This window comes from Myxine glutinosa, chromosome 4 (genome assembly GCF_964187855.1).
Source record: "Myxine glutinosa chromosome 4, kmMyxGlut1.1, whole genome shotgun sequence".
NCBI classification, from domain to species: domain Eukaryota; kingdom Metazoa; phylum Chordata; class Myxini; order Myxiniformes; family Myxinidae; genus Myxine; species Myxine glutinosa.
Window position 1 is genome coordinate 97,635,062 of NC_136264.1, and position 144,179 is coordinate 97,779,240.

Consider the following 144,179-nt stretch of genomic DNA (forward strand, 5'->3'; position numbering starts at 1 on the left):
CTAAAACCTAGGGTTAGACACCAAAACCACCTTTCTAGGTTGAATAATAGCCGGCGAAGCCGGTGTTGTCAATAAACGCGTACGTATTATGTCGAAAACCAGATTATGCCTTGGCTTGAGAATTCCGAAGCTCAATGGAGGCCGCCATCTTGCGGATGCGGAAGTATGCATAACAAATTGAAAAACGTTCAAAAGGAGTTTCTTTCACCCGTCTTTGTTTGATTCACAATCTTATGCACCTCTAATTTATAATTAAAATACTTTAAGACCAACCTCGGCCCGCACGGGCCTGGTTATCTTCAACGAAAAGCGTCACCAAACACCGGAACCAATGAGATTCGAGCATTTGAAAAAATATTTCTAAAACCAAATCATGCAATGGAGGCTGCCATCGACCGGATGCGGAAGTTTGCATAAAACAATTGCGAAAAAGTTCAAAAGGAGTTTGTTTCACCCGTCGTTCTTTGATTCACAATCTAATGCACCTCTAATTTGTAATTAAAATACGTTAAGACCAACCTCGTTATCTTCAACGAAAATCGTCACCAAACACCGGAACCAATGAGATTCGAGCATTTGAAAAATATTTTTCAAAAGCTTATTACGCGTTTCGGACGCTGAAAACAGCGTCAAATATTCTAAAATTGACGCAGAATTATTTTTTAGAAATCTCGCGGCCGTAGGGGATAGTTTTTCACGGCCAGAAATACGGTACAAGCGGTTTACATGAAGAAAGAAAGCTCGGTTTGATTAATGACAGTCACACATTGCCGTTGAAACGGCACAATCGTCTGATCTGTCGGCACTGATCTTACTGCAAGCTAACTTCTTCTGGTTGAGGAAGCCGCTGTGCCCGGAGGGAACCAGCCCTGACAGACTGAAGTTGGAAGACTACACACATACTGTGAAAACGTATTGTTACAGACGCGGCTTTTAGATGTTATATTGACCGAGCGGTGGTGTATTTAACCGCGTCCGAACAGTTACTCCCCGATTAAAACCCGATTTCACCCGACGTTGACCAGATCGCCCCACGGATATTCAATCGGGAAATCTCTAAAGCGATCGCAAGAGAATGAAAAAGAAGAAGAAGAATACGGAGGAAGAACAGATTTATTATACGCACACCAGCAAAGGATGGAAGAAACAGTGACACAGCGAATCCTTAACTTACCCTATTCATTTTTACTTAACCCCAAGACAACGAGTAGGACAGACGACGTTCACACTTACACGGGGGGATATTGCAGGCAGGTAGGGCTTGAGGTAGATTGCTGGAGAGGGAGGCCAGGCCGGAGGTAGCAGCTCTCAATTCCTCGCGGTTTTTGGCGGGAAAATCCTCCGTCGCGTATCCGCTGCTGTAGACGTCACGCGCTGGCTCGGCACACCTGCTCCTCTTCTTCCTGGTGGAGCCGTCTCCCTCCTTTCAGCGCGTCTCTCCAAAGCTGGTTTCCTTTCCGAGTACCTCTCCTCTTTGGCTTGGAGCGTTTCGCATCTCACTGCCTCTCTTTGGTGCAGCCTCTTTGCTCCTCTCCCAGGGTCATCTCCAGGCTCCAGCTCATCTCTCTAAGCAGTCCCCTGCAGGCGCTTTTATCACCTCGGGCGAAATCAAGCCGCCGACTCCGAGGGCACGCCTACCGGGTCACTCACCGCGGTGTTGATTGGCTGTTAGGGCCGGTTCACTCCTTCCCTCTTCTGACGAGGTGGAGACACACCTTTCTTCTCCAACCTTACCTCGTGGCCAATGGTGGTTGAAGAGAAAAACCGACCAAAATGCGGAAGGCAAATGGAAGGGAGGTTTTGGGGAAATTGGAAGGGCCTACGCTTATTTTGTTTGATACAATGCAAAGTCAATCTAGTGGGAAAACACATACTTAGCCTACATGGAATAAGGAAATACACTATTTAAAAGATATATCGTGACCTGCGTGTATATTCCATGCAATTAACTAGGACGCTGACTGCGACCATTATTTACATTAACAGGGTGGTACCGTACGTTTGTAACGTTCACATTGTAACGTTTTCACATTCGTTACACTTCCTCCAAAATTGTTACACTTCTCAAAAAACCGTTACACACTTCTCAAAATCGTTACAGTATGTTAAGCCCAGTTAAAATTTCCTAAAATAGGCCCCAAGCTAGCACATCGTATCGTTACTTCCTTAAGCTTCTTGTGACATTTATTGTATGTAGGTATTGGGGAGGACTGTCTGCTCTTCTCTTTTACCAAGTCTTACCAGGTACGGTACCTACACCGACCTACTATCAACTACCTAACCTACTGATGCCATCGTGATGGGTAAAATAGTGGCAAGAGGCTTTGGCTTCGCCGGCTCATTGCGGCTTTGCAGTCGGGTACTAGTAGCCGGCGCATCCGGTGTTGTCAATAAACGCGTACGTTTTATGTCGAAAACCAGATTATGCTGTATCCCTTAGCTTGAGAATTCCGAAGCGTAATGGAGACCGCCATCTTGCAGATGCGGAAGTATGCATAACAAATTGAAAAACGTTCAATAGGAGTTTCTTTCACCCGTCTTTGTTTGATTCACAATCTTATGCACCTCTAATTTATAATTAAAATACTTTAAGACCAACCTCGGCCCGCACGGGCCTGGTTATCTTCAACGAAAAGCGTCACCAAACACCGGAACCAATGAGATTCGAGCATTTCAAAAAATATTTCTAAAACCAAATCAAGCAATGGAGGCCGCCATCGACCGGATGCGGAAGTTTGCATGAAACAATTGCGAAAAAGTTCAATAGGAGTTTGTTTCACCCGTCTTTCTTTGATTCACAATCTAATGCACCTCTAATTTGTAATTAAAATACGTTAAGACCAACCTCGTTATCTTCAACGAAAATCGTCACCAAACATCACCAATGAGATTCGAGCATTTGAAAATTTTTTTTTAAGCTTATTACGCGTTTCGGAGGGTGAAAACGGCGTCAAATAATCTAAAATTGACGAAGAATTATTTTTTAGAAATCTCGCGGCCGTCGGGGATAGTTTTTCACGGCCGGAAATATCAGAAGTTGAGATGGAATTCACCGAATTAATCAAGAAGTAAATTTTATCAATTTTAATCTCATCCAGAATGCAAATGGTACCTACTACACCTACTACACCTACCTACTACCAACTACCTAACCTACTGATGCCATAGTGATGGGTAAATTGTGGCAAGAGGCTTTGGCTTCGCCGGCTCATTGCGGCTTTGCAGTCGGGTACTAGTAATTGAGATATGGCCATTTAAGCTCCCGGCGGCCATCTTGGACGCCATCTTGAAAATGACCCCTTTCCGGAAGTCAGATGTTACTAGATTTTTAGTATGTTATTTAGCATGCCCAATGGTACCAGAATCCATTGAAAAACCTTTTGTATCAATTTTTGTGGGGTTAGGTGAGTTTTTTTCGTATATTGACCCTGTTGTGGAAAACCATTCAGGTCCACACAACTTTAGTCCAACGGTTTGGTTTAATTGCATTTAGATCATCACATCATTCCTGTAAGTAGAAATACACAATAAGCATACGATGCGACATCTCATAAAGCCATTCATATCAGTCAATGCAAGCAAGCTAGATATTCTATAAAGGCGTACCATTAACGAGGCTACCGATGTAACATGTCACAAGGGAGAAGTCTCGGAGCACTGACACAGCAACGGGTCTTATAGTCACGCCCCTAGCGGTGACAACAATGACAGCGAGCAGCGAGCATCCCCACCCGGGTTCAGTACGGATACGATTTCACTACATTCACCCCCCCCCCCCGTCAGAATTATACGGCCGCGTGGCTAAAAGCGAGTGAGCGTCAGCATGAATAGGGCGCGGAGTATCAGTCGGCCCAACCGTATCGGGCCGGGCGGCGAATTTCTCTGCCAGCACGCGTTCGAAATTCCCCGGGTACGGCGTCTCGTAACCCTGTATCCCCGGTGTCAGAGGCGTCAACAGGGTCGGGTGATGAAGGGGGTAACGCCAAGTCGTCGGACCCGGGCAGTCTCGACGGGGGGAGGGTCGGTGGACTGTCGGCGATGGGAGCGTCGGGAGAGGCCATAGTCTCATAGATGGGTTCGACCGGTTCGTCCGATTCCCTACTAAGGTCGTCGACCCCGCAAGGGGCAAGATGACGAACGGAGACAGTAGTCTCACGACCATCAGACGTCATCACACGAGCATGCTCAGGATTAGCCTGGAGAATCTGCACTTTGTCCACAAGGGGGTCGTACTTGCTCGCGCGAACCGCCCGTTTAAGGTAGGCCGGCCCGGGCCCAGCGAGCCAACTGGGCAAAGACCGTATACACCCCGAGCTCCTGGGGTGGTGGAAAAGTCGCTCGTGGGGAGTTTGGTTAGTTGCCGTACTCAGGAGTGCCCGGATTGAGTTCAACGCCGCAGGTAGCGACCAAGCCCATTTATCGAGGCCCCGGCCGTGGGTCCGGAGATGGAGCATGACGGCCCTCCAGATAATCCCGTTGAAGCGTTCGATCTGCCCATTAGCCTGGGGTCTGTACGGCGTGGTGTAACTAGACGCAATGTTGTTTTGGAGCAGATAGCCGCGCACCTCCTGAGACAAGAAGACTGCACCCCGGTCGGTATGGACATAGGCCGGGTAACCGAACATTGAGAACAAGTTCTGTAAGCATCGCATCACCGTGGCAGCAGTCATGTCCGCGCACGTATAAGCAAAGGGGAATCGTGAGTACTCATCAACGATAGTGAGCAGATAGCGAGAGCCGCTCGACACCGGCAAAGGGCCCTTGAAATCCATCGCCAAGCGTTCCCACGGGCGTGTAGCCTTCACCAGAGTCCCCATAGGGGGGTTATAGAAACGCGGTTTGATTTCCGCGCAGATAGCGCAGTCGCGACAGATACGGCGGATATCGTCAATCGAGTAAGGGAGATTCCCACTCCGCACGAAATGAGCGAAACGCGTTACGCCGGGATGGCCCGCAGTAGCATGCAGCACCCGTAGGCCCTCCAACGAGGTGATACCAGCACATGTAGTCGGGCGTGATAAGGCATCGGCGGCCTGGTTATCCTTCCCTGGGCGATATTTGATGGTGTAACAGAAGTCGGCGAGTTCGATACGCCAGCGAGTGATTTTCTCGTTCTTAATGCGCTGGGCGTTTAAGGTGTCGTACATGAACGCAACGCTTTGCTGGTCCGTGATGATTTGGAAGCTCCGCCCGAGTAGGTACGGGCGCCATCGCCGACTAGACTCGACGATCGCATACGCTTCCTTTTCAACGGACGAGTGCCTCCGCTCAGCGGAGGTAAGAGTCCGTGAAAAGAAAGCCACGGGACGTCCCCCTTGGGAGAGGGTCGCCGCTATGGCCTGATCCGAGGCGTCACTTTTGAGGACGAACGAGCCGCTCTCGTCGATGGTCGCTACGGCGGCTCGGGCGATGTCGGTCTTAAGACCTTCAAAGGCCGTCAATGCGGCCGAACTCAGGGGAAAAGTGTCGCAGGCCACAAGGGGGCGAAGTTTCGCGGAGAAAGTTTGCACCCATTTGGAGTAATGGGCGAACAGCCCAAGGGCGCGTTTCAGGGACGCCCGATCGCAGGGAGGGGCCATGTCGAGCAAAGGTCGCAGACGTTCCTTATCCGGAGAGACAGAGCCATGGGTCACGGTGTACCCCAGAAGATCTATGGTGCGTAGGGAGTATCGGCACTTATCCTCGTTCATAGTTAAGTGATACCGTTGCGCGACCTCAAGGAAGCGCTTCAGATTAGCGTCATGGTGCCCTTGGTCATATCCACAAACCGTAAGGTTATCGAGGTAGACGAAAACATCGGTTAAGTGCTCCCGCGCAACGAGGTCATCCATGGCCCTCTGGAAACAAGAGACCCCGTTCGTCACCCCAAAGGGCAATCGTGTAAATTGGTACAACCGCTGCCCCGACTCGAAAGCGGTATAGATACGATCCGCCCTAGAGATAGGGATCTGGTGGTACGCACTACGGAGATCGAGAGTACTATAGACCGAATACTGGGATACCTGTTGCACTAGCGCGTCCATCCCCGGAAGGGGGTAGGCATCCAGCTGTGTAAAGCGGTTAATCGTTTGGGAATAGTCGATTACCATGCGTTTGCGATGGGCCTCGCTGCGCACCACTAAGACCTGAGCGCGCCACGGCGACCTGCTAGGTTCTATGATGCCGTCCTTCAAGAGCTGAGCCGTTTCGTCCGCAATGAATTGCATGTCCGCGCGAGAGTAGCGTCGCGATTTTACCGCGACGGGGGTACAGTCGGAGGTTAGATTGGGGAACAGCGAAAGCGGCCGGACGTCCATTTGCGCTAGGGCGCACACCGTTAGCGCGTCGTCCGGCCCCACAACAAGAGTGTCAGGCCCACCGAACTCCATTACCAGACGTCCATGCAGCTTAAGAAAATCGTGTCCTAGCAGAATATCAGCACATAATGCGGGTAAAACCATAAGGTGTACATCAGGGAAAACCCGTCCCTTTAGCACGAGTTTCAATCGGCATTCCCCTTTCGTGCTGAGCCGCAGTCCCTGGGAAGCCATGAAGATCCGTCTCGTAGACCGCCCGATCCGCCATCCATGCCTGAGCACAAGTCGTTGGTCGATAAAACTATCCGTAGATCCGGTATCCACCAAGGCCTGAACACAATGGCCCTCAACCATAAGGGGAATAAGGGCTTGAGCCAGGCCAGACGAGGCAGCTGGGAGCGGGACTGAGCCCCCCGAATGGGTCGGTCCAGCCTCGCGGGTGGATCCTACACCAGCAGCAGTTTTGCGAGCGTGGCCGGAGGCTGTGTTGGCCATGGGGATCCCATTATCGTCATCAGAGGGCTTTCCCCAGCATTCCGGTGTTTCGCGTTTCAAAATCCGACGAGAAAAGGTCTCCGTAGTATTTGACATTGCCTTTTGACACTCCTGGCAGATAAAGGCTTCCGTAGTATCCGAAATCGCCTTTCTACATTTTTGGTCGCTTTGACAAGAGGCTTCCGTAGTATTCGAAATTGCCTTTTTACATTTTTGGTCGCTTTGACAAAAGGCTTCCGTAGTATTCGAAAGTTGCCTTAACTCTTTTGACGGGGCGGGGGCCGCCGTTAGCTCGTGGGCGACCTTTGTCCCCGATGGAGAATGAGACGGTGGTGGCTGTCCGGTGGCGCCAATCAAGGTCGTCTGAGCGCCCAGCGGGCCGCAGAGAGCGGCCCTCCCCTTCGAAGTCGGGTAAGGCGCTGGGCTCGTGGGTTCTGCTACGAGCCCGTTCAAGGTTGCTGCGCCCGCGCGGCCGCGGCTGCGCGAGTCGAAGGGCCGCGAGCCGCGTGCCGTTTTCTTGCACACTTTCGCGTAATGTCCCTTTAGCGAGCACAAATGGCAAATAGCGTCACGTGCCGGACACACGACTCGGGCATGACGAGGCCCTCCACAAAAAAAACATGCGGCCCCGCGCAAGGCCTTGGGTCTGCTGGTCGTAACGGCAGCTGTCAGGGTAGGGTCATCCTCCGGAGCATCCCGGAGTTCAGCAGGCGGATCCACGTCCTCGTCAGTGGTACTCTCCGGCCGGGCGTGTAGTGAGGTGCCCGCCAAAAGGCGCGTGCGATCATAGGCGTTCGATTGCATCCGCGCTTCGGTATACACCGTCGCTTGCTCAACCGCCGTAGCGAAGGTCAGGTCGGTCTTCTCCAAGAGTTTGAGACGTAGTTCCTGGGAGGAGACCCCTGCTATGAAGGCATCTAAAAGTCGATCATCCTTAGCCTGCTCGGGAGTCCGTGGCTCCTTGACGCTGTCCAGCATGAGCTGCCGGAGCTCCTGGGCGTAATGATCCATAGGCTCGTTGGGCTGCTGCCGTCGCGTCTGCAGCAAATAACGCGCATACACAGGGCTTTTTTCTTTTATGTAAAGCCGCTTGAGCTCCGCGATGGTAAGATCATACGTCGTGCATTGAGCGACCGCGTGGTAGACCCGGTAGTCGATTTTTGAGTGTAATATCGCCAGCTTCGCGGCAGGCGTCGGAGCGGTCTCAGGCTCATCAAAGAGATGCTCCAGTTGTCGGAGCCAGTGCTTGAGTTGCAAGCCTCCGTCCGTGGCTTGTGGGTCGGCGCTGAAAATGGACACCGTCAACGTCTTGTTGCCAGCCATGTCAGCAGATCTTAAATGCAATTAAGTGTTGTGGAAAACCATTCAGGTCCACACAACTTTAGTCCAACGGTTTGGTTTAATTGCATTTAGATCATCACATCATTCCTGTAAGTAGAAATACACAATAAGCATACGATGCGACATCTCATAAAGCCATTCATATCAGTCAATGCAAGCAAGCTAGATATTCTATAAAGGCGTACCATTAACGAGGCTACCGATGTAACATGTCACAAGGGAGAAGTCTCGGAGCACTGACACAGCAACGGGTCTTAAAGTCACGCCCCTAGCGGTGACAACAATGACAGCGAGCAGCGAGCATCCCCACCCGGGTTCAGTACGGATACGATTTCACTACAGACCCTACTATTGTTGTTGTTGTTGTTGTTTGGAGGACTCCATATAGAGATTACAGTATGAAAGACTATCAGTGACTCGATAGAAGACAGTGTATGGACCACAGCTACAACAGAAGTAGAATTCAACTTACTAGAAACAGGAGTTCGAGTATCCAGCTTCACGAACAAACCAAATCTGCTTATGGTACGTTCAGCGACATTATAACATCACTTTTTATTGTGATAGATAGAATGGGAGACCTTTTCTTGAAATAAAGCATGGACTTAATTGTACCTGTTACCAGAGACATTGCAGATGAAGAGGTGGCAGCAACATAGAAACATTGAAAGAGTAAGAACAGTTTGATGACTTTGTGGAAAGCAGAATAGTCAAGAGAACCGAAACACTCTTTGTCCCCTTAAAGAGAAACAAGTTTCCATTGATTAGTTGTCTTCCACCGAGAGTTGCAAAAAAGGAGAAGCAACAGATTGATTAATCCAGGGAAGAATTGTTCTCTCTTCTCTCATCTGTAGGTATCTCTTGCCAGGTACATGGGTGTGATCTCGCTTGAGTTATTTTGTCATAAGAATCAGTCATACGCACCAGCACTTTCACAATTTGGGACACTTAGATCAGGTGCCAAATAAAGTTTGGTTTCATGTCTGGAAAAGCTGGGTCCTAAGCCAAAAAACTCACCTGATGTTGAGGCCACAATTACAGACGGTGCAGCGATCATAAACATGTTCAAAGCAGGTGTTGCCAAAACATTTTGTGAGTCTGCCCAGACCATGTTCATGAAGGTTTTGGGAACCAGGTTGCAAAATGTCAACAGAAGAAATATTGTGTAGGATGAATACATCAAAGACAGCCTGAAAGCAGCACCAAAGTTTAAATTAAACAAATGTGTCATGCGCTGTGTCGAGGCAACAACAAAGCTTCCGAGAAACTAGGAATAATTATTGTAGCTTTTTCTTCAGACAATAAATAGACCAAACAGCTCCTGTACCTTGCCTAACAGTCCATCACAATAGAGAGCAAGAATAAAGAAGTTGTACATGGCTATGGGAACTTCATACTAAGTAGCTAGCCACACGTGAATGTAATCTGGACTCCTATCCCCATGCACGCATGAAGAGGCAGATAATAGATTGGTAATTCATGCCGCTGATTGCGTCAGGGAAGGACATACTAGAATCTTGATGAGGATGGTGGACACAGATATAGTTGCCCTAGCCATAGCTATGTTCCAACAACAGAGTTTTGGCTAACATTCAGCATGGGAAAGCACTTCAGGTACATAGCTGTGCATGAAATAGAAACGTCTTTCGACCCTGAGAAATCCAAAGCACGACCATTATTCTATGCCTTGATAAGATGTGACCAAACATCTTTCTTTGTTGGCAGAGGGACGAATAGTTCAAGGGAGACATGGAAGATGTATGACAAAGTCACAACAGCATTTGTGGCACTTCGTGAGGAACTGGAGGCACAAGTCTTGGCTGATAAATCCCATGTGTTTGAACGCTTTGTTGTTCTCATGTATGATCATGCAAGTACCTGTATCAAAAAGGCACATGAAGAACGGTTCACCAAGAAAGCCAGATCCATGGAGGCATTACCTCCAATGTCAGCAGTTCTTATCCAACACACAAAGAGAGTGGCATACCAGGCTGGATACGTTTGGGGACATAACAGCAACTCTAAAACCTCGAGGTCCCAGTGATTTGGGATTGAAAGGGTCACCAACAAGAACATGGGGACCTCTCTGGACAAGTATTTCTGAGGCATAAAAGTCTGATCGACAGCTGATCAGATGTTCGTGTACTCCAGACAGAGGCTGCAGAGGACACTGGAAATATGTCAAAAGTAATTTACGGTATACTGCATACTGCATTATACAAGTGCGGTGCTGACTGTGAAAGAGTGTCATGGAATAGTTGGACTTTTCCACTTCGACTTATGGAGGTCCTTCATAAGCTACTTCAAAAATTATTAAATAACATGAAGTAACCATGAAGACACATTTGAGTACTGTAAAGAGATAAAGGAATAATAACTATAAATTATTTGCAAACAGAATATCCACGTGTTTGTTTAATAAATAGACAAATACCAGTGAGGTATGAAAAAAGATACTGGTATTCAAACAAAAATATGCAAATAAGGCATAAAATTTCTGCTAAACAGGTATTATAAATTTTAAAACCTCAGTATTTTAGTTTTGTTTATGTAATTCATCATACATTGTGGACACAAGTCAGAAATATAAAAATGACAACAAAACAACTCATATCTGTTAAAATTATCATTTTCACTATGTAGCGGCCATCTTGAAAATGGCGGCCATCTTGGATTTTTTTCAAGTGGCCCCAGATCCAAAATTAATTCTCAGATTTTGCTCTATCACATGCCAAGTTATATGCATTTAACACAAAAAGCGCTGTTCGGTTGATTTTATGCACCATTCCGCCAGACTATAAATTTCTCACAATCTCTGAAATTTTCGAAACAAAAAAAAGAAAAAGAAAATGCGATTTGCACAGCTTAGTCATGCTCTGCATTGATCTGAACTATCCATACAAAGATTCAAATACCCATTAAACCTTGTTTGGATCAATGGACTTTCACGCACGTCGAATCTCATGGTTTACCCCATGAGACTCAGGTGAACTTTTTTCATTTTTCGAGGACTCGTGGGCTGGAAGCACATTCTCATGGGTCTCACGCAATTGTAACCCCAAGTGATGCTAGCAGACAAATTCAGCCATCATTTAGCTTCTGACCATTCACAAATAGAGAGTTTGAGTGAGGCTTTATCGACCAGAAATCATTCGCGTCAGCAATTACTTCGACGCAAGAGCTCCGATGAGAGGCTTTCATCTCAGAAAGAACCATGAAATGGAAAAATGCATGAGCCTCCAGTGAAGCCTCAGAAATTTTATTTGTGCAAGTTTCTGTCACAGTGGACAAATCAGTTTGTTGCAACGTTCTAAAGCGGGGTTTTCACATTTTAAGTTTTTTCACATCTGAAGGTTTTTAAACGAATTTCAATGAATTGAAATATTTTCTTTTCTTCTGGAGACCACTTGTTTTAACAAGTATCCACAAAATAACTTGATATCATAAGTTCTGCATTATTTATAAAGATTTTTTGTAATTCTCTAAGGCTCCTTGATGAGCTTGTACCTCTACCATTTGTAGTACAGGTGTAACAAAGACGCGTCACAATGTATTTGTTCACCTTGAATCCAAGCATGCCACGCTTCTCCGCATTGGCCCTCATCCGTGCCTTTTAGGGGTCTTTCAAAAGTTCGTCAAGATAGGAAGCAAACCGTGAAAGATTATTGAGGTTGTTGCTTGCTTGAAAGTTGATAAATCGATTTAGTCCATAAAACCCAGAGATACCAAGAGGGAGAATTGCTTTGCAATACATGTCCCCAACCAATGTGATATTTTAGTTCATTGACAGTCAATATTTGCAAAAAAAATGTATTCCATAATCATTTGGTTTATTGCCAACAACCCAGTGTTAATTTTAGTAATACGCAAACTAATTCATCAAAAAAACAATATTATGAAAACGATATTATTAAGAAACGTAGACTAATAGGTTGTGGCTTGCTAGCAGTTATCAGAAGTGGTTTCTGAAATTATACATCGCTGAATTCTTATTGAGTCATGAATGTCCGCTGAATTTTAGTCACTGCAGTAAAGGCCGAGCCAAACCTAACGCTCGACGTAACACCGTAATAATGTCCCAGACATAACACCGTCTTACTAAATCCGTCATACAGAAGGCGAGCTGGCGTCTGGCATTCAGCCCATCTCCTATGGATATCAGGTAGAGTCACATCTATGGGTTATGTTGTTCAACTGCCATCAACAAAGCAATGGGACGGGTTGAGTGCTGGATGCCGGGATGACGTGCATGTCCGTAGAGGCCTAACCGGGAGCTAAACGTAACACGTGCATGGAAAAGGCCATGGCAGACGGACAGACTGACAAATCTGGCTACTTCACTGTATAGATGAAACATATCCGTGTGAAGTACAAAGATAAATAAATGCACAGTATGGTGGGGATACACTATGATTGGCTGAGCCGAGGTGTTATATTTAGGCAAATCAGAATTGAAATCCCCATTGCACCGACCGACTTACTTATTGATACATTTTTTGGGCATTTGCCTTATTGAAATCATCTTATTGAGTATTTGTCCTAATGAAAGAACTGCACAAGCTATATAATCCATGGGCATTTCTTTATTAAGGTTAGTAAGGCTTTAAAAAGTAGGATTAATGATTCCAATTAAATACGTCACGAAAGTCTTCCACAGAGCATTTTAATGCTTTGAAACACCTCGTTTTCACCTCAAGACCGAAGCTCACTCGTAAAAACAAATTCGCTGACTTTGGTGGTGTTTAACAAATGTATGATCAACTTTGCAAGTGATTTTAATTCTGCAACTCCATTCTAGCCAATCAGTGACAAGTATACCACTGAGCCAAACACCTCTGGGCTTATTGGCTCCCGCTTGACCGCTTCAGAAGTAGTAGCTCAGCATGACATGCAAATCATGCTAACGTCACATATGTTCCTCGATGACCAATTACAACGTATTGTCGGAATGGTTCGCCAGCGAATGAGGAAAAGTAATTATTCCATTATCGCTTTGAAAGGAAGTTCATACTCTTTTTGTTGTTATTTTTTTTCCTTGTGTATAACTGGAGCCAGGTAATGCCAGGAAACTGTAGAAAAAGTACTACAGATAAAAGGTACCTCCATGGTAAGTTTTCCTGGAAAATATGTTCATTTGTAAATATTCCGGGACCACTGTAGGTCACCCTTGACCTTGACTTGATGTTCATTCTTGTACACTTCCATTTTTTTAGCTATTGCTAAATTTCCTTGCCTTTCCCATTGGCTGAACATAATACATTTGGCCAACTTGGGTACCCAAGGCTGAGAGAAAGGGTGATGTGGAGCCAATGTTTCAGGAGACAAAGTCGAGAAAAACTTTCCTAAGGACGGCATTCCTTCCGTCCGGCTGGCTTGTTTCCAAGAATGTTGTCCATCTCCGCTAGCAGCGCAGCTGTCAACTTAGGAAGCACCTGTGTAGGTCAATCAACAATTTTCAAGTTAACTTCCTGGAAGAAATTTAAATAATTGTGCATTTCGATATATTGGGGAAAATGTTGAGAGAATTGAACAGGAAATTGAAATTTACATCTTTAAATTTACAAATTCAACAAGCAGAATGAAAACAATACGTCTCAGGGCCATAATATTTGGTTGATACGCTACCTGTATAGCTCCGAGGTTCTCGATGAGTTGCTCCACCTTGGTAGCCCTCAGGAGCACCGAACTCACACCTTCATTGTGAAGGCACCATGCTAATAGAACCAGACATTGAGCAGGCACCATGCTAATAGAACCAGACATTGAGCAGGCACCATGCTAATAGAACCAGACATTGAGCAGGCACCATGCCAATAGAACCAGACATTGAGCAGGCACCATGCAAATAGAACCAGACATTGAGCATCAGTTGAGACTTTTGACTTCGTGTAATTGTCGCACAATGTAATGATGGCTCTGCATGACATCCATAAAATGAGAACATCGCTTTACTATGGTAAAAAGTTGAGTCTCTGACATCATGCCCGAGGCCCATCATCACATTGTGCACTCCAGCCTTTCAGTGATGCTTTGTGGTTCCTTGAGACGTCCCTGCTGCCTCTTTCCCTCCTCACTGAGCACCTTTTCCTTGAGCCACTGATATCCCTGCATCGAGTGAAGAGTTTAAACGAACAGGTATGACGTATTCATGTCGAAACCCAAATTCCCTTCAGCATCCTTTTTGTAAGTAATGGGAGAAGGTATAACCATTTCCTCTTATTTGCTGTACCAGATCAATAATACTTTTAATTGTACTGGATAGTTCATCACCACCATGCACATCAAGAGCGAGGCTCATGGAAGAGTAAGGATGAACTGACAGTTGGGTAGTGGGGGAACAATTGGGCACAAAAAGGAAGGGAATAAACACCCAGAAAAGGAAGAGAGACACAAGATGGGAGGAAACACTGACACGAACAAGTAAGAGGGGACAAATTTGAAAACACACTCTTTCATAGCAATGCTTCAGATAAAGTTTATCATGGTTGTGATTTCAACACCTAAAGGTGGTTATATGGTTGTGATTTCAAACTTTGCTAACAGTTTTCTGCATTCCCACAGTGATTCTCTTTAAAAATATGATATGTGTGAACCATTAAGTAGGTAAAGTGGTGGCTTTGTTGTGAGGACTCTGGGCTGATATCCCAGTGATTGTGGCTTGAACTCTGATTTAAGCAACATATAAAAAATACTTTATACGCCTCATACCCATGTTCATGCAAGCCTGTAGTACATGGGCTTATGTTGGGAAACCAAAGTTTGTGGACCGTTTTGCTAGATTCTTTGCAACAAGGCTTAAATCACTCTAAATAGCATATAAAATAAAAAAATTGCTGTTGCCAAATTTTCACGACATCTTCATGGTGGTCATCTTTGATTTCAAGATGGCCACCATTTCGGACCTATTTTGCCTTATATCTCACTTATTAATCAAGGTATCAGCACAAGAATAGTGTCCTTACCCACATTTTCGGGGTCAAGGAAGACAATGGTGATAATCAAATTTCAGCTGGATGGCCAACATCTTTATAATTTCAAGATGGCCGCCATTTTTAATCAAAGTATGAGCAAACATAGCCTAGTGTCTTAGTCTGAGACAATTGATGAAGACTAGTTGTGGTGGCTAGCATCCATCATAGACTTAAGCCTTTTCTGAAAGCAATGCTACAGTTTGTTAATCAGTTTGTTTCATCAAACAACTCCTATAAAAAATCCAAACGACGGGCTCTCTACTGATCAAACACAATGTCATTCCCAATAGGCTGGGCATCAGTGTTGCAGCATTTCTCCAAATCAGCATCACAGTTACACAATTCGGTACAGACTACATTCCTAGCTTTGCATGAACACCTGCGTGAACACAATTTGCTAGGACTCTTTGCAGCTCGTCCACAGCCACAGCGAACAAGTTGGAGAATTGAGGCTGGAGCAATTGCAACCTGCGCCAGGACTGGTCTCAATTCGCCTCCAACAGTTTCCCATCCCAAGGTGTTTGGGTCGATCACAGTTGGATTTAGAGTTAGATCATGTGCCCACGTGTGTGCTTGCAAATGAGCACGCTGGACATGCTCTTTCCAGGCACCACCAGTTGGTGTTAGTTTCTCGACTCCCTGATCAGCCTTCAGCTGGCGGAATAGGTGCCATCGTAGTTCAGCAGCACTTCTTATTGTGACACCTTTCGGACATAAGAGGCGACAGAAATACTCTTCACATCCTTCTAGGACAGCATCAGATGGTTTATCACCCTCTCCAAGCTGAGCAATTGCTGACACTACTGTTTGACTACTTTCAGTGAATGCCTTGAAGCAAGTTGTTTTACTCTTGCCCTGAATGTGGCCAGTGGTGTCACAGCCAGTGAGAGCATGCCAATTAACAAGTGCTTTTGCCCTCTGAGCACCAAGCTGTTCATAGATTGGCCTTAGTAAGATTTTCCGACGGTTTTTTCCAGTGCCCATGATAACTGCAGCATCACTTCCTAGGTCATCACTTCGACGTAGAGCAAGTAACAACACATCTGTGTCTGGGGAATAGATACTCACAATGAATCCTGTTTTCACAAGTTGCACTGCATGCAAAATCATGAGTGTGTCAGCTTCCTCCTGGCTACTGACCTCTTTAGCAATTTCACATTCAAAATTGCTCTGGACACTTCTCCTTGTCACTGTTACAATCTGCATGGAGGATCTACTGTTGATCAATCTATTTGCCAGGAAGAGTGTCAGTGAATCCTTTGTGACATTACTAGCAAGGAATGACTTGGTGTCCTTGATTTTGGTTTGCTCATCAACAATATAGTTTTTCACTGCCTTGGTCTTGCCTCTACGACGTTCCCTTGTTCCTTCCTTCAATGATGCATCAATTGTGTAATTGTCAAACACAACCCGAAGCTGATCATAAGCACGTCCTCTGCATTCGGCTAGCTGTACATACGCTGTGCCTAGCTCCTTGCAGTTCTGAAATTTCTTGACACTCATTAATTCTTGCAATAGCGCCATTCCATCAACAATTAAGCATGTCCTGGGTCTTTCTTGCACATTCTCAGGGTGTTCTGCAAGTTCTTCAGCATGGTCACTTGAGTTTGTGTCATCACTGGATTTCACAAGACCCTCCAGGAGTGATATGATCTTGCTCTTGTCGGTGGTGGGGTGGACCATTCCATTTGGCTGGAGAAGAGTTCTATTGGTATTGGACAGTTCATGTGCCCCTACCACTTCCTCTAGATCCACTGCTTCCCTCGATGACCTTGCAATGACTAGTAGTCGAGCAAACAGGGATGTCGTCACTTTCAGTGCCACTACCTCACTACCAGTTTTCACCAACAGGTCTTTGCCGACCGAATTCCAAGATGGCAATGTCAATTTGGTCATTGTCGACCACAGGTTTTGGTTTCCCTTTATTCTCTTTTCTACAAATGCACTGTAAGCCTCCTGTCCGAATTTCTCTGCATTAAGAATTCCTTCCTCCACAGCTTTAGGAATCACCTCAATTGCAGCATCTATTGCTGTCCTTCTTGCCTTTTTGCCATGAATGACAGAAGGTTTTTGGCCTTGACCATCGGTAATATCACAACAAATGTTCTCACGGATCTTCTTTAACAGCCTGCCCCTGGTGATGCTGTGATTCTGAATACCATAGTCCCTCATCATGTTACTGTAGACCTCATCAGCCTCAGGTGTTGAGACAAACTGTCCATCATCGATGCAATCCTGTAATTCAGCGAAGAACTCAATTTCAGCTGATACAAATCTCTCTCACTGTCCTAAGTCCCAATCACCACTTTGGTCACCTGCACAATTTTTGCGCTGTGGCATTTGCACGTAGCGACTCCAGTTGGAGGTCAAACAGCTCTTAAGGTAGTAGTAAGGGAAACATATGAAAATCTGTTAACTAAATTGTTACCAAAAAATTTCTTCACCAATATGTTTGTAAAGGTGTGTAATAACATGTGTTAAAATGTTGAAGTTCAACTCCCGTGGGAAACCCAGAAAAAAAGCTGTTGAATTCGGGTACCGAAAAATTATTTTCGAGAATTTTTATTTTTTTTAATCGGCCCTTAAGTAACTTATGAGGGGTCAAATAAGGGTTTTTCATGATTCTGAGTTGATTGTTAACATTTATATTTCACCACAGACACTCCTTTGTGGAAAAATAATTTCTAAATATATCTCATTTTCTACTTTGCAGGACATGGAGTCTAGCAATATGGATGAAGACGTTACTCCACCTGTGCTCAATTGCTTCATCTGTGCACGCTCGGATACACCAGCTGAAAGGCTCATACAGGCAACTCCAAAGGGATACTCAACTTTATTGAAACAAGCAGAAACTGTCGAAAATGTTACTGTTGTGGAACGTATGAAGGAGGCTCAAAAGGAAGGAAAACTGAGGTACCACCAGAAGTGTAAAAATGATCTGTACAACAACTTTGTTGCAACCACCAAGAAGTCAGCTCAAGCATCAAAGGCAGAGAAAGAGTCATCAAAGTTGAAGCGAAGACGCACTACTTGTGAGTTCAGTTCATCAACTGGCTGCAGTTCTAGAAGATCACAGTCAGTTGACCTCCTGTATAAGGATGTATGCATTCTTTGCAACCAACCAGCCCAGCTCTACAAAAATAATCCAGCACAAGCTAGAAAGAAATACAGAGTGCCAGATAATTTGACTGCAGATACACTGAAGGCAAGCTTGCTGAAGACAGCACGGAGTCACGGGGATGACTGGGGCACTGAAGTCACTGGACGCCTGGAAGGGATCAACGACTTGGTAGCAGAAGAAACACTGTACCATTTGCGATGCAAACTTATGTTTGCGAGAGGTGACCGTTTGTCCAAGACTGATGAGGAAGGAAAAAGGAAGAGAGGACAGAGGACAGCATGAGGAGCGAGAGGCAGTTTTTATTGAATTCTGCGAATGGTTAGACTCAGAATTAGAGCATGGGGTAATGAACATGGACCAAGTCCATGAAAGGCTGCAGGAGTTTGATCAGTCACCAGAGAAGAGCCTTTCTTATTCAAAGCATTGGCTAAAGATAAAACTTCTAGAGAAATACGAAGACACCTTGTATTTCACACACAGGAAAGAAGGGCAGATGTACTCTGTCTCAAAGATGGCACCGACAATATTCTGCGAGCGCATCATGCTAATCTTGACCATGGAGATGAGAAGACTCAGATCATAAAGACGGCACTCAAGTTCATATCCAATGATATTGCCTTGATTGATTTAGGTCCAAAGTCATACCCCACCACACACAGTATGACTGACATCGATAGTCAGCTGACACTTGTTCCTGCAAGCCTTCAGATGTTCTTGAGACCGATTGTCAAGACAGATGAAAGAGTTGCCGTTTGGGGGCAGAATTTTATTAAGGCCTGTCGACCTCGGTCTGGAGTATTGCCACACCAAATGGGGCTTGCCATACAACTTGATCATAGATTTGGGTCAAAATGGATGCTCAACAAGTTCCACCGGTTGGGATACACTGAGTCTTACACGGAGACACAAAACTACAAATACTGCTTCCTTAATAGTAGGAGTGGAGATGATGTTCCAGATACTTCTGGCAATCTTGACACCATTGTGGAGGAAACCGATGAACAGATCAATGATGAGGTTGCGGTTGATGCTGCGCTTGAGGATCAATCAGTGATGACAGCCAAAGTGCCAGCCAGTGAAAGTGAATTGTCAAGTAATGATCAGGTGGTCTTTATGGAGGTTGGGGAAACAAACAATGCAGTCACTCAGTTTGTTGGAGACAATATAGATTTAAACATTGTCTCTATTCATGGAAACACTCCCTTTCACTCAATGGGTTGGATCGAAGTCACCTCTCCGGCACCACCTTTGCCAGATCCACAGACAACAGCAGCTTTCCCCCGGGTGAAGTTGAAGGCACTCGACAAAGCTAAGATCCTGAGAGGAACTGAAGTAAAGATTATTCCATTTACGAACAGGAAACAGATAGGAACGAACGCGATCATGTTTCTCCCCCTCGCTGAGCTTTCCTCCTCCCTGGCTCATGATCAGCCACTCCTCACTCCAGGTGACACACTCTGGGCAGTGGGGTGGGTGATCAAAGCCAACGATCCTTAGTTCCCACACTCCAACTGGAATGGCTGGATGAAGAGAATCCATGCTAATGATGCAAAGCAGAGCACACAGATCGAGTTCCTCCCAGTTATTGAAGGAGACCCTAATGACCTCAACACCATCTTCACCACTCTGAAAGAGGATCCTTCTACAGAGCATGTCTCTGAACCCCAGTGACTATGGATGGACAATAGGTGTGCATGGGTATGAGCCAGTTCCAACACCAGAAAGCGTCCTCCCCGCTTCTTCCCCCTTCAAACTCTCACCTCCATCTCCCCCAACCTTCTGCCTCGCTCTTCCCCCTCCTCAAATAACACCTCATTGTGGCTCACCCAATCACCATCAAACCTTTTGTCCGCCCCATCCTTCCCTTTCTCCAAGCTATTCTGAAATCTCTGACACACCTTCAACAGCTCTCCCTACCTCTTCCACCTCTTCCACATCTTACCCTACCCCTCCTCCCCCCTGTTCTGTATCTGATGCTCCCCCTTCCTCTTCATTAACGGTATGGACCTCAAACATCCGGGGCCTTCGTTCAAACTTAACTGATCTCTCCATACAGGTTGCTTCTGTCAAACCAGACGTGATCTGCTTAACAGAAACTTTCCTCCTTTATGATGTCTCTGATTCCATAGTATCTCTCCCGGGCTACTCCCTCCTCCGGTATGATAGACCTGAGCCTCGTCCTGGAGGCGGGGTTGCTATCTTTATCAAAAACTCTCTTCCTCACTCGCCCTGCACTGCACTCTCTCCACCTCACCCCCAGGAATACCTCTGGCTACGGCTTCCCCTTCGCTCCCACCTCTTGTTCATATGTGTGTTGTACCGTCCACCAAACAGTGATGACTCCATCTACATCTCGCTGTCTGATGATATGGACCAACTTCTATCTACTCATCCCAACTCTCTCTTCCTCATATGTGGTGATTTCAACTGTCATCATGCCAGTTGGCTGGGTGTGGGTACCTCTCTCACCAGCCATGGCTCCTCAGCAAAGGACTTCTGCGACTCACTGGGACTGACACAATCTGTCAATTTCCCGACCCGGATCTCAGTCAACGGAACATCTTCTCTTCTGGACTTGGTTATGACTAACTTCCCTGAAAATGTCTGCTGCTCTTCTTCTGCTCCGATCGGATCATCTGATCATGTCCTTGTTAAAGTGGACATCTCTCTGACCATCCTCAGGGAGCCTGCTCAGCGTCGACGAGTCTGGCATTTCACTCAGGCCAACTGGCACGGTCTTCAAGCAGCCATCAATCATCTGGACTGGTCTCCCATCTCTACCACCTCTGACATCAACTCATCCTGGGAATTCTTCCAAAGTAAATTGCTCTCTCTCATGCACAGATTTATCCCATCTCGTCTTCAGTTGTCATACCCTTCCTCCCATCCATGGTACACGGAATCTTGTGGTGAGGCTGTTGCCCAGAAACAACTTGCCTTCGTCTCCTGGAAAGCAAATCCAACGGAAGGAAATCTCATTTCCTTTCACAAAGCCCGAAACAAGTGTGTGTCCACCCTCAGGAGAGCCAGGAAACAATATCTCTCCGTTCTCAAGACCGAACTCTCTTATCTGTCTCCCTCTTCCAAATCCTGGTGGCGTCTGGTCAAATCCGTTTCTGGTGTTTGTTCCCCCTCCATCCCCTCCCTTACCTCAAACGGCTACACAGCTGACTCCGCACGTGAAAAAGCTGAATGCCTCAACTCTGTGTTTGCCTCTAAATCTTGTGTCCCAAACCCATCCCTCTCTGTACCCACCATACCCAGTCGTACCCTGCTGCTCCTGGACTCCGTGTCCTTTCCTCCTGACAAGGTGGAAAAGTTTCTGTCAACCCTCGACTCTGATTCTGCAACTGGACCCGACGGCATCAGCCCACGGGTCCTAAAATCCTGCTCTGCTGCTCTATCTCACCCTCTCTCTGTTCTCTTCACCCTCTCTTTTGCTCAAGGTCAACTGCCATCTGCTTGGAAATCAGCCAACATCACCGCTTTGCACAAAAAAGGTGCAAAAACAGATCCTAGCAACTACAGACCAATCAGCCTTCTCCCAATTATCAGCAAAGTCATGGAATCCATCATTGCTTCTGATATGAAATCTTTCCTCTTCTCCAATGGCTTGATCTCTGATCATCAATTTGGTTTCAGACCAGGTCACTCTACTCTGGACATGCTGCTTCTGCTGTCTCAACAATGGATGGAGGTCCTCAATGCCAAACAGGAAATTAGAGCTGTCTCCCTCGACATATCACGTGCCTTCGACACGGTCTGGCACCCCGCTCTGCTCACCAAACTCTCCTCCTTTGGTATCCATGGAAATCTCCACGCATGGCTGGCGGACTTCCTCTCTAGTCGTCGTCAACGTGTGGCCCTGAATGGGTTTCTCTCATCTCCTCTTCCTGTTCAGGCTGGAGTTCCCCAAGGCAGTGTTCTGGGCCCCGTGCTTTTTCTGGTCTTCATCAATGATCTCTCTGACTCTCTCGAAAATCCTCTCTATCTCTTTGCTGATGACTCCACTCTCTGCCGCTCCATTCCTCTTCCCTCAGATCGGCAGTCTGCTGCCTCCTCACTCTCTGAAGACCTGGACAAAATCACAGACTGGTCAAACAAGTGGAACATGTCTTTCAATCCTGACAAATCTCACACTCTTACTATGTCTCTCCGAAAAGATCGACTGGACAACCCTCCCATCTACTTTCTCAACAATCCTCTCCAAGAAGTTCTGTCGCTCAAGATTTTGGGTCTCACTATCTGCCATGATCTTTCTTGGGAAAACCACATTTCCAAGCTGGCCTCCAAAGCCAGTCGCCGACTGGGCATCCTCCGTCGTGCGAAGTCCTTCCTCGGCACACCTGAGCTCCTCACCACATACAAGGCTTTCATCCGCAGCTCAATGGAATACTGTTCTCCCCTATGGGCCGGTGCTCCTGCCTCACACCTAGCTCGGCTTCACGCTGTTGAAACCAAAGCTTTCAGAATTATTGGAATCTCCCGCGATGAAGCTATCTCTGAGGGCCTTTCACTCACTCACCGCAGGCAGGTAGGTGGTCTTTCTGTCTTCTACCGACTCCTCTCCGGCCTTGCACCCCCAGCTCTCTCTGTGCTCTGTCCCCCAAATATTCCTACAGGTCGCACAAGATCTGCCAGCAACCCTCTGATGGTTAAACTGCCGAAATCTCGGCTCTCCGCTCACCTTCACTCTTTCATTCCTCTTTTCTCCCGCCTCTGGAACAAACTCCCTCACTCCCTTCAATCCCACTCCTCCCTCCAGGTCTTTAAAACAGCTGTTCACCACCATCTCTTATCTTCCCCCATCAAAAACCTTGATCTTTTCTACCCCCGCTAATTCACCCCAGATCCACCTTGTTTGAAATTCCAACTTCTTTCCTGGAAGTCCTGGCAGTGTCCATATGTTTTATACCTCTCCCACTGCCCCCTTCCCACGCCCCCCCCCCCCCAAAGCCCTCGCCCTCTCTCAGATCTCTCGATGTCTACATGTCTCTCGGTCCCTGCTCTCAAATGTTGTGTTTGTGTCCTTCCCCCTCTCTCCCCATCTTGTCTACCGCTCCCTATGTTATATGTTTTATGTGTCGGTTTGTCTTTCTGTGTGATTAATGTTCGCTCTTTCACGAGCCTCGATCTTGTATACAAAAAAAAAAAATAAAAAAAAAATAAAAAAAACACTGGACCCCACTGCTCCTGAGGAGCTATTGCAGTTCACGAGCTGTAATTGTCATGGAGATTGCAGCAACCGGCGATGCAGCTGCAAGAGGAATGGGGTCACGTGCATCTCGGCCTGTGGAGTCTGTAATGGCATTACATGCAGAAACTGCAGTCATGATGTTGTTGAGTCTGAAGAAGACATAGACAATGACTGTTGAAACTTCTGACATTGTGAATGAGAAATAACTCTTGAGTATTATATATGTATGTGAAATAAAAGCTACTTTGTGTGTAAATGTAAAAGTGAAAATATAAATGTTAACAATCAACTCAGAATCATGAAAAACCCTTATTTGACCCCTCATAAGTTACTTAAGGGCCGATTTAAAAAAATAAAAATTCTCGAAAATAATTTTTCGGTACCCGAATTCAACAGCTTTTTTTCTGGGTTTCCCACGGGAGTTGAACTTCAACATTTTAACACATGTTATTACACACCTTTACAAACATATTGGTGAAGAAATTTTTTGGTAACAATTTAGTTAACAGATTTGTGAAATATCTCATAAAATGCCCTTACTATAGGTTATGTCCCTTGCAAGAAAATCTCCCTCAACGAGAAAGTCCACAAGGTTGAGTTTCCAGACACTGTTGTCACTGTTTTCCACAATCTGTTTAACTGACCTACCAATATCTTTGCTTCTACACTCACAGCGTATCTCTTCTGTCCCGGTCTTTTTGTCCTGTTTCACAGTCTGACAGAAAAAGCACATATTCCGGCAGAATGATGGTACTGTCGACCGTGTCTGCCTTTCTGCTGGTGCTGAACAGGAGGCTTCCTCTGGAATAGGAGTTGTTGATGGTCTTCCTCGTTTCTTACCTCCGGTCAGAACACGAGTGTCCATTTGACTTGTGGCTTGTTCATATCGTCCTTTATCACGTTCAATATGCTGTATATGTGTCAGCATACCGTAACAGCTCCGATGCCATAATGCTTTTCTTGACATCAGATCACCAGCGGATAAGCCTTGCAGTCTCTGATTTATGGCCACATATGTCGGATTCCTGTATGTATCTCGTTTGGTGAGATTTCGCAAAAATGTCTCATATGTATCAGTATCTGCCTGTGGTGTGCTTAAAGGCTCAAGCACTTTCCTTTTTATGTATTTCTTCCCTTGGCATAGCAAACAAAGACTGAAGTCAATGGGCTTCTTTTTAGCAGCAGGTTCCTCTGGCGTGGTCATGATGCCGGCAGTCGTTCTTCCTCCACAGTTATCCAAGAATGCAACTTCTCAAGGTCGTCTGCTGCACATCTGAAAAGAATAAAGATTGTTAAAAAGTCATCCAACACAGTTTCAGGAATAATATTTGACTAAAACTAGATGTACGGTAGCTTGATTCTTTAGATAATATTTGGGTGTGGATCTGGCAGAAGAACTCCCCTGTCCCCCCACCTCCTATCCACCCCCTCCCAATCCAATCCTAACCATTATCTAAAAATGTAAGTACCTGTGAGTAAAAGTAAATAGATTCAATACCAGGACATTTATATTTAAACCTGATATACATGAAAACCTTTTAAAGTATGGCTTTGACCTGGAGTTTGGGCAAAACTAGCTTAAAAAATGGTGGCCATCTTGAAATTATAAAGATGTAGGCCATCCAGCTGAAATTTGATTATTACCATTGTCTTCCTTGACCCCGAAAATGTGGGTAAGGACACTATTCTTGTGCTGATACCTTGATTAATAAGTGAGATATAAGGCAAAATAGGTCCGAAATGGTGGCCATCTTGAAATCCAAGATGGCCGCCATGAAGATGTCGTGAAAATTTGGCAACAGCAATTTATTTTATTTTATATGCTATTTAGAGTGATTTAAGCCTAGTTGCCAAGAATCTAGCAAAACGGTCCACAAATATACATAAGCCCATGTACTACTGGTGTTGGCTTAGCGGTTAAGGTGCCGGCTTGGAGATCCTGGGCTCAAATCCCGGTCAGATCGCTGAGTTAATGCCAGGGGGGTTGACTCAGCCTATCATCTTTCCAAGGTTGACAAATTGAGTACCAGCTCACTGGTAATTCACTGTGTGTTGCAAGAAGTGAGTAACAGAGTTGGTGGCAGGAAGGGTCTGATTTTTGCCTCTTATTTGCAATTGATAATAATATTTATTCATATAATATATGTTTATTATTTATTTATTTATAATTATTATTTATTATTTATATAATAATATTTTATTATTATTATAATACTTATATAATATATTATTATTATTATTATTATTATTATTATTTATTTATAATAATATTATTGTATTATTATTATTTATAATTATTGTTTATTTATTATTATATTGTTTATAATTATTATTTTATATTGTTTTATATTGTTATTTTATATTGTTTATAATTATTATTGTTTATTATTTATATAATATTTATTTATAATATATTATTGAGATAATAATATTGATAATAATATTCTTATTTGCAATTTGCCTAATAGCGTACAGCAGGATATGCCTCCCAATGGTTTATGCCAGATGGCTGTAAAACATTGCTTCAAAAGGGGACCATGGTGCCCAAAAAGGCCAACCCCTGCTCTGTGGGGGAAAAATGGCCTCTAAAGACGGTTCCTATATGCATGTTCATTCAGGACAAGTATGAGGCAATCAAGGTGGTCAAAAAGAGAAAATGACCTTTCAAGCTCAGGCTCATTTATAAGCAGTTTGAGTAAGAGGAGGTGTAGACATGTAGACATGTGGACATCAATCTCACAGCACAAAAGCACCTCTGAAAGCATGCTTTTTAAGAATATCATGTAACATACGGAGGGGTCACAGATGACCCCCTCCCAAGACCGCAAGCAACGTTGTGTCGGAATTGTGGTCACAGATGACCCCCTCCCAAGACCGCAAGCAATGTTGTGTGGGAATCATGGTCACAGACGACCCCCTCCCAAGACCGCAAGCAACGTTGTGTGGGAATCATGGTCACAGATGACCCCCTCCCAAGACCGCAAGCAATGTTGTGTGGGAATCGTGGTCAGAGATGACCCCCTCCCAAGACCGCAAGCAATGTTGTGTGGGAATCGTGGTCACAGATGACCCCCTCCCAAGAACGCAAGCAATGTTGTGTGGGAATCATGGTCACAGACGACCCCCTCCCAAGACCGCAAGCAACGTTGTGTGGGAATCATGGTCACAGATGACCCCCTCCCAAGACAGCAAGCAATGTTGTGTGGGAATCGTGGTCACAGATGACCCCCTCCCAAGAACGCAAGCAACGTTGTGTGGGAATCGTGGTCAGAGATGACCCCCTCCCAAGACCGCAAGCAATGTTGTGTGGGAATCATGGTCACAGACGACCCCCTCCCAAGACCGCAAGCAACGTTGTGTGGGAATCATGGTCACAGATGACCCCCTCCCAAGACCGCAAGCAATGTTGTGTGGGAATCGTGGTCACAGATGACCCCCTCCCAAGAACGCAAGCAACGTTGTGTGGGAATCGTGGTCACAGATGACCCCCTCCCAAGAACGCAAGCAATGTTGTGTGGGAATCGTGGTCACAGATGACCCCCTCCCAAGACCGCAAGCAATGTTGTGTGGCAATCGTACATGCCGAGGTCATTCTCCTCGAACATGGCCGTCGAAGGCTGATTTTGACATGTAACACCGCAAGTCGAGTTTGTGCATGATGTAGCAAGCGTGTCTACCCATGTTCGTTATCAGGATTACAATGAACCCAATTTAATCCTCCAGGGACTACCAATCACCGAAACATTTTCGCAGGATGGATAGCAGGCAGCTCCACACAGGACTTAGGGGGGAAATAAAAACTTAGCACAAGACAGCACAAACGAAAATTGCGGACACAATGAACGAGACTCCAGAGAGTTCATGCGACACATTAACCCATGCAGTCTTGAGAAACTGAGAAACAAGGACATGTATGAGTTCTGGAAGCGGCAGATTTGATTGGTTGTGATGTGATGACCTAAAAAGCAGTAATATTTTCTCAAAATACTGCTGAACAGTACTTAGACAAATGAACAGCTTTTCACTTCATGGGGTGATAAATAGCTACACTTTACAGACAGTGAAACTCAAACCCCCTAAGGGACCATGTACACTAAAACCGGGCGAGATAGAAAATGATTAGGCAGGCATGAAACTGCCACGTCTCCAAAGTAGCAGCAGCGAGCGAACAGCAGGATATGCCTTGAGTTTTGCCAGCCACGCATACGACAGGAGAGCATCTCTCCTTCAGACTGTCTCACTCTGTGCTTCTCAGACTCAGCAGCGAGAGAGCACGCCACCTCATGTACCTCTTGCACCCCTGAAGAGATCCACGACATCCCTCCTTACCGATCATGGGCTGCCTCACACCTCGTGACAGCATCGCGATCCAATCAGTGGAGCCGATCCTGACCCTATTGGTGCCGTGGACATTGAGTAGTGCAGTCCAATTGTGTGCCTCCTTTCTCGTTGCTAATCAAGAGTACTGAAGGTTAAAAACCGTCTTGCAGTGGCAGACAAAAAACAGGACGACTGTCCCTATCCACATGTCCTTAATACAAGGAGAAAAGTCCTATACTCTATGGGGTAAAAACGGTGGTCTATATCTCAATTCAAATAATGACCCGACCTTCCACACTATATGCGCAAGGTGTGTGAAGGGAATAAATTGGGGAGAAAATATTGCAGAAAAATAATGGAAGAGGGATGGACAAGGAAAAAAGATGCAGGATGTTAGGAGAAGATAGCTGTAAAAGGCAAGGTGGGAAGGTGGAGGTGTGGAAGCATGCGAGATGGGGGAAGGAGGGCAAGGCGGGGGAGACTAAAATCACGCCGATGGCAATAATGTTGTGTATTTGCTCCTGTGTGAAATAAATTGAGATATTTCTCAAATAAATATTATTAATACAATGGATTAATATTTAATAAGGATTCCCCTTTTGGGAAAAGTAGGTGAAAGATACTCTCTGTTCCCTCCAGAACACCCCCCCCCCCCCCAACCACCCTGTATGACCTCATTGGTCCTGATCACATGTTCCTGAATGTCTGCAGCAAAAGTCCCTCTGATTGATGGTTGTTAGCACTGTACATTCAATGAAATGAAAGAGGAGGATATATATATATATATATAGAAGGTGACAGCTCGTCCCACCTTTCATGCCAGGGGCATTTGCCCCACCTTACTCTGAGCAAGAAAGAGCAGGAATACAAAGCCCTCTTTATCATTCATTTGTGCTTTTGGGTGGAATGGATATATTCATGGGATTCCAAAGATGATTGCTCTCTTAAGGTTTTGGGCAAAGCAAAATAAAAACCAAAGGTTGTCCTCGGACGCACCTTGAGAGAAGCCCGGGAGTCTTCCGGTATGCGATGATCATATTCCCCTGTCAATAACCCACAGGCTAGTGGGGACCACGTGATGGCCCCGATGCCTGCACCAGGAAGTAAACAACCCTTTTCTCATTACCCAGGCAAGACTCGGTTCAAAAGGTACAATAAAGATTTAAATCAGTGCCATGAATACAAAAGAATCCCTTCATCAAGTTTACATTTTCAGTGTGCTTCTTTCCCTGATATCGTTTCTATTTTTCTTTCAACATGGCAGTCAGGCAAGTGTGACCTCACCGATTTTGTGGTAAAGTTCAGGCAGCTGCAACTCGACTTTGTCTCGATGGAATAGGTTGTACTCTGCTTGCTCGCACACAGGCGGGATCAGGCTGAACTGCTGTGCAACTGAGTAGGCCTCCTGCAAACAGCCAAGAAATCAAATCTGGGCACGTACGCACCACCTTGTGTGGCACACATCTGAGGAGGGAAGCGTTGCCGAGGACGGGACCTGCATTATGGAGTACAATTGAGGAAGTTATTTACAAAAAGAAAAAGTTGATGTGTGACAAACAAGTGTAAATATTTAACAATTTTTATCTAAGTACATCTGATGTGTTTTCTTCTCTCCTTCCCTTTGCCTCAGATGGATTGGCTCTAACAGAAGGCACGGCCTATAAACTCAACCTTTCCATCAACAAATGTAATAAAAGCAAATTATGGTCCGAAGCATGAAACCAAGAAGCTCCTCTGTATCCACCATGTCTTCCAAGAAAGACTGAATTATAAATCCACAACTAACGCAAAACAAGTCAGACTCTCCAGGGATGACTTTTCAACTTGAATGCAACCGGTTCTGTCGGATCTCGGAAGTTAAGGAGAATCGAACTCGGCTATGACTGAGATGGGAGGCCCGGGTGTTGTCGTCAAATGCAGGATAGCTCAATTCGTAACCTGCTTATGTTGAGCTGTCTGATCTTGATTTTGAGGTTTGTGTGTTTGTGTGTGTGTGTGTGTGTGTGTGTGTGTGTGTGTGTGTGTGTGTGTGTATGTGTGTGTGTGTGTATATGTTTATATATTTCATATATATATATATATATATATATATATATATATATATATATATATATATATATATATATATACTGTATATATTATATATGTATATATATATATATATTATATATATATATATACAGTATATATATATATATATATATATATATTTATATATATATATATATATATGTATATTATATATATATATATATATATATATATATATTATATATATATATATATATATATATATATATATATATATATATATACAGACTTGGCATTTAATATGGAATTTTTTTTTCTTCTTGACTTGGGTTTAATTTCTGAACTCAGTATATCAATCTGGTGAGTTTCTTTTACGCTTCGGTGGTTTCTTTGTTGAAAGAACCATGTCACTGATTGTCTTTCGCAGCAAGAAGTCAATACAGGATTATATCACAGGTGGCGTGACAAAATGTACGGACAGGTACATTTGACGATTGGCTTCACAATCGGGTAAAAAAGGGTTGTTGTGTTCTGTATTAGTGGAAAACAACTGCTGCACGTCTACAAAAGTTATTGCCGCTTCCCCTGGAGATGGTCCGTCAACTCAACAATGCTGTTTGTCATGGAGTGGTGGCTTACGAAATTACGGCATGAAACAGCGTGCTATTGCTTGGGGGTATGCATCAATCAAGGTCAGGTGTCAAAGATCCTGAAACGAAATGCTCAGAGGGGTGTCGCTACTCCAATACCGAGGCCAGGACGTCCCCGCAGAAGCACAAGGAGGGATGATCGCCATCTGCACCGGTTAGTCCGCAATGGCCGTTCCAAGTCAGCTAATCGGCTTGGGGCTGAGTGGCAGCAACTGACAAATGTGCCTGTATCCAGAAGGCTAGTCAACCAATGACTGGTTCAAGCAGGCTATCGTGCCAGGCGTCGCCTGAGAAAGCCACGTCTGACCAGACAACACCACCAGCGCCGATTGCAGTGGGCCAGAGAGCACCGTCAATGGCAGCCAGGACACTGGAATCACGTGATCTTCAGCGACGAGTCTAGATTTCTGGTCTATCGTCAAGATGGCCGCGTCCGAGTGCGCAGACAAGTGCATGAAGCCTACAACGAAGATTGTATAGTGCCAAGAGTCAAAGCTGGAGGTGTTGGGGTGACCGTTGGGCTGCTTTTCATGCAGGAGGCAAAACTGACCTGGTTGTTCTGAATGGAAACCTGAACCAGTTCAAGTACAGGGCCATTCTGGACGAAACATTGCTTCCATTTGCTCGTGCAGCCTTTCGAGGAAACTTTGTCTTCCAAGATGACAATGCACGGCCTCATCGTGCTCGCATGATCCAACACTTTCTTGCTGACCGTGGTGTAGAGCATATGGAGTGGCCTGCCATGTCCCCGGATATGAATCCGATAGAGAACTTGTGGGCAGAATTAACGCGTCAAATCGACAACTAGGACCAGCAGCCTGCCTCTGTGCGTGAATTGCAGCAGGCTATTGTAACTGCATGGCAAGCGATTACTGTCCAAACCTTGGCAAATCTCGTGAACAGCATGCCTCAACGTGTACGTGCTCTCCTGAATGCTCGTGGGGGTTACACGAAGTACTGAACTGTAATTTTACTGTCCGTAATCCCAGTCGTAATTAAACTTTTGTTTTTGTTAAAAATATTTGGGCTAATGTGCAAAATAAAGAGATACTTCTGGAAAACGCAGAGAGTTTAACACAGTACTGTCCATGAATTGAGTTCGATATCAGTTACATCACTTTCAAGGATCAATTTATTTGCTTCGAAATGTCAAATGTGGTTTTTGTTTCTTTGAAAGGTCACATGAACAAAATCTAGAATAATTTCAAGATAATTCCAATGAACTTTTGGTTCTAAGTCATCTTGAAAAAAGTAAGTTCACCCCCACAAAAAAAATATTCCATATTAAATGCCAAGTCTGTATATATATATTTGATATCGATATATATATAATATATATATATATATATATATATGTACATATATGGGTAAGTACACGATGTGTTCAAACCTCTTGTTTTATTTTACCTCTTGTTTACCAAAGATTTTAAAATGTTACGCGCTGCTTCCTTGCATGACGTTCACTATTTATTAAAGGATAGAGCACTGACAAATAACCATAGGTTGGTAATGACAACGCAGGCTTTCTTCTCCCGATGGTCTCCTTCTGCGTCGAGGGTCCTTCATGTTCCTTGTTAGTCCCAGGATTAGAGTGAAGGAAGAGTGTTTCCAGGTCTCCACGACCTCCATCTCCACGACATCCATAAAGTTACGACACTCGACATGGATACCGTAGGGAAGGTGTTCTTTCAATTATACAGAAACTCATAATGTTTCATACATACTCCATCAATACACTTCAATATGAGCTCTGATTGTCGCTCGCAGGACCCCAACGCGGTGCACAACTCGGTGTCGGGAGAGACAAACGGACAAACAGATAGACGGGGCTGAAAACATAACCTCCATCCACCTTTTGTGGCAGGGCAACAATTCGGTGAACTGCAACGTATTTTGAATGTTTACAAAATGTTTAATTACGAAAACGTGATTGAAAACAAATGCAGATCTACCTGTAAATCTGAAAACAAAAGGTTGACGTCTTGACGTTCCTGAGCTATTGTAGACGTTTCGTGGACCTTTTTTGTCGCTCAATTGATAAGAATATCTGTAAACAATCATTGATGCAAACGATCACGTGTAACCTTCGTGTTTAATCTGAACCGTTCAAAATACGTCGCAAGCGCCCTGAGGCCATTGGTGAACAAAGACCGTCACAGGTGGAACCGGTAAAAATAGACGCGAATCGATTAATTGACGGAAACACCTATTGATGACGTCACAAGGTGATTTCAGGCACAGGAGGCCACGTCAAATGGTCGATCACGAAGTAAGACTACTTTAACCATCAAATATTCACGACTTTAACAATAGTTCTGTAATTCAAGGCCACAGGTGTATTTTTAATCAGATTTGTTTGCATTGGTAAACTGCATTCGTGTACAGGTAAACAGGTTATGGGCACTCATTCACAATTGTTGACAATTCATTAATTCCACTTTAACAATGTCAGGTGCACGATACCAGGTCCAAATGTTGAGAGTTTATGAAAAACTCTTTAATCGATACTTGATGTAACTGCTCAGTGAGCATCGCATTTGGTATTCGAACGAATTTTAAAAAATCAATGAAGAATTACATAAAGTGAGAGATAAGTCGGATATTATTAAATACTTTGTGGAAGAATAATGAAATTCCGCCCATTCACGTCCTCGATCAGATCGGTTGCTTTATGTGTTTGTTGGGATCAGTGAAACTAGAGGGAGAGGGAGAGGGGAGAGGGGAGGGGGAAGGGGGAAGGGGGGTGAGGGGAGGGGGAGGGGGGAGGGGGGAGAGGCGGTGGGAAGAGATGTGGTTATTCCAGAAAAGAATCAAAAATTCTGGGTTGTTTATCCACATTTATATCAACACCAGCACACCAGGATGGCCTCCATCCATTGAAGTCTGAGTAGAATCAGAATGTCAGATCAACTTGTGGTGCGGGAGTTATCGACCATTTGTCAGACAGACACACGAGCCCCGACCCTCGTGCTGCCCACACAGTCAATATTCAGGAATGCAGATGGATGTGCAGAGATTCAAACCCACGATAATCCAGATATCAAACTCACCATAATCCAGATATCAAACTCAACATAGTCCAGAGACGATAAAATATTTGAAAAGCGTTCACCTTTATTGGGCTCCACGTTATCATTATCCCGTTCTGAGTCAGTACATTGTGGACCCTCCTCTCCCCATATGATTAACACTTATAATGATCATATAAATCGAAACATCAACTCCCTTCGCTAATAACTTCCACAATCAGGTAAACACAACGTCGCATTGTATTATTTCCAGGCTGTGGATTTATTGATCACCGCTCGTTTTTAATTATTTCAATTCACAGCTCGACTTGATCATCATCTCACACTTAGATGATTACGTCACAACTTCATCAACGTATCATAACGGGAGGGGTTCATTGGTTCCCTATTTGGGGGAATTACCCCTCCCAATGCACTTTGGGAAATGAAAACCTATTTAGGTGTCTACCTGTGATCATTCCACTTTATTGAAAGCCGGTATTCGGTACGAGCTGATCCAAGTGAACCCGTCTTCATGGAGAACCGAAGACCCGGTGGTGTCCCGAGATCCAGTGCCGGCGGACGCTTTCCATTCTATGACGACGACGGGGAATCCCCATCGGTCCTTCCTGACCCAGACGGCAGCGCGAGGTCATCCCATGTCCACCCTTGCCTTGCGACCATCCGGGAAGTTCCGGAGAAACGCACATGGTACGCGGACCCTGGAGGCGTCAACAATTTGGAGATCGAACGGACTCCTCAGCTCGGACTCAGAAATCGATTGAACTCAGAAAGACCTTCTGTGATAAGTGGATTCGGACCTTTCAGTGATTCTCCTTTTTACACACATTTTCTTGACGAAATGAGGTCGTATTGGAGCGAGGTCATGACCCCGTCGGGTGCACTCGGGTCAGAGGTGGCAGATTCAGAGGCAGCGCACACTCGTGGCAGATTCCCGATGGGATCAAACTCCTCGTCGCTTGTCAGAGCGGAGTCCCGTGGACCTCAAGCCGTCCCTTTCAACGCCGTGGACCCGAGAGGTCACCTGAAAACGTCGAGCTCCTCGGACCATCGGAGGTTCCACGCAAGCTACAGCAGGTCGTTGGAGAGGACCCCTCAACACAGCAGACCTCCGTGCGTCCTCTGTTTAAAGAACGGATCTGCGTACGAAACGTGCGAGGAGCACGCGCTCAAGGATGTGTACGGCCGCGTCACGTGTCCCATCCTGCGTGCGTACACGTGTCCCACCTGTAAAGCCACTGGGGACAACGCGCATACCGAGCATTACTGTCCGGCGCTCATGCAGATGGGAAGGTCCTCCAAACCGTTCCAGTGGTGCACCTCGTCGCGACGGTCCTCCAAACCGTTCCATGGTGCACCTCGTCGGGACGGTCCTCCAAACTGTTCCAGTGGTGCACCTCGACGTGATGGTCCTCCAAACCGTTCCAGTGGTACACATCGTCGGGAGGGTCCTCCAAACCGTTCCAGTGGTGCACCTCGTCGCGACGGTCCTCCAAACTGTTCCAGTGGTACACCTCGCTCGTCGGGACGGTCCTCCAAACCGTTCTAGTGGTACACCTCGTCGGGACATCCCCAATGAGTTTGCCATTCGTGGCAACAGGTGTGCGATCACCTGTGTTTGCAAAAAATAACTTTGTTTTACCTCTAAACGTGTTTGTTGTACCGTTTTCTATTTTACAAAAACTTTGATGAAAATGTTCTAATCGCAATTCCCCAAAATTACATTTGACTTTTCATATGTTGAAATGAACATGTTGTGATAATAAATTGTGAGAATCAATTTTTTTGGTGTTTTCAATATCGCAATCCAACTTGTAGTAACTCTTTGGGAGGTATCACGTATCGGAAAGGTGAACCAGGTACTCTCGGGATCCAAAGTATCCGTCATCATCTTACTATAATCCACCAAATGTCCGTCTGTCCGTTCGAAGGTACCGCAAAATCGGCTCAACCGATCGCGATATTTTCGGTGGATATTCCTGGGACCCCTGGGAGTAAAATAGGCTATATCGTATATTGTTTTTCCAATTTGACAGAAACTTCTCCCCCTTGTCGGGAGAGACGGACACAGAGTCCAGGAGCAGCTGGGTATGACTGGGTAAGGTGGGGTTGGGAGAGACAGGGAGAGATGGGGTTGGGACACAAGATTTTGAGGCAAACACAGAGTTGAGGCATTCGGCTTTTTCACATGCAGTATCAGCTGTGTAGCCATTTTAGACCATGGGCCAAGACTCAAAAATCCACTTTTCCGTAGTCCCCACTTGGGGGTACTGGATATTTGCAAGAGCAATAGATATTAGGTCATTAATTACTATTTTTAATGTTCCCATCACTAAAAACTGAGCATTTTTGAGAAATTTGCACGCAAAAATATACACTTCCCCAGCCAGAATCTAGCATGATGATGTCATACTGAATGCCTTGACAGACCAATCACAGATTCTGTATCTGCAAGTGTCACAGAATTGGCCAATCACAACCCTTGACCCATGCAGCTGAGCTACCTGGGCATAGCAATGGCATGTTGCATGCACATTATTACTGGTGCAAGAGAAAAGATTACTTTGTTTTCGGAAGTTAGTTGGCAAAAATTCATCACAAGTGTTCATCAGTGGAAATCTACAGATACCAGAGAAGTTGAAATTCCACAAAATGCAATCAATACTTTTGGATTGGAGCTGGTTAGAGCACCAGAAATACTCGATGCCGTTCCCTGTCAAGCCGGGTATCATCGCAAGTGCTACATGCCATACACTGACAAGTGCAAGATCGAGAGAGCGAGGAAGAAGCCTGCACTCGTGCCTCAAAGTAGTGACCAATGTAAGTAAATATATTCTGATATGTGATTGTGTTATATTTTCAATAAAATGAGCTTATCCAGCATTATATCACCACATTTTGCGTGTTGGTTTGTTTGGTCTACAAAATGCAAAATCACAATCCACCCACATGCCCCATGTACTGAGATCTGTGTAGTGTTTATTTTGATCGTACAGTTCATATCAGTGCTACTGCTAGCCTAGATTATTTGGTTTTGCTGCCCCACTTACTTCTGTGCTAGTTTTTAAAATTCTCTTTCAGAAATATTTTGGTTCCGACCAAGATTTATGGGATATACCCTGGAGATTTTAATTTTAGTTCCTGTTACGTTTAAATTTCATGGCTAACTAGGTACGGCATAAGTTAAGCTAGAGAGTAGAGTTTACAGTTACCAGCCACCGTATCGTGAACATTCTATGGGTTACCAGCCACCTGAAAATTTGTTCAGCTTGTTCTCTTATTCCTCCATGTATGAAGTCAACAATAGTCATATCAATTTGTATTTATAGAGAAGTTTATATCACATATTGTTGACATCATACATGCAGGAATAAAAGAACAAGCTGAACAAATTTTCAGGTGGCTGGTAACCCATAGAATGTTTACGGAGGCTGGTAACTGTCACCTCTATGTCTGACTGCAATGAAATATGAATTTTGTCACGAGTCATGTTAGGTAGCTCCACGGACCATCCTGTACACCTCATTATTCATACTGACAATATTATCTGGATACAGGACGCTTGTTTGCCTTAGATAATCTAGACCTGTAGATGTCAGAATTTCCTATCATACAACTAAAAATGATTTAATTATTTTTGAAGGGTGTGTAAAGTTGTAAACTGTGTATTTCTTTTTGTTTCTCATTCCTCATATTTTTCTTGTTTTCCCACTGCTCTCCCTACTGGTCCCCTTTCTTTAATGCAGCTGATGCATCTGCTGAACATGACCAGGGACAAGACGAAGTGGCTCCCAAGATCAGACTTCTGCGGTCAAAGACATCCCATTCCAGGGCGGCAGGCTCAAGATCCTCCCATCTACTGCCAGTATGCTGTCTCATTTGCAAGAAAGACAAGAACATTGTAGAACCACACAGCAGAAAAAGAAGAAAGGAACAGTTGGTTCATTGTGAGACTATAACAGCTGGTAAGCTGGTCACTGCAGCTGAGATGAGGAAAGATGAGGCCCTCCTCATTAACATCAGAGGGAAAGGCCTAGTAGCCATAGAAGCTAGGTATCATAAGAGCTGGTTTAAGTCTTACACTAGATGCAAAAACAATGTGAAAAACCCCTAAGAGGTTTTTTTGTATGACAAGGGGTATAAATGTTTTTGCCAAAGAGTTGTTGAAGAGAGAATTGTCAAAAATAGAGGAATTTTGAGGTTAACAAAGTTAAATTACTTGTTCAAGAAGTGTGTAGAAGAAGAGGAGGGCATGAAAATCCCATCCTACAAGACATACAGCCTTAAAGGAAGATTACTACAGTCATATCCATTCCTCAAATTTGTCAAGTCATCAAAAAGTAATGAAAGTGATCTTGTGTTTGTTGAGGATCTCTCCACAGCAGAGATTGCAGGGGAAGCAGTGAACGACTCATCGGAAAGTGCTGACGATACAGACACTGACACTGATGTCAGAATGGGTGCTACAACCAGCAGGATTACAACTCAGATGAAATGTAGACCCCATGTACCACGCTGCTCTGGCACTGAAGAATTCCATTAAAGACAAATGTGATGCCATCCCCCTCCACTGAAGTGGCCACCAAGTTCCAAGGAATTGACTCTACAAGCAGCACACAACCTAGTTCCAGATGAGCTGTTCAATATCCTGGCATGGACTACAGGCATCACAAGTGATTTCCCCCCACACGATTCGCGTGTAAATGTAGATGATTCCAGCAGTAAAAAAATTGTATCTGTGTGTCAGGATATCATCAATCTTGGAATGAAAGGAAAGCAATTAATGCCAAAACATTCAGCTTTGGCAATGTCTGTGCGTCATCTTACCGGTTCAGCTCAGTTAATTGGGCTGTTGAATGGCCTGGGACATTGTACCTCAAATTCAGCAGTCATAGAACACGATACAGCCCTTGCTGTGTTGCAGCTCAAACAAGGAGAGGAGTACATCCCACCGAAAATCAAACCCCACATACATACTACATTCGTTTGGGACAATAACGATTTTGGGGAGGAGACTTTGTCGGGAAAGGGCACTACTCATAATACCAATGGAATAATTATTCAGCATGGAAACCAGCCTGCTGCAGAAGAACCAGAACAGCATTCTCTCGCAAGATCGAGAAAGAGATCCCTTCAGCCACCCACTCCAAATATTGAATTGTACACTGGAGGACAGAGGGCAGGTCCAGAGCCGTATGGTGAGGGTGTATTGGTAGAGCTCACACATTATGTGCAGATGCAGGAAGATGCACGAACATTGGATGATGCCTACTTTCTTTGCAAGGCACCAGATTCCAATATTGACACCCTACCTGGATGGACAGGCTTTAATACCATTCTACAGAGAGATACTATCCCATCAATATGAAGCATTGGATTTCTTCCAGTAATCGATGCTAGTCCTACTAACCTCAGCACAGTGAATACAATTCTGCAACGAAGTATTAGCATCGCGAACAAGCTTGGCTTAGAGCAGATTGTCGTAGTCATGGACCAGGCAATTTACGCTAAAGCTCTGGAGATTCGTTGGCAAAATCCTGTCTTCATGCAAAGACTTGTACTTCGAATGGGAGAGTTTCATACAGCCATGACATTCATGGCCTGTATTGGGAAATGATTTTAACGATGCTGGTCTACAGGACATCCTCATTGAATCTGAGCTAGTTGCAGCAGGTTCTGTTAATGGAGTGTGCAGTGGCCATCACTACAATCGCAGTGTGAGGAGTCACAAGATCATTTGCGAGGCATTGCACAGATTACGATGGCAAGCTTTCATCGAAACTCTGCCAGATGAAGAGCAAGACCTTGTGTTTTGCAATGCTACAGAGCTGCAAGCTGCATTTCCGAGGGAGTTTGACACCGTTGTGAAGTCTGAAGGAATCAGTTGTCTCCTCCAGAGGTATGCAGATTTTGTGGAGAAGAACAGCAAACAGAACCTGACATTCCAGTACTGGAGTAGATACATTGACATGGTGCAACAACTACTACTGTTCATCAGAGCAACCAGAGTTGCTAGTTGGAATCTTCACCTATCGAGTGTTCGCTCTATGATGCCATCGTTTTTCTCCTATGACTGCGTCAAATATGCACGGTATCTTTCTGCATATTGGCTTGAAATGAATAGCCTATGCGACGATCATCCAGACATTCATGGTGAGTTGCAGAATGGAAAGTTTGTGGTTCAGAGGCAACAGGCATATGGCTTTGCTCAGGTTGCCTGCTACCAGGTGATAGAACAGACAGCCAACCGTGATTGCAAAACCAAAGAAGGTCTGACTGGATTTACTGTCAACAAGGGTGCTGCTCAAAGATGGACTTTGACCCAACATGAGAGAGCTGGAATTAGCAGGCAGTGTACAGAGATGGCTGGTCATAGAATGTCTGCAAGGACCCGTATTGACCTGGTAGTCAGGTTCACTATGTTAACAAATATAATTTCTTTCAAAATTTTGGGATTAGCAAACCTGTACATTTTTGGAATCTTCAGAGCATGGAGAATCTGAAAATCAATGTTGGCATTTGCACAGACACCTGCATGGCCGCCATTTTGGATTTTGAAAATGGCCGCCATAAAATACATATTTTGCGTGATCTTGGCTTCTAGTCAACCTAGAGACTTAATTAAATATGCTAATCCTATGTTTTCTGGGTCAAGGAATCCAATAAAGGCCTCAAAATAGTGCTCAGGATTATAGAAAAGCAACAAACAAAGGTCATTGAAAACCATTGTCTTTATATTTGTGATATAACTGTATTACATTATACATGATATTGCAAGTCCTTTGAAGTTAGGTTGTTATAGGAAGTTATAGGTAGTATCAGATTGAACTATAAGTCCTATACGCAGGATCTACGAGGTCTATACCATTCAGGAATATGCTTTTACAGATCTTCATCACTGTCCTGAGTGTCATTTTCGCAAAGGTGTCTACGCAAATGTCAACATTAATTTTTGGATTCCTCATGCTCTGAATATTCCAAAAATGTATAGTTTTGCTAATCTACCAAAATTTTGAACGAAAAAACATAGTGAACCTGACTATGGATGAAACAAGGAAAATACGAGATGAGAAAGATGTAAGAAGTGTCATGGATACTATTATTAACATGGTAAATTCCTTTGATACTTCTCTGGAATCTGATCAGCTATATCATATTACCTCAGGGAAGGTTGCATCAACCCAGGTGGTGAAAGATCTCCAAAAAGCCTATGAGAAAGGAGAAGAAGCATTTCAGACCTATTGTGAGAAACGACTTCAAGCCTCAGACATCAGCTTTCACGATCCCGTCAAGAAGATGAAATTGAAGACATTCAAAGACACAGGCAAGCCTAGAGTATAAAACGTGAAGGGGAAGGAGATTGCTCTTAAGGCTGACAGGAATCTTTTTGCAAGGTTAATTGTGATTGGTACTGTTAGGAAGCTTGATATTGAGGAGATGCTAACTCATTCACTGGGCCCATGACCATTGCCTCTTGCGAACTATGATGGATCGCTCATCAACACCAACAAAGCAAAGCTCTTACACTTCATGGAGAAAGCAGTAGACCCACTTCCTACCATCAATGCTATCCCAAGTGGTTCAACATGGGTTTGGGATGCCATGGCACTGATTCAAGTTCTCAAGCCACCATCAACATTTGGCCAGTTTGCTGTTCAGGTACTTTCATGCCTAGTGAGACAAGCCAAAGTGTATAAGTCAAAAGTGGTGCACTTTGTCCCTGACAGATACCATACCAAAAGTATCAAATGTGGTGAGAGAAGTAGACGGTCAGTAGGAGGAACGCAAGTCATGAAAATTTTCTCTCCTGAACAGAAGATACCAAAACAATGGTCAAAGTTTTTGTCATGCGGTCAGAATAAGGAGAATCTGTTACAGTTCCTCTTTGAATACTGGTGCAAGAATGCAATGGAAGTCATCGATGATGTAAGACTCATTGTAGGACACGGGGGTGAATGCCACGCTCTTCGTCAGAATAAAAAGAAAACAGACCTCGAAGTTGTCGCCATTCAATTTCTCTTCACAAATCAAAAAGAAGCGGACACGCGACTTTTATTGCATAGTGCATTTGCAGCCAGATCAAGTGATCATGTGATCATCAACAGCCCAGAAACAGATGTGTTTGTGTTGTGCGTTGCATTCTGCCAAGATATTGATGCTAAGCTATATTTCCACACTGGAAAAGGAAAGAGCAAACGTACCATTGACATCCAGCAAATCTTCCATCACTTCCCCTTCTCTCCCCATCTTGTTTTCCGCTCCCTCTTTTTGTATATTTTGTTTGTCTGGTTGATTTGTTTGTGAAGTAAATGTTAGCTCTTTCACGAGCCTCGATTCAGTATACAAAAAAAAGAAAAAAAAGAAAAAAGGAGGTGTGCTCTGCTCTTGTGGGATTTCACTGCTTTTCTGGATGCGACTCAGTGAGTGCCCTGTATGGTATGGGGAAAGTGAAGGCTGCCAAAATCTTAATAGCAAGTAAAGAGCACTGTTCCACATTTGAGAAGTTGGGAACAGCTTTTGAGATTCCTGAAACTCTCTATGCAGGACTTGAGATGTTCACTTGTGCACTCTATGGCCAGACTAACTGCAAAGATGTGAATCAGGCCAGGTGTCAGATGTTCAAGACAGAAGGATGTGTAGAGAAATGTTTGCCACCTAATAAGGATTCATTGCACAAACATATACAACGTGCAAACTATCAGGCAGCAACCCATAAGCAATGTCTTGAGACCATGCCAAACATTCCATCTCCAAAAAATCATGGATGGAAAGCAGATGGTGATGAGCTAGTGGTCGATTGGATGGGGCTTCCCCCTGCACCTGCAAGTGTTATGGAGTTGTCACACTGCTCATGCAAGAATATGCAGTGTTCACAACGGCGATGTTCTTGTTTGGCCAACAAGCTTCCTTGCACAGACCTTTGTTCCTGTGTAGGGTGTGAAAATGTTTCAGTTTCAGCAGAGGAACTTGAACACTATGAAACTGACACCCCTGACTCAGAGGATGAGATATAGTTTGTTTGATTTGTCTTCATCATCCTTCACCGTGCAATGACTGCTTTTGTTATTTTGTTTCGTTTTGTCTGAGGGAAAAGAAATAAGGGAGGAAGGTGATTTAGCATAGCCCCATGTAGGTGTTTCCTTTTTGCTATTTTTAATAGAATATCAAAGTTAATACATCCTGGTTGTTCCACACAAAATATGAATTATGCACATCATTTTTTTCTCAATTATTATTCATCATTTGATTTTGTACTATTCTATTGAAAACCTTGAAAAATGATATTCCTAGCAGTATATGATTTGTAACACTTTGTTCTGTGACCAACTTTGTACGCAATGTTTTTGTGGAAACATTTAAGCTACATGTACTATGTTAATGATTGGTAGAAACAAAAATAATAGACTTGTGTGATTGATTACCTCATAATAGTGTTAAATAGTGTATGTTAAATAAATGTGTATGTTATAGTGTTAAGTGTATGTTAACAAGTGTATGTTAAAATAGAACAATAGTGTTAAAAATTGTTTTAAGGGGTAAGACTTGAAGATCATTTCATCATTACTGGATTCATTTCATCATGACTTAATGAAATTGACAAAGATTGCTTCATTGCGTAAATGATGACCAGTTACAACCTAAACCTTGCTTTTAAATGTTCTGAGAAATATATAATGCCACATCATTATAAATACTTTGCAGGTTTTAACATAATATTATGATGTATGCTTCTTTTCAGTGATTGACATTATCACGAATTGATGATTTTTATAATGTCTTCAGCTTGTATTAAAGACACCAACCAAGACACAAGTTACTCATTGCACTGTACGCAGTTCGTTTGTAACATTACATGTACGAACACTTAGATGTGAGAGGAGAGTTACGGAGAGAAAGGACAAAAGGAAAAGGAAGAGAAAGAGGGGGGGGGGGGGGAGGGAGTGGAGGGGAAAAGAAAGTGCCTGTGTACGAGGTATGAAATAGGAGAAACAAAATTTAGTAATTGAAAACTGTAAAAAGAGGGAAATATTTTGTAATGAAGTATGAGCACAAGCGAGGATGGTACTGGGTGTAAGTTTTTCAAGCAAACATTAAACTGGATGAACAGAGATATAAAATAAATAAGGGGTATGTTTTTTCTTCATTTAAACACGTGGTTGTGAGATGTTTGCATTTTAAACTATTCTGTTTGGTGAAAAGATGATGGCAGTGGTGTTCCAAGTTAGTTTACTACCCGCTATGAACTGTACTAATTTAGCCATTGATGTCTCCCGTAATTCATTGTGTAAGACACTACAAAGACCCTCTCATCAACATTTAACATCATGTTATGGATGTGTTTATATAAATGGAGTCTTTTACAAGTATTTCTTCTGCCCATTTGTTACATTTCTGTGCTCTAAACCCACAGAAAATGCCTATGTGTCACCGTTGCTAGGGTAAAATTACCTTAGCAACCATTTCTATGTATTTCTTTGTTTTTTTGTGAAATTCTCATTAACACTCAATTTTCAAGCTTGGGAACATTTGATTTTGGGTTCAGGCACATATGAGGAATATATTAATGAAGGTTTCAAGTAGTCCCCAGGAGGAGACTATGAAACTCAAAAACTAAGCAGAAAAATTGGGTTCGGCCCATGGTCTATTTGAGGTAAAGGAGAAGATGGAAGGGGAATAAACTCCAGAAACAGATTTGATCAGACGCCACCAGGATTTGCAGGAGGGAGACAGATTTGAGAGTTCAGTCTTGAGAGTGGAAAGACATTGTTTCCTGGCTCTCCTGAGGGTAGACACACTTGCTCTGAGCTTTGTGAAAGGAACTGAGATTACCTTCATTTGGATTTGCCTTCCATGAGTTGAAGGGAAGTTGTTTCAGGGCAACTGCCTCACCACAAGATTCAGTGTACCATGGATGGTAGGACAGGAATGAAAACTGAAGACATGATGGGATAAATCTGTGCATGAGAGAGAGAGCAATTTACTTTGGAAAAATTCCCAGGATGAGTTGATGTCAGAGGCAGGAGAGATGGGAGACTAGTCCAGATATTTGAGGGCTGCTTGAAGACCATGCCAGTCCGCCTGAGTGATATACCAGACTCGTCGACACTTAGGAGGCTCTCTGAGAATGGCCAGAAAATTGTTCACTTTAACAAGCAAATGATCAAATTAACCGATTGGAGCAGATGAAGAACAGCAGACATTTGCAGGGATATATTTAATAATAAAAGGCAGTGTCCATCCGTCCATCTGTCAGTCTCCTCCGTAACTCCAAATCCATGAAACCTAGTGGCCCCAAACTTTGCGTGCATCCACCTGTACCTCCGACAGATTGCAATGATGAAACCTGGGTGTTTGGGTGTATTACAACACCCTTTTCGAAGATGATTAACAAGGTGCTCATAAGAAAAAACCTCAAAAAGCCTTACCAATATGGCGGCCCATCATCTTGGTCAGCCCACTGTCACTCACTGGGTTCTTAAGCCACCATTTTCTCGGCTTATTCAAACGTGCCTTGCCTTGGAAACACGATCGATTTACGATTACATATTTGAAGGTTATCATCAAAATCTGGATTCGGATATGAGGATTGGATCTTGTAAACTAAATAAATGTCCAAATCTGCAGTGAAATCTGACAAAATTTACCATATCTAGAGATTTTTTATAACTAAGTGTATATATTGTTGTGTGACTACCCTGTGGTGAAAACCGCAGGGTGACATGGATGACTAAACGAGCTTTACTCCCAGGCATTCAATCCAAAATGACAGTATTTGTTACACGCGAGGGAAAGGAGGATGACGAGCTTACCTTCACGAGTCCACACGACGTCCTCGACCATGCAATAAATCAACTCAAACCAACACGGAATTAAAATTTACAAAAATACCGGATTTATTAAAGAAAATGCCGGTCACAAAATAATGCACGATAAAACTATCCGACTATAATTCACCAAATGTCCGTCTGTCTGTCCGTTCGAAGGTACCGCAAAAACGGCTGAACCGATCGCAGCGATATTTTGGGTGGGTAATGCTGGGATCTCCTGCAGTAAAATAGGGTATATTGTTTTTCCAATTTCAGCTTTGGCCCCCAGCATTTTCAGGTTTGGACTCCCGCATAACATTATTTTCCCGGGTGCTGCACAAACGGCTGCACCGATCGGCTGCCCCACTTGGCTGCACCGATCGGACTCGGTGACCTCGGACCGAGTTTTTGGTGAGGTTTTGGTGAGTTTACCTTTTATAAGGACATGGGTTGAATCCCTGCTTGGGAGAATGCCAACCCCCTCCCCGCCATCACGGTCATCTCTCCAACTCACAATCCCATGAGATATGCGTAAAGGACGACCCAAAACCAATTATCTTCTTTTTGATTCGCATATAAACATCATTAAAAGTAAATAATGACCTCGGCCAAAAGTTCAAACGACGTGAGTTTAATCTCGACATGAGAGAATTCCACATAGCTATTTGGGCGGTGTATACGCTAACAGATCGCTGTCTCCATCGATCTTGCCAAGGCCGGAACAACCTATCGGCTCAAAATCCTTTTAACTGTTGACTTGGTAGTTTTTACAATGAAGGAAACATTAACAATGTTGTGAAAAGTTTAATTTGTGATTGGAGTTGTGTTGTTTGGAATGAAAAAAGAGATATCGAGTTCAAGTAAATGACGACATGCCATGATGGTTTCTACTTTCTAAACGTGAACTTCGCGGATCGCCATATGCAGATTCGCCACCGAACCATGATCGATGTTTCTATACGTGAACGTACCCGTTTGTTTGCGAACGGGTACGTTTTTCATGGAAGTCCTTCACGAACTTGCTGTCCATGTCTGACGTGCGACTGAGGGTGCTTCAGGAATGTGGAATTTATTGGTTTCATGCTTTAGCATTCGCCGTATCTGCATTGCCTGTTTGCTTGTGGCCTCCCACCCATGCGTAGCATGGGTATCTCACTAGTATTTCTAATTGGAGTGCCCCCAGACAGACCTGAATACAGACAAAGGTAACTATAACTGGAAAATAATTATGTGTGATTTGTGGCACTTAGCTCTCAGCTGCTCTTGAACCTCGTCGGAAATCATCAAAACCCCTCGCGTCCTTGGTGGCAAAACCACAGGCTGCACTGCCATGGGGGCGAACTAAGCCTCGCGCACCCTCGTTCGCCCAGCCGAGCTAGTCTTCATCGTCCATGCACAGGAAACCGCAGTTCTCCGTCCGCAGTTCCTCCTCCTCATGATCACGTGGAAGATGTCGGAACATGACTGTTCACCACCGGATTCAGCAACTGAGAGATACAAAATCGTGGCTGCTCCCAATGAATGTCCCTCGCTCAAGAGCACACTGTACACATGAGAGAAAGCCACGAGGAAAGCGAGAGAAGAAGAAAGACAAAATGTCGGGACACGACTGTTCGTGATGAATCTCCCTTGCGCAAGAGGAGAAAATGTCAGCCGAGTGTTCCTTTATAGTCAAGTCTCTGATGTCATCTCATGACGTCTCCGTGCCTGCTCCTATCAGCGAGTTCCATCTTACCAGTCCTTGCACCAATCAAATCCCGGACCAACCACCGCTCCTCGAGGCGTGGCCCCACGGACCCTGCCTGATTGAGGTGGTGATGTAGCGGCTGCGGCACCAGCGGTAGTGTTCGATGCCTGGTTTCCGGTTGGTTTTTATTTAACCTAATAATAATTTAGTTATTAGTACCGCAATTTGCGGTTTAGTACCGCAAAAATGGCCGAACCGATCGCAACGAAATTTTGGGTGGGTAATCCTGGGACCCCCTGGAGTAAAATTGGCTATATTGTTTTTCCAATTTTACCTATTTCCAATTTGTCCAATTTTCCAGTTTTTCCAAACATGATGGAATAATATTTACCGATATGAACAGTGATGTGGCTTTTATTGAAATTCTACAAATAGTTTAAATTTTGATGATTTGCATGTGATATTATTTAACGGATGTTATATAAATCGTTTAAAATAAAAAAAACCTTCAATTTCTGATATTTTGCCTTTTCATTTGGGCCTCCCAATTGAAGACCCGCCCATAGGACGGGTACCGTTGCTAGTTATTATAATTGTTTAACTTTAAAGAAAGAAGAGTTTAGAAAAATGAATACGATAAGGAGTTAAAACATCAATTATATTCAGAAGAGGTAAATAAGAAAGCTCTTGGAGCTTTTGATAATAAGAGGTTTATTTTAGAAAATGGAATTCATAGCCTCCCTTATGGTTATAAGTGTTAAGATAAATATAAGTGATAACCATAAGTGTTAAGATAAAAAGGGGGGGGGGGGGGTTAGGAATTTTAACGGGCTACCGCCACCTTTTTTTACTGATATATAAATGATAGAACCAAGCATTAACCAAACCAAAGAGTGGAGAAAACAACAACCTTGGTATTAAAATGGAGAACATCATGAATGTGAAAAATATCACATTCATGTTATTTCTTATAAGAAATAACGGGGGTAAAGGTAAATAAAACAAATAAGCGAAAAAATTTAAATACGAATAAGTTAGAGGCTCTTAGAGGCAACATCCTTGAGTAGACTGAAAACTTTGATGGTGCCAAGAAATCTATGGGAAAATAATTTACTATAATCTCAAAATGATATGTGGTTCGGGAAGGGGTTAGATGAGGTCGTTAAGAGAGGTTTATCGTTTCATATTATCTGAACAGCGACATCTAGAAGCAAATTCTAACATAATATTTATCAATATTTTAGATGGTGATTCTGCTTTTAAGAAAATTAAGCTATTATCTAAAAATTAAACACAAATATTCGTTGGGTCTCTGTACGAGTATAATGAAAAATGGGGAGAGTTAATAAGTTAAAAGAGGGAGAAAAAGGGTGTAATTTTTCAGGAGAGGGGGTTTGAGTCCATAAGTTTCCATAATGTTCCCCATTGACTTCAATGTTAAATTTAATGTGTCCTAGAACCCCGATTCTTCCTCTGCTAATGGATGGCATTAAGTGGGTGCCGGATGGTAAGATATATTGATGGAAGGCACCTCAATACTTTATCTTAGCAAGATGGTCATCAATGTATGATATATAAAAAAAACACTTTGGATTATACTCTGAGACAATGTCAGATGACTGAACTTAATATAGTATTTATAATTCGAAAAGTCTCTGTGTATTTGTTTGTGTGTCTGACTTTTATGCACTCCTGAACTGCTGGCTGGAATGGGTTTAAAAATGGTGGTTGTACTCAGTGCCTGAAAAGTTTTTAAGAGGAAACAAAAAAAATCATCGTCTGGCAGTTCAGGACCGCAATTCTCACGATGCAAATGTGTATTGTATAGCACCGCTCCTGGTGAAAGGTGGTATTACAAGTCATACAAAAATACGCTGATTCTCCATCTGAAAAACAAATTTATCTACATTTATTATCGTCTGGAAGTTTTTGCTGATATTCATCACAATTCATAATCAAGTTTACATGTTAAAAATTTAAAGTTGTGTTCATAAACAAAATCAAGTCAAATGCGACGACATTAAATAAGGCTAAATTTGTATGTACTAACCGTAGACCATCCATGCAATGTGAAATGTGACTACAAGTCCTTAACTCTCCCCACCCCAACCACCCCCATCCCATAATCCATAAACATAACAATATATATTAATACCTATGTACAGTCACGTGAAAAATTAAGTTTACCCCATGTAAAGTTTTGACTTTTTCAACATATTTCAACATACAGCTATTTGATCTTCATTTAAACAGTATCTACAGATAAAGCTGATCTAATTGAACAAAAAACAATGACAAATTTACTTTGCAATAATTTATTCAACAAACAATTAACAGAGATGCCATTTCCTTCTGTGGAAAAAGTAAGTACACCCTTGCCCCTAATAGGTGGTATTGCCCCCTTTGGCAGAATCAACCTCAAGTAGGCGTTTCTTATAACTGTCTACCAGTCTCTGACATCGACTGGGAGAAATGTTTGCCCACTCCTCCATGCAGAATTCTTTCAGCTGTGTGATGTTTGAGGGGTTTCTTGCATGCACAGCTCGTTTCAAATCCCCCTACAACATCTCGACAGTATTTAGATCCGGGCTTTGACTTGGCCTTTCCAGAACCCTCCAATTTTATTTTTTCAGCCATTCCTTGGTGGATTTACTGGTATGTTTAGGGTCATTGTCATGTTGCAAAGTCCACTATCTGTTGAGCTTCAACTTTCCGACAGATGGCCTCACATTATCCTCAAGCACCCTCTGGTACAATTAAGAATTCATAGTGGATTCTATGATGGTGAGATGCCCAGGCCCTGATGCAGCAAAGCTGCCCCAAACCATAATATTTCCACCACCATGCTTTACAGTTGGTATCAGGTTCTTGTGGTCAAATGCTGTCTTGGGTTTTCGCCAAACATGTCTTCTGGTACTGTGGCCAAATAGCTCTACCTTTGACTCATCTGTCCAGAGCACATTGTTCCAGAAGTGCTGGTCTTTGCCTCGGTGTTCATTGGCAAACTTTCGTCTTGCCCTGACGTTCTTTCTGGACAGCAAAGCTTTCCTCCTGGCACACCTCCCATGTAGATAAAATTTGTGCAGCCTCTTTCTTATGGTAGACTCGTGCACTTTGACATCAACAGTGGCAAGAGCTACCTGTAGGTCCCGTGATGACATTCTGGGGACTTCTTTCAGCATCTTGCGGTCTGCTCTCGGGCTGAACTTGCTGGGGCGGCCTGGCCTGAACAAGTTGGCAGTTGTTTGGAATCTTCTCCACTTGCAGATGATCTTCCGGACAGTCGAATGATTGATTTCAAATTGTTTGGAGATCTTTGAAAATCCCTTTCCAGACTCGTAGGCATCTATAACCTTCTTTCTGAAGGCCTCAGCGAGCTCTTTTGATCGAGGCATGGTGACGCCACACACTTCAACAACAAAGAGCAAACCAAACTAAATGTCTGAGGTTTAAATAAGACAGGTTCCTCCAAGATATTCTCTAACGATGTTCTAATCATTTGCACCTGAGGTGGTGCACCTGATTCTAATTTTAGTTATTACAAGTAGTGATAAATGTAGGGGTGTACTTACTTTTTCCACATGCGAAATTTGCATTTATGTTTATTGAAATTATACAATGGACTACAAAATGTAAATGTCTCATGATATTTGTTATATTATATCACCGTTATCTATCAATATTGTTGAAATGAAGATCAAATAGCTGTATGTTGAAATATGTTGAAAAAGTCAACACTTTACATGGGGTATACTCAATTTTTCACGTGACTGTATATGATGAGATGAGATGTTATTTGTGTGGAGGTTTAGGAACGGTGCAGCATGCACTGAGTGCATGCTCAGTAGCATTGGCAGCAGGACGATACAGGTGGCGACATGATCAGGTGCTGGCGGTGGTGGTGCAGATGGTGCAACAAAAGGTGCTGAGGTCGAGAGAGAGAAGATGACTATATATATATATATATATATATATATATATATATATATATATATATATATATATATATATATATATATATATATATATATATATATATATATATATATGTACACATGTAAACTCAACATCAAAATAAACTTATCAAATCTTTAGAAGGACACTCATTGAAATCCTCCACGCAAAAATGAAAAATATTTGAACACAGAGGTAAGTTCAGCAATCTTTACGAAACACATGTCAATAAGCAAGAGTTGCCTCAATCACAAAGAAGCAAAAAGCATGAACATCACAAGGGGTGGTGCAACAAAAGTCACAGCACTGCAACACAAAGGCACGCACCTGAATACAGTCAAAACAAAATGACAGAGGAATGGACGCAACACTCCTAATAGGCAAGGACAGAATGACAGCAGTCCTCAATATCGTGTGTGTCCTCCCTGAGCTGTGATGCAGGCTGTACACCTCCGACGCATGATCTGTACCAGGCGTCTGATGCGGTCCTGGGGCAGTCCGTCCCACCAGTCCGCAATGTGAAATGTGACTACAAGTCGTCAACTCTCCCCACCCCACCACCCAACCCCCCCACTCCCAAACCTCAAGTCCTCACACTCCCACTCTCAACCATAAGGTGTCCATACCCTCCCCACTCCTAGCCTTCAACCCCCCTCTCACCTCTTCACCATTACTCCTCAACGCACCCCCCCTCCCCCCACTCTCCAACTCCCAAACCTCAAGTCATCACACTCCCACTCTCAACGATAAGGTGTCAATACCCTCCCCACTCCAAGCCTTCAACCCCCCTCTCACCTCTTCACCATTACTCCTCAATCACCACCCCCCCCACCACCACAACTGCAAAGCCTCGACCTCTCCCTCCCAACTCTGTCCTTTCTTCGCCCCCCCCCCCCCTCCAATCTCAATACTGTCCTCCGCTCCTCACCCCACTCTTAAAAGCAAACGTGCATTCCCACATCGAAACAGTGGAATATTTAACGACCTCACCTCCACCCCCCACCCCTACCCCTATTTCATGACATCACTGATGTCACAGAAAGCACGATTGGAATGGCTCATACGTGTTATGGCCCGTCACTGTCGCATGTCTAGTTCTCAATCCCACGAGAAGTGTGGAAACCTCATGGAATTGCAGCGGTCATGTGACAATGAGGCCCGAGACCAGTTATCTTCTTCGTGTTGCATACAGTCGTGGCCAAAAATATTGGCACACTTGCACTTTTTTTCAAATAACTCACAATTTTCTCTAAAAATAAGTTGAAATTGTCTAAAGTATTTGGTCTCCACAATTCTTTATTTCACTGTTAATATTACAGAACCTTTGTTTTTGATTCAGAACTAAATATATCCTTTTAATCAGAAAATAAATAGAAATGGCATTGACAAAATGATTGACACCGTGGACTTAATATTTGGTAGCACATCCTTTGGACAAAATAACTGCAGTCAAGCACTTCCTCTGGCCATGAATGAGCTTTCGACAGCTCTCTACTGGCAGTTTTGCCCACTCTTCTTGTGCAAACTGCTCCAGTTCTCCCAGATTTGAAGGGAGCCTTCTCCCAACTGCTGTTTTCAGATCTCCCCACATGTGTTCAATGGGTTTAGATCTGGACTCATTTCTGGCCACTTCAGAACAGTCCAACGTTTTGACTTGAACCATTCCTGGGTGATTTTTGAAGTGTGTTTGGGGGTCATTGTCCTGCTGCAAAACTCATGACCTTCGACGGAGACCCAGATGTCTTTCACTGGGTTGGTTGAACATTGCACTCCAAAATGCCTTGGTAATCTCCTGATTTCATGATGCCATGCACATATTCAAGGTACCCAGTGCCAGAGGCAGCACAGCAACTCCAAAACATCACTGAACCTCCTCCATGTTTAACTGTAGGGAAGGTGTTCTTTTCTTTGAAGGCTTCACTTTGTTTCCTGTAAACATAGAGATGATGTGCTTCACCAAAAAGCTCTAATTTGGTCTCATCTGTCCACAGGATATTCTCCCAGAAGGATTTTGGCTTGTTTAGGTGTGTTTTGGCAAACTCCAGTTTGGCTTTCTCAGCAGTGGGATCTTCCTGGGTCTCCTACTATAGAACCCCTTTCATTGAGTTGGCGACGGATAGTGTGAGTTGAAACTGTCGTACCTTGTGTCTGAAGGTCAGCTTGAATATGTTTGGCAGTTGATCGAGGTGCTTCCTCCAGCATTCGAACAATCCTTCGCTGCAATCTTCGATCAAGTTTTCTCTTGCGACCACGTCCAGCGAGGTTGGCTACAGTGCCATGGGCCTTAAACTTCCTGATAACATTGCATATGGTGGACACAGGAACATAAAGGTCTCTGGAGATGGACTTGTAGCCTTGCGATTGTCCCTTCTTGGCTACAATCTTGTGTCTGACTTCCTCAGACAATTCTCTGGTTTTCTTTCTTTTCTCCATGCTCTTTGCGGTACACACAGTGACACAAAATAGCAGAATGACTCCTTTACTCCATTCAAACTGGTTGAATGAGTGATTTTTATTTTGCAGGCACCTGTAACTCAGCATATGTGTGTTCAATCCCAAAGTAAAGGAGAATCACCTGCTTGAAATCTAATTATTTTTAACAACCTCTAAAAGATGGCAATAATATTGTCCGGGCCATTTTAGGATTCCTGTGCGGAATAAGCTAAGATTTAGTAATTTTTTCAGCTTTTTTGTTTTGTTCCACTGCAAACAAAGAAATACATATGTGGAGACCAAATATTTTTTTATTTCAACAATTTTCTGGAAGAAATGGTGCATTATTTGAAAAAAGTGCAAGGGTGCCAATAGTTTTAGCCACAACTTTATGCTGTGTACACATCTTTCCAAATAAATAACGACGGGTGTTTTCTTTCAAATTGTCGCGATATTCCCAGAATTCGTCAACAAATACCTTTATAATGACATGGGTTTTATAAATACTGATTAAGAAAAAATAGTCGGAAATAATAGCTAGGACCTGCGTAACCTCCACGGTAAAATCTCTGCTTGAAAGAATGCCACATAATTATTTGGGCAGTGTATAAACAACATACTGCTGCATCGATCGATGAGGCCTATCTTCACAAGGCCTGTGATGGTTTCGTCATGTTGTACAGTGCATTTGCGTTGTGCATGAAAATCCATTCTGGTACACTCATGGCGCCAGTTGGGTGAATTTCAGCAATTTCACATAAAATAGAAATTAAAATATTTTCACATGAAATAAAAACAAGTGCAGTACCTTTTTCAGGAGCCTCATCTGTTTATTTTGTATGTAATGACTTATTTAATACAGGCTGTGCGGCGCGTACGCTGCAGCAAAAATACAGTGCTCATGTTGAGTCAACAAAATCTCACAATCAATCTCTTCAATGCATAAATAAGAGTATAAACCATGTGTACAATCTACGTAATTTGTTTTCTCAAACTCCCACTCAAACTATGTCCATGGAGTCATTTTATCCAAAAACAAACAAACAACGACAAACAAAACTCCCAAACATATTTTCTAACAGAAGAACTACAATAATTCCCCCATGTGCCTGAAAATAAAATAAATAATACAGGTAAAACAACACTGATCAGAAATTATCAGTTGATACTTCTTTTCTCAGATAATAGATTTTGGTCGAAATTGCCCAAGCAGCGGTGAGGTGCTCTCTGTCTGATACTGCTATTCACAGTTGTCAGGGTTTATTATCATACTTTACAAGTACCTGACAACTTATGGCTTTGTCTGACTACATTTCTGATTGTCATTCATCATTTAGTGAAAACACAGACTCACATTACCTGTTGCAACATTGTTACATGATGTGGTCACTTACAATGATCAATCAACAACCTTGTTATTTTCTTAAAGGGCCTTCAATCTCCTAATGAATTAAATACACAAAATTGAACAAAAAAACTTAGAACTTTTAAATTTATAAAAACCAAATCACCTCCTTCTATAAGCACGGAAGGCTTTTGGTAGTCCAGTATAAACTTTTACTCATGTGGTCAAAACCCTATCATTTGGAGGTTCCGCAGTTGGATTCCTGGGTGACAATAAACTATGGACCAATCGGCAGCAACTGTGGAAAATTCCTCTCTGTGGCCACAGAGGCATAATAGTCCGGCAGAATAGGTAAAACCGTTGTGGGGTTTTTTAAAGTAGCAAATTTGACACAGTGGTTGACCACCGCATACTGATTAATTTTGGACATGGGGCCACTCAAAAAAATTCAAAATGGCAGCCATTTCCAAGATGGCAGCCATTGGTTTAAATTTCTGATATAGTGACATTATATTGACAATGCAGCTTGCAGTTTTTCATTATATTTGCTTATTTACACATATTACACACAATTATGCAATTGGGGACATTTTGTAATATCAAAATAACCAATTAAACAAACCAACTTTATATAATTAGGCATGTTTGTTGACATGTAAAAGATATGATCAACAACTTGATTCTTCGGAGTTATTGATGACACTTTTTTATGATATAAATAACATTCCATTTTATCATCAAAATCCCCTGCAATGGTAAGACTGGCCATGAATATCATATGACAAAATGTGAATTTCTCTCAACACAGGTTAAACTCTTGTTATTTCCTTTGACTAACCTCTGTGAATTCTGCAAAAGATGATACAATTTAATTTGCAAAGAGTATAAATTTGTGATCATCTTTGGAGGACTCCATAATTCAAATAAATATGAATTAAGGATAAAGATAATAATAAAGATGAGTGGGTTCATCAAAAATGTAGTGGTCTGAGAGGGTCATTAACCAGTGTGGCAGCTACATTCAAATGTAAGGTGTGCACAGAGGGAGCTGCAGATGGAGGAAATGTTGAGTTGGATCTTGGAGACGGCGTGAAGCTGGAAGGTGTGAAAACATTTTGCTACCTCGGAGACATGCTGAATGGAGAAGGTGGATCAGACTCGGCAACGGTTGCTGGAGTGAGATGTGCATGGAAGAAGTTTCGGGAACTGAGTGGCGTGCTGACGAGGAGGGTAGTGTCGTTGAAGCTGAAGGGAAAGGTGTATGCTGCATGTGTGAGAAGTGTTATGATTTATGGGAGCGAGACATGAGTAATGAACGTAGAGCAGCAACGAAGGCTGGAAGGGGTGGAAATGTGAATGGTTTGGTGGATGTGCGGAGTATCGTTGAGAGAGAGGAAGACAAATGATGAATTGCAAAAGATGATGGGAATAGAGCCTGTGATTGATTATGTGAAGAGGAACAGGTTGAGATGGTTTGGTCATGTGTTGAGGAAGGATGAAAGTGACTGGTTGAGAAGAGTGATGGAAATGAATGTAGAAGGAAGTAGAGGATGGGGAAGACTGAAAAAGACTTGGCTAAAGATGGTGGAAGAAGAAATGCGGGCAAGGGGGTTAACAAGGGGAGATGCAGAAAATAGGGCAAAATGGAGAAGATTGTCATGGGGACCGCAAGGCTAACCCCTGCTCTAGCAGGGAAAATGGCCTTAAATGCCTGTTGTAGAGGGGTCAATATATGGTTGAACCCCAAAGAAATTGATACAAAAGGTTTTTCAATGGATTCTGGTACCATTGGGCATGCTAAATAACATACTAAAAATCTAGTAACATCTGACCTCCGGAAAGGGGTCATTTTCAAGATGGCATCCAAGATGGCCGCCCGGAGCTTAAAATGGCCATATCTCAATTATTATTCAACCTACAAAGTTGGTTTTGGTGTCTAATCCTAGGTTTTAGGGCCCAAGGAATTCAATTGAATCAATAAAATTACCATCAGTTAATTATTTATTGACAAGTCCAAGATGGCATCCCAAGGTGACATCCTGATCCACTAAAATGGCTCTGTCGAATAGTAGTCAACCTAGAGAGATTTTTTCAGTGTGTATACCTAGGTTTAAGGCACCCAGGAAATCATCAAAATTACTTAAATAAGCACAAAGTAATCAGGTAATCCAGTAAGCCAGGTTTACCAGCCCATTAGGTATTTGTTGTCTTATACAGTTAGTCGCTATTCATCGTCATCCTCCGACTCACCAGCTAATGAACCAAGTGTGTGTTTCAGATTGGAGATAAGAGTGTAATGTGTGGGGGGACTGAAAAATCTGACAAACAATTTATTTTCATCTCAAAAGGAATAAGTATATTATTTGGTACATTTATGCATAAACAAAATCCATATTTTTTAGACATTTCCAAAAGAAATGTACACAACTTTTCCCAGCTATAGCCTGGGGGGGGGGGGGGGGGGGCACTCCATGTGTCCAGGGTAGTAGGACTGTGCCAGTGTGCCACCCACAAGGGTGGCTTTTTGGCAATTTGAGTATATTCAAGGGTGTGGAAAATTCCATGTGTTGTATATTCAAATTTTGTCACAGTTAACTCTCAGTTAACTGTCAGTGGCATCTTCAGGAAACAAAAAGAATTTGGAAGTCAGAGTTTTGTACTAATTTTGGGGGGTTAGGTGGTTACTTTCCATATATTGACCATTCTAGAGGCTATTTGCATTTCGTTATGATTTTGTAAAGGCACTAATCATACGTGTATTAATTTCTTCTTTTTTTCTTCAAGGTACAAGATGAGTGCATCCTGCAGTGACCAGATCTGTCCCATTTGTCAAGGCAAATTGGAAGATGGAGGTGATGTAGGCAAGATTCGCCAAAAGGGTGCTGATGGGATCAATGAAGCAAGTGTTCGGAGAGGTGACACCATTGCTGTGACTGCTGGCTGTAAAGTGCATTTGAACTGTCGCAAAATGTACACAAACAGTATTGAAATTGATCTTCATTTAAAGAGGAAACAGAGTGGTGAATCCAGTACCACAAAAAGGAGTACTAGGGTTTCTGAAGGTCCGTTCAATAGCAAAACTGATTGCCTTTTCTGCGGCACTAGTGTTCAGGAAGGAAGTGCAGACTATAGTTATGTGAAAACTGATATCTTTGCAAAGAAAATATTGCTATGCTGTGATAACCGGCAAGATGAGTGGTCTTTCAAGGTCAAAGGTAGAATTGAATACGATCATGGGGATCTACACGCTGCAGACTGCGTGTATCATCAAGATTGTAGCAGCCATTTCAGGTGTGGCCGTCATATACCCCTGCAATTTCAGACAGATCCTGATCCAAAGCGGAGGAAATCTGGAAGGCCAAAATATGAGGACCAAGAACAAGCCATGTCAAAGATGTGTGCATACCTTGCAGCGAATGATGAAGAACAGCTGACTGTTTCTGACCTTAGGTGTAAAATGAAAGAGTATTTGTCTAAGGCCGATTCCCTCCCCTATGGTAATCAATACCTAAAAAGACAGCTGAAGGAACGGTATGGGAACTGCATATATATTGCAGAAGGAGAAGGTTTAGATGACATAGTGACAATGAGAGAGAAAACGTCACACATCCTCAGATCATACTTCAACAGCACAAACCAAGAAGGTGATGAAGAGTCGCAGAAGAGAGCAATACTTGAGACAGCTGCAAGGCTCATAAACAAGTCATAGACAAGTCCAAAGCTGATGGCAGTTTTAAAGTGTATGACATCAACCGTCTAAAAGAAATCCTCGGACATGACATGTGTTCTCAGTTGATATTCATCCATGCCATGACTGGTTGTGACACGACTTCTCGGATTTTTGGTGTTGGCAAAAAGACTGCTTTCCAGAAGCTTGTAAAAGGAGACCCTGTCCTTCGGTCTTGTGCCAACACATTCACCATCCCAAACCAGACCACAGAGGTGATCGATGACCTTGGATGCCGAGTAATGGCTATCCTCTTTGGTGGCAAGTGCAAAGATTCCCTTGCAACAATGCGATATAACACCTTCAGCAAGAAGGTTGTCTCTGCTTCGTCTTTTGTAACACCCGAACGTCTGCCCCCAACTGAATCTGCTACCAAACTTCACTGTCGTATAGCGTACTACCAGATCATGGTGTGGATGGGAAAAGAAGAGGGTATGGATGCCATGAAATGGGGGTGGAGCCTGCAGGATAATCAGTTTGTCCCACTTATGTCAAGAATGAACGCTGCTCCAGACAGTCTCTTGAAGGTCATTCATTGTAACTGCTCCACTGCCTGCAAGACACTCCGCTGCTCTTGTAGACGATATGGACTACCATGTACTACTGCCTGTGGACCGTGCCAACTTGAAGAATGTGACAATCCACATAACAAGTTTCTTCCAGAGGAATCGGAGGATGACAATGAATAGCGACTAACTGTATAAGACAACAAATGCCTAATGGGCTGGTAAACCTGGCTTACTGGATTACCTGATTACTTTGTGCTTATTTAAGTAATTTTGATGATTTCCTGGGTGCCTTAAATCTCGGTATACACACTGAAAAAATCTCTCTAGGTTGACTACTATTCGACAGAGCCATTTTAGTGGATCAGGATGTCACCTTGGGATGTCATCTTGGACTTGTCAATAAATAAATAACTGATGGTAATTTTATTGATTCATTTGGATTCCTTGGGCCCTAAAACCTAGGGTTAGACACCAAAACCACCTTTCTAGGTTGAATAATAGCCGGCGAAGCCGGTGTTGTCAATAAACGCGTACGTATTATGTCGAAAACCAGATTATGCCTTGGCTTGAGAATTCCGAAGCTCAATGAAGGCCGCCATCTTGCGGATGCGGAAGTATGCATAACAAATTGAAAAACGTTCAAAAGGAGTTTCTTTCACCCGTCTTTGTTTGATTCACAATCTTATGCACCTCTAATTTATAATTAAAATACTTTAAGACCAACCTCGGCCCGCACGGGCCTGGTTATCTTCAACGAAAAGCGTCACCAAACACCGGAACCAATGAGATTCGAGCATTTGAAAAAATATTTCTAAAACCAAATCATGCAATGGAGGCTGCCATCGACCGGATGCGGAAGTTTGCATAAAACAATTGCGAAAAAGTTCAATAGGAGTTTGTTTCACCCGTCGTTCTTTGATTCACAATCTAATGCACCTCTAATTTGTAATTAAAATACGTTAAGACCAACCTCGTTATCTTCAACGAAAATCGTCACCAAACACCGGAACCAATGAGATTCGAGCATTTGAAAAATATTTTTCAAAAGCTTATTACGCGTTTCGGACGCTGAAAACAGCGTCAAATATTCTAAAATTGACGAAGAATTATTTTTTAGAAATCTCGCGGCCGTAAGGGATAGTTTTTCACGGCCAGAAATACGGTACAAGCGGTTTACATGAAGAAAGAAAGCTCGGTTTGATTAATGACAGTCACACATTGCCGTTGAAACGGCACAATCGTCTGATCTGTCGGCACTGATCTTACTGCAAGCTAACTTCTTCTGGTTGAGGAAGCCGCTGTGCCCGGAGAGAACCAGCCCTGACAGACTGAAGTTGGAAGACTACACACATACTGTGAAAACGTATGTTAAGCCCAGTTAAAATTTCCTAAAATAGGCCCCAAGCTAGCACATCGTATCGTTACTTCCTTAAGCTTCTTGTGACATTTATTGTATGTAGGTATTGGGGAGGACTGTCTGCTCTTCTCTTTTACCAAGTCTTACCAGGTACGGTACCTACACCGACCTACTATCAACTACCTAACCTACTGATGCCATCGTGATGGGTAAAATAGTGGCAAGAGGCTTTGGCTTCGCCGGCTCATTGCGGCTTTGCAGTCGGGTACTAGTAGCCGGCGCAGCCGGTGTTGTCAATAAACACGTACGTTTTATGTTGAAAACCAGATTATGCTGTATCCCTTAGCTTGAGAATTCCTAAGCGCAATGGAGACCGCCATCTTGCAGATGCGGAAGTATGCATAACAAATTGAAAAACGTTCAATAGGAGTTTCTTTCACCCGTCTTTGTTTGATTCACAATCTTATGCACCTCTAATTTATAATTAAAATACTTTAAGACCAACCTCGGCCCGCACGGGCCTGGTTATCTTCAACGAAAAGCGTCACCAAACACCGGAACCAATGAGATTCGAGCATTTCAAAAAATATTTCTAAAACCAAATCACGCAATGGAGGCCGCCATCGACCGGATGCGGAAGTTTGCATGAAACAATTGCGAAAAAGTTCAATAGGAGTTTGTTTCACCCGTCTTTCTTTGATTCACAATCTAATGCACCTCTAATTTGTAATTAAAATACGTTAAGACCAACCTCGTTATCTTCAACGAAAATCGTCACCAAACATCACCATTGAGATTCGAGCATTTGAAAAATATTTTTTTAAAGCTTATTACGTGTTTCGGAGGGTGAAAACGGCGTCAAATAATCTAAAATTGACGAAGAATTATTTTTTAGAAATCTCGCGGCCGTCGGGGATAGTTTTTCACGGCCGGAAATATCAGAAGTTGAGATGGAATTCACCGAATTAATCAAGAAGTAAATTTTATCAATTTTAATCTCATCCAGAATGCAAATGGTACCTACTACACCTACTACACCTACCTACTACCAACTACCTAACCTACTGATGCCATAGTGATGGGTAAATTGTGGCAAGAGGCTTTGGCTTCGCCGGCTCATTGCGGCTTTGCAGTCGGGTACTAGTAATTGAGATATGGCCATTTAAGCTCCCGGCGGCCATCTTGGACGCCATCTTGAAAATGACCCCTTTCCGGAAGTCAGATGTTACTAGGTTTTTAGTATGTTATTTAGCATGCCCAATGGTACCAGAATCCATTGAAAAACCTTTTGTATCAATTTTTGTGGGGTTAGGTGAGTTTTTTTCGTATATTGACCCTACTATTGTTGTTGTTGTTGTTGTTTGGAGGACTCCATATCGAGATTACAGTATGAAAGACTATCAGTGACTCGATAGAAGACAGTGTATGGACGACAGCTACAACAGAAGTAGAATTCAACTTACTAGAAACAGGAGTTCGAGTATCCAGCTTCACGAACAAACCAAATCTGCTTATGGTACGTTCAGCGACATTATAACATCACTTTTTATTGTGATAGATAGAATGGGAGACCTTTTCTTGAAATAAAGCATGGACTTAATTGTACCTGTTACCAGAGACATTGCAGATGAAGAGGTGGCAGCAACATAGAAACATTGAAAGAGTAAGAACAGTTTGATGACTTTGTGGAAAGCAGAATAGTCAAGAGAACCGAAACACTCTTTGTCCCCTTAAAGAGAAACAAGTTTCCATTGATTAGTTGTCTTCCACCGAGAGTTGCAAAAAAGGAGAAGCAACAGATTGATTAATCCAGGGAAGAATTGTTCTCTCTTCTCTCATCTGTAGGTATCTCTTGCCAGGTACATGGGTGTGATCTCGATGAGTTATTTTGTCATAAGAATCAGTCATACGCACCAGCACTTTCACAATTTGGGACACTTAGATCAGGTGCCAAATAAAGTTTGGTTTCATGTCTGGAAAAGCTGGGTCCGAAGCCAAAAAACTCACCTGATGTTGAGGCCACAATTACAGACGGTGCAGCGATCATAAACATGTTCAAAGCAGGTGTTGCCAAAACATTTTGTGAGTCTGCCCAGACCATGTTCATGAAGGTTTTGGGAACCAGGTTGCAAAATGTCAACAGAAGAAATATTGTGTGGGATGAATACATCAAAGACAGCCTGAAAGCAGCACCAAAGTGTAAATTAAACAAATGTGTCATGCGCTGTGTCGAGGCAACAACAAAGCTTCCGAGAAACTAGGAATAATTATTGTAGCTTTTTCTTCAGACAATAAATAGACCAAACTGCTCCTGTACCTTGCCTAACAGTCCATCACAATAGAGAGCAAGAATAAAGAAGTTGTACATGGCTATGGGAACTTCATACTAAGTAGCTAGCCACACGTGAATGTAATCTGGACTCCTATCCCCATGCACGCATGAAGAGGCAGATAATAGATTGGTAATTCATGCCGCTGATTGCGTCAGGGAAGGACATACTAGAATCTTGATGAGGATGGTGGACACAGATATAGTTGCCCTAGCCATAGCTATGTTCCAACAACAGAGTTTTGGCTAACATTCAGCATGGGAAAGCACTTCAGGTACATAGCTGTGCATGAAATAGAAACGTCTTTCGACCCTGAGAAATCCAAAGCACGACCATTATTCTACGCCTTGATAAGATGTGACCAAACATCTTTCTTTGTTGGCAGAGGGACGAATAGTGCAAGGGAGACATGGAAGATGTATGACAAAGTCACAACAGCATTTGTGGCACTTCGTGAGGAACTGGAGGCACAAGTCTTGGCTGATAAATCCCATGTGTTTGAACGCTTTGTTGTTCTCATGTATGATCATGCAAGTACCTGTATCAAAAAGGCACATGAAGAACGGTTCACCAAGAAAGCCAGATCCATGGAGGCATTACCTCCAATGTCAGCAGTTCTTATCCAACACACAAAGAGAGTGGCATACCAGGCTGGATACGTTTGGGGACATAACAGCAACTCTAAAACCTCGAGGTCCCAGTGATTTGGGATTGAAAGGGTCACCAACAAGAACATGGGGTCCCTCTCTGGACAAGTATTTCTGAGGCATAAAAGTCCGATCGACAGCTGATCAGATGTTCGTGTACTCCAGACAGAGGCTGCAGAAGACACTGGAAATATGTGAAAAGTAATTTACGGTATACTGCATACTGCATTATACAAGTGCGGTGCTGACTGTGAAAGAGTGTCATGGAATAGTTGGACTTTTCTACTTCGACTTATGGAGGTCCTTCATAAGCTACTTCAAAAATTATTAAATAACATGTAGTAACCATGAAGACACACTTGAGTACTGTAAAGAGATAAAGGAATAATAACTATAAATTATTTGCAAACAGAATATCCACGTGTTTGTTTAATAATAGACAAATACCAGTGAGGTATGAAAAAAGATACTGGTATTCAAACAAAAATATGCAAATAAGGCATCAAATTTCTGCTAAACAGGTATTATAAATTTTAAAACCTCAGTATTTTAGTTTTGTTTATGTAATTCATCATACATTGTGGACACAAGTCAGAAATATAAAAATGACAACAAAACAACTCATATCTGTTAAAATTATCATTTTCACTATGTAGCGGCCATCTTGAAAATGGCGGCCATCTTTGATTTTTTTCAAGTAGCCCCAGATCCAAAATTAATTCTCAGATTTTGCTCTATCACATGCCAAGTTATATGCATTTAACACAAAAAGCGCTATTCGGTTGATTTTATGCACCATTCCGCCAGACTATAAATTTCTCACAATCTCTGAAATTTTCGAAACAAAAAAAAGAAAAAGAAAATGCGATTTGCACAGCTTAGTCATGCTCTGCATTGATCTGAACTATCCATACAAAGATTCAAATACCCAATAAACCTTGTTCGGATCAATGGACTTTCACGCACGTCGAATCTCATGGTTTACCCCATGAGACTCAGGTGAACTTTTTTCATTTTTCGAGGACTCGTGGGCTGGAAGCACATTCTCATGGGTCTCACGCAATTGTAACCCCAAGTGATGCTAGCAGACAAATTCAGCCATCATTTAGCTTCTGACCATTCACAAATAGAGAGGTTGAGTGAGGCTTTATCGACCAGAAATCATTCGCGTTCGCAATTACTTCGACGCAAGAGCTCCGATGAGAGGCTTTCATCTCAGAAAGAACCATGAAATGGAAAAATGCATGAGCCTCCAGTGAAGCCTCAGAAATTTTATTTGTGCAAGTTTCTGTCACAGTGGACAAATCAGTTTGTTTCAACGTTCTAAAGCGGGTTTTTCACATTTTAAGTTTTTTCACATCTGAAGGTTTTAAAACGAATTTAAATGAATTGGAATGATTTTTTTTCTTCTGGAGACCACTTGTTTTAACAAGTATCCACAAAATAACTTGATATCATAAGTTCTGCATTATTTACAAAGATTTTTTGTAATTCTCTAAGGCTCCTTGATGAGCTTGTACCTCTACCTTTTGTAGTACAGGTGTAACAAAGACGCGTCACAATGTATTTGTTCACCTTGAATCCAAGCATGCCACGCTTCTCCGCATTGGCCCTCATCCGTGCCTTTTAGGGGTCTTTCAAAAGTTCGTCAAGATAGGAAGCAAACCGTGAAAGATTATTGAGGTTGTTGCTTGCTTGAAAGTTGATAAATTGATTTAGTCCATAAAACCCAGAGATACCAAGAGGGAGAATTGCTTTGCAATACATGTCCCCAACCAATGTGATATTTTAGTTCATTGACAGTCAATATTTGCAAAAAAAAGTATTCCATAAACATTTGGTTTATTGCCAACAACCCAGTGTTAATTTTAGTAATACGCAAACTAATTCATCAAAAAAACAATATTATGAAAACGATATTATTAAGAAACGTAGACTAATAGGTTGTGGCTTGCTAGCAGTTATCAGAAGTGGTTTCTGAAATTATACATCGCTGAATTCTTATTGAGTCATGAATGTCCGCTGAATTTTAGTCACTGCAGTAAAGGCCGAGCCAAACCTAACGCTCGACGTAACACCGTAATAATGTCCCAGACATAACACCGTCTTACTAAATCCGTCATACAGAAGGCGAGCTGGTGTCTGGCATTCAGCCCGTCTCCTATGGATATCAGGTAGAGTCACATCTATGGGTTATGTTGTTCAACTGCCATCAACAAAGCAATGGGACGGGTTGAGTGCTGGATGCCGGGATGACGTGCATGTCCGTAGAGGCCTAACCGGGAGCTAAACGTAACACGTGCATGGAAAAGGCCATGGCAGACGGACAGACTGACAAATCTGGCTACTTCACTATATAGATGAAACATATCCGTGTGAAGTACAAAGATAAATAAATGCACAGTATGGTGGGGATACACTATGATTGGCTGAGCCGAGGTGTTATATTTAGGCAAATCAGAATTGAAATCCCCATTACACCGACCGACTTACTTATTGATACATTTTTTGGGCATTTGCCTTATTGAAATCATCTTATTGAGTATTTGTCCTAATGAAAGAACTGCACAAGCTATATAATCCATGGGCATTTCTTTATTAAGGTCAGTAAGGCTTTAAAAAGTAGGATTATTGATTCCAATTAAATACGTCACGAAAGTCTTCCACAGAGCATTTTAATGCTTTGAAACACCTCGTTTTCACCTCAAGACCGAAGCTCACTCGTAAAAACAAATTCGCTGGCTTTGGTGGTGTGTAACAAATGTATGATCAACTTTGCAAGTGATTTTAATTCTGCAACTCCATTCTAGCCAATCAGTGACAAGTATACCACTGAGCCAAACACCTCTGGGCTTATTGGCTCCCGCTTGACCGCTTCAGAAGTAGTAGCTCAGCATGACATGCAAATCATGCTAACGTCACATATATTCCTCGATGACCAATTACAACGTATTGTCGGAATGGTTCGCCAGCGAATGAGGAAAAGTAATTATTCCATTATCGCTTTGAAAGGAAGTTCATACTCTTTTTGTTGTTATTTTTTTCCTTGTGTATAACTGGAGCCAGGTAATGCCAGGAAACTGTAGAAAAAGTACTACAGATAAAAGGTACCTCCATGGTAAGTTTTCCTGGAAAATATGTTCATTTGTAAATATTCCGGGACCACTGTAGGTCACCCTTGACCTTGACTTGATGTTCATTCTTGTACACTTCCATTTTTTTAGCTATTGCTAAATTTCCTTGCCTTTCCCATTGGCTGAACATAATACATTTGGCCAACTTGGGTACCCAAGCCTGAGAGAAAGGGTGATGTGGAGCCAATGTTTCAGGAGACAAAGTCGAGAAAAACTTTCCTAAGGACGGCATTCCTTCCGTCCGGCTGGCTTGTTTCCAAGAATGTTGTCCATCTCCGCCACCAGCGCAGCTGTCAACTTAGGAAGCACCTGTGTAGGTCAATCAACAATTTTCAAGTTAACTTCCTGGAAGAAATTTAAATAATTGTGCATTTCGATATATTGGGGAAAATGTTGAGAGAATTGAACAGGAAATTGAAATTTACATCTTTAAATTTACAAATTGAACAAGCAGAATGAAAACAATACGTCTCAGGACCATAATATTTGGTTGATACGCTACCTGTATAGCTCCGAGGTTCTCGATGAGTTGCTCCACCTTGGTAGCCCTCAGGAGCACCGAACTCACACCTTCATTGTGAAGGCACCATGCTAATAGAACCAGACATTGAGCAGGCACCATGCTAATAGAACCAGACATTGAGCAGGCACCATGCTAATAGAACCAGACATTGAGCAGGCACCATGCCAATAGAACCAGACATTGAGCAGGCACCATGCCAATAGAACCAGACATTGAGCAGGCACCATGCAAATAGAACCAGACATTGAGCATCAGTTGAGACTTTTGACTTCGTGTAATTGTCGCACAATGTAATGATGGCTCTGCATGACATCCATAAAATGAGAACATCGCTTTACTATGGTAAAAAGTTGAGTCTCTGACATCATGCCCAAGGCCCATCATCACATTGTGCACTCCAGCCTTTCAGTGATGCTTTGTGGTTCCTTGAGACGTCCCTGCTGCCTCTTTCCCTCCTCAATGAGCACCTTTTCCTTGAGCCACTGATATCCCTGCATCGAGTGAAGAGTTTAAACGAACAGGTATGACGTATTCATGTCGAAAACCCAAATTCCCTTCAGCATCCTTTTTGTAAGTAATGGGAGAAGGTATAACCATTTCCTCTTATTTGCTGTACCAGATCAATAATACTTTTAATTGTACTGGATAGTTCATCACCACCATGCACATCAAGAGCGAGGCTCATGGAAGAGTAAGGATGAACTGACAGTTGGGTAGTGGGGGAACAATTGGGCACAAAAAGGAAGGGAATAAACACCCAGAAAAGGAAGAGAGACACAAGATGGGAGGAAACACTGACACGAACAAGTAAGAGGGGACAAATTTGAAAACACACTCTTTCATAGCAATGCTTCAGATAAAGTTTATCATGGTTGTGATTTCAACACCTAAAGGTGGTTATATGGTTGTGATTTCAAACTTTGCTAACAGTTTTCTGCATTCCCACAGTGATTCTCTTTAAAAATACGATATGTGTGAACCATTAAGTAGGTAAAGTGGTGGCTTTGTTGTGAGGACTCTGGGCTGATATCCCAGTGATTGTGGCTTGAACTCTGATTTAAGCAACATATAAAAAATACTTTATACGCCTCATACCCATGTTCATGCAAGCCTGTAGTACATGGGCTTATGTTGGGAAACCAAAGTTTGTGGACCGTTTTGCTAGATTCTTTGCAACAAGGCTTAAATCACTCTAAATAGCATATAAAATAAAAAAATTGCTGTTGCCAAATTTTCACGACATCTTCATGGTGGCCATCTTTGATTTCAAGATGGCCACCATTTCGGACCTATTTTGCCTTATATCTCACTTATTAATCAAGGTATCAGCACAAGAATAGTGTCCTTACCCACATTTTCGGGGTCAAGGAAGACAATGGTGATAATCAAATTTCAGCTGGATGGCCAACATCTTTATAATTTCAAGATGGCCGCCATTTTTAATCAAAGTATGAGCAAACATAGCCTAGTGTCTTAGTCTGAGACAATTGATGAAGACTAGTTGTGGTGGCTAGCATCCATCATAGACTTAAGCCTTTTCTGAAAGCAATGCTACAGTTTGTTAATCAGTTTGTTTCATCAAACAACTCCTATCAAAAATCCAAACGACGGGCTCTCTACTGATCAAACACAATGTCATTCCCAATAGGCTGGGCATCAGTGTTGCAGCATTTCTCCAAATCAGCATCACAGTTACACAATTCGGTACAGACTACATTCCTAGCTTTGCATGAACACCTGCGTGAACACAATTTGCTAGGACTCTTTGCAGCTCGTCCACAGCCACAGCGAACAAGTTGGAGAATTGAGGCTGGAGCAATTGCAACCTGCGCCAGGACTGGTCTCAATTCGCCTCCAACAGTTTCCCATCCCAAGGTGTTTGGGTCGATCACAGTTCGATTTAGAGTTAGATCTTGTGCCCACGTGTGTGCTTGCAAATGAGCACGCTGGACATGCTCTTTCCAGGCACCAGCAGTTGGTGTTAGTTTCTCGACTCCCTGATCAGCCTTCAGCTGGCGGAATAGGTGCCATCGTAGTTCAGCAGCACTTCTTATTGTGACACCTTTCGGACATAAGAGGCGACAGAAATACTCTTCACATCCTTCTTGGACAGCATCAGATGGTTTATCACCCTCTCCAAGCTGAGCAATTGCTGACACTACTGTTTGACTACTTTCAGTGAATGCCTTGAAGCAAGTTGTTTTACTCTTGCCCTGAATGTGGCCAGTGGTGTCACAGCCAGTGAGAGCATGCCAATTAACAAGTGCTTTTGCCCTCTGAGCACCAAGCTGTTCATAGATTGGCCTTAGTAAGATTTTCCGACGGTTTTTTCCAGTGCCCATGATAACTGCAGCATCACTTCCTAGGTCATCACTTCGACGTAGAGCAAGTAACAACACATCTGTGTCTGGGGAATAGATACTCACAATGAATCCTGTTTTCACAAGTTGCACTGCATGCAAAATCATGAGTGTGTCAGCTTCCTCCTGGCTACTGACCTCTTTAGCAATTTCACATTCAAAATTGCTCTGGACACTTCTCCTTGTCACTGTTACAATCTGCATGGAGGATCTACTGTTGATCAATCTATTTGCCAGGAAGAGTGTCAGTGAATCCTTTGTGACATTACTAGCAAGGAATGACTTGGTGTCCTTGATTTTGGTTTGCTCATCAACAATATAGTTTTTCACTGCCTTGGTCTTGCCTCTACGACGTTCCCTTGTTCCTTCCTTCAATGATGCATCAATTGTGTAATTGTCAAACCCAACCCGAAGCTGATCATAAGCACGTCCTCTGCATTCGGCTAGCTGTACATACGCTGTGCCTAGCTCCTTGCAGTTCTGAAATTTCTTGACACTCATTAATTCTTGCAATAGCGCCATTCCATCAACAATTAAGCATGTCCTGGGTCTTTCTTGCACATTCTCAGGGTGTTCTGCAAGTTCTTCAGCATGGTCACTTGAGTTTGTGTCATCACTGGATTTCACAAGACCCTCCAGGAGTGATATGATCTTGCTCTTGTCGGTGGTGGGGTGGACCATTCCATTTGGCTGGAGAAGAGTTCTATTGGTATTGGACAGTTCATGTGCCCCTACCACTTCCTCTAGATCCACTGCTTCCCTCGATGACCTTGCAATGACTAGTAGTCGAGCAAACAGGGATGTCGTCACTTTCAGTGCCACTACCTCACTACCAGTTTTCACCAACAGGTCTTTGCCGACCGAATTCCAAGATGGCAATGTCAATTTGGTCATTGTCGACCACAGGTTTTGGTTTCCCTTTATTCTCTTTTCTACAAATGCACTGTAAGCCTCCTGTCCGAATTTCTCTGCATTAAGAATTCCTTCCTCCACAGCTTTAGGAATCACCTCAATTGCAGCATCTATTGCTGTCCTTCTTGCCTTTTTGCCATGAATGACAGAAGGTTTTTGGCCTTGACCATCGGTAATATCACAACAAATGTTCTCACGGATCTTCTTTAACAGCCTGCCCCTGGTGATGCTGTGATTCTGAATACCATAGTCCCTCATCATGTTACTGTAGACCTCATCAGCCTCAGGTGTTGAGACAAACTGTCCATCATCGATGCAATCCTGTAATTCAGCGAAGAACTCAATTTCAGCTGATACAAATCTCTCTCACTGTCCTAAGTCCCAATCACCACTTTGGTCACCTGCACAATTTTTGCGCTGTGGCATTTGCACGTAGCGACTCCAGTTGGAGGTCAAACAGCTCTTAAGGTAGTAGTAAGGGAAACATATGAAAATCTGTTAACTAAATTGTTACCAAAAAATTTCTTCACCATTATGTTTGTAAAGGTGTGTAATAACATGTGTTAAAATGTTGAAGTTCAACTCCCGTGGGAAACCCAGAAAAAAAGCTGTTGAATTCGGGTACCGAAAAATTATTTTCGAGAATTTTTATTTTTTTTAATCGGCCCTTAAGTAACTTATGAGGGGTCAAATAAGGGTTTTTCATGATTCTGAGTTGATTGTTAACATTTATATTTCACCACAGACACTCCTTTGTGGAAAAATAATTTCTAAATATATCTCATTTTCTACTTTGCAGGACATGGAGTCTAGCAATATGGATGAAGACGTTACTCCACCTGTGCTCAATTGCTTCATCTGTGCACGCTCGGATACACCAGCTGAAAGGCTCATACAGGCAACTCCAAAGGGATACTCAACTTTATTGAAACGAGCAGAAACTGTCGAAAATGTTACTGTTGTGGAACGTATGAAGGAGGCTCAAAAGGAAGGAAAACTGAGGTACCACCAGAAGTGTAAAAATGATCTGTACAACAACTTTGTTGCAACCACCAAGAAGTCAGCTCAAGCATCAAAGGCAGAGAAAGAGTCATCAAAGTTGAAGAGAAGACGCACTACTTGTGAGTTCAGTTCATCAACTGGTTGCAGTTCTAGAAGATCACAGTCAGTTGACCTCCTGTATAAGGATGTATGCATTCTTTGCAACCAACCAGCCCAGCTCTACAAAAATAATCCAGCACAAGCTAGAAAGAAATACAGAGTGCCAGATAATTTGACTGCAGATACACTGAAGGCAAGCTTGCTGAAGACAGCACGGAGTCACGTGGATGACTGGGGCACTGAAGTCACTGGACGCCTGGAAGGGATCAACGACTTGGTAGCAGAAGAAACACTGTACCATTTGCGATGCAAACTTATGTTTGCGAGAGGTGACCGTTTGTCCAAGACTGATGAGGAAGGAAAAAGGAAGAGAGGACAGAGGAGTATTGATGAGGAGCGAGAGGCAGTTTTTATTGAATTCTGCGAATGGTTAGACTCAGAATTAGAGCATGGGGTAATGAACATGGACCAAGTCCATGAAAGGCTGCAGGAGTTTGATCAGTCACCAGAGAAGAGCCTTTCTTATTCAAAGCATTGGCTAAAGATAAAACTTCTAGAGAAATACGAAGACACCTTGTATTTCACACACAGGAAAGAAGGGCAGATGTACTCTGTCTCAAAGATGGCACCGACAATATTCTGCGAGCGCATCATGCTAATCTTGACCATGGAGATGAGAAGACTCAGATCATAAAGACGGCACTCAAGTTCATATCCAATGATATTGCCTTGATTGATTTAGGTCCAAAGTCATACCCCACCACACACAGTATGACTGACATCGATAGTCAGCTGACACTTGTTCCTGCAAGCCTTCAGATGTTCTTGAGACCGATTGTCAAGACAGATGAAAGAGTTGCCGTTTGGGGGCAGAATTTTATTAAGGCCTGTCGACCTCGGTCTAGAGTATTGCCACACCAAATGGGGCTTGCCATACAACTTGATCATAGATTTGGGTCAAAATGGATGCTCAACAAGTTCCACCGGCTGGGATACACTGAGTCTTACACGGAGACACAAAACTACAAATACTGCTTCCTTAATAGTAGGAGTGGAGATGATGTTCCAGATACTTCTGGCACTCTTGACACCATTGTGGAGGAAACCGATGAACAGATCAATGATGAGGTTGCGGTTGATGCTGCGCTTGAGGATCAATCAGTGATGACAGCCAAAGTGCCAGCCAGTGAAAGTGAATTGTCAAGTAATGATCAGGTGGTCTTTATGGAGGTTGGGGAAACAAACAATGCAGTCACTCAGTTTGTTGGAGACAATATAGATTTAAACATTGTCTCTATTCACGGAAACACTCCCTTTCACTCAATGGGTTGGATCGAAGTCACCTCTCCGGCACCACCCTTGCCAGATCCACAGACAACAGCAGCTTTCCCCCAGGTGAAGTTGAAGGCACTCGACAAAGCTAAGATCCTGAGAGGAACCTGAGAGGAACTTTCTCCCCCATTTCCCCAGATAGTTTTCACTCATTAACCTTCAATGTTTACACTTTCCCCTCAAGTTATGTATTCCGTCATATTTTATAACACCTTTTTCTTCTTCTTCTTTAAAAGGCTGCTTTCGACTTGCTCACCAATTCAATTCATCCCAAAAAAAATATCCATCTCTTATAGTGCCTTTTTTCTACATTCCCTAAACTCTCCTGCACTCCATCCTCCATCCAGCGTCCTTAAACATATTTTTAACTCGAAGGTCACAAGAAACTCATTTTGCAATAAATGTTCGTTTCCCATAAATCGTACACTTTCAAAAATCCAATCTCACCCCTCCCCTCCAAATCTTCCCCATAACCCCTCCCCTCCAAATCTTCCCCATCACCCCTCCCCTCCAAATCTTCCCCATCACCCATCCCTTTCAAATCTCCCCCCTTGCCCCCTCCCTCCTAAACTACCCCCTCACCCCTCCCCGCCAAGACGCCCCCTCGCCCCTCCCCTCCTAGACTCCTGCCTCACCCCTCCCCTCCAAATCTCCCCCATATCCCATCCCTTTCAAATCCCTCCCCTTGTCCCTTCCCTCCCAAACTCCCCCCTCACCCCTCCCCTTCAAATCTCCCCACCCTCATTGCTTCTCAATTTCCCCCCTCTCACTCCCCCTCCTCAAAGCGTCCTCCCCGCTTCTTCCCCCTTCAAACTCTCACCTCCATCTCCCCCAACCTTCTGCCTCGCTCTTCCCCCTCCTCAAATAACACCTCATTGTGGCTCACCCAATCACCATCAAACCTTTTGTCCGCCCCATCCTTCCCTTTCTCCGAGCTATTCTGAAATCTCTGACACACCTTCAACAGCTCTCCCTACCTCTTCCACCTCTTCCACATCTTACCCTACCCCTCCTCCCCCCTGTTCTGTATCTGATGCTCCCCCTTCCTCTTCATTAACGGTATGGACCTCAAACATCCGGGGCCTTCGTTCAAACTTAACTGATCTCTCCTTACAGGTTGCTTCTGTCAAACCAGACGTGATCTGCTTAACAGAAACTTTCCTCCTTTATGATGTCTCTGATTCCATAGTATCTCTCCCGGGCTACTCCCTCCTCCGGTATGATAGACCTGAGCCTCGTCCTGGAGGCGGGGTTGCTATCTTTATCAAAAACTCTCTTCCTCACTCGCCCTGCACTGCACTCTCTCCACCTCACCCCCAGGAATACCTCTGGCTACGGCTTCCCCTTCGCTCCCACCTCTTGTTCATATGTGTGTTGTACCGTCCACCAAACAGTGATGACTCCATCTACATCTCGCTGTCTGATGATATGGACCAACTTCTATCTACTCATCCCAACTCTCTCTTCCTCATATGTGGTGATTTCAACTGTCATCATGCCAGTTGGCTGGGTGTGGGTACCTATCTCACCAGCCATGGCTCCTCAGCAAAGGACTTCTGCGACTCACTGGGACTGACACAATCTGTCAATTTCCCGACCCGGATCTCAGTCAACGGAACATCTTCTCTTCTGGACTTGGTTATGACTAACTTCCCTGAAAATGTCTGCTGCTCTTCTTCTGCTCCGATCGGATCATCTGATCATGTCCTTGTTAAAGTGGACATCTCTCTGACCATCCTCAGGGAGCCTGCTCAGCGTCGACGAGTCTGGCATTTCACTCAGGCCAACTGGCACGGTCTGCAAGCAGCCATCAATCATCTGGACCGGTCTCCCATCTCTACCACCTCTGACATCAACTCATCCTGGGAATTCTTCCAAAGTAAATTGCTCTCTCTCATGCACAGATTTATCCCATCTCGTCTTCAGTTGTCATACCCTTCCTCCCGTCCATGGTACACGGAATCTTGTGGTGAGGCTGTTGCCCAGAAACAACTTGCCTTCATCTCCTGGAAAGCAAATCCAATGGAAGGAAATCTCATTTCCTTTCACAAAGCCCGAAACAAGTGTGTGTCCACCCTCAGGAGAGCCAGGAAACAATATCTCTCCGTTCTCAAGACCGAACTCTCTTATCTGTCTCCCTCTTCCAAATCCTGGTGGCGTCTGGTCAAATCCGTTTCTGGTGTTTGTTCCCCCTCCATCCCCTCCCTTACCTCAAACGGCTACACAGCTGATTCCGCACGTGAAAAAGCTGAATGCCTCAACTCTGTGTTTGCCTCTAAATCTTGTGTCCCAAACCCATCCCTCTCTGTACCAACCATACCCAGTCGTACCCTGCTGCTCCTGGACTCCGTGTCTTTTCCTCCTGACAAGGTGGAAAAGTTTCTGTCAACCCTCGACTCTGATTCTGCAACTGGACCCGACGGCATCAGCCCACGGGTCCTAAAATCCTGCTCTGCTGCTCTATCTCACCCTCTCTCTGTTCTCTTCACCCTCTCTTTTGCTCAAGGTCAACTGCCATCTGCTTGGAAATCAGCCAACATCACCGCTTTGCACAAAAAAGGTGCAAAAACAGATCCTAGCAACTACAGACCAATCAGCCTTCTCCCAATTATCAGCAAAGTCATGGAATCCATCATTGCTTCGGATATGAAATCTTTCCTCTTCTCCAATGGCTTGATCTCTGATCATCAATTTGGTTTCAGACCAGGTCACTCTACTCTGGACATGCTGCTTCTGCTGTCTCAACAATGGATGGAGGTCCTCAATGCCAAACAGGAATTTAGAGCTGTCTCCCTCGACATATCACGTGCCTTCGACACGGTCTGGCACCCCGCTCTGCTCACCAAACTCTCCTCCTTTGGTATCCATGGAAATCTCCACGCATGGCTGGCGGACTTCCTCTCTAGTCGTCGTCAACGTGTGGCCCTGAATGGGTTTCTCTCATCTCCTCTTCCTGTTCAGGCTGGAGTTCCCCAAGGCAGTGTTCTGGGCTCCGTGCTTTTTCTGGTCTTCATCAATGATCTCTCTGGCTCTCTCGAAAATCCTCTCTATCTCTTTGCTGATGACTCCACTCTCTGCCGCTCCATTCCTCTTCCCTCAGATCGGCAGTCTGCTGCCTCCTCACTCTCTGAAGACCTGGACAAAATCACAGACTGGTCAAACAAGTGGAACATGTCTTTCAATCCTGACAAATCTCACACTCTTACTATGTCTCTCCGAAAAGATCGACTGGACAACCCTCCCATCTACTTTCTCAACAATCCTCTCCAAGAAGTTCTGTCGCTCAAGATTTTGGGTCTCACTATCTGCCATGATCTTTCTTGGGAAAACCACATTTCCAAGCTGGCCTCCAAAGCCAGTCGCCGACTGGGCATCCTCTGTCGTGCGAAGTCCTTCCTCGGCACACCTGAGCTCCTCACCACATACAAGGCTTTCATCCGCAGCTCAATGGAATACTGTTCTCCCCTATGGGCCGGTGCTCTTGCCTCACACCTAGCTCGGCTTCACGCTGTTGAAACCAAAGCTTTCAGAATTATTGGAATCTCCCGCGATGAAGCTATCTCTGAGGGCCTTTCACTCACTCACCGCAGGCAGGTAGGTGGTCTTTCTGTCTTCTACCGACTCCTCTCCGGCCTTGCACCCCCAGCTCTCTCTGTGCTCTGTCCCCCAAATATTCCTACAGGTCGCACAAGATCTGCCAGCAACCCTCTGATGGTTAAACTGCCGAAATCTCGGCTCTCTGCTCACCTTCACTCTTTCATTCCTCTTTTCTCCCGCCTCTGGAACAAACTCCCTTACTCCCTTCAATCCCACTCCTCCCTCCAGGTCTTTAAAACAGCTGTTCACCACCATCTCTTATCTTCCCCCATCCAAAATCTTGATCTTTTCTACCCCCGCTAATTCACCCCAGATCCACCTTGTTTGAAATTCCAACTTCTTTCCTGGAAGTCCTGGCAGTGTCCATATGTTTTATACCTCTCCCACCGCCCCCTTCCCACGCCCCCCCCCCCAAAGCCCTCGCCCTCTCTCAGATCTCTCGATGTCTCCATGTCTCTCGGTCCCTGCTCTCAAATGTTGTGTTTGTGTCCTTCCCCCTCTCTCCCCATCTTGTCTACCGCTCCCTATGTTATATGTTTTATGTGTCGGTTTGTCTTTCTGTGTGATTAATGTTCGCTCTTTCACGAGCCTCGATCTTGTATACAAAAACAAAACAAAAAATAACTGAAGTAAAGATTATTCCATTTACGAACAGGAAACAGATAGGAACGAACGCGATCATGTTTCTCCCCCTCGCTGAGCTTTCCTCCTCCCTGGCTCATGATCAGCCACTCCTCACCCCAGGTGACACACTCTGGGCAGCGGGGTGGGTGATCAAAGCCAACGATCCTGAGTTCCCACACTCCAACTGGAATGGCTGGATGAAGAGAATCCATGCTAATGATGCAAAGCAGAGCACACAGATCGAGTTCCTCCCAGTTATTGAAGGAGACCCTAATGACCTCAACACCATCTTCACCACTCTGAAAGAGGATCCTTCTACAGAGCATGTCTCTGAACCCCAGTGACTATGGATGGACAATAGGTGTGCATGGGTATGAGCCAGTTCCAACACTGGACCCCACGGCTCGTGAGGAGCTATTGCAGTTCACGAGCTGTAATTGTCATGGAGATTGCAGCAACCGGCGATGCAGCTGCAAGAAGAATGGGGTCACGTGCATCTCGGCCTGTGGAGTCTGTAATGGCATTACATGCAGAAACTGCAGTCATGATGTTGTTGAGTCTGAAGAAGGCATAGACAATGACTGTTGAAACTTCTGACATTGTGAATGAGAAATAACTCTTGAGTATTATATATGTATGTGAAATAAAAGCTACTTTGTGTGTAAATGTAAAAGTGAAAATATAAATGTTAACAATCAACTCAGAATCATGAAAAACCCTTATTTGACCCCTCATAAGTTACTTAAGGGCCGATTTAAAAAAATAAAAATTCTCGAAAATAATTTTTCGGTACCCGAATTCAACAGCTTTTTTTCTGGGTTTCCCACGGGAGTTGAACTTCAACATTTTAACACATGTTATTACACACCTTTACAAACATATTGGTGAAGAAATTTTTTGGTAACAATTTAGTTAACAGATTTGTGAAATATCTCATAAAATGCCCTTACTATAGGTTATGTCCCTTGCAAGAAAATCTCCCTCAACGAGAAAGTCCACAAGGTTGAGTTTCCAGACACTGTTGTCACTGTTTTCCACAATCTGTTTAACTGACCTACCAATATCTTTGCTTCTACACTCACAGCGTATCTCTTCTGTCCCGGTCTTTTTGTCCTGTTTCACAGTCTGACAGAAAAAGCACATATTCCGGCAGAATGATGGTACTGTCGACCGTGTCTGCCTTTCTGCTGGTGCTGAACAGGAGGCTTCCTCTGGAATAGGAGTTGTTGATGGTCTTCCTCGTTTCTTACCTCCGGTCAGAACACGAGTGTCCATTTGACTTGTGGCTTGTTCATATCGTCCTTTATCACGTTCAATATGCTGTATATGTGTCAGCATACCGTAACAGCTCCGATGCCATAATGCTTTTCTTGACATCAGATCACCAGCGGATAAGCCTTGCAGTCTCTGATTTATGGCCACATATGTCGGATTCCTGTATGTATCTCGTTTGGTGAGATTTCGCAAAAATGTCTCATATGTATCAGTATCTGCCTGTGGTGTGCTTAAAGGCTCAAGCACTTTCCTTTTTATGTATTTCTTCCCTTGGCATAGCAAACAAAGACTGAAGTCAATGGGCTTCTTTTTAGCAGCAGGTTCCTCTGGCGTGGTCATGATGCCGGCAGTCGTTCTTCCTCCACAGTTATCCAAGAATGCAACTTCTCAAGGTCGTCTGCTGCACATCTGAAAAGAATAAAGATTGTTAAAAAGTCATCCAACACAGTTTCAGGAATAATATTTGACTAAAACTAGATGTACGGTAGCTTGATTCTTTAGATAATATTTGGGTGTGGATCTGGCAGAAGAACTCCCCTGTCCCCCCACCTCCTATCCACCCCCTCCCAATCCAATCCTAACCATTATCTAAAAATGTAAGTACCTGTGAGTAAAAGTAAATAGATTCAATACCAGGACATTTATATTTAAACCTGATATACATGAAAACCTTTTAAAGTATGGCTTTGACCTGGAGTTTGGGCAAAACTAGCTTAAAAAATGGTGGCCATCTTGAAATTATAAAGATGTAGGCCATCCAGCTGAAATTTGATTATTACCATTGTCTTCCTTGACCCCGAAAATGTGGGTAAGGACACTATTCTTGTGCTGATACCTTGATTAATAAGTGAGATATAAGGCAAAATAGGTCCGAAATGGTGGCCATCTTGAAATCCAAGATGGCCGCCATGAAGATGTCGTGAAAATTTGGCAACAGCAATTTATTTTATTTTATATGCTATTTAGAGTGATTTAAGCCTAGTTGCCAAGAATCTAGCAAAACGGTCCACAAATATACATAAGCCCATGTACTACTGGTGTTGGCTTAGCGGTTAAGGTGCCGGCTTGGGATCCTGGGTTCAAATCCCAGTCGATCGCTGAGTTAATGCCAGGGGGGTTGACTCAGCCTATCATCTTTCCAAGGTTGACAAATTGAGTACCAGCTCACTGGTAATTCACTGTGTGTTGCAAGAAGTGAGTAACAGAGTTGGTGGCAGGAAGGGTCTGATTTTTGCCTCTTATTTGCAATTGATAATAATATTTATTCATATAATATATGTTTATTATTTATTTATTTATAATTATTATTTATTATTTATATAATAATATTTTATTATTATTATAATACTTATATAATATATTATTATTATTATTATTATTATTATTTATTTATAATAATATTATTATATTATTATTATTTATAATTATTGTTTATTTATTATTATATTGTTTATAATTATTATTTTATATTGTTTTATATTGTTATTTTATATTGTTTATAATTATTATTGTTTATTATTTATATAATATTTATTTATAATATATTATTGAGATAATAATATTGATAATAATATTTGCAATTTGCAATTTGCCTAATAGCGTACAGCAGGATATGCCTCCCAATGGTTTATGCCAGATGGCTGTAAAACATTGCTTCAAAAAGGGGACCATGGTGCCCAAAAAGGCCAGCCTGCTCTGTGGGGGAAAAATGGCCTCTAAAGACGGTTCCTATACGCATGTTCATTCAGGACAAGTATGAGGCAATCAAGGTGGTCAAAAAGAGAAAATGACCTTTCAAGCTCAGGCTCATTTATAAGCAGTTTGAGTAAGAGGAGGTGTAGACATGTAGACATGTGGACATCAATCTCACAGCACAAAAGCACCTCTGAAAGCATGCTTTTTAAGAATATCATGTAACATACGGAGGGGTCACAGATGACCCCCTCCCAAGACCACAAGCAACATTGTGTGGGAATCATGGTCACAGATGACCCCCTCCCAAGACCGCAAGCAACGTTGTGTCGGAATTGTGGTCACAGATGACCCCCTCCAAAGACCGCAAGCAATGTTGTGTGGGAATCATGGTCACAGACGACCCCCTCCCAAGACCGCAAGCAACGTTGTGTGGGAATCATGGTCACAGATGACCCCCTCCCAAGACCGCAAGCAATGTTGTGTGGGAATCGTGGTCAGAGATGACCCCCTCCCAAGACCGCAAGCAATGTTGTGTGGGAATCGTGGTCACAGATGACCCCCTCCCAAGAACGCAAGCAATGTTGTGTGGGAATCATGGTCACAGACGACCCCCACCCAAGACCGCAAGCAACGTTGTGTGGGAATCATGGTCACAGATGACCCCCTCCCAAGACAGTGTGGAAGTGTAACTCAGTGTAACTTATTGATTAAAGACTGGTAACGATTTCGTAAATGGATGCCAAGAATGTGCACGCACATGGTAATCTCTTGTCCACCTGGTCACAGCCCCTGGCTGGAGCACCCCCTATCGTTTGGTAAACGGAACTCACAGCAGGAGGGGAGCGAGCTGATGCCAGGACTTGGTGCATGCATGACCTCGGGGCATTAGCGGAGAAAGGATTAACATTCAGCGGACAGGGGATTAACTCCAGTTTGTCCATATAAATCCGAGCAAACGTTGAGTCAAGGAGACTTGTGACCAGAAGCTCTGACCGACGGAACGGACGAGCACTCATCATCAGACCCTCTGCCCGACGGGAGTGGCGGAGGAACATCGGCCGAACGAGAAGGACCATGCGAAAAGAGTTAACCTGGTCCATTGAATTAAGCGGTATTATTTGGTAATGGAATGAAGTGAATAACCAGTTAATAAACCAGACCTTTTGTAAAACCTGTGTCCGGTCATTGGAGTCTTGAGTCTCAGCAACCAATTCCCTGACAATTTGGAGGCACCGCTGACATCAATTGTACACAAACAAGTCTTTAAAAGGTGAGTGTGTCTTGTTTTTGTCCAATATGATTTACGAACTTGGAAATAATTTTGTACATACATGGGGGAGGAGGTGGTCTGGGGCTTCCTTGCGCACCGATGCCGCGACATAGGATAAAGAATGGTACTTCGATAAACGATTGTAGCTATTATTCGTGTTTTTCTAAATGATTTCTGTAAATACGTATTTTTTGCGCTGTCTAAATAAAATGCACCAGGTCGGCGCTGGCCATTAAGGGCCTTGCTGTGACCTGGGAGCAAACGGAGCATGTGTGCACCATGCGACCGTTTGCTTCCAAGTCGTGTAAGGCCGGTACACTCGTTTACACACCCGTACACGTTTAAAGTAGTTTTTTTTTTTTGCACTTGTTCAAAGCACGCGACTTGCTCGGCGTGCGACAGGGAGCCGGGAAATGGAATTATATTTATATATATATATTTTTACCTCATTCCAATTTATGGTATTGCGACAAAACGGCTTATATCTTTGGAACGACTGGTCGGATTTAGACAAATTAAACGGAATTGTGTAGGACGAAAGCCGTGGGTCCAAAGTAAAAAAAAAAAAAAAAAAAAAAAAAAAAAAAAGGGTGGAGGAGAGAAAATTTTTTTTTCAGTTTTCCCGCCATGTCTAAAACTCGTTCGATCAACAAATAAATTCATGACAGACAACCCCACCTCATGCCGGTCCAGAATTATTGTGAAAGATGGCGATTGGATGAAAATTGCATACCAACACTCCCTCACTGTCCCTCATTGTCCCTCATGTCCATTCCGGCACCCTGTCTCTTGCTCCCGCTCCTTCTCCCTCCCCTCCCTCTAGTTCCCATAGGCGGACGTTTTGCGAGAAGCAAAGCGTTTTGCAGGAAGCTTCCAGGAAGCTTCCAGGAAGCAAAGCCAGGGCTGTTGCTTTTTGTGTATTTTCTCTGCGCCCCATACTCGCAGATTTGGTTGGTACAAATATTTTATTGAAAGGTGAAAGATGCTTTTGTGGAAGAGCAATGGCAGACCACCCATTGTCACCACTTTCATGAGCTCAGAGAAATAAAAAATTCCAAATTCCACTCTGATGGCTCAGTGGAAATCGGCAGCAGAGTGGGAATCGGCAGACAATGGAACAGCTAGCGACGAGTGTTTGTGAGTAACAACCACCCTCTGGTCGAGGCTCATAGGAGGGGTGATGCTTACTGATTCGGCACGCTTACAATAGATATTAATGGCGAAGGTTGTGGTTGGTTCGATTTTGCGAAATGGACGTTCTTTGAACGGGTTAAATGAGAATTTTCATATTGGATGATAAAGCAACGAAGAGTTTTGTGGGATTATGGGGTCATATCGCGACATCATGGGAAAGCTGGTGTAAATGGTGGGATGTCAGAGGTAATGGTGTGGTTTAATGTTCACACTGTTTTGGAAAATAATGCTCGATGCAACATGATCCTAAAAAGAACCCATCCCTACATCTAAGGATCAGGAAGGGAAGGAATGGAAAATTTGAAGTATTAAAGTTACGGAACTCAAAATGTCTGGGTTTGGATGTAGTCATTAAAGGATTGAGTCATTCATTGGTTTGATGATGGTCCTAATATTTTGATAAATGTTTGATAATGGTCCTGGTAATTTTAGTCCTAGGAATAATATTGCTAGTGGTTTGTCTGAAGATTTTAATGGGATTTTAATAGGATTTTAATGGGATTTTAATGGGATTTAATGGGATTTTAATGGGATAAATTGGGAACATTCAAATGTTGGGTTGTGCTAACGTTTCCACAACGTCGCTACAACGTTTCACTTTCGTTGTTGCAACGTTTTGCTCCAACGTTTTGGGAACATTCAAATGTTGTGTTTTGCTAACGTTTCCACAACGTCGCTACAACGTTTCACTTTCGTTGTTGCAACGTTTTGCTCCAACGTTTTGGGAACATTCAAATGTTGTGTTTTGCTGACGTTTCCACAACGTCGCTACAACGTTTCACTTTCGTTGTTGCAACGTTTTGCTCCAACGTTTTGGGAACATTCAAATGGTGTGTTTTGCTGACGTTTCCACAACGTCGCTACAACGTTTCACTTTCGTTGTTGCAACGTTTTGCTCCAACGTTTTGGGAACATTCAAATGTTGTGTTTTGCTGACGTTTCCACAACGTCGCTACAACGTTTCACTTTCGTTGTTGCAACGTTTTGCTCCAACGTTTTGGGAACATTCAAATGGTGTGTTTTGCTGACGTTTCCACAACGTCGCTACAACGTTTCACTTTCGTTGTTGCAACGTTTTGCTCCAACGTTTTGGGAACATTCAAATGTTGTGTTTTGCTGACGTTTCCACAACGTCGCTACAACGTTTCACTTTCGTTGTTGCAACGTTTTGCTCCAACGTTTTGGGAACATTCAAATGGTGTGTTTTGCTGACGTTTCCACAACGTCGCTACAACGTTTCACTTTCGTTGTTGCAACGTTTTGCTCCAACGTTTTGGGAACATTCAAATGTTGTGTTTTGCTGACGTTTCCACAACGTCGCTACAACGTTTCACTTTCGTTGTTGCAACGTTTTGCTCCAACGTTTTGGGAACATTCAAATGTTGTGTTGTGCTAACGTTTCCACAACGTCGCTACAACGTTTCACTTTCGTTGTTGCAACGTTTTGCTCCAACGTTTTGGGAACATTCAAATGTTGTGTTTTGCTAACGTTTCCACAACGTCGCTACAACGTTTCACTTTCGTTGTTGCAACGTTTTGCTCCAACGTTTTGGGAACATTCAAATGTTGTGTTTTGCTGACGTTTCCACAACGTCGCTACAACGTTTCACTTTCGTTGTTGCAACGTTTTGCTCCAACGTTTTGGGAACATTCAAATGGTGTGTTTTGCTGACGTTTCCACAACGTCGCTACAACGTTTCACTTTCGTTGTTGCAACGTTTTGCTCCAACGTTTTGGGAACATTCAAATGTTGTGTTTTGCTGACGTTTCCACAACGTCGCTACAACGTTTCACTTTCGTTGTTGCAACGTTTTGCTCCAACGTTTTGGGGACACTCAAATGTTAAGTAAATCGGATAAGAATTCACGAGTTATTTAATTATTAGCGATTAATGAAGTACTTATTTAATTAATTACATTTCTTATTAAATTACAGTAATTACATTACAGTAATTACCTGAGGTAATTACAGTAATTACAGTTCCGGTAATTACAGTAATTACAGTAATCATTACAGTAATTGCAGTAATCTTATTACAGTAATTACATTACATTAACTCAGGCACCTTTTGAGTAAGGAAGCTGATATTTGGACATGACACTGACCAAGTGATGTGGCTGTCAAGGAAAATTTTGATTTATTGATTAATCATTTAATAAATTAACTCGTTGATTTATAAATGACTTATTTAATTAAAAGTCCTCAGAGATACATCTTCGGATGAAATACTTGCAGATTGGTTATGCTATGAGCCAATTGATTAAGGAAAATATTTTGTGATGGCCATATTGGCAATTTCGTGGCCATATTCGTGGCAACTCAGTTAGTGCCACTGCACCTTTAAAATGCATCCCTGCGTTCATTTTTCGATCGATTGAGTTGAAATTTTGAACAATCGGATCTGGACTGTCGTTGTTAACGACTCTAGCACGCACTCGTCCAATCAGGATGGAGCGGTATGGTCCCCGGATCATCACTGCCCGCAGTTTTTAATTAATTTTACTTTTTCTCTTGGTCATATAATTTTGAAGACATGCATGTCATGATAGAGGAAATGTTTGTTCTGTAAAACGGAATAAATGTTGTTTATTTGTGTGGGTGTGTATTTTTGTGTATTTTGGATATATTTTCACGACTAATTCCAGTTATCGTCCTGCAAAATGTCTGCTCGTTCTTTTTCCTTTGAGTCGTAAATTCCTGTTGAATTCTCATTAAAATGCGGAATTAAGTACGCTGTGTGATGATGGAGATCCTTGATGACGAATCAGGAATAGTGAATGAGCAAACAAATATCACGGATGGTACACCGGATAAGGAAAATGTAGATGAAACCCCTTTTGCTCAGGTGCTGTGCAGCGCTGCACAAAGATCCATATGAGCAGGGCCTGGGTGCTGTGTAATTAGTACACAAAGAACCAATTACTAGGGTGCTGAATAAACACAAAGATCCATTTTTTGAGCTGGTTCGCCCGGTGCTGTGATTTATTCAAAGAACCAAATTTTGTAAGAATTAAGATATGATTTTTCGACATTATAAATACTTTAATATATGTAACGATTTTTATAACGATCGTCCTGCAAAAGGTCTGCTCGTTCTTTTTCCTTTGAGTCGTAAAATCCTGTTGAATTCTCATTAAAATGCGGAATTAAGTACGCTGTCTGATGATGGAGATCCTTGATGCGAATCAGGAAAAGTGAATGAGCGGACAAAATTTGGGAGAGGTCTTACACACGGGTTTATCTATTAATTCGTGTTTTTTTTTGGTTTTTTTTCTCTAGCGATCTGTAAATAATGCATGTGTATGGAAGAAGTTGAATGATATGATTGGATATTCTTCACACTTATGGAAGAAGTTGAATGATATGATTGGATATTCTTGACAATCATGGAAGAAGTTGAATGATATGATTGGATATTCTTCACACTTATGGAAGAAGTTGAATGATATGATTGGATATTCTTCACACTTATGGAAGAAGTTGAATGATATGATTGGATATTCTTGACAATCATGGAAGAAGTTGAATGATATGATTGGATATTCTTCACACTTATGGAAGAAGTTGAATGATATGATTGGATATTCTTCACACTTATGGAAGAAGTTGAATAATATGATTGGATATTCTTGACAATCATGGAAGAAGTTGAATGATATGATTGGATATTCTTCACACTTATGGAAGAAGTTGAATGATATGATTGGATATTCTTCACACTTATGGAAGAAGTTGAATGATATGATTGGATATTCTTGACAATCATGGAAGAAGTTGAATGATATGATTGGATATTCTTCACACTTATGGAAGAAGTTGAATGATATTGTTACAGACACGACTTTGATGTTATGGTGGGCCGAGCGGAATGGCCGCCGTGTCCGCACAAGTTACCCGATTATACTCGAACCTTGGCCGAGCCGCGCTACGCTAGATCAATGAAGGAAAAGGACACAACGGCTGGGATTAAAATGACACGACACCAGGGATACGGTTCTCAAGACCTCCGGAGGAGGTTATAATATGGCGGAAGGTTAGATTACAGGAATGAGAGGGACAGCATAGAAAGATAGGCACTTAGACACACTTATCTTATTCCCGACAGACCACAGATAAACAGGACAAAACTGACTCACACGGGGATTGATGGCAAGGAAAGCGGGCAGTCGATGGCTCAAGGTGCACTCTTGGCTCAAGGACAGAATCGACCCGGTCCGGTCCAAAGATGCGGGGAGGTATCGTCGCGCTGGGGGTGGCGTCCTTTGCTCTCCGTAGTTCAGGCGCATCTGACCTCACATCCGGTTAGTCGTCGCGTATATCCGGCGGGGAGTGACACGCCCTCGGCTCGTTAGCTCCGCCCCAGATGGAATCGGCCCGTTGCTTCTCATTGGGTGCGGGGGGGTTACCGGCTCCGCCCTTGACGAGGGGCCGACAGGCAGCCCCTTTGTGGTAACCCCGTCGGCGCACATGGGTAATGGCGGCTAACCGAGCCGGAGTGAGGACGCACACTCCCCGCGCGCGCCGCCCCCCTCTGTTGTTGTAGTTGTTGTTGTAGTTGTTGTTGTTGTTGTTGTTGTTGCATGGGGAAGATGGGAGGAGGTATGGGGAGGTCCTAAACTCACTATTGGTGCCATACAATCACATTCTGGTGCAACGAAGAGTCAGAATTAATGGAAACGAGTCCTTAACTGACATAGACTAAGAATAACTAGCAAGATGTCCGAAAGTTGTCTACGTGAGATGCGGTGGACCTGGGCACGACATTTAATGGGGGAAAAAGGGGAAGGTCGGTTCTACAGAGTGTTATTTACAGGCAATGGGACTAGGGAATGGGGGATTGGGGATAGTTGGGGAGTATTGGGGAAATAGGGGAATATTTACAAGTGGATATGGAGGCCAAATGCCATATCCGCAACATTGAACCCTTCTCTACCCTCGGGGCATCCCGACCCGATAAATTTTTACCTACTTTAGTGTGGCACTCAGATGTAGTTCCCTCTACTATTAACTCTACCCTGAGTGCGACAGTTTTACAGATGTTCACAAATGAGTAAATATGTCCCCCTGCGACGTTGCACCCTTCTCCTCACAGAAACACACCCACAGGATAACCGAATCACGGAAAGAATTCGCAAACTAAACATACAGCCGGTAGGGAGCATTATTTACAAGACTACGCTGATATTTACACTACGATCCAGGACCTGTTTTTGGAGGAACACATGCAGATGTTATGCATAGAGAGAGCACGCATGCCAGCATCGATACACCAACCCACGAGTGCTCTGTGGCCTTACGGCCTTTAATAATGTGCAGAGCACCCCTTCGAAGCACCAAAAGCACCACCCCATCACACAGTCAGCACCATCCGGTGCACCAATAAAGTGTCTATAAATCACGGTGTGGTGTCGCAGCCGGCCGATGGTCTGCCGCTGGTCTTGCCTTCGTGTGGTGCACTTGGCCTTCTTGCCTCTTTCAAAAAATAAAGAAAGGCGCCAACCGCGTCCATTTCTTTATTGTGGCCGTCAGGGGGCCAACTATAAGTGGTTCACCTGTATGGCATAGGTGCCACGTTGACCCATAGGTCCATCCACGGGTGGTGCTTGGCCGCATAAGAACTGCGGTCCATGGTGGGTGGCCACAAACATTGCGGTCCATATGGTGTATCGATCCAGGCAGCAAGCAGCGAAAGTGCAGGCCCACAACTGCGAAGCCAGCACCTCTCTCTCCTCTCTCTCTGCCCCAAAGCCAGATCCTCGGAGGTGGGAGACAAAAGAAGAAGACAAGTGAGTAAGGTGGTAAGGGCGCAAAAGTGCACGCAACACAAGGTAATGCACACTAGGGGCACATGGGAACCAGGTGAGACAGGTACGTTCCTACCGTACGCTCCGCCCCCCCCCACCAGGTAACCTACATGGCCCCTCCCTTACCCCTTACTGTATCCACAAAACACAACACTACCCATAAACATCTATTTTACTAATCAACAAACGTCCCTACTGTCTTCCCCGTTCCTCCCATAAACCAAATTCGTCTTCTCTCCCTCCTAACCAATCAAATTTGCTATTTCCAACTCTCATCAAAATTTGCCATCTTCAACTGAAGATCAAAATTTGCCATTACCAATTCATCATCAGTCCCTCCTAAGGAGGGAGAGATGGAATCACCCCAATGTCTCATCCACGTCGTGATGCGTCTCACAAATCCACAGCAATCTCATTTCCTGCAACAAAACAAAGAAAACACAGGTGTGGAGTCATCATCACCACAGGTAAGTGGCTGCGTATGGTGCGACAGGTTCATCAATCCTAACTATTTCCTAAATGACTTTAACAACTTTACATTACCCGGGGTCTTTCTCCTGCCAAACCATTGGCCCTCTTACACTATGGGTTCTAAAAACCAATTCCCATTGGCCAAACTGTGGTGCTTTTCAATTTGGGGTCTCACTCCCCCGATTCATCTCCCGGTGCCCTCGCACAATTTCCGGGCTGTGACGTGTACCTCTCCCAGCGGGTCTACCCACTTGCACACCTCCACCACTGCAGTTGCCTCCGAGCTTACCTGCTCCTTACCCTAACCTAACTACCTGGGGAAGGCCCTCTGGCGCTCTCCCCACTCGGTGCCCTCTCTGGCACTGGGCTGCCCGATCCACACCCGGGATCCTCAAGCACCCACTCACAACTACCGGCTCCCAGAGCCCACCTGCGGCCTCACCTGGCCGACATCCTCACAGTGGTGGAGTGCCCAACCAACTACACACACTAACAGGCTACACGCCCAGCCATTTCCACAACACTAATGCACCCATCCACAATACCATTCTGTCACCCGCACCACAAATGCCAATATCCAACCACAATTTACCTATACCCTCTACCTAACACTTACACTACCCGCCCCGGGTACTCGTGAAAGGGGTCCACTCTTCCCCCATCCACACCTTCGCACCATGCACACCACTCCGTACCACTTACTCCAACTCTCTCCACACACCTGTACCTGCACACCTGTGCTCTCACACCTGGTGCCACCTGCACCCTTCTCTCCCCAAGCGCATTCGCGCTGATCCACAACACTCACTACTCATACACTGCTCCACACACCTGTCCAGCTCTCACACCTGTTCAATTCTCAACCACACGGCATCATCTCAGCTAACTACTCCCTTCTGAAACTTGCGCTTCCCAGTCGCCCCTTTAAACTATTGTGCTCCCTCGTCATTATCATCCATACTAATCTACCTGTGTCCCCACTACAGGTATCAGTCACTAACTAACCTTAACGTTACCTAATGTCATCTTCTAGGGCCCTATCAATATAACCTAACCCACCCGGGCTAGTTTTCACTGCCATCAACCCCATAAGCTATTGCTCCTTTGCCCCCACATGGGAAGGGCGGCAGGGATGCCAGCCTTACCCACCGGGCCCATCGCTCACTACCAATTTTGCACATCAAATTTCCACAAATCAAAAATTTGCCAATCACTACTCATCATCTGCCAATCACTACTGCCAATCCTTTGCCAATCATCAAATTTTGTTTTTCTCTAATTTTGGGGCCAAAACACTAACCTCATCACACAGTCTACTCACTAATGCCTCTCGGTGCGCCAATTCACTTCTAAAGCTCGGCTTTGTAAAGCCAAGCCATGAATGCGGGTTGTTCTGTGCCAGCGGCTGGATACGTCCCGCACTCGGGGCAGGGACGGGGGCTTACCCGGGCCGAGATCCCACGCACCATCTCGGCACGGAGCCATCCCATGGCTCGATCTCGACCTGCCGGAATGCCGCAACAAAAAGTGGTCGCCATGACGACCCTTCCTATCCAGCCGCCCGCTCCGCCTAGTGGAGCACGGACGCGGCCGTTCAAAGCGAGGCCCAGCACGCACCGAGGGCCCGATTCGGCTAAAAGTCGACCTAACCGCTGCTCCGTTTAACGTCGATGCTTCACCTGCATGCTTACACCCCGCAGCCCGTTCCTTGCTCACACATCCAGCCGTCTCCATGCTCCTCGTACCTCTCCTTACACACCTCGGTACCCTCATTCCACTCACAGCCTTGGTCACACACCTGACCACCGAACACTTTGGCACACATTCGTTGGTAGCACACCTCACCAACACACCTCTTCGCACCCCCTCCTCGGTCACCTCCTCTGTGACAATCACAGGTGTGCTCTCATTCGCACACCCAACCACGTGCCTCACTACCAATTCCAGCGTGCATTCCCACTCACGCTCTACCATTCCAGGTGTGCATCCTTTCTCACTTGTCACAACCAACTCACGCTCCTTGTCACTCTCACTACTCTCACCACCACTCTTGACAGCGCACTCACCCTTACTCTCGACAGCGCACTCTTTCCTCATGCACCTGTCCGTCACACAACTTTCTCGCGCACACTCTCCCGTTACACCCTCTGTAACACTCACCACAGGTGTGCATTCTTCCTTGCCTTTGACAGCGCACTCTTTCCCCATGCACCTGTCCGTCACACACCTTTCTCGCGCACACTCTCCCGTTACACCCTCCGCAACACTCACCACACCGTGCTTCCATGTGCTCCCTCGCACACGCGCTACGACCGACTCACTCTCGCCAGCACCCTCACTCCTTGGCACGCACTTTTTCCTCACACACCCCAAAGTCGGACTTTCTCGCACACCTCCTTTTTCGCACCCCAGACCTGTCGCACTCTTCACCAACGGCCTCTCACGAACACCCGGGTCCATCTCGACCCCCAAGCTTCTTAAATCCCCTGGCGCATCATACGCACGACCATATTGGTCACCACTTACACCGGGTCCTCTTCCTCTTCGCTTCTCCTCCATCACCTGCGAATCCCTCATCCGGTTAATGAGCACATCATCACGATCCGAACACAGACTTTGGACCAATTCTTTTACTTCCTCCTTTATCTCTTTCTTATCCTCTCTCCGTCGCTTCTTAATTTCGCTCACCCCTTCTTCCACTTCTTCTAATTTCTGCTTCACCTCCTTCATCTCTTCGTGCGCCCCTTTAAGTTCTTCCTCTAACTCCACTTTATTTTTTTCTATGTGCTCCCGCACCTCCCGCTCTTTAACCTCCATCACTTCTACCACCTTGTCCATTTTCCTCGTCAGGGCCTCATGTACCGTCTGACACTCTTTTTTAATTACCCCTACGTCCTTTTTCATCTCCTTCTGTGTCGATTTTAAACCCTCTATTACCGCTGTGTTCTTCTTTACCTGGTCCCCCAACTCCTTTTGTCCCACTGTCAGTTGTTCTACTCCCAGCGTCAACTCCTCGATACCCCCTTGCAATTTTACAGTCCCCTTTCTCACCTCCTTCTCCATGCGCTCCTTACAGTGCCTCACCTCCTCGCGCACTCCTCCGACCTCCTCACTCACTCCTCTTCTGATCTCCTCTCCCATCACTTGCATCTCCTGCCCAGATGCCACCCTCATCTGCTCCATTTCCTCCCTGTGAGCATCCAGTTTGGTTTCTACCCCCATTCTGACCCCCTCTATCTGCTGCCCCATTTGTTTAACTTCCCTTTCCGCTTGGTCCCTCATGTCCCTCAATTTGCCTTCCATACTGTTTTCTAACCCCTCTAACCCCTTTTTCATCCCTTCCATTTGATTCTCCTGAACGGCCATTCTGTTTTCTACCCCCATTAACCCCTCCTGTATTTCCCCTAATCTATTGTCTAATCCCTCTATTCTACTCCCTAACCCATGTTTCACCCCTTCTATCCCATTGTCTAACCCCTCTAATTTCTTGTCTAATCCCTCACCGGTACCCCTCGCTTCGTCCCTCAATACCCCCATTTGGTTTCCCATTACCCCCAATTGGCCCTCCAATCGCTCACTCTGAGCCCTCATTTCCTCCCTCATTTGCTCGCTATTCTGGGCCATAAGGGCCTTCATTTGTATGAAAAAAAGGTCCAAATTTACCAGCGGCGCTACCACGGTCGCGGGCGTGGGCGCCGTGGCCATGTGCGAGGCGCTATTTCGCGCGTCTGCTACCCTCGCTGCTTCGCTCTCCTCACGTCCCTCAATTTGGTCCTGGATCGACCCTGCCTCACTCCCTACTACCGGAACCCAGCCGTCTTGGTCTGCCATAGCGCGACTTTCAAAATTCGGGTTTTTATATTTTGTAAAACACAATCAAATTTCGCTGTTATAATTTCGAGTGCGTAAAACGCGCTCCGGATCGAATTCTACTTCCCAACACCAAAATGTTACCCTAATGGTACACTTGGTGTTCCAAAATTTGGGCTAAATGAATTTAGTCCCAGGTCCGAATCCGACACTCCTGACACCAATTGTTACAGACACGACTTTGATGTTATGGTGGGCCGAGCGGAATGGCCGCCGTGTCCGCACAAGTTACCCGATTATACTCGAACCTTGGCCGAGCCGCGCTACGCTAGATCAATGAAGGAAAAGGACACAACGGCTGGGATTAAAATGACACGACACCAGGGATACGGTTCTCAAGACCTCCGGAGGAGGTTATAATATGGCGGAAGGTTAGATTACAGGAATGAGAGGGACAGCATAGAAAGATAGGCACTTAGACACACTTATCTTATTCCCGACAGACCACAGATAAACAGGACAAAACTGACTCACACGGGGATTGATGGCAAGGAAAGCGGGCAGTCGATGGCTCAAGGTGCACTCTTGGCTCAAGGACAGAATCGACCCGGTCCGGTCCAAAGATGCGGGGAGGTATCGTCGCGCTGGGGGTGGCGTCCTTTGCTCTCCGTAGTTCAGGCGCATCTGACCTCACATCCGGTTAGTCGTCGCGTATATCCGGCGGGGAGTGACACGCCCTCGGCTCGTTAGCTCCGCCCCAGATGGAATCGGCCCGTTGCTTCTCATTGGGTGCGGGGGGGTTACCGGCTCCGCCCTTGACGAGGGGCCGACAGGCAGCCCCTTTGTGGTAACCCCGTCGGCGCACATGGGTAATGGCGGCTAACCGAGCCGGAGTGAGGACGCACACTCCCCGCGCGCGCCGCCCCCCTCTGTTGTTGTAGTTGTTGTTGTAGTTGTTGTTGTTGTTGTTGTTGTTGCATGGGGAAGATGGGAGGAGGTATGGGGAGGTCCTAAACTCACTATTGGTGCCATACAATCACATTCTGGTGCAACGAAGAGTCAGAATTAATGGAAACGAGTCCTTAACTGACATAGACTAAGAATAACTAGCAAGATGTCCGAAAGTTGTCTACGTGAGATGCGGTGGACCTGGGCACGACATTTAATGGGGGAAAAAGGGGAAGGTCGGTTCTACAGAGTGTTATTTACAGGCAATGGGACTAGGGAATGGGGGATTGGGGATAGTTGGGGAGTATTGGGGAAATAGGGGAATATTTACAAGCGGATATGGAGGCCAAATGCCATATCCGCAACAATATGATTGGATATTCTTGACAATTATGGAAGAAGTTGAATGATATGATTGGATATTCTTCACACTTATGGAAGAAGTTGAATGATATGATTGGATATTCTTGACAATCATGGAAGAAGTTGAATGATATGATTGGATATTCTTCACACTTATGGAAGAAGTTGAATGATATGATTGGATATTCTTCACACTTATGGAAGAAGTTGAATAAGATGATTGGATATTCTTGACAATCATGGAAGAAGTTGAATGATATGATTGGATATTCTTCACACTTATGGAAGAAGTTGAATGATATGATTGGATATTCTTCACACTTATGGAAGAAGTTGAATGATATGATTGGATATTCTTGACAATCATGGAAGAAGTTGAATGATATGATTGGATATTCTTCACACTTATGGAAGAAGTTGAATGATATGATTGGATATTCTTCACACTTATGGAAGAAGTTGAATAATATGATTGGATATTCTTGACAATCATGGAAGAAGTTGAATGATATGATTGGATATTCTTCACACTTATGGAAGAAGTTGAATGATATGATTGGATATTCTTCACACTTATGGAAGAAGTTGAATGATATGATTGGATATTCTTGACAATCATGGAAGAAGTTGAATGATATGATTGGATATTCTTCACACTTATGGAAGAAGTTGAATGATATGATTGGATATTCTTGACAATTATGGAAGAAGTTGAATGATATGATTGGATATTCTTCACACTTATGGAAGAAGTTGAATGATATGATTGGATATTCTTGACAATCATGGAAGAAGTTGAATGATATGATTGGATATTCTTCACACTTATGGAAGAAGTTGAATGATATGATTGGATATTCTTCACACTTATGGAAGAAGTTGAATAATATGATTGGATATTCTTGACAATCATGGAAGAAGTTGAATGATATGATTGGATATTCTTCACACTTATGGAAGAAGTTGAATGATATGATTGGATATTCTTCACACTTATGGAAGAAGTTGAATGATATGTTTGGATATTCTTGACAATCATGGAAGAAGTTGAATGATATGATTGGATATTCTTCACACTTATGGAAGAAGTTGAATGATATGATTGGATATTCTTCACACTTATGGAAGAAGTTGAATAATATGATTGGATATTCTTGACAATCATGGAAGAAGTTGAATGATATGATTGGATATTCTTCACACTTATGGAAGAAGTTGAATGATATGATTGGATATTCTTCACACTTATGGAAGAAGTTGAATGATATGATTGGATATTCTTGACAATCATGGAAGAAGTTGAATGATATGATTGGATATTCTTCACACTTATGGAAGAAGTTGAATGATATGATTGGATATTCTTCACACTTATGGAAGAAGTTGAATAATATGATTGGATATTCTTGACAATCATGGAAGAAGTTGAATGATATGATTGGATATTCTTCACACTTATGGAAGAAGTTGAATGATATGATTGGATATTCTTGATTGATTGAATCTAATTGATTGAATTTAATTGAATAAATTTAACTGAATAAATTGAACTGAATAAATTGAATTGAATATATTGATTGTTTGACTGATGAAAATGCGGTCTCAAGAAAGAAGCTTTGATATCTTTGCGAGATATTATCAATGTGGAGACAACCTGGGAAAATTGAGCAAGGTGGTGAGTTTATATACAGATATATATGTGCGGTTACCATTGTGTGATTTCCCCGTCAACAGAGCGGACACCTGAGGATTCACCCATTTCATACTGACCCTCCGGCTCATCTGCAAATACTGATCTGTGAGATTGGATTGTGCAAAAGCCACAGCTGAGGGAGACTCTCTGGAAATCACCGTGTGAACAGGTGGAGAGATCCTTCCTGGAGGTACGAGTGAAGCTTTAGAGGAACCTGGAACAAGCTACAACACATCCAACGCTACTTTGATAAAAGGCAGAATGGGAAATGGAGCCTGCAAGAATACACAAGGACAACCAGAGATTCCACAAAAAGGTACTTGTACACATCATATGTACGACCGCTATGGTGCCGAAGCTATAAGGCAGGTCGAGAATTGGTATTTGTGGACAAAGGGACATGATGAGGAGTTTCCAAGAGATGGTACTGTGGAAGTGTAATTCAGTGTAACTTATTAATTGGCACTGGTAACTTATTGGTTGACCTAGTAACAAAGCAGATGCATTTTACATGCAAACTCTGTGGGGGACGGGTTTGTAAATGAGTTAGGAATGTGTATGAACAATGTAATCTCTTGAAACACCTGGTCAAGGCCCCAGGCTAGAGCACCCCCCCCCTGCTGTGATTTCCATTTACACAGCAGGAGGGGAGCGAGCTGATGCCAGGACTCGGTGCGATGCATGACCTCGGGACATTAGCGGAGAGGAGATTAAGTCCAGCTTGGCGATATAAACGAGAGCAAACGTGGAGTGAGGAGGACTTGCTATCAGGAGCTCTGACCGACGGAACGGACGAGCATGGCGGAGGAACATCGGCCGAACGAGAAGGACCATGCGAAAAGAGTAAACCTGATCCATTATATTATGCGGTATTATTTGGTAAATGGAATGTAAAGTGAATAACCAGTTAATAAACCAGACCTTTTGTAAAACCTGTGTCCGACCACTGGCGTCTTGAGTCCCTTCAACACTTCCCTAACAAATGGAGGCACCGCTTGGATTTTCGAGTGGACCTCGCCAAGGTAAGCATCTTGGGGATGGTCCATTATGAAATATGAAAGAAAAAAAAAAAAAAGAACCAATTACTAGGGGATGTGTGTGGGACTTGTGATTGTCTATAGGTAATCCAAGGATGGAACGTTTTAAATAATTCTATTATTCGTGAGCTTGCGAGGATATGTACATTATACGCTGAGTATTAAAAGCCTTACTCTGGTCTGCAGGCAAATCGGCTCATGAAGTGCACCATGAGTAGATTTGTTTGCCGGTTCGGTAAGGTTCGGTAAGGTCCGTATACGTGTACAATTGTGTACACCCGTTTTAAATAAAGAAATAAATAATTTTTTTTCAGTTTTCCCGCCATTTCTAAAAACTCGTTCGATCAACTAATAAATTCATGACAGACAATCCCACCTCATGCCGGTCCAGAATTATTGTGAAAGATGGCGATCGAATGAAAATTAAGGATTTTTCAAATTGTTGTGGACTTTGGCCTATGTTGAATAAAATGTAGTGATTGAATAAAATAGTTGACGGATATATAAATCCCAGTCGAATGTAAAGTGAATCGAATGAAAATTAAGGATTTTTCAAATTGTTGTGGACTTTGGCCTATGTTGAATAAAATGTAGTGATTGAATAAAATAGTTGACGGATATATAAATCCCAGTCGAATGTAAAGTGAATCGAATGAAAATTAAGGATTTTTCAAATTGTTGTGGACTTTGGCCTATGTTGAATAAAATGTAGTGATTGAATAAAATAGTTGACGGATATATAAATCCCAGTCGAATGTAAAGTGAATCGAATGAAAATTAAGGATTTTTCAAATTGTTGTGGACTTTGGCCTATGTTGAATAAAATGTAGTGATTGAATAAAATAGTTGACGGATATATAAATCCCAGTCGAATGTAAAGTGAATCGAATGAAAATGAAGGATTTTTCAAATTGTTGTGGACTTTGGCCTATGTTGAATAAAATGTAGTGATTGAATAAAATAGTTGACGGATATATAAATCCCAGTCGAATGTAAAGTGAATCGAATGAAAATTAAGGATTTTTCAAATTGTTGTGGACTTTGGCCTATGTTGAATAAAATGTAGTGATTGAATAAAATAGTTGACGGATATATAAATCCCAGTCGAATGTAAAGTGAATCGAATGAAAATGAAGGATTTTTCAAATTGTTGTGGACTTTGGCCTATGTTGAATAAAATGTAGTGATTGAATAAAATAGTTGACGGATATATAAATCCCAGTCGAATGTAAAGTGAATCGAATGAAAATTAAGGATTTTTCAAATTGTTGTGGACTTTGGCCTATGTTGAATAAAATGTAGTGATTGAATAAAATAGTTGACGGATATATAAATCCCAGTCGAATGTAAAGTGAATCGAATGAAAATTAAGGATTTTTCAAATTGTTGTGGACTTTGGCCTATGTTGAATAAAATGTAGTGATTGAATAAAATAGTTGACGGATATATAAATCCCAGTCGAATGTAAAGTGAATCGAATGAAAATTAAGGATTTTTCAAATTGTTGTGGACTTTGGCCTATGTTGAATAAAATGTAGTGATTGAATAAAATAGTTGACGGATATATAAATCCCAGTCGAATGTAAAGTGAATCGAATGAAAATTAAGGATTTTTCAAATTGTTGTGGACTTTGGCCTATGTTGAATAAAATGTAGTGATTGAATAAAATAGTTGACGGATATATAAATCCCAGTCGAATGTAAAGTGAATCGAATGAAAATGAAGGATTTTTCAAATTGTTGTGGACTTTGGCCTATGTTGAATAAAATGTAGTGATTGAATAAAATAGTTGACGGATATATAAATCCCAGTCGAATGTAAAGTGAATCGAATGAAAATTAAGGATTTTTCAAATTGTTGTGGACTTTGGCCTATGTTGAATAAAATGTAGTGATTGAATAAAATAGTTGACGGATATATAAATCCCAGTCGAATGTAAAGTGAATCGAATGAAAATTAAGGAATTATTTCATTATGAGCGATTAATGAAGTACTCATTTAATTAATTACATTTCTTATTAAATTACAGTAATTACAGTTCCGGTAATTACAGTAATTACAGTAATCATTACAGTAATTGCAGTAATCTTATTACAGTAATTACATTACATTAACTCAGGCACCTTTTGAGTAAGGAAGCTGATATTTGGACATGACACTGACCAAGTGATGTGGCTGTCAAGGAAAATATTGATTTATTGATTAATCATTTAATAAATTAACTCGTTGATTTATAAATGACTTATTTAATTAAAAGTCCTCAGAGATACATCTTCGGATGAAATACTTGCAGATTGGTTATGCTATGAGCCAATTGATTAAGGAAAATATTTTGTGATGGCCATATTGGCAATTTCGTGGCCATATTCGTGGCAACTCAGTTAGTGCCACTGCACCTTTAAAATGCATCCCTGCGTTCATTTTTCGATCGATTGAGTTGAAATTTTGAACAATCGGAGCTGGACTGTCGTTGTTAACGACTCTAGCACGCACTCGTCCAATCAGGATGGAGCGGTATGGTCCCCGGATTATCACTGCTCGCAGTTATAATTAATTTTACTTTTCTCTTGGTCATATAATTTTGAAGACATGCATGTCATGATAGAGGAAATGTTTGTTCTGTGAAACGGAATAAATGTTGTTTATTTGTGTGGGTGTGTATTTTTGTGTATTTGGATATATTTTCACGACTAATTCCAGTTATCGTCCGGCAAAATGTCTGCTCGTTCTTTTTCCTTTGAGTCGTAAATTCCTGTTGAACTCTCATTAAAATGCGGAATTAAGTACGCGGTGTGATGATAGAGATCCTTGATGACGAATCAGGAATAGTGAATGAGCAAACAAATATCACGGATGGTACGCCGGATAGGGAAAATGTAGATGAAACCCCTTTTTGCTCAGGTGCTGTGCAGCGCTGCACAAAGATCCATATGAGCGGGGCCTGGGTGCTGTGTAATTAGTACACAAAGAACCAATTACTAGGGTGCTGAATAAACACAAAGATCCATTTTTGGAGCTGGTCCTCCCGGTGCTGTGATTTATTCAAAGAACCAAATCTTGCAAGAATTAAGATATGATTTGTCGACATTATAAATACTTTAATATATGTAACGATTTTGTAACGATCATCCTGCAAAAGGTCTGCTCGTTCTTTTTCCTTTGAGTCGTAAATTCCTGTTGAATTCTCATTAAAATGCGGAATTAAGTACGCTGTGTGATGATGGAGATCCTTGATGACGAATCAGGAATAGGGAATGAGCAAACAAATATCACGGATGCTGCGGCTAGAGCAGTGGAAGCGATTTTTGAATTGTTCAATGATTATTCGATATTGTTATGACTTATTGTCAATAGGTATACTAAGTGGCCATGAGGTAGCCTGTTGCTATGTACAGTTTTATTCTATTGTTGATTATACCACATAGCTGTGGTGATAAAGGAAATGTTCGTTTAAATAGATGATTATGATAGGACCATGACTATAAAATCATGATGATTATTATGAATGATATCATAGGGTTCAAATGCAGAATGCTGCATGAACTTGAGAAAGAACTTTCAAGCCCTATGGGATAAATTGGGTATTACAAGCGATGGAGTTTCAAAATTTAGCATGATTGAAGGAATTTGACAGTCCCATTTCAGGAGTTTTACGAAATTTATATTGCCAAGAGATTTTGGGTACTATTAAAAGGAAAATGATGAGATATTTTTCCCAAAGAACTTTAATATCTGCCATCCATTTTGGCTGTCTCACGAATGAAGGATGAGTTGCCTTTAGTGGTTGCAAAGAAAATTTGTGGAGACCAGGCAAAATGGGAAAATATGTCAGATATGACCCTAGGACAGGACGGCGATTCATCAATTGACATGAGGTACGAATCCGAGGTGACGACCGATGAAATTCGATCTCAGTCAATGGATGGACCTGTCCTGACATCATTGGGGAAAGGGCTTATGCAAGGAGACATCCAAAATGATTAATTTGATTTATTGATGAATATTGATGAATTAATTGAAATTGAATAATTGATTGAATTGTTGATTGATTGAATCTGATTGATTGAATCTAATTGATTGAATTTAATTGAATAAATTTTACTGAATAAATTGAACTGAATAAATTGAATTGAGAATATTGATTGTTTGATTGATGAAAATGCGGTCTCAAGAAAGAAGCTTTGATATCTTTGCGTGATATTAACAATGTGGAGACAACCTGGGAATATTGAGCAAGGTGGTGAGTTTATATATAGATATATATGTGCGGTTACCATTGTGTGATTTCCCCTTCAACAGAGCGGACACCTGAGGATTCACCCATTTCATACTGACCCTCTGGCTCATATGCAAATACTGATCTGTGAGATTGGATTGTGCAAAAGCCACAGGTGAGAGAGATTCTCTGGAAATCACCGTTTGAACAGGTGGAGAGATCCTTCCTGGAGGTACGAGTGAAGCTTTAGAGGAACAAACTACAACACATCCAACGCTACTTTGATAAAAGGCAGAATGGGAAATGGAGCCTGCAAGAATACACAAGGACAACCAGAGATTCCACAAAAAGGTACTTGTACACATCATATGTACGACCGTTATGGTGCAGAAGCTATAAGGCAGGTCGAGAATTGGTATTTGTGGACAAAGGGACATGATGAGGAGTTTCCAAGAGATGGTACATTTGAGCGAAGTCGATTGGAAAGATTGGAACAAAGATTGAAAGCCAGGAAGAGACAGAATCTAACGGTAGACTGGCTTGCATTCCATCTTTGGGATGGTGAATCCAGACAACGGGAACAGCAAGAACGGATAACGGAACTAGAACTTAAAATAAAAAGGATACAGAATACAGTGGAGGAGACAAATGCACAACTGCCCTCGAAATTAGGAATGAAAGTGACAGTTGTCCCATCTGATTTCCAGTTGTCTCCCCAAAAAGGACGGTACAGAGAATTTTTTCGTGTTTCAGGAGATAACGAGAGATTGCAGTGGCAACTCAGGGATGTAGAGATGCAGCCCAGCAATACAAGTGCACAGGTGCACAGATCAGACAACGACAGAAACCGGTGTTTCGAGTGTGGAAAGATGGGACATTGGAGAAGAAGATGTCCGTATGTCAACAGGAAGACAAGGTCATGGGGCAAACCAAGATCAAGGGTACCAGTGCTTACCGGTACCTCAGACAATGATTAGGCCTTCATTGCTGCAAATCCCAAATGATGATTGGCCTCAACAGATTCGATTACTGGACAAACATGAACAACTGTCAATGATTCTTGTGTCTGAAAAGTTTTCAGAGCAAGAATGATTCATTTTTCTTTTTGCTTGTTAACAAATTAATAATTAATTGATCAAATGCCAAAATTGGATCTTCTATTTTGGGCACAGCAATTTTTAATTTACAAAGTTTGGAACAATTGCGTTGCAATTGTTGGCAAACCAAGTAACAAGAGTCACATGATGATCAGGTGGGAATTTCGGACTATTGTTCCGCACGATTGATAGGTCAATGGTCGACTGACATGCAAATGGGTGTGTAGTCAAAATTTGGATAGATTATTGTGAAGGCAGAAAGGGTAATTTCAATTTGACATCATAAGGGTTTTCTAAGAATGGACTTTTGGTTTATTTGTCTATAAGCATTTTGAATTTGATTGACAAATTTTATGAAATTGAAATAAAATTGACACCCATCTGATCTGTAAATAATGGTTCCAACGCAAACAAATATGCATAATGCATGTGTGTGTGTGTTTTTGTGTATCAATCTTACAAGATTGTTGACACCGACAGTGTGCCTGTCTGGAAATGGATAGTGATATGTGGATGGGATTGGGATATGTGGATGGGATTGAATATCCAGAGAATCCGTAAAATAAAATAGAAATATAATTTGATTATGAACATTATCTCTTTTGTCAAGGGAAATGGAATATAAAAAATTTGATGTGCTGGGTTATGAGCAGCCATTAATTAATAGTAAAATTGTGAGTAATTTTGGGATTCCATTTTTGATAGAATGTATATGAGAATAACATCTATTTATGGATATGAGCTTCATAAAAGGAAATGAGGAAGTACAAAATCATCCAAATTTGGGAGAGGTCTTACACTGACTTCCCAGAATACTCTGCTCATGGATTTTATATATATAAACTTGAATTTTATCAGCATATAAATTGTGCTGTATGTATGGATGTGTTTTAGGCATAGATGATATGGGAAAAGAGTAAAGAAAATTTTGCTGGTTTGAACTATTGTGGGTTTTTCAGTTCTGGAGTTTAAACAAAGACACTGGTTAACAGATGAGAAAGGATAGTAAATAAATTATTCTCTGCTGGGCAAATTAAGTACGATATTACTAAGACTTATGAGAGCTATTGTTCCGCCTTACAGCAGTGGAAAATTATGGGAAAAATTAGATCCAACATAATGAATCTATAAAAGAATGTGATAGGGATAATATCCTCAATTTGTACTAATTATTTGATTGTGGGTAAAGGAATTAAGTCATCGTAGTGGATTGTTAACAGCAGCCTGAAAATGTCCTGAGAGTGCATCCATGTAATCAGAAATCCCAGATTTGTTTTTACAAACAACATTTTGGTAGAGGTCTTGTGTGGAACACTTCCTTGGTAGATAAAAAACGGTACTGCATGCTGGCAGCCACTTTTGCGGCCAGTTAGGCCAAACAAATTGAGAGGAAATTGTAGTTAAATACGTAAGTTACACATGGCTATTTGTAAAAAAGGAAATTTGTTGAGATGGGAAACATTTTTTCGAAGGTTTATTAAGGTGTTATAATATGACATGTGGCAAGGCAAACTATTGGATAGGAAAATTAGATCTGGCTATAGGATAAATTTATTGACCCCTTGAAGTTAATCCTTCGAATCATTGTTTCACTGGCATTTTTTGTTCAAATTGGAAATAGTTTGGTAGAGCTTTGGTTAAAACCTTTGGTTGCGGTATCTTGGAACGAATTGATAAACCATAGGAGATTGATAAGAATAGAAACAAATATGGACCCAAAATAGAAAGTTGGATTCATGCCTCTCATTGCAAGCAAGCACATGGGGCTAAGGTGGACGATCCCACAGAAAATGAGGCTGCACCTAGCAGCCCAGCAGAACATTCAGTGGTAGAAAAATGATAGTCGTGATTTACAGTCATTTGAATTACATTTTAACACCCCTTGCATTGATAAACATTACATTTTCAACATGTGATATTCCTACTTGGAATAGTGACATTTATTTGCCTACATGACATACAATTACCTGCTGATATTAATACAACATGAGTGAAAAAATGTATCACAACTACACTCATGATCAGGGGATTGAGTTCAACCCCGCGAGATAGGGGGATCAGGGTAAGACAAATAATCTGATTATGTTACATATTAAGGGATTTTCTTTATTTACCTTTTAGGAAGCTTGTTAGTTTGGTATATAATGTTAAATGTCATCGACATATAACTATGTCATAGATATGAATATATACAAGGAGTAGCAGACTTGTTTGTTGGTTTAGTAGTTATATTGGCAATTGTTTTAGTGGTGGCTTGCTTGAAAGCCTTAGTGACGGTGTGTTTGAATAAGGTAACCAACAACACGATGATAACACATGAAGTGACAAATGAGGAAAGAAATGTGGAACCAGAAAAGGAAGACTTTTATGGCGACATAAACAGTAGAATTAAGATAATGGCATAACGACAATGTTATGAGTTGTGTCAATTACAATATCAATGAACTCATATCACCACGAGTGACACACTGTTAGGAAAAGAGGGAAAAGAAAAAGTGGAGAGGAATTATGGTAATAATACATTATGCTTAATTTGTTGGTTTGGGAAAATTGTTGTTGGGAATTAGGTATTCCCGTTTGTGATTGTAATCATATACAATGCTATTCTTAGTTTAGTAATAAAATACATACCTGATTGAATATTATTTGTGTGACGCATATAAATGAATATAACTTTTTGTGTTAAGGAAAAACAACAAATTGTTGAATGTGAAACTGTCGGAAGATATACATGATTATGCTGATTTCATGGTAAGATGTACCCTATCTGATTCAGTGTGTGCGGAAAGCAGATTCAGATATGACTGAGCATAAGGATAAGACGAGATCACATTTTGGAGGGATTGCTAACGGAATTTGGAAGAAGAAAGAAAGAAAATTTGTGGCTAAAAAATGAAGTTAATCGTGGCATACACCCTCTTTCTCAAAGAATGATGAAGACATTCTCCCGTGTAACTTGGAGATGAATGCTTACCTTCACCAAGGAAATTTATGTGACCATTTGCCTGGATCACACTGCAACATATGAAAGAAAGGCGATCACTTACTCTTGTTCGAAGACTTCGAACATTCACCACATCAGAAGTTGCAGGACAACGACATTTTACCTGCAACCTCTGTGAAATGCGGGGACATATGTTATTACTTCACCAACGTCCGGGGAACCAGCATGGAGCTGCAAAAAACGGCTGTGCCCTTGTCACAACAGCTGTGCACGATTCTGCTGGATTGCTCCTGGTAAGGACCATGAATGACCTGAACACCATGGTCCCAACATCATTGTGGATGCATCCGGCATCCCTGTTCCACATCTTGCTGGCCAATCAATGTCACACCAATACTTGCTGCCCACTCACAATAAGGGAGGAGGCAAGTCGACTACAACTGGGTGAAGGCCTTGTTCAGGAATTACTATGGTTTACAGCAAAAAGTGGCAAGAATGCTACAAGGAGAGCAGGGTCAGTCTATGACTCCGCAATGTTACCACAACAGCGAAATCCTACACGAAGTAGTGCAGGAGCTATGAAGACATTAGGAGAAAATGTTTCATACCTGGATTCAAACACAAGTGATCAGCCCTTCCTTTCAAACAAAGTCAACATTTGTGTGGAGGCAAACGTTTTTGCCAGATGGTGCAGATGCTTTACAAAACTTGAAAATGAAGTGAAATTGTTGTATCTTGGTGATGGTGAAGTGTTGTTTTGAAAATATATTTGTGATGCAAATGCAATAGATTGAACGATATGGAAGGAGTCAATGACCAACGAAATGTTTTGTGATTCTTGCAGGATGACGGTGTATGCCCAAGGGAATTTGATTACCAAAGTGATTGATTATTTACTTATACTTGTAATGATGTTTACTTGTAGTGATTGATTGTTTACTTATATTGATGTTTAGATTAATGGTTAATATAAACAAAAACAAAAAGATGAGGGAATTGTGGAAGTGTAATTCAGTGTAACTTATTAATTGGCACTGGTAACTTATTGGTTGACCTAGTAACAAAGCAGATGCATTTTACATGCAAACTCTGTGGGGGACGGGTTTGTAAATGAGTTAGGAATGTGTATGAACAATGTAATCTCTTGAAACACCTGGTCAAGGCCCCAGGCTAGAGCACCCCCCCCCCCTGCTGTGATTTCCATTTACACAGCAGGAGGGGAGCGAGCTGATGCCAGGACTCGGTGCGATGCATGACCTCGGGACATTAGCGGAGAGGAGATTAAGTCCAGCTTGGCGATATAAACGAGAGCAAACGTGGAGTGAGGAGGACTTGCTATCAGGAGCTCTGACCGACGGAACGGACGAGCATGGCGGAGGAACATCGGCCGAACGAGAAGGACCATGCGAAAAGAGTAAACCTGATCCATTATATTATGCGGTATTATTTGGTAAATGGAATGTAAAGTGAATAACCAGTTAATAAACCAGACCTTTTGTAAAACCTGTGTCCGACCACTGGCGTCTTGAGTCCCTTCAACACTTCCCTAACAGTACATTTGAGCGAAGTCGATTGGAAAGATTGGAACAAAGATTGAAAGCCAGGAAGAGACAGAATCTAACGGTAGACTGGCTTGCATTCCATCTTTGGGATGGTGAATCCAGACAACGGGAACAGCAAGAACGGATAACGGATCTAGAACTTAAAATAAAAAGGATACAGGATACAGTGGAGGAGACAAATGCACAACTGCCCTCGAAATTAGGAATGAAAGTGACAGTTGTCCCATCTGATTTCCAGTTGTCTCCCCAAAAAGGACGGTACAGAGAATTTTTTTGTGTTTCAGGAGATAACGAGAGATTGCAGTGGCAACTCAGGGATGTAGAGATGCAGCCCAGCAATACAAGTGCACAGGTGCACAGATCAGACAACGACAGAAACCGGTGTTTCAAGTGTGGAAAGATGGGACATTGGAGAAGAAGATGTCCGTATGTCAACAGGAAGACAAGTTAATAGGGTAAACCAAGATCAAGGGTACCAGTGCTGACCGATACCTCAGACAATGATTAGGCCTTTATTGCGACAAATCCCAAATGACGATTGGCCTCAACAAATTAGATTACTGGACAAACATGAATAACTGTCGATGATTCTTGGGTCTGAAAAGTTTTCGGAGCAAGAATTATTCATTTTTTTCTTTTGCTTGTAAGCAAATTAGTAATTAATTGATCACATGCCGAAATTGGATCTTTTATGTTGGGCACACAATTTTAAATTTACAAAGTTGGAACAATTGCTTTGCAAATTTTTGAAACCAAGTGACAAGGGTCACATGATGATCAGGTGGGAATTTCGGACTATTGTTTCGCATGATTGATAAGTCAGTGGTCGACTGACATGTAAATGGGTGTGTAGTCAAATTTGGATAAATTATTGTGGGAACTGAAAGGGTAATTTCAATGTGACATCATAGGGGTTTTCTAAGAATAAACTTTTTGGTCCATTTGTGTATTAGCATTTCTAAAATTGAAGGACAAATTTTATGAAATTGAAATAAAATTGACACCCATCTTGATCTGTAAATAATAGTTCCAACGCAAACAAATACGCATAATGCATGTGTGTGTGTATTTTTGTGTGTCAATGTTAGTGTTTTTTATTGTTTTGTGTATCAATCTTACAAGATTGTTGACACCGATAGTGTGCCTGTCTGGAAATGGATAGTTTTATGTGGATGGGATTGAATATGCAGAGAATCCATAAAATAAAATAGAAATATAATTTGATTATGAACATTATCTCTTTTGTCAAGGGAGATGGAATATAAAGATTTGATGTGCTGGGTTATGAGCAGCCATTAATTAATAGTAAAATTGTGAGTAATTTGGGGATTCCATTTTTGATAGAATTTATATGAGAATAACAGCTATTTATGGATATGAGCTTCATAAAAAGAAATGAGGGAGTACAAAATTAGCCAAATTTGGGAGAGGTCTTACACTGACTTCCCAGAATACTCTGCTCACGGATTTATATATATATATATATATATATATATATATATATATATATATATATATATATATATATATCTATCTATAATTCCAGCAATCTCTGTGTGTATGTTTGTATGTTTGTATGTTTGTATGTTTGTATGTTTGTATGTATGTTTGTCTGTGACCGCTGTTTCTCGACAACTACCGGTCCGATATACTTGAAACTTGCCAGGTATATTGCTGGGGACCCGAGGATGTGCCTTTTCAAGGTTTGAAATTAATCGGACAAGCAGTTACCGAGCTATGTCCAAAAAACGATTCAACCAATCAGAGAGCAGCGAGCTATCACGTGTGCCGAACGTGGCGAACAGACTCTGCCTCGGACGGCACATTTGAGAGCGTATTCATTTATTTCACGTTTGCAAACTATGTTGGCGCTATGTTGGCGTTAAACTATGTTTTAAAACTAATAAAAACTAATTTGCGATTCATCGTAACTGCGATATACGACCTTCCGGAGCTCCCGTGAGAGCGTGCGCCATTACGGATAGTAATTCAATTAAAAACATAAAAACATTGTCCCAATTCAGTCAGAGCGAAGGGCGTTGTTTTAAGCGAAGAGCGTTTTATTTTTCCCCTTAAATTCAGTCGCCGGACGGTGAAAGCTTTTTTTGGGGGGCAGCTACTGGCAGCGACGTACGGCCAATCACAGGACACGTTGTTGTGTCGACGTGCCGTGTTGTTTTCCCTCGCGGTTTGGAATGTTTTTCCTTTTCATTTCTTTTCTCTTCCTTACGGAAGTACGGGCATTTCCTTAAATTTGCGATTCTTTCGCTTTCCTGCGCGTTTGGGCACGCTATGGCGATTTCTTTACCAAACTCCGAAGCCGTTCGCTTTGGACCAAACCATTTCATGTAAATAGAGGGGGGGGATTGTCACCGTACTCGCAAGCCGTTCGCTTTGGACCAAACCATTTCATGTAAATAGAGGGGGGGGGGATATAATTTTAGATATAGATATAGTACGGGCATGCCCTAGTATATATAAACTTGAATTTTATCAGCATATAAATTGTGCTGTATGTATGGATGTGTATTAGGCATAGATGATATGGGAAAATAGTAAAGAAAATCTTGCTGATTTGAACTATTGTGAGTTTTAAAACGGAATGCATTGTGAATCTTAAACCAAGGGGCAGACATGAACGCGCTGTTACGTTATTTATACTCAGAACGCGATGTCACGTGTACCTGCAACATATTTGTTAAACTCGCACACCTATATTGGCATACTGGTGTCAGTAGTACTCACTGGGTGCATAGAAATGGATGAGCAACAGTTAAGGGGGTTTAAAATAAAAACACTTACTTGGATATTTTCTACAAAAGTATGGGTTTCAATAAGTGGTAGCTGTACACATGGGATTCATCAAATTAAGTTTTGGAGTTCAAACAAAGTCACTGGTTAACAGATGGGAATGGATAGTAAATAAATTCTTCGATGCTGGGTAAATGAAGTGAGATATTACAAAGACTTATTAGAGCTATTGTTCTTCCTTGCAGCAGTGGGAGAAAATTTAGATCCAACATAATGAATCTATAAATGAATGTGATAGGGATAATATCCTCAATTTGTACTAATTATTTGATTGTGGGTAAAGGAATTAATTTATCGTAGTGGATTGTTAACAAGCAGCCTGAAATGTCCTGAGAGTGTGCATCCATGTAATCAGAAATCCCAGATTTGTTTTTTACAAACAACATTTTGGTAGAGGTCTTATGTGGATGAATACTTGCTTGGTAGATAAAAACGGTACTGCATGTTGGCAGCCACTTCGGTGGCCATTTAGGCCGAACAAATAGGGAGAAACTGTAATTGAATATGTAATTTACAGATGAGTATTTGGGAAGTAAAAAGGGAATTTATTGATTTGGGAGACATTTTTCGAAGGTTTATTAAAGTGTTGCAATATGACATTTGGCAAGGAAAATTATTGGATGGGAAAATTAGATCTGTTTATAAAATGAGTTTGTTGACCCATTGAAGTTAATTCTTTGAATTGTTGTTTAATTAGCATTTTGAGTTCAAATTGGAAATAGTTTGGTAGAGCTTTGGTTAAAACCTTTGGTTGCAGTGTTTTGGAACAAATTGATAAACCGTAGGAGGTTGATAAGAATAGAAACAAATATGGACCTAAAATAGAAAGATTGTTATGATGATATGAATAATACCGAGATTAAAAGAATGAATCAAGTGATGTTGCAAATGAATAGTGAATACAGTAGAATTTAGATAATGGCATAACGACAATGTTATGAGTTGTGTCAATTACAATATCAGTGAACTCATATCACCACGAGTGACACACTGTTAGGGGAAAAAAAAAGAGGGAAAAGAAAAAGTGGAGAGGAATTATGGTAATAATACGTTATGCTTAATTTGTTGGTTTGGGAAAATTGTTGTTGGGAATTAGGTATTCCCGTTTGTGATTGTAATCATATACAATTTATTTTCTTAGAGTAGTGCTAAAATACCTGCATGAGTTAATTTTTGAACTATATTAACCTGAAAGCAATTGTGGATGCTATTCTTAGTTTAGTAATAAAATACATACCTGATTGAATATTATTTGTGTGACGCATATAAATGAATATAACTTTTTGAATGTGTTAAGGAAAAACAACAAATTGTTGAATGTGAAACTGTCGGAAGATATACATGATTATGCTGATTTCATGGTAAGATGTACCCTATCTGATTCAGTGTGTGCGGAAAGCAGATTCAGATGTGACTGAGCATAAGGATAAGACGAGATCACATTTTGAAGGGAGTGCTAACGGAATTGGGAAGAAGTTCGAGAAAGAAAATTTGTGGCTAAAAATGAAGTTAATCATGGCATACACCCTCTTTCTCAAAGAATGATGAAGACATTCTCCCGTGTAACTTGGAGATGAATGCTTACCTTCACCAAGGAAATTTATGTGACCATTTGCCTGGATCACACTGCAACATATGAAAGAAAGGCGATCACTTACTCTTGTTCGAAGGCTTCGAACATTCATCACATCAGAAGTTGCAGGACAACGACATTTTACCTGCAACCTCTGTGAAATGCGGGGACATATGTTATTACTTCACCAACGTCCGGGGAACCAGCATGGAGCTGCAAACCAATGGCTGTGCCTTTTCACAACAGCTGTGCGCGATTCTGCGGGCCACTCCTGGTATGGACCATGGATGACCTGAACACCATGGTCCCAACATCATTGTGGATGCATCCGGCATCCCTGTTCCACATCTTGCTGGCCAATCAACGTCACACCAATACTTGCTGCCCACTCACAATGAGGGAGGAGGCAAGTCGACTACAACTGGGTGAAGGCCTTGTTCAGGAATTACAATGGTTTACAAAAAAAAGTGGCAAGAATGCTACAAGGAGAGCAGGGTCAGTCTATGACTCCACAATGTTACCACAACAGCGAAATCCTACACGAAGTAGTGCAGGAGCTATGAAGACATTAGGAGAAAATGTTTTATACCTGAATTCAAACACAAGTGATCAGCCCTTCCTTTCAAACAAAATCAACATTTGTGTGGAGGCAAACGTTTTTGCCAGATGGTGCAGATGCTTTACAAAACTTGAAAATGAAGTGAAATTGTTGTATCTTGGTGATGGTGAAGTGTTGTTTTGAAAATATATTTGTGATGCAAATGCAATAGATTGAACAATATGGAAGGAGTCAATGGCCAACGAAATGTTTTGTGATTCTTGCAGGATGACGGTGTATGCCTAAGGGAATTTGATTACCAAAGTTATGATTATTTACTTATACTCGTAATGATGTTTACTTGCAGTGATTGATTATTTACTTATACTTGTAATGATGTTTACTTGTAGTCATTGACTGTTTACTTATATTGATGTTTAGATTAATGGTTAATATAAACAAAAACAAAAAGATGAGGGAATTGTGGAAGTGTAACTCAGTGTAACTTATTGATTAAAGACTGGTAACGATTTCGTAAATGGATGCCAAGAATGTGCACGCACATGGTAATCTCTTGTCCACCTGGTCACAGCCCCTGGCTGGAGCACCCCCCTATCGTTTGGTAAACGGAACTCACAGCAGGAGGGGAGCGAGCTGATGCCAGGACTTGGTGCATGCATGACCTCGGGGCATTAGCGGAGAAAGGATTAACATTCAGCGGACAGGGGATTAACTCCAGTTTGTCCATATAAATCCGAGCAAACGTTGAGTCAAGGAGACTTGTGACCAGAAGCTCTGACCGACGGAACGGACGAGCACTCATCATCAGACCCTCTGCCCGACGGGAGTGGCGGAGGAACATCGGCCGAACGAGAAGGACCATGCGAAAAGAGTTAACCTGGTCCATTGAATTAAGCGGTATTATTTGGTAATGGAATGAAGTGAATAACCAGTTAATAAACCAGACCTTTTGTAAAACCTGTGTCCGGTCATTGGAGTCTTGAGTCTCAGCAACCAATTCCCTGACAACAGCAAGCAATGTTGTGTGGGAATCGTGGTCACAGAAGACCCCCTCCCAAGAACGCAAGCAACGTTGTGTGGGAATCGTGGTCAGAGATGATCCCCTCCCAAGACCGCAAGCAATGTTGTGTGGGAATCATGGTCACAGACGACCCCCTCCCAAGACCGCAAGCAACGTTGTGTGGGAATCATGGTCACAGATGACCCCCTCCCAAGACCGCAAGCAATGTTGTGTGGGAATCGTGGTCACAGATGACCCCCTCCCAAGAACGCAAGCAACGTTGTGTGGGAATCGTGGTCAGAGATGACCCCCTCCCAAGACCGCAAGCAATGTTGTGTGGCAATCGTACATGCCGAGGTCATTCTCCTCGAACATGGCCGTCGAAGGCTGATTTTGACATGTAACACCGCAAGTCGAGTTTGTGCATGATGTAGCAAGCGTGTCTACCCATGTTCGTTGTCAGGATTACAATGAACCCAATTTAATCCTCCAGGGACTACCAATCACCGAAACATTTTCGCAGGATGGATAGCAGGCAGATACACACAGGACTTAGGGGGGAAATAAAAACTTAGCACAAGACAGCACAAACGAAAATTGCGGACACAATGAACGAGACTCTAGAGAGTTCATGCGACACATTAACCCATGCAGTCTTGAGAAACTGAGAAACAAGGACATGTATGAGTTCTGCAAGCGGCAAATTTGATTGGTTGTGATGTGATGACCTAAAAAGCAGTAATATTTTCTCAAAATACTGCTGAACAGTACTTAGACAAATGAACAGCTTTTCACTTCATGGGGTGATAAATAGCTACACTTTACAGACAGTGAAACTCAAACCCCGGAAGGGACCATGTACACTAAAACCGGACGAGATAGAAAATGATTAGGCAGGCATGAAACTGCCACGTCTCCAAAGTAGCAGCGGCGAGCGAACAGCAGGATATGCCTTGAGTTTTGCCAGCCACGCATACGACAGGAGAGCATCTCTCCTTCAGACTGTCTCACTCTGTGCTTCTCAGACTCAGCAGCGAGAGAGCACGCCACCTCATGCACCTCTTGCACCCCTGAAGGGATCCACGACATCCCTCCTTCCCGATCATGGGCTGCCTCACACCTCGTGACAGCATCGCGATCCAATCAGTGGAGTCGATCCTGACCCTATTGGTGCCGTGGACATTGAGTAGTGCAGTCCAATTGTGTGCCTCCTTTCTCGTTGCTAATCAAGAGTACTGAAGGTTAAAAACCGTCTTGCAGTGGCAGACAAAAAACAGGACGACTGTCCCTATCCACATGTCCTTAATACAAGGAGAAAAGTCCTATACTCTATGGGAATAAAAACGGTGGTCTATATCTCAATTCAAATAATGACCCGACCTTCCACACTATATGCGCAAGGTGTGTGAAGGGAATAAATTGGGGAGAAAATATTGCAGAAAAATAATGGAAGAGGGATGGACAAGGAAAAAAGATGCAGGATGTTAGGAGAAGATAGCTGTAAAAGGCAAGGTGGGAAGGTGGAGGTGTGGAAGCATGCGAGATGGGGGAAGGAGGGCAAGGCGGGGGAGACTAAAATCACGCCGATGGCAATAATGTTGTGTATTTGCTCCTGTGTGAAATAAATTGAGATATTTCTCAAATAAATATTATTAATACAATGGATTAATATTTAATAAGGATTCCCCTTTTGGGAAAAGTAGGTGACCCAACCACCCTGTATGACCTCATTGGTCCTGATCACATGTTCCTGAATGTCTGCAGCAAAAGTCCCTCTGATTGATGGTTGTTAGCACTGTACATTCAATGAAATGAAAGAGGAGGATATATATATATATATATATATATATATATATATATATATATATATATATATATATAGAAGGGTGACAGCTCGTCCCACCTTTCATGCCAGGGGCATTTGCCCCACCTTACTCTGAGCAAGAAAGAGCAGGAATACAAAGCCCTCTTTATCATTCATTTGTGCTTTTGGGTGGAATGGATATATTCATGGGGTTCCAAAGATGATTGCTCTCTTAAGGTTTTGGGTAAAGCAAAATAAAAACCAAAGGTTGTCCTCGGACGCACCTTGAGAGAAGCCCGGGAGTCTTCCGGTATGCGATGATCATATTTCCCTGTCAATAACCCACAGGCTAGTGGGGACCACGTGATGGCCCCGATGCCTGCACCAGGAAGTAAACAACCCTTTTCTCATTACCCAGGCAAGACTCGGTTCAAAAGGTACAATAAAGATTTAAATCAGTGCCATGAATACAAAAGAATCCCTTCATCAAGTTTACATTTTCAGTGTGCTTCTTTCCCTGATATCGTTTCTATTTTTCTTTCAACATGGCAGTCAGGCAAGTGTGACCTCACCGATTTTGTGGTAAAGTTCAGGCAGCTGCAACTCGACTTTGTCTCGATGGAATAGGTTGTACTCTGCTTGCTCGCACACAGGCGGGATCAGGCTGAACTGCTGTGCAACTGAGTAGGCCTCCTGCAAACAGCCAAGAAATCAAATCTGGGCACGTACGCACCACCTTGTGTGGCACACATCTGAGGAGGGAAGCGTTGCCGAGGACGGGACCTGCATTATGGAGTACAATTGAGGAAGTTATTTACAAAAAGAAAAAGTTGATGTGTGACAAACAAGTGTAAATATTTAACAATTTTTATCTAAGTACATCTGATGTGTTTTCTTCTCTCCTTCCCTTTGCCTCAGATGGATTGGCTCTAACAGAAGGCACGGCCTATAAACTCAACCTTTCCATCAACAAATGTAATAAAAGCAAATTATGGTCCGAAGCATGAAACCAAGAAGCTCCTCTGTATCCACCATGTCTTCCAAGAAAGACTGAATTATAAATCCACAACTAACGCAAAACAAGTCAGACTCTCCAGGGATGACTTTTCAACTTGAATGCAGCCGGTTCTGTCGGATCTCGGAAGTATAAGGAGAATCGAACTCGGCTATGACTGAGATGGGAGGCCCGGGTGTTGTCGTCAAATGCAGGATAGCTCAATTCGTAACCTGCTTATGTTGAGCTGTCTGATCTTGATTTTGAGGTTTGTGTGTTTGTGTGTGTGTGTGTGTGTGTGTGTGTGTGTGTGTGTGTGTATGTGTGTGTGTGTGTGTATATGTTTATATATTTCATATATATATATATATATATATATATATATATATATATATATATATATATATATATATATATATATATATATATATATATATATATATACTGTATATATATATATATATATATATATATATATATATATATATATATATATATATATATATATATATATATATATATACAGACTTGGCATTTAATATGGAATTTTTTTTTCTTCTTGACTTGGGTTTAATTTCTGAACTCAGTATATCAATCTGGTGAGTTTCTTTTACGCTTCGGTGGTTTCTTTGTTGAAAGAACCATGTCACTGATTGTCTTTCGCAGCAAGAAGTCAATACAGGATTATATCACAGGTGGCGTGACAAAATGTACGGACAGGTACATTTGACGATTGGCTTCACAATCGGGTAAAAAAGGGTTGTTGTGTTCTGTATTAACGGAAAACAACTGCTGCACGTCTACAAAAGTTATTGCCGTTTCCCCTGGAGATGGTCCGTCAACTCAACAATGCTGTTTGTCATGGAGTGGTGGCTTTACGAAATTACGGCATGAAACAGCGTGCTATTGCTTGGGAGTATGGCATCAATCAAGGTCAGGTGTCAAAGATCCTGAAACGAAATGCTCAGAGGGGTGTCCCTACTCCAATACCGAGGCCAGGACGTCCCCGCAGAAGCACAAGGAGGGATGATCGCCATCTGCACCGGTTAGTCCGCAATGGCCGTACCAAGTCAGCTAATCGGCTTGGGGCTGAGTGGCAGCAACTGACAAATGTGCCTGTATCCAGAAGGCTAGTCAACCAACGACTGGTTCAAGCAGGCTATCGTGCCAGGCGTCGCCTGAGAAGCCACGTCTGACCAGACAACACCGCCAGCGCCGATTGCAGTGGGCCAGAGAGCACCGTCAATGGCAGCCAGGACACTGGAATCACGTGATCTTCAGCGACGAGTCTAGATTTCTGGTCTATCGTCAAGATGGCCGCGTCCGAGTGCGCAGACAAGTGCATGAAGCCTACAACGAAGATTGTATAGTGCCAAGAGTCAAAGCTGGAGGTGGTGGGGTGACTGTTGGGCTGCTTTTCATGCAGGGGGCAAAACTGACCTGGTTGTTCTGAATGGAAACCTGAACCAGTTCAAGTACAGGGCCATTCTGGACGAAACATTGCTTCCATTTGCTCGTGCAGCCTTTCGAGGAAACTTTGTCTTCCAAGATGACAATGCACGGCCTCATCGTGCTCGCATGATCCAACACTTTCTTGCTGACCGTGGTGTAGAGCATATGGAGTGGCCTGCCATGTCCCCGGATATGAATCCGATAGAGAACTTGTGGGCAGAATTAACGCGTCAAATCGACAACTTGGACCAGCATCCTGCTTCTGTGCGTGAATTGCAGCAGGCTATTGTAACTGCATGGCAAGCGATTACTGTCCAAACCTTGGCAAATCTCGTGAACAGCATGCCTCAACGTGTACGTGCCCTCCTGAATGCTCGTGGGGGTTACACGAAGTACTGAACTGTAATTTTACTGTCCGTAATCCCAGTCGTAATTTAACTTTTGTTTTTGTTAAAAAAAATTTGGGCTAATGTGCAAAATAAAGAGATACTTCTGGAAAACGCAGAGAAGTTTAACACAGTACTGTCCGTGAATTGAGTTCGATATCAGTTTACATCACTTTCAAGGATCAATTTATTTGCTTTGAAATGTCAAATGTGGTTTTTGTTTCTTTGAAAGGTCACATTAACAAAATCTAGAATAATTTCAAGATAATTCCAATGAACTTTTGGTTCTAAGTCATCTTGAAAAAAGTAAGTTCACCCCCACAAAAAAAATATTCCATATTAAATGCCAAGTCTGTATATATATATTTGATATCGATATATATATTTGATATCGATATATATATATATATATGTACATATATGGGTAAGTACACGATGTGTTCAAACCTCTTGTTTTATTTTACCTCTTTTTTCCCAAAGATTTTAAAATGTTACGCGCTGCTTCCTTGCTTGACGTTCACTATTTATTAAAGGATAGAGCACTGACAAATAACCATAGGTTGGTAATGACAACGCAGGCTTTCTTCTCCCGATGGTCTCCTTCTGCGTCGAGGGTCCTTCATGTTCCTTGTTAGTCCCAGGATTAGAGTGAAGGAAGAGTGTTTCCAGGTCTCCACGACCTCCATCTCCACGACATCCATAAAGTTACGACATTCGACATGGATACCGTAGGGAAGGTGTTCTTTCAATTATACAGAAATTCATAATGTTTCATACATACTCCATCAATACACTTCAATATGAGCTCTGATTGTCGCTCGCAGGACCCCAACGCGGTGCACAACTCGGTGTCGGGAGAGACAAACGGACAAACAGATAGACGGGGCTGAAAACATAACCTCCATCCACCTTTTGTGGCAGGGCAACAATTCGGTGAACTGCAACGTATTTTGAATGTTTACAAAATGTTTAATTACGACAACGTGATTGAAAACAAATGCAGATCTACCTGTAAATCTGAAAACAAAAGGTTGACGTCTTGACGTTCCTGAGCTATTGTAGACGTTTCGTGGACCTTTTTTGTCGCTCAATTGATAAGAATATCTGTAAACAATCATTGATGCAAACGATCACGTGTAACCTTCGTGTTTAATCTGAACCGTTCAAAATACGTCGCAAGCGCCCTGAGGCCATTGGTGAACAAAGACCGTCACAGGTGGAACCGGTAAAAATAGACGCGAATCGATTAATTGACGGAAACACCTATTGATGACGTCACAAGGTGATTTCAGGCACAGGAGGCCACGTCAAATGGTCGATCACGAAGTAAGACTACTTTAACCATCAAATATTCACGACTTTAACAATAGTTCTGTAATTCAAGGCCACAGGTGTATTTTTTAATCAGATTTGTTTGCATTGGTAACCTGCATTCGTGTACAGGTAAACAGGTTATGGGCACTCATTCACAATTGTTGACAATTCATTAATTCCACTTTAACAATGTCAGGTGCACGATACCAGGTCCAAATGTTGAGAGTTCATGCAAAACTCTTTAATCGATACTTGATGTAACTGCTCAGTGAGCATCGCATTTGGTATTCGAACGAATTAAAAAAAATGAATGAAGAATTACATAAAGTGAGAGATAAGTCGGATATTATTAAATACTTTGTGGAAGAATAATGAAATTCCGCCCATTCACGTCCTCGATCAGATCGGTTGCTTTATGTGTTTGTTGGGATCAGTGAAACTAGAGGGAGAGGGAGAGGGGAGAGGGGAGGGGGAAGGGGGAAGGTGGGTGAGGGGAGGGGGAGGAGGGAGGGAGGAGAGGCGGTGGGAAGAGATGTGGTTATTCCAGAAAAGAATCAAAAATTCTGGGTTGTTTATCCGCATTTATATCAACACCAGCACACCAGGATGGCCTCCATCCATTGAAGTCTGAGTAGAATCAGAATGTCAGATCAACTTGTGGTGCGGGAGTTATCGACCATTTGTCAGACAGACACACGAGCCCCGACCCTCGTGCTGCCCACACAGTCAATATTCAGGAATGCAGATGGATGTGCAGAGATTCAAACCCACGATAATCCAGATATCAATCTCACCATAATCCAGATATCAAACTCAACATAGTCCAGAGACGATAAAATATTTGAAAAGCGTTCACCTTTATTGGGCTCCACGTTGTCATTATCCCGTTTTGAGTCCGTACATTGTGGACCCTCCTCTCCCCATATGATTAACACTTATAATGATCATATAAATCGAAACATCAACTCCCTTCGCTAATAACTTCCACAATCAGGTATACACAACGTCGCATTGTATTATTTCCAGGCTGTGGATTTATTGATCACCGCTCGTTTTTAATTATTTCAATTCACAGCTCGACTTGATCATCATCTCACACTTAGATGATTACGTCACAACTTCATCAACGTATCATAACGGGAGGGGTTCATTGGTTCCCTATTTGGGGGAATTACCCCTCCCAATGCACTTTGGGAAATGAAAACCTATTTAGGTGTCTACCTGTGATCATTCCACTTTATTGAAAGCCGGTATTCGGTACGAGCTGATCCAAGTGAACCCGTCTTCATGGAGAACCGAAGACCCGGTGGTGTCCCGAGATCCAGTGCCGGCGGACGCTTTCCATTCTATGACGATGACGGGGAATCCCCATCGGTCCTTCCTGACCCAGACGGCAGCGCGAGGTCATCCCATGTCCACCCTTGCCTTGCGACCATCCGGGAAGTTCCGGAGAAACGCACATGGTACGCGGACCCTGGAGGCGTCAACAATTTGGAGATCGAACGGACTCCTCAGCTCGGACTCAGAAATCGATCGAACTCAGAAAGACCTTCTGTGATAAGTGGATTCGGACCTTTCAGTGATTCTCCTTTTTACACACATTTTCTTGACGAAATGAGGTCGTTTTGGAGCGAGGTCATGATCCCGTCGGGTGCACTCGGGTCAGAGGTGGCAGATTCAGAGGCAGCGCACACTCGTGGCAGATTCCCGATGGGATCAAACTCCTCGTCGCTTGTCAGAGCGGAGTCCCGTGGACCTCAAGCCGTCCCTTTCAACGCCGTGGACCCGAGAGGTCACCTGGAAACGTCGAGCTCCTCGGACCATCGGAGGTTCCACGCAAGCTACAGCAGGTCGTTGGAGAGGACCCCTCAACACAGCAGACCTCCGTGCGTCCTCTGTTTAAAGAACGGATCTGCGAACGAAACGTGCGAGGAGCACGCGCTCAAGGATGTGTACGGCCGCGTCACGTGTCCCATCCTGCGTGCGTACACGTGTCCCACCTGTAACGCCACTGGGGACAACGCGCATACCGAGCATTACTGTCCGGCGCTCATGCAGATGGGAAGGTCCTCCAAACCGTTCCAGTGGTGCACCTCGTCGCGACGGTCCTCCAAACCGTTCCATGGTGCACCTCGTCGGGACGGTCCTCCAAACTGGTCCAGTGGTGCACCTCGACGTGATGGTCCTCCAAACCGTTCCAGTGGTACACATCGTCGGGAGGGTCCTCCAAACCGTTCCAGTGGTGCACCTCGTCGCGACGGTCCTCCAAACTGTTCCAGTGGTACACCTCGCTCGTCGGGACGGTCCTCCAAACCGTTCTAGTGGTACACCTCGTCGGGACATCCCCAATGAGTTTGCCATTCGTGGCAGCAGGTGTGCGATCACCTGTGTTTGCAAAAAATAACTTTGTTTTACCTCTAAACGTGTTTGTTGTACCGTTTTCTATTTTACAAAAACTTTGATGAAAATGTTCTAATCGCAATTCCCCAAAATTACATTTGACTTTTCATATGTTGAAATGAACATGTTGTGATAATAAATTGTGAGAATCAATTTTTTTGGTGTTTTCAAAATCGCAATCCAACTTGTAGTAACTCTTTGGGAGGTATCACGTATCGGAAAGGTGAACCAGGTACTCTCGGGATCCAAAGTATCCGTCATCATCTTACTATAATCCACCAAATGTCCGTCTGTCCGTTCGAAGGTACCGCAAAATCGGCTCAACCGATCGCGATATTTTCGGTGGATATTCCTGGGACCCCTGGGAGTAAAATAGGCTATATCGTATATTGTTTTTCCAATTTGACAGAAACTTCTCCCCCTTGTCGGGAGAGACGGACACAGAGTCCAGGAGCAGCTGGGTATGACTGGGTAAGGTGGGGTTGGGAGAGACAGGGAGAGATGGGGTTGGGACACAAGAATTTGAGGCAAACACAGAGTTGAGGCATTCGGCTTTTTCACATGCAGTATCAGCTGTGTAGCCATTTTAGACCATGGGCCAAGACTCAAAAATCCACTTTTCCGTAGTCCCCACTTGGGGGTACTGGATATTTGCAAGAGCAATAGATATTAGGTCATTAATTACTATTTTTAATGTTCCCATCACTAAAAACTGAGCATTTTTGAGAAATTTGCACGCAAAAATATACACTTCCCCAGCCAGAATCTAGCATGATGATGTCATACTGAATGCCTTGACAGACCAATCACAGATGCTGTATCTGCAAGTGTCACAGAATTGGCCAATCACAGCCCTTGACCCATGCAGGTAAGCTACCTGGGCATAGCAACGGCATGTTGCATGCACATTATTACTGGTGCAAGAGAAAAGATTACTTTGTTTTCGGAAGTTAGTTGGCAAAAATTCATCACAAGTGTTCATCAGTGGAAATCTACAGATACCAGAGAAGTTGAAATTCCACAAAATGCAATCAATGCTTTTGGATTGGAGCTGGTTAGAGCACCAGAAATACTCGATGCCGTTCCCTGTCAAGCCGGGTATCATCGCAAGTGCTACATGCGATACACTGACAAGTGCAAGATCGAGAGAGCGAGGAAGAAGCCTGCACTCGTGCCTCAAAGTAGTGACCAATGTAAGTAAATATATTCTGATATGTGATTGTGTTATATTTTCAATAAAATGAGCTTATCCAGCATTATATCACCACATTTTGCGTGTTGGTTTGTTTGGTCTACAAAATGCAAAAGCACAATCCACCCACATGCCCCATGTACTGAGATCTGTGTAGTGTTTATTTTGATCGTACAGTTCATATCAGTGCTACTGCTAGCCTAGATTATTTGGTTTTGCTGCCCCACTTACTTCTGTGCTAGTTTTTAAAATTCTCTTTCAGAAATATTTTGGTTCCTACCAAGATTTATGGGATATACCCTGGAGATTTTAATTTTAGTTCCTGGTACGTTTAAATTTCATGGCTAACTAGGTACGGCATAAGTTAAGCTAGAGAATAGAGTTTACAGTTACCAGCCACCGTATCGTGAACATTCTATGGGTTACCAGCCACCTGAAAATTTGTTCAGCTTGTTCTCTTATTCCTCCATGTATGAAGTCAACAATAGTCATATCAATTTGTATTTATAGAGAAGTTTATATCACATATTGTTGACATCATACATGCAGGAATAAAAGAACAAGCTGAACAAATTTTCAGGTGGCTGGTAACCCATAGAATGTTTACGGAGGCTGGTAACTGTCACCTCTATGTCTGACTGCAATGAAATATGAATTTTGTCACGAGTCATGTTAGGTAGCTCCACGGACCATCCTGTACACCTCATTATTCATACTGACAATATTATCTGGATACAGGACGCTTGTTTGCCTTAGATAATCTAGACCTGTAGATGTCAGAATTTCCTATCATACAACTAAAAATGATTTAATTATTTTTGAAGGGTGTGTAAAGTTGTAAACTGTGTATTTCTTTTTGTTTCTCATTCCTCATATTTTTCTTGTTTTCCCACTGCTCTCCCTACTGGTCCCCTTTCTTTAATGCAGCTGATGCATCTGCTGAACATGACCAGGGACAAGACGAAGTGGCTCCCAAGATCAGACTTCTGCGGTCAAAGACATCCCATTCCAGGGCGGCGGGCTCAAGATCCTCCCATCTACTGCCAGTATGCTGTCTCATTTGCAAGAAAGACAAGAACATTGTAGAACCACACAGCAGAAAAAGAAGAAAGGAACAGTTGGTTCATTGTGAGACTATAACAGCTGGTAAGCTGGTCACTGCAGCTGAGATGAGGAAAGATGAGGCCCTCCTCATTAACATCAGAGGGAAAGGCCTAGTAGCCATAGAAGCTAGGTATCATAAGAGCTGGTTTAAGTCTTACACTAGATGCAAAAACAATGTGAAAAACCCCTAAGAGGTTTTTTTGTATGACAAGGGGTATAAATGTTTTTGCCAAAGAGTTGTTGAAGAGAGAATTGTCAAAAATAGAGGAATTTTGAGGTTAACAAAGTTAAATTACTTGTTCAAGAAGTGTGTAGAAGAAGAGGAGGGCATGAAAATCCCATCCTACAAGACATACAGCCTTAAAGGAAGATTACTACAGTCATATCCATTCCTCAAATTTGTCAAGTCATCAAAAAGTAATGAAAGTGATCTTGTGTTTGTTGAGGATCTTTCCACAGCAGAGATTGCAGGGGAAGCAGTGAACGACTCATCGGAAAGTGCTGACGATACAGACACTGACACTGATGTCAGAATGGGTGCTACAACCAGCAGGATTACAACTCAGATGAAATGTAGACCCCATGTACCACGCTGCTCTGGCACTGAAGAATTCCATTAAAGACAAATGTGATGCCATCCCCCTCCACTGAAGTGGCCACCAAGTTCCAAGGAATTGACTCTACAGGCAGCACACAACATAGTTCCAGATGAGCTGTTCAATTTCCTGGCATGGACTACAGGCATCACAAGTGATTTCCCCCCACACGATTCGCGTGTAAATGTAGATGATTCCAGCAGTAAAAAAATTGTATCTGTGTGTCAGGATATCATCAATCTTGGAATGAAAGGAAAGCAATTAATGCCAAAACATTCAGCTTTGGCAATGTCTGTGCGTCATCTTACCGGTTCAGCTCAGTTAATTGGGCTGTTGAATGGCCTGGGACATTGTACCTCAAATTCAGCAGTCATAGAACACGATACAGCCCTTGCTGTGTTGCAGCTCAAGCAAGGAGAGGAGTACATCCCACCGAAAATCAAACCCCACATACATACTACATTCGTTTGGGACAATAACGATTTTGGGGAGGAGACTTTGTCGGGAAAGGGCACTACTCATAATACCAATGGAATAATTATTCAGCATGGAAACCAGCCTGCTGCAGAAGAACCAGAACAGCATTCTCTAGCAAGATCGAGAAAGAGATCCCTTCAGCCACCCACTCCAAATATTGAATTGTACACTGGAGGACAGAGGGCAGGTCCAGAGCCGTATGGTGAGGGTGTATTGGTAGAGCTCACACATTATGTGCAGATGCAGGAAGATGCACGAACATTGGATGATGCCTACTTTCTTTGCAAGGTACCAGATTCCAATATTGACACCCTACCTGGATGGACAGGCTTTAATACCATTCTACAGAGAGATACTATCCCATCAATATCAAGCATTGGATTTCTTCCAGTAATCGATGCTAGTCCTACTAACCTCAGCACAGTGAATACAATTCTGCAACGAAGTATTAGCATCGCGAACAAGCTTGGCTTAGAGCAGATTGTCGTAGTCATGGACCAGGCAATTTACGCTAAAGCTCAGGAGATCCGTTGGCAAAATCCTGTCTTCATGCAAAGACTTGTACTTCGAATGGGAGAGTTTCATACAGCCATGACATTCATGGCCTGTATTGGGAAATGATTTTAACGATGCTGGTCTACAGGACATCCTCATTGAATCTGAGCTAGTTGCAGCAGGTTCTGTTAATGGAGTGTGCAGTGGCCATCACTACAATCGCAGTGTGAGGAGTCACAAGATCATTTGCGAGGCATTGTACAGATTACGATGGCAAGCTTTCATCGAAATTCTGCCAGATGAAGAGCAAGACCTTGTGTTTTGCAATGCTACAGAGCTGCAAGCTGCATTTCCGAGGGAGTTTGACACCGTTGTGAAGTCTGAAGGAATCAGTTGTCTCCTCCAGAGGTATGCAGATTTTGTGGAGAAGAACAGCAAACAGAACCTGACATTCCAGTACTGGAGTAGATACATTGACATGGTGCAACAACTACTACTGTTCATCAGAGCAACCAGAGTTGCTAGTTGGAATCTTCACCTATCGAGTGTTCGCTCTATGATGCTATGGTTTTTCTCCTATGACCGCGTCAAATATGCACGGTATCTTTCTGCATATTGGCTTGAAATGAATAGCCTATGCGACGATCATCCAGACATTCATGGTGAGTTGCAGAATGGAAAGTTTGTGGTTCAGAGGCAACAGGAATATGGCTTTGCTCAGGTTGCCTGCTACCAGGTGATAGAACAGACAGCCAACCGTGATTCCAAAACCAAAGAAGGTCTGACTGGATTTACTGTCAACAAGGGTGCCGCTCAAAGATGGACTTTGACCCAACATGAGAGAGCTGGAATTAGCAGGCAGTGTACAGAGATGGCTGGTCATAGAATGTCTGCAAGGACCCGTATTGATCTGGTAGTCAGGTTCACTATGTTAACAAATATAATTTCGTTCAAAATTTTGGTAGATTAGCCAAACTATACATTTTTGGAATATTCAGAGCATGAGGAATCCAAACATTAATGTTTACATTTGCGTAGACACCTTTGCGAAAATGACACTCAGGACAATGATGAAGATAGTCAGGTTCACTATTTAACAAATATAATTTCTTTCAAAATTTTGGGATTAGCCAACCTGTACATTTTTGGAATCTTCAGAGCATGGAGAATCTGAAAATCAATGTTGGCATTTGCACAGACACCTGCATGGCCGCCATTTTGGATTTTGAAAATGGCTGCCATAAAATACATATTTTGCGTGATCTCGGCTTCTCGTCAACCTAGAGACTTAATTAAATATGCTAATCCTATGTTTTCTGGGTCAAGGAATCCAATAAAGGCCTCAAAATAGTGCTCAGGATTATAGAAAAGCAACAAACAAAGGTAATTGAAAACCATTGTCTTTATATTTGTGATATAACTGTATTACATTATACATGATATTGCAAGTCCTTTGAAGTTAGGTTGTTATAGGAAGTTATAGGTAGTATCAGATTGAACTATAAGTCCTATACACAGGATCTACGAGGTCTATACCGTTCAGGAATATGCTTTTACAGATCTTCATCACTGTTGTGAATGGAAATCTCTGCATTTTCCTCTCCAATACCTCCTCACACTTTACACACACACCGGCCCATTAGATACAGCGACTAACTGTATAAGACAACAAATGCCTAATGGGCTGGTAAACCTGGCTTACTGGATTACCTGATTACTTTGTGCTTATTTAAGTAATTTTGATGATTTCCTGGGTGCCTTAAACCTAGGTATACACACTGAAAAAATCTCTCTAGGTTGACTACTATTCGACAGAGCCATTTTAGTGGATCAGGATGTCACCTTGGGATGTCATCTTGGACTTGTCAATAAATAAATAACTGATGGTAATTTTATTGATTCATTTGGATTCCTTGGGCCCTAAAACCTAGTGTTAGATACCAAAACCACCTTTCTATTTTGAATAATAGCCGGCGAAGCCGGTGTTGTCAATAAACACGTACGTATTATGTCGAAAACCAGATTATGCCTTGGCTTGAGAATTCCGAAGCTCAATGGAGGCCGCCATCTTGCGGATGCGGAAGTATGCATAACAAATTGAAAAACGTTCAATAGGAGTTTCTTTCACCCGTCTTTGTTTGATTAACAATCTTATGCACCTCTAATTTATAATTAAAATACTTTAAGACCAACCTCGGCCCGCACGGGCCTGGTTATCTTCAACGAAAAGCGTCACCAAACACCGGAACCAATGAGATTCGAGCATTTGAAAAAATATTTCTAAAACCAAATCATGCAATGGAGGCCACCATCGACCGGATGCGGAAGTTTGCATAAAACAATTGCGAAAAAGTTCAATAGGAGTTTGTTTCACCCGTCGTTCTTTGATTCACAATCTAATTGCACCTCTAATTTGTAATTAAAATACGTTAAGACCAACCTCGTTATCTTCAACGAAAATCGTCACCAAACACTGGAACCAATGAGATTCGAGCATTTGAAAAATATTTTTTTTAAGCTTATTACGTGTTTCGGACGCTGAAAACGGCGTCAAATATTCTAAAATTGACGAAGAATTATTTTTTAGAAATCTCGCGGCCGTCGGGGATAGTTTTTCACGGCCAGAAATACGGTACAAGCGGTTTACATAAAGAAAGAAAGCTCTGTTTGATTAACGACAGTCACACATTGCCGTTGGAACGGTACGATCGTCTGATCTGTCGGCACTGATCTTACTGCAAGTTAGCTTCTTCTGGTTGAGGAAGCCGCTGTGCTCGGAGAGAACCAGCCCTGACAGACTGAAGTTAGAAGACTATACACATACTGTGAAAACGTATGTAAAGCCCAGTTAAAATTTCTTAAAATAGGCCCCAAGCTAGCACATCATATAGTTACTTCCTTAAGCTTCTTGTGATATTTATTGTATGTAGGTATTGGGGAGGACTGTCTGCTCTTCTCTTTTACCAAGTCTTACCAGGTACGGTACCTACACCGACCTACTATCAACTACCTAACCTACTGATGCCATCGTGATGGGTAAAATAGTGGCAAGAGGCTTTGGCTTCGCCGGCTCATTGCGGCTTTGCAGTTGGGTACTAGTAGCCGGCGCAGCCGGTGTTGTCAATAAACGCGTACGTATTATGTCGAAAACCAGATTATGCCTTGGCTTGAGAATTCCGAAGCTCAATGGAGGCCGCCATCTTGCGGATGCGGAAGTATGCATAACAAATTGAAAAACGTTCAATAGGAGTTTCTTTCACCCGTCTTTGTTTGATTCACAATCTTATGCACCTCTAATTTATAATTAAAATACTTTAAGACCAACCTCGGCCCGCACGGGCCTGGTTATCTTCACCGAAAAGCATCACCAAACACCGGAACCAATGAGATTCGAGCATTTGAAAAAATATTTCTAAAACCAAATCACGCAATGGAGGCCGCCATCGACCGGATGCGGAAGTTTGCATAAAACAATTGCGAAAAAGTTCAATAGGAGTTTGTTTCACCCATCTTTCTTTGATTCACAATCTAATACACCTCTAATTTGTAATTAAAATACGTTAAGACCAACCTCGTTATCTTCAACGAAAATCGTCACCCAACATCACCAATGAGATTCGAGCATTTGAAAAATATTTTTTTAAAGCTTATTACGCGTTTCGGAGGGTGAAAATTCAAATCGAGTATTTGAAAAATATTTTTTTAAAGCTTATTACGCATTTCGGAGGGCGTCAAATATTCTAAAATTGACGAAGAATTATTTTTTAGAAATCTCGCGGCCGTCGGGGATAGTTTTTCACGGCCGGAAATATCAAAAGTTGAGACGGAATTCACCGAATTAATCAAGAAGTAAATTTTATCAATTTTAATCTCATCCAGAATGCAAATGGTACCTACTACACCTACTACTCCTACTACACCTACTACACCGACGGTACCTACTACACCTACCTACTACCAACTACCTAACCTACTGATGCCATAGTGATGGGTAAAATAGTGGCATGAGGCTTTGGCTTCGCCGGCTCATTGCGGCTTTGCAGTCGGGTACTAGTAATTGAGATATGGCCATTTTAAGCTCCCGGTGGCCATCTTGGACGCCATCTTGAAAATGACCCCTTTCTGGAATTCAGATGTTACTAGATTTTTAGTATGTTATTTAGCATGCCCAATGGTACCAGAATCCATTGAAAAACCTTTTGCATCAATTTTTTTAGGGTTAGGTGAGTTTTTTTCGTATATTGACCCTACTATTGTTGTTGTTGTTGTTTGGAGGACTCCATATAGAGATTACAGTATGAAAGACTATCAGTGACTGGATAGAAGACAGTGTATGGACCACAGCTATAACAGAAGTAGAATTCAACTTACTAGAAACAGGAGTTCTAGTATCCAGCTTCACGAACAAACCAAATCTGCTTATGGTACGTTCAGCGACATTATAACATCACTTTTTATTGTGATAGATAGAATGGGAGACCTTCTCTTGAAATAAAGCATGGACTTAATTGTACCTGTTACCAGAGACATTGCAGATGAAGAGGTGGCAGCAACATAGAAACATTGAAAGAGTAAGAACAGTTTGATGACTTTGCGGAAAGCAGAATAGTCAAGAGAACCGAAACACTCTTTGTCCCCTTAAAGAGAAACAAGTTTCCATTGATTAGTTGTCTTCTACCGAGAGTTGCAAAAAAGGAGAAGCAACAGATTGATTAATCCAGGGAAGAATTGTTCTCTCTTCTCTCATCTGTAGGTATCTCTTGCCAGGTACATGGGTGTGATCTCGATGAGTTATTTTGTCCTAAGAATCAGTCATACGCACTAGCACTTTCACAATTTGGGACACTTAGATCAGGTGCCAAATAAAGTTTGGTTTCATGTCTAGAAAAGCTGAGTACGAGCCAATAAACTCACCTGATGTTGAGGCCACAATTACAGACGGTGCTGCGATCATAAACATGTTCAAAGCAGGTGTTGCCAAAACATTTTGTGAGTCTGCCCAGACCATGTTCATGAAGGTTTTGGAAACCAGGTTGCAAAATGTCAACAGAAGAAATATTGTGTGGGATGAATACATCAAAGACAGCCTGAAAGCAGCACCAAAGTGTAAATTAAACAAATGTGTCATGCGCTGTGTCGAGGCAACAACAAAGCTTCCGAGAAACTAGGAATAATTATTGTAGCTTTTTATTCAGACAATAAATAGACCAAACTGCTCCTGTACCTTGCCTAACAGTCCATCACAATAGAGAGCAAGAATAAAGAAGTTGTACATGGCTATGGGAACTTCATACTAAGTAGCTAGCCACACGTGAATGTAATCTGGACTCCTATCCCCATGCACGCATGAAGAGGCAGATAATAGATTGGTAATTCATGCCGCTGATTGCGTCAGGGAAGGACATACTGGAATATTGATGAGGATGGTGGACACAGATATAGTTGCCCGAGCCATAGCTATGTTCCAACAACAGAGTTTTGGCTAACATTCAGCATGGGGAAGCACTTAAGGTACATAGCTGTGCATGAAATAGAAACGTCTTTCGGCCCTGAGAAATCCAAAGCACGACAATTATTCTATGCCTTGATAAGATGTGACCAAACATCTTTCTTTGTTGGCAGAGGGACGAATAGTGCAAGGGAGACATGGAAGATGTATGACAAAGTCACAACAGCATTTGTGGCACTTCGTGAGGAACTGGAGGCACAAGTCTTGGTTGATAAATCCCATTTGTTTGAACGCTTTGTTGTTCTCATATATGATCATGCAAGTAGCTGTATCAATAAGGCACATGAAGAACGGTTCACCAAGAAAGCCAGATCCATGGAGGCATTACTTCCAATGTCAGCAGTTCTTATCCAACACACAAAGAGAGTGGCATACCAGGCTGGATACGTTTGGGGACAGGCATTAACAGCAACTCTAAAACCTCTAGGTCCCAGTGATTTGGGATTGAAAGGGTCACCAACAAGAACATGGGGACCTCTCTGGACAAGTATTTCTGAGGCATAAAAGTCTGATCGACAGCTGATCAGATGTTCGTGTACTCCAGACAGAGGCTGCAGAGGACACTGGAAATGTGTGAAAAGTAATTTACGGTATACTGCATACTGCATTATACAAGTGCGGTGCTGACTGTGAAAGAGTGTCATGGAATAGTTGGACTTTTCTACTTCGACTTATGGAGGTCCTTCATAAGCTATTTCAAAAATTATTAAATAACATGTAGTAACCATGAAGACACACTTGAGTACTGTAAAGAGATAAAGGAATAATAACTATAAATTATTTGCAAACAGAATATCCACGTGTTTGTTTAATAATAGACAAATACCAGTGAGGTATGAAAAAAGATACTGGTATTCAAACAAAAATATGCAAATAAGGCATCAAATTTCTGCTAAACATGTATTATAAATTTTAAAACCTCAGTATTTTAGTTTTGTTTATGTAATTCATCATACATTGTGGACACAAGTCAGAAATATAAAAATGACAACAAAACAACTCATATCTGTTAAAATTATCATTTTCACTATGTAGCGGCCATCTTGAAAATGGCGGCCATCTTGGATTTTTTTCAAGTGGCCCCACATCCAAAATTAATTCTCAGATTTTGCTCTGTCACCATGCCAAGTTATATGCATTTATCACAAAAAGCGCTGTTCGGTTGATTTTATGCACCGCCATTCCGCCAGACTATAAATTTCTGACAATCTCTGAAATTTTCTAAAGAAAAAAAAGAAAAAGAAAATGCGATTTGCACAGCTTAGTCATGCTCTGCATTGATCTGAACTATCCATACAAAGATTCAAATACCCAATAAACCTTGTTTGGATCAATGGACTTTCACGCACGTCGAATCTCATGGTTTACCCCGTGAACTCAGGTGAACTTTTTTCATTTTTCTAGGACTCATGGGCAGGAAGCACATTCTCATGGGTCTCACGCAATTGTAACCCCGAGTGATGCTAGCAGACAAATTCAGCCATCATTTAGCTTCTGACCATTCACAAATAGAGAGGTTGAGTGAGGCTTTATCGACCAGAAATCATTCGCGTTCGCAATTACTTCGACGCAAGAGCTCCGATGAGAGGCTTTCATCTCAGAAAGAACCATGAAATGGAAAAATGCATGAGCCTCCAGTGAAGCCTCAGAAATTTTATTTGTGCAAGTTTCTGTCACAGTGGACAAATCAGTTTGTTGCAACGTTCTCAAGCGGGTTTTTCACATTTTAAGTTTTTTCACATCTGAAGGTTTTTAAATGAATTTAAATGAATTGGAATGATTTTTTTTTCTTCTGGAGACCACTTGTTTTAACAAGTATCCACAAAATAACTTGATATCATAAGTTCTGCATTATTTACAAAGATTTTTTGTAATTCTCTAAGGCTCCTTGATGAGCTTGTACCTCTACCATTTGTAGTACAGGTGTAACAAAGACGCGTCACAATGTATTTGTTCACCTTGAATCCAAGCATGCCACGCTTCTCCGCATTGGCCCTCATCCGTGCCTTTTAGGGGTCTTTCAAAAGTTCGTCAAGATAGGAAGCAAACCGTGAAAGATTATTGAGGTTGTTGCTTGCTTGAAAGTTGATAAATCGATTTAGTCCATAAAACCCAGAGATACCAAGAGGGAGAATTGCTTTGCAATACATGTCCCCAACCAATGTGATATTTTAGTTCATTGACAGTCAATATTTGCAAAAAAAATGTATTCCATAATCATTTGGTTTATTGCCAACAACCCAGTGTTAATTTTAGTAATACGCAAACTAATTCATCAAAAAAACAATATTATGAAAACGATATTATTAAGAAACGTAGACTAATAGGTTGTGGCTTGCTAGCAGTTATCAGAAGTGGTTTCTGAAATTATACATCGCTGAATTCTTATTGAGTCATGAATGTCCGCTGAATTTTAGTCACTGCAGTAAAGGCCGAGCCAAACCTAACGCTCGACGTAACACCGTAATAATGTCCCAGACATAACATCATCTTACTAAATCCGTCATACAGAAGGCGAGCTGGCGTCTGGCATTCAGCCCGTCTCCTATGGATATCAGGTAGAGTCACATCTATGGGTTATGTTGTTCAACTGCCATCAACAAAGCAATGGGACGGGTTGAGTGCTGGATGCCGGGATGACGTGCATGTCCGTAGAGGCCTAACCGGGAGCTAAACGTAACACGTGCATGGAAAAGGCCATGGCAGACGGACAGACTGACAAATCTGGCTACTTCACTATATAGATGAAACATATCCGTGTGAAGTACAAAGATAAATAAATGCACAGTATGGTGGGGATACACTATGATTGGCTGAGCCGAGGTGTTATATTTAGGCAAATCAGAATTGAAATCCCCATTACACCGACCGACTTACTTATTGATACATTTTTTGGGCATTTGCCTTATTGAAATCATCTTATTGAGTATTTGTCCTAATGAAAGAACTGCACAAACTATATAATCCATGGGCATTTCTTTATTAAGGTTAGTAAGGCTTTAAAAAGTAGGATTATTGATTCCAATTAAATACGTCACGAAAGTCTTCCACAGAGCATTTTAATGCTTTGAAACACCTCGTTTTCACCTCAAGACCGAAGCTCACTCGTAAAAACAAATTCGCTGACTTTGGTGGTGTTTAACAAATGTATGATCAACTTTACAAGTGATTTTAATTCTGCAACTCCATTCTAGCCAATCAGTGACAAGTATACCACTGAGCCAAACACCTCTGAGCTTATTGGCTCCCGCTTGACCGCTTCAGAAGTAGTAGCTCAGCATGACATGCAAATCATGCTAACGTCACATATGTTCCTCGATGACCAATTACAACGTATTGTCGGAATGATTCGCCAGCGAATGAGGAAAAGTAATTATTCCATTATCGCTTTGAAAGGAAGTTCATACTCTTTTTGTTGTTATTTTTTTCCTTGTGTATAACTGGAGCCAGGTAATGCCAGGAAACTGTAGAAAAAGTACTACAGATAAAAGGTACCTCCATGGTAAGTTTTCCTGGAAAATATGTTCATTTGTAAATATTCCGGGACCACTGTAGGTCACCCTTGACCTTGACTTGATGTTCATTCTTGTACACTTCCATTTTTTTAGCTATTGCTAAATTTCCTTGCCTTTCCCATTGGCTGAACATAATACATTTGGCCAACTTGGGTACCCAAGCCTGAGAGAAAGGGTGATGTGGAGCCAATGTTTCAGGAGACAAAGTCGAGAAAAACTTTCCTAAGGACGGCATTCCTTCCGTCCGGCTGGCTTGTTTCCAAGAATGTTGTCCATCTCCGCCACCAGCGCAGCTGTCAACTTAGGAAGCACCTGTGTAGGTCAATCAACAATTTTCAAGTTAACTTCCTGGAAGAAATTTAAATAATTGTGCATTTCGATATATTGGGGAAAATGTTGAGAGAATTGAACGGGAAATTGAAATTTACATCTTCAAATTTACAAATTGAACAAGCAGAATGAAAACAATACGTCTCAGGACCATAATATTTGGTTGTTACGCTACCTGTATAGCTCCGAGGTTCTCGATGAGTTGCTCCACCTTGGTGGCCCCCAGGAGCACCGAACTCACACCTTCATTGTGAAGGCACCATGCTAATAGAACCAGACATTGTGAAGCACCATGTTAATAGAACCAGACATTGAGCAGGCACCATGCTAATAGAACCAGACATTGTGAAGCACCATGCTAATAGAACCAGACATTGTGAAGCACCATGCTAATAGAACCAGACATTGAGCAGGCACCATGCTAATAGAACCAGACATTGTGAAGCACCATGTTAATAGAACCAGACATTGAGCAGGCACCATGCTAATAGAACCAGACATTGTGAAGCACCATGCTAATAGAACCAGACATTGAGGAGGCACCATGCTAATAGAACCAGACATTGAGCATCAGATGAGACTTTTGACTTCGTGTAATTGTCACACAATGTAATGATGGCTCTGTATGACATCCATAAAATGAGAACATCGCTTTACTATGGTAAAAAGTTGAGTCACTTACATCATGCCCGAGGGTTAACTTCTCAGGTCGGCTCAGATGTGTTGATGCTAAGATGTACACTTGTGTAGCCTAAGATGCCAGGGTATCTCACGGAGTGTTGGTACCTGTGTCAAATTCCGAGTTACTGCGTTGTTTTAGCTCGCTAACGTCTGCTGTGATTGGCATTATTCGTGCCAGCGAATGAGTAACAACGGCTGCAAACAGCACTAACCTCAAAACTATGAATAATGCAATGGAATATTCATTCCTAGATGAGCCTTTGGAAGCGCGCACACACACACACACACACACACACACACACACACACACACACACACACACACACACAACAAACCAATGGCAAGCTGTGACATTGTGCACTCCAGCCTTTCAGTGATGCTTTGTAGTTCCTTGAGACGTCCCTGCTGCCTCTTTCCCTCCTCACTGAGCACTTTTTCCTTCAGCCACTGATATCCCTGCATCGAGTGAAGAGTTTAAACGAACATGTATGACATATTCATGTCGAAAACCCAAATTCCCTTCAGCATCCTTTTTGTAAGTCATGGGATAACCATTGCCTCTTATTTGCTGTACCAGATCAACAATACTTTTAATTGTACTGGATAGTTCATCACAACCATGCACATCAAGAGCGAGGCTCATGGAAGAGTAAGGATGAACTGACAGTTGGGTAGTGGGGGAACAATTGGGCACAAAAAGGAAGGGAATAAACACCCAGAAAAGGAAGAGAGACACAATATGGGAGGAAGCACTGACACGAACAAGTAAGAGGGGACAAATTTGAAATCACACTATTTCATAGCAATGCTTCAGATAAAGGTTTATCATGGTAGTGATTTCAAACTTTGCTAACAGTTGCTAACAGTTTTCTGCATTACCACAGTGATTCTCTTAAAAAATATGATATGTGTGAACCATTAAGTAGGTGAAGTGGTGGCTTTGTTGTGAGGACTCTGGGCTGGTATCCCAGTGATTGCGGCTTGAACTCTGATTTAAGCAACATATAAAAAAATACTTTATACGCCTCATACGCATGTTCATTCAAGCCTTGTGTTGGCTTAGCGGTTAGGGTGCCGGCTTGGGATCCTAAGATCCTGGGTTCAAATCCTGGTCGATCGCTGAATTAACGCCAGGGGGGTTGACTCAGCCTGTCATCCTTCTGAGGTTGACAAATTGAGTACCAGCTCACTGGTAATTCCCTGTGTGTCGCAAGAGGTGAGTAACAGGGTTTGAGGCAGGAAGGGCATCCGGCCATAAAACATTGCTTCAAAAAGGGGCCCATGGTGTCCAAAAAAGGCCACCACCTGCTCTGAGGGGAAAACTGGCCTCTAAAGATGGTTCCTATACGCATGTTCATTCAGGAAAAGTATGAGGCAATCAAGGTGGTCAAAAATAGAAAATGACCTTTCAAGCGGTGGTCAAAAAGAGAAAATGACCTTTCAAGCTCAGGCTCATTTGAGTAAGAGGAGGTGTAGACATGTGGACATCAATCTCACAGCACAAAAGGACCTCTGAAAGCATGCTTTTTAGGAATATCATGTAAGTTATGGAGGGGTCACAGATGACCCCCACCCAAGACCGCAAGCAATGTTGTGTGGGAATCGTGGTCACAGATGCCCCCCCTCCCAAGACCGCAAGCAACGTTGTGTGGAAATCGTTGTCACAGATGACCCCTTCCCAAGACCGCAAGCAATGTTGTGTGGGAATCGTACATGTTGAGGTCATTCTCCTCGAAGATGGCCGTCTGAGGCTGATTTTGACATGGAACACCGCAAGTCGAGTTGGTGCTTGATGTAACAAGCGTGTCTTCCCATACAATTAAGCCAATTTAACCTCCAGGGACTACCAATCACCGAAACATTTTCGCAGGATGGATAGCAGGCAGATACACACAGGACTTAGGGGGAAAATAAAAACTTAGCACAAGACAGCACAAACGAAAATTGCGGACACAATGAACGAGACTCTAGAGAGTTCATGCGACACCTTAACCCATGCAGTCTTGAGAAACTGAGAAACAAGGACATGTATGAGTTCTGCAAGCGGCAAATTTGATTGGTTGTGATGTGATGACCTAAAAAGCGGTAATATTTTCTCAAAATACTGCTGAACAGTACTTAGACAAATGAACAGCTTTTCACTTCATGGGGTGATAAATAGCTACACTTTACAGACAGTGAAACTCAAACCCCCTAAGGGACCACGTACACTAAAACCGGGCGAGATAGAAAATGATTAGGCAGGCATGAAACTGCCACGTCTCCAAAGTAGCAGCAGCGAGCGAACAGCAGGATATGCCTTGAGTTTTGCCAGCCACGCATACGACAGGAGAGCATCTCTCCTTCAGACTGTCTCATTCTGTGCTTCTCAGATTCAGCAGCGAGAGAGCACGCCACCTCATGTACCTCTTGCACCCCTGAAGAGATCCACGACATCCCTCCTTACCGATCATGGGCTGCCTCACACCTAGTGACAGCATCGCGATCCAATCAGTGGAGTCGATCCTGACCCTATTGGTGCCGTGGACATTGAGTAGTGCAGTCCAATTGTGTGCCTCCTTTCTCGTTGCTAATCAAGAGTACTGAAGGTTAAACACGGTCTTGCAGTGGCAGACAAAAAACAGGACGACTGTCCCTATCCACATGTCCTTAATACAAGGAGAAAAGTCCTATACTCTATGGGGTAAAAACGGTGGTCTATATCTCAATTCAAATATGACCCGACCTTCCACACTATATGCGCAAGGTGTGTGAAGGGAATAAATTGGGGAGAAAATATTGCAGAAAAATAATGGAAGAGGGATGGACAAGGAAAAAAGATGCAGGATGTTAGGAGAAGATAGCTGTAAAAGGCAAGGTGGGAAGGTGGAGGTGTGGAAGCATGCGAGATGGGGGAAGGAGCGCAAGGCGGGGGAGACTAAAATCACGCCGATGGCAATAATGTTGTGTATTTGCTCCTGTGTGAAATAAATTGAGATATTTCTCAAATAAATATTATTAATACAATGGATTAATATTTAATAAGGATTCCCCTTTTGGGAAAAGTAGGTGAAAGATACTCTCTGTTCCCTCCAGAACACCCCCCCCCCCCCCCAACCACCCTGTATGACCTCATTGGTCCTGATCACATGTTCCTGAATGTCTGCAGCAAAAGTCCCTCTGATTGATGGTTGTTAGCACTGTACATTCAATGAAATGAAAGAGGAGGATATATATATATATATATATATATATATATAGAAGGGTGACAGCCCGTCCCACCTTTCATGCCAGGGGCATTTGCCCCACCTTACTCTGAGCAAGAAAGAGCAGGAATACAAAGCCCTCTTTATCATTCATTTGTGCTTTTGGGTGGAATGGATATATATTCATGGGGTTCCAAAGATGATTGCTCTCTTAAGGTTTTGGGCAAAGCAAAATAAAAACCAAAGGTTGTCCTCGGACGCACCTTGAGAGAAGCCCGGGAGTCTTCCGGTATGAGATGATCATATTTCCCTGTCAATAACCCACAGGCTAGTGGGGACCACGTGATGGCCCCGATGCCTGCACCAGGAAGTAAACAACCCTTTTCTCATTACCCAGGTAAGACTCGGTTCAAAAGGTACAATAAAGATTTAAATCAGTGCCATGAATACAAAAGAATCCCTTCATCAAGTTTACATTTTCAGTGTGCTTCTTTCCCTGATATCGTTTCTATTTTTCTTTCAACATGGCAGTCAGGCAAGTGTGACCTCACCGATTTTGTGGTAAAGTTCAGGCAGCTGCAACTCGACTTTGTCTCGATGGAATAGGTTGTACTCTGCTTGCTCGCACACAGGCGGGATCAGGCTGAACTGCTGTGCAACTGAGTAGGCCTCCTGCAAACAGCCGATAAATCAAATCTGGGCACGTACGCACCACCTTGTGTGGCACACATCTGAGGAGGGAAGCGTTGCCGAGGACGGGACCTGCATTATGGAGTACAATTGAGGAAGTTATTTACAAAAAGAAAAAGTTGATGTGTGACAAACAAGTGTAAATATTTAACAATTTTAATCTAAGTACATCTGATGTGTTTTCTTCTCTCCTTCCCTTTGCCTCAGATGGATTGGCTCTAACAGAAGGCACGGCCTACAAACTCAACCTTTCCATCAACAAATGTAATAAAAGCAAATTATGGTCCGAAGCATGAAACCAAGAAGCTCCTCTGTATCCACCATGTCTTCCAAGAAAGACTGAATTATAAATCCACAACTAACGCAAAACAAGTCAGACTCTCCAGGGATGACTTTTCAACTTGAATGCAACCGGTTCTGTCGGATCTCGGAAGTTAAGGAGAATCGAACTCGGACTATTACTGAGATGGGAGGCCCGGGTGTTGTCGTCAAATGCAGGATAGCTCAATTCGTAACCTGCTTATGTTGAGCTGTCTGATCTTGATTTTGAGGTTTGTGTGTTTGTGTGTGTGTGTGTGTGTGTGTGTGTGTGTATATGTTTATATATTTCTGTCTTTTTGGTCTTTATATGTATATATATATATATATATATATATATATATATACAGACTTGGCATTTAATATGGAATTTTTTTTTCTTCTTGGCTTGGGTTTAATTTCTGAACTCAGTATATCAATCTGGTGAGTTTCTTTTACGCTTCGGTGGTTTCTTTGTTGAAAGAACCATGTCACTGATTGTCTTTCGCAGCAAGAAGTCAATACAGGATTATATCACAGGTGGCGTGACAAAATGTACGGACAGGTACATTTGACGATTGGCTTCACAATCGGGTAAAAAAGGGTTGTTGTGTTCTGTATTAGTGGAAAACAACTGCTGCACGTCTACAAAAGTTATTGCCGCTTCCCCTGGAGATGGTCCGTCAACTCAACAATGCTGTTTGTCATGGAGTGGTGGCTTTACGAAATTCCGGCATGAAACAGCGTGCTATTGCTTGGGAGTATGGCATCAATCAAGGTCAGGTGTCAAAGATCCTGAAACGAAATGCTCAGAGGGGTGTCCCTACTCCAATACCGAGGCCAGGACGTCCCCGCAGAAGCACAAGGAGGGATGATCGCCATCTGCACCGGTTAGTCCGCAATGGCCGTACCAAGTCAGCTAATCAGCTTGGGGCTGAGTGGCAGCAACTGACAAATGTGCCTGTATCCAGAAGGCTAGTCAACCAACGACTGGTTCAAGCAGTCTATCGTGCCGGGCGTCGCCTGAGAAAGCCACGTCTGACCAGACAACACCGCCAGTGCCGATTGCAGTGGGCCAGAGAGCACCGTCAATGGCAGCCAGGACACTGGAATCACGTAATCTTCAGCGACGAGTCTAGATTTCTGGTCTATCGTCAAGATGGCCGCGTCTGAGTGCGCAGACAAGTGCATGAAGCCTACAACGAAGATTGTATAGTGCCAAGAGTCAAAGCTGGAGGTGGTGGGGTGACCGTTTGGGCTGCTTTTCATGCAGGGGGCAAAACTGACCTGGTTGTTCTGAATGGAAACCTGAACCAGTTCAAGTACAGAGCCATTCTGGACGAAACATTGCTTCCATTTGCTCGTGCAGCCTTTCGAGGAAACTTTGTCTTCCAAGATGACAATGCACGGCCTCATCGTGCTCGCATGATCCAACACTTTCTTGCTGACCGTGGTGTAGAGCATATGGAGTGGCCTGCCATGTCCCCGGATATGAATCCGACAGAGAACTTGTGGGCAGAATTAACGCGTCAAATCGACAACTTGGACCAGCAGCCTGCCTCTGTTCGTGAATTGCAGCAGGCTATTGTAACTGCATGGCAAGCGATTACTGTCCAAACCTTGGCAAATCTCGTGAACAGCATGCCTCAACGTGTACGTGCCCTCCTGAATGCTCGTGGGGGTTACACGAAGTACTGAACTGTAATTTTACTGTCCGTAATCCCAGTCGTAATTTAACTTTTGTTTTTGTTAAAAAAAATTTGGGCTAATGTGCAAAATAAAGAGATACTTCTGGAAAACGCACAGAAGTTTAACACAGTACTGTCCGTGAATTGAGTTCGATATCAGTTTACATCACTTTCAAGGATCAATTTATTTGCTTCGAAATGTCAAATGTGGTTTTTGTTTCTTTGAAAGGTCACATGAACAAAATCTAGAATAATTTCAAGATAATTCCAATGAACTTTTGGTTCTAAGTCATCTTGAAAACAGTAAGTTCACCCCCACAAAAAAAATATTCCATATTAAATGCCAAGTCTGTATATATATATTTGATATCGATATATAATATATATATATATATATATATATATATATATATATATATATATATATATATATATATATGTACATATATGGGTAAGTACACGATGTGTTCAAACCTCTTGTTTTATTTTACCTCTTGTTTACCAAAGATTTTAAAATGTTACGCGCTGCTTCCTTGCATGACGTTCACTATTTATTAAAGGATAGAGCACTGACAAATAACCATAGGTTGGTAATTACAACGCAGGCTTTCTTCTCCCGATGGTCTCCTTCTGCGTCGAGGGTCCTTCATGTTCCTTGTTAGTCCCAGGATTAGAGTGAAGGAAGAGTGTTTCCAGGTCTCCACGACCTCCATCTCCACGACATCCATAAAGTTACGACACTCGACATGGATACCGTAGGGAAGGTGTTCTTTCAATTATACAGAAACTCATAATGTTTCATACATACTCCATCAATACACTTCAATATGAGCTCTGATTGTCGCTCGCAGGACCCCAACGCGGTGCACAACTCGGTGTCGGGAGAGACAAACGGACAAACAGATAGACGGGGCTGAAAACATAACCTCCATCCACCTTTTGTGGCAGGGCAACAATTCGGTGAACTGCAACGTATTTTGAATGTTTACAAAATGTTTAATTACGAAAACATGATTGATAACAAATGCAGATCTACCTGTAAATCTGAAAACAAAAGGTTGACGTCTTGACGTTCCTGAGCTATTGTAGACGTTTCGTGGACCTTTTTTGTCGCTCATTTGATAAGAATATCTGTAAACAATCATTGATGCAAACGATCACGTGTAACCTTCGTGTTTAATCTGAACCGTTCAAAATACGTCGCAAGCGCCCTGAGGCCATTGGTGAACAAAGACCGTCACAGGTGGAACCGGTAAAAATAGACGCGAATCGATTAATTGACGGAAACACTTATTGATGACGTCACAAGGTGATTTCAGGCACAGGAGGCCACGTCAAATGGTCGATCACGAAGTAAGACTACTTTAACCATCAAATATTCACGACTTTAACAATAGTTCTGTAATTCAAGGCCACAGGTGTATTTTTTAATCAGATTTGTTTGCATTGGTAACCTGCATTCGTGTACAGGTAAACAGGTTATGGGCACTCATTCACAATTGTTGACAATTCATTAATTCCACTTTAACAATGTCAGGTGCACGATACCAGGTCCAAATGTTGAGAGTTTATGAAAAACTCTTTAATCGATACTTGATGTAACTGCTCAGTGAGCATCGCATTTGGTATTCGAACGAATTAAAAAAAATCAATGAAGAATTACATAAAGTGAGAGATAAGTCGGATATTATTAAATACTTTGTGGAAGAATAATGAAATTCCGCCCATTCACGTCCTCGATCAGATCGGTTGCTTTATGTGTTTGTTGGGATCAGTGAAACTAGAGGGAGAGGGAGAGGGGAGAGGGGAGGGGGAAGGGGGAAGGGGGGTGAGGGGAGGGGGAGGGGGGAGGGGGGAGAGGCGGTGGGAAGAGATGTGGTTATTCCAGAAAAGAATCAAAAATTCTGGGTTGTTTATCCGCATTTATATCAACACCAGCACACCAGGATGGCCTCCATCCATTGAAGTCTGAGTAGAATCAGAATGTCAGATCAACTTGTGGTGCGGGAGTTATCGACCATTTGTCAGACAGACACACGAGCCCCGACCCTCGTGCTGCCCACACAGTCAATATTCAGGAATGCAGATGGATGTGCAGAGATTCAAACCCACGATAATCCAGATATCAAACTCACCATAATCCAGATATCAAACTCACCATAATCCAGATATCAAACTCACCATAATCCAGATATCAAACTCACCATAATCCAGATATCAAACTCACCATAATCCAGATATCAAACTCACCATAATCCAGATATCAAACTCACCATAATCCAGATATCAAACCCACGATAATCCAGATATCAAACTCACCATAATCCAGATATCAAACTCAACATAGTCCAGAGACGATAAAATATTTGAAAAGCGTTCACCTTTATTGGGCTCCACGTTATCATTACCCCGTTCTGAGTCCGTACATTGTGGACCCTCCTCTCCCCATATGATTAACACTTATAATGATCATATAAATCGAAACATCAACTCCCTTCGCTAATAACTTCCACAATCAGGTATACACAACGTCGCATTGTATTATTTCCAGGCTGTGGATTTATTGATCACCGCTCGTTTTTAATTATTTCAATTCACAGCTCGACTTGATCATCATCTCACACTTAGATGATTACGTCACAACTTCATCAACGTATCATAACGGGAGGGGTTCATTGGTTCCCTATTTGGGGGAATTACCCCTCCCAATGCACTTTGGGAAATGAAAACCTATTTAGGTGTCTACCTGTGATCATTCCACTTTATTGAAAGCCGGTATTCGGTACGAGCTGATCCAAGTGAACCCGTCTTCATGGAGAACCGAAGACCCGTTGGTGTCCCGAGATCCAGTGCCGGCGGACGCTTTCCATTCTATGACGACGACAGGGAATCCCCATCGGTCCTTCCTGACCCAGACGGCAGCGCGAGGTCATCCCATGTCCACCCTTGCCTTGCGACCATCCGGGAAGTTCCGGAGAAACGCACATGGTACGCGGACCCTGGAGGCGTCAACAATTTGGAGATCGAACGGACTCCTCAGCTCGGACTCAGAAATCGATCGAACTCAGAAAGACCTTCTGTGATAAGTGGATTCGGACCTTTCAGTGATTCTCCTTTTTACACACATTTTCTTGACGAAATGAGGTCGTATTGGAGCGAGGTCATGACCCCGTCGGGTGCACTCGGGTCAGAGGTGGCAGATTCAGAGGCAGCGCACACTCGTGGCAGATTCCCGATGGGATCAAACTCCTCGTCGCTTGTCAGAGCGGAGTCCCGTGGACCTCAAGCCGTCCCTTTCAACGCCGTGGACCCGAGAGGTCACCTGAAAACGTCGAGCTCCTCGGACCATCGGAGGTTCCACGCAAGCTACAGCAGGTCGTTGGAGAGGACCCCTCAACACAGCAGACCTCCGTGCGTCCTCTGTTTAAAGAACGGATCTGCGTACGAAACGTGCGAGGAGCACGCGCTCAAGGATGTGTACGGCCGCGTCACGTGTCCCATCCTGCGTGCGTACACGTGTCCCACCTGTAAAGCCACTGGGGACAACGCGCATACCGAGCATTACTGTCCGGCGCTCATGCAGATGGGAAGGTCCTCCAAACCGTTCCAGTGGTGCACCTCGTCGCGACGGTCCTCCAAACCGTTCCATGGTGCACCTCGTCGGGACGGTCCTCCAAACTGTTCCAGTGGTGCACCTCGACGTGATGGTCCTCCAAACCGTTCCAGTGGTGCACCTCGTCGCGACGGTCCTCCAAACTGTTCCAGTGGTACACCTCGCTCGTCGGGACGGTCCTCCAAACCGTTCTAGTGGTACACCTCGTCGGGACATCCCCAATGAGTTTGCCATTCGTGGCAACAGGTGTGCGATCACCTGTGTTTGCAAAAAATAACTTTGTTTTTACCTCTAAACGTGT

At 42.8% G+C, this 144,179-nt stretch overlaps 3 protein-coding genes across 3 annotated transcripts; all 3 read right to left on the reverse strand.

Annotated features, from left to right (window-relative positions):
- Positions 1-13,474: 13,474 nt before the first annotated feature.
- On the reverse strand, positions 13,475-32,962 carry LOC144891627 (voltage-gated potassium channel subunit beta-2-like). Its single transcript, XM_078775272.1, is given in 11 exon segments — positions 13,475-13,564; positions 13,758-13,846; positions 14,117-14,237; positions 28,741-28,835; positions 29,029-29,149; positions 29,337-29,402; positions 31,923-32,110; positions 32,268-32,306; positions 32,529-32,631; positions 32,725-32,794; positions 32,934-32,962. Coding segments are annotated over 11 exon segments (1,011 nt in total).
- Positions 32,963-66,603: 33,641 nt separating this feature from the next.
- LOC144891628 (voltage-gated potassium channel subunit beta-3-like) lies at positions 66,604-118,382 on the reverse strand. The gene is given in 10 exon segments (XM_078775273.1): positions 66,604-66,693; positions 66,887-66,975; positions 67,278-67,398; positions 114,245-114,339; positions 114,533-114,653; positions 114,841-114,906; positions 117,347-117,534; positions 117,692-117,730; positions 117,953-118,055; positions 118,314-118,382. Coding segments are annotated over 10 exon segments (981 nt in total).
- Positions 118,383-133,616: 15,234 nt separating this feature from the next.
- On the reverse strand, positions 133,617-141,486 carry LOC137416298 (voltage-gated potassium channel subunit beta-3-like). Its single transcript, XM_078775274.1, has 11 exons — positions 141,453-141,486; positions 141,192-141,230; positions 140,847-141,034; positions 139,886-139,912; positions 139,562-139,615; positions 138,450-138,515; positions 138,142-138,262; positions 137,854-137,948; positions 134,741-134,861; positions 133,900-133,988; positions 133,617-133,706 (listed from the first exon to the last, which is right to left on the reverse strand). Exons 1-11 carry the CDS (start codon positions 141,484-141,486, stop codon positions 133,617-133,619), a joined length of 924 nt encoding a protein of 307 aa, XP_078631400.1.
- Between the last annotated feature and the right edge of the window lie 2,693 nt (positions 141,487-144,179).

Excerpts from the sequence above, each read along its gene's own strand:
- LOC137416298 (XM_078775274.1), bottom strand. The coding sequence starts at position 141,486 with ATGGCCTCAGGGCGCTTGCGACGTATTTTGAACG. Across the intron at positions 137,949-138,141 it reads TGAACTTTACCACAAAATCG|GCATCGGGGCCATCACGTGG; the intron begins GTGAGGTCACAC and ends TTCCTGGTGCAG. Across the intron at positions 134,862-137,853 it reads ACTCCCGGGCTTCTCTCAAG|GGATATCAGTGGCTGAAGGA; the intron begins GTGCGTCCGAGG and ends CACTCGATGCAG.